This window comes from Ranitomeya imitator, chromosome 9 (genome assembly GCF_032444005.1).
Source record: "Ranitomeya imitator isolate aRanImi1 chromosome 9, aRanImi1.pri, whole genome shotgun sequence".
NCBI classification, from domain to species: Eukaryota; Metazoa; Chordata; class Amphibia; order Anura; family Dendrobatidae; genus Ranitomeya; species Ranitomeya imitator.
Window position 1 is genome coordinate 76,922,053 of NC_091290.1, and position 144,179 is coordinate 77,066,231.

At 46.8% G+C, this 144,179-nt stretch overlaps 1 long non-coding RNA gene across 1 annotated transcript; it reads right to left on the bottom strand.

Moving 5' to 3' along the window:
* Nucleotides 1-12,692: 12,692 nt before the first annotated feature.
* LOC138648918 (uncharacterized) lies at nt 12,693-93,990 on the bottom strand. Its single transcript, XR_011315217.1, has 3 exons — nt 93,826-93,990; nt 33,247-33,310; nt 12,693-13,824 (listed from the first exon to the last, which is right to left on the bottom strand). It is a non-coding gene; the product is annotated as an uncharacterized lncRNA (long non-coding RNA).
* Nucleotides 93,991-144,179: the final 50,189 nt, after the last annotated feature.

Here is a 144,179-nt window from a genome sequence, read left to right on the forward strand (position 1 = left end):
ATAGTGGCGTGCTCTGGCACAGATAAATTAAACAGTCGGCCCTTAGGAAACTTACTACCAGGAATCAAATTAATAGCACAATCGCAATCCCTATGAGGAGGTAAGGCACTGGATTTGGGCTCATCAAATACATCCCGGTAATCTGACAAAAACTCAGGGACTTCAGAAGGAGTGGAAGGCGAAATTGACAGCAATGGAACATCACCATGTACCCCCTGACAACCCCAGCTGGACACAGACATAGATTTCCAATCCAATACTGGATTATGGACCTGTAGCCATGGCAACCCCAAAACGACCACATCATGCAGATTATGTAACACCAAAAAGCGAATATCCTCCTGATGTGCAGGAGCCATGCACATGGTCAATTGAGTCCAGTACTGAGGCTTATTCTTGGCCAAAGGTGTAGCATCAATTCCTCTCAATGGAATAGGATACTGCAAGGGCTCCAAGAAAAAACCACAGCGCCTGGCAAACTCCAAGTCCATCAAATTCAGGGCAGCGCCTGAATCCACAAATGCCATAACAGAATAGGACGACAAAGAGCAAATCAGAGTAACGGACAAAAGAAATTTTGACTGTACCGTACCAATAATGGCAGACCTAGCGAACCGCTTAGTGCGCTTAGGACAATCGGAGATAGCATGAGTGGAATCACCACAGTAAAAACACAGCCCATTCCGACGTCTGTGTTCTTGCCGTTCAGCTCTGGTCAAAGTCTTATCACATTGAATAGGCTCAGGCCTATGCTCAGAGAATGCTGCCAAATGGTGCACAGCTTTGCGCTCACGCAAGCGCCGATCGATCTGAATGGCCAAGGACATAGACTCATTCAGACCAGCAGGCGTGGGAAATCCCACCATGACATCCTTAAGGGCTTCAGAAAGACCCTTTCTGAAAATTGCCACCAGGGCACACTCATTCCACTGAGTAAGCACAGACCGCTTCATCCTGACCCTGACACAAAGCCAGCAAGATTTTCTCTGCCTGATCCACTGAATTTGGTTCATCATAAAGCAATCCAAGCGCCAGAAAAAAACGCATCTACATCACGCAATGCAGGATCTCCTGGCGCAAGGGAAAATGCCCAGACTTGAGGGTCACCACGCAACAAAGAAATAATGATTTTTACTTGTTGAATGGGGTCACCAGAGGAGCGGGGTTTCAAAGCTAGAAACAGTTTACAATTATTTTTGAAATTCAGGAACTTAGATCTATCCCCAGAAAACAAATCAGGAATTGGAATTCTAAGCTCTAACATCGGATTCTGAACCACAAAATCTTGAATGTTTTGTACCCTTGCAGTGAGATGATCCACAGAAGAGGACAGGCCTTGAATGTCCATATCTACACCTGTGTCCTGAACCACCCAGAGGTTAAGGGGAAAAGAAAGACAAAACACACTGCAGAGAAAAAAAAAATGGTCTCAGAACTTCTCTTATCCCTCTATTGAGATGCATTAATACTTAGGGCCAGCTGTACTGTTATGGACCTGGTGGTTAGGAGCACCCGGAACGACCTGATGGTTAAACTCACACAGGACAAGCTCTGGGAAGTGGGAGCTCTGCTGACCGCAATCCCTAATCCTATCACACATCTAGAAATAGCCGTGGAGCGTACCTAACATTGCCTAGACGCCTCTTCACAGCCTAAGAGCTAACTAGCCCTAGAGATTGAAAATAAAGCCTACCTTGCCTCAGAGAAATTCCCCAAAGGAAAAGGCAGCCCCCCACATATATTGACTGTGAGTTAAGATGAAAGTCACAAACACAGAAATGAAACAGGTTTCAGCAAAGGGAGGCCAGACTTACTAAACAGACTGAGGATAGGAAAGGTAACTTTACGGTCAGCACAAAAAACTACAAAAAGACCACGCAGAGTGTGCAAAAAGACCTCCGCACCGACTCACGGTGCGGAGGTGCCACTCTGCATCCCAGAGCTTCCAGCTAGCAAGACAAAATCATGAAAGCAAGCTGGACAAGGAAACAACGAACAAATAATTAACTAGCAGGGACTTAGCTTCTGCTGGAGTAGACAGGTCACCAGAAAGATCCAAGAGCAAACTGAACCAGTACAAGAACATTGACAGCTGGCATGGAGTAACGATCTGAGTGGAGTTAAATAGAGCAGCCAGCCAAGGAATAAACTACGTCACCTGTGGAAGGAACCTCAGAAGCAGCAGCTCCACTCACAGCCACCAGAGGGAGTCCATGGACAGAACTCGCCGAAGTACCATTCATGACCACAGGAGGGAGTTCGATAACAGAATTCACAAAACATATCCACCTGTTTGCAAACGTTGCACATGCTAGTCCTCTTTCGGGCACAAGACATCCACCTCCGGGCACAGGACTGTCCACATCCAACTCCTTCGGGTACAGGACATCCACCTCCGGGCACAGGACTGTCCACATCCGAGACCAGTACCATGGACGACTTGCATCTCTGTGTACACTGCGGGTGCCAGGCTATTCAGCTGCCCTGGGTGCTGGCAAGCTGTCTTGAGAAGGAAAAAAAAAATTTCCAGCCGACTTTGCACAATGCTATGCAGCACGCTTTGGGTATGCCTCAGTTCACACTGCCGCATTCTCTCCACCATATGTAAAGCTACAGTAGCATTGTACGCAGTGAAGAAGCAGGGACCCACAAATTCAAACACAAAAGTCTCTTTTAATGTGTTTCTTCACAGCATTAAAGTCCAATTCACATAAATGCATATAACTTCAGTGGATATTATCAGTGACCAGTTTACAACAGTTCAAAGCAATACATATCACATGGCTTTAGATTTGCGGTCCCTAAACAGGCCAGACTTCCCTTGTCCAGTTTCCCTGGGCGACCGCACGCCATCTCACAATCTCTATACGTCTCCATACACACAGCCTCATATGTTGCAGACACTACACACGCCAGCCCTCCTCTGACTAGTTCTCGTGGGTGTCCTGCATCGCTGTATCACATTCTCTTTACAGACTCTTTACTCACACAGTCGTACACAGTTCAGGATATCCTCCGGATAGCAACCGGGCACCATATCCACCTGTTTGCAAACGTTGCACATCCTCTTTCGGGTATAGGACATCCACCTCCGGGCATAGGACTGTCCACATCTGACTCATTCGGGTACAGGACATCCACCTCCAGGCACAAGACTGTCCACATCCGACTCCTTCGGGTACAGGACATCCACCTCCGGGCACAGGACTGTCCACATCCGAGACCAGTACCATGGACGACTTGCATCTCTATGTAGGCTGCGGGTGCTAGGCTATTCAGCTGCCCTGGGTGCTGGCTCTGCTGGCCTCCATGCACTCTGCAGACCAGCACACACCAGACTGACACTGACGTGCACCTCACACACCTGGCCTGACCTGGCCAGACACCTAACACCTGACACACCCATACCCCTTACTGCAGGGTTTTTAAACACACCAACCTGTGGCCTTCAGCCACCTGGAAAACCTGGACCGGAGATCTGTGACTCTCATGCACACCTATGGACTTCATCCGTCTGCATGCACATTCTGGGGAGAACAAACAGCACGCCCTAGCTGTATCAGAGGCCACAGCCTCACACAACATACATACTACATACATACTACATACATGCATACATACAACATACTACATACATACATACTACATACATGCTACATACATACTACATACATACAACATGCATACAACATACTACATACATACTATACACATACAACATACAATACATTCATACATTACATACAATACATACATATAGACATACAGTACATATAACATAGAGTACATACTCACCATCACTTGTCACTTTGTTCCCCAAAGCCAGTGTCATCTGTAAAAAATATTAAAATAACAAACAAACAATATACTCCCTTATGCGCCGAAATCCACGAGTGTCCCACGACAATCTCCCGTGGAGAACGGCAGCATCAGCTGATGCGACCGCTCTCTAGGGGCTCCAGGAATACAATGACGGGAGGAAGTTATCCTTCTGCACTGTAATCCTCCTCCGCTGTAAAAAAAAAATAGTCCCTAGTCTCACTTTTGGCATTGCTGTGTGAGAAATGCCATAAAGTGAGACTCTGAACTGTAGTAACCTCTCAGTGATGCACTGCAGTAGCCATTGTCTCCTGACAGTGTGTGAATGAAGGTCCTATAGAGCAGTGACATCAGCCGTTGTCACTGTTCTATAGGGGAGATCGTCGTGGGACACTCGTTATTAATTGGACTACGGCGGACAGGTAGTATACGGTTTATTATTTTAAGTTTTTTGCAGGCGCTGAAGTAAGGTAAGTATGGTTAAATGAAGAATATTAAAATACTTTTTTCTGGCTGTGTGTTTATTATTTTTTTTACTCTTTCACTACACTAGGATTACGATAGCAAGGTTACATTAACCCCTTATTGCCCCATATCCCACCGCTACACCGGAGTGGGAAGAGTGGGGCTAAGTGCCGGAATTGGTGCATCTTACAGATGTGCAATTTCTGGGGCGGCTGCGGACTGGTATTTGTAGCCGGGGGGGGCAATATCCATTGCCCCTCTCTAGGCTATGAATATCAGCCCGCAGCTGTGCGCATAGCCTTTCTGGCTATAAAGTTTAGGGGGACCCCACGTCATTTTTTTGTGGTCCCCTATATTAATAGCAAGTAAAGGCTACGCACACAGCTGCGGGCTGATATTCAGAGCCTGGGAGGGGTCATGGGTATTACCCCCTTCCCAGGCTACAAATAATGGTACCCGGCCATCGGCTTTCTCCCTCTAGCGCAGAAAACTGCGCGGGAGCCAACGCCGTTTTTTTAATTAAACGCTAATTAATGCACCTTTCACACTTGCATCAGTACGGGTCCATCGCTATGCATCGGGCCGACGTACTGACGCACGTTGTGAAATTTGTGCACGACGTGGGCAGCGGATGCAGTTTTTCAACGCATTCACTGCCCCTTTTGAAGTCCGGAGAGGAGGGGGCAGAGTTTCGGCCACGCATGCACGGTAGAAAATGGCGGACGCGACGGACAAAAAAAGTTCACTACAGTTTTGATGCAGTTTTTGGTGCGGTTTTTGCACGTTTTTGATGCAGTTTTTGGAAATAAATAAATAAACGGAAAATGTGCATGATTTGAATGAAAACATGCAAGAAAAAACAGATTCGGAGGCCGGATTCATCATTTCACGTCTTAGTTTCATCCGTTTTTTTGCCGGATCCGTCGCTGTGCGATTTTTCGCCAGACAGAAAAAACGTTCCTCTGTATGTGTTTTCCGTCTGGCGGAAACAGCTTTTTTGACGGATCCGGCAAAAAACGGATGAAACGTGTGGCCATCAGGTGCAATACGGCACTAATACAACTCTATGAGAAAAAACGGATCCGGCGGAAAAAACGGATCCGTTTTTTTTTTCAAAACTCGCCGGATTGTGCCTGACGGCAAAAACCTGATGTGTGAAAGCAGACAGATATATGGATAGATACATAGATGTATCTATAGATATATCTATCTATAAATATAACTATAGATAGATATAATGTATCCATAGATATATAAGAGAAAGGCCGATGTTTCTAAGGCTACTTTCACACTTGCGTTTTTAGCAATCCGTCGCAATCCTTCATTTTGAGAAAAAAACGTATCCTGCAAATGTGCTCGCAGGATGCATTTTTTACCCATAGACTTGTATTAGCGACGGATCGCGACGGATGGCCACAAGTCGCGTCCATCGTGCAATGGATCTGTTGTGTTTTGGCGGACAGTCGGCACGAAAAAAGGTTCAAGTGAAGGTTTTTGTCTGTCGCATTCAACCATTTTCTACTGCGCATGTGCGGCCGAAACTCCGCCCCCTCCTCCCCTGACTTCAGAATGGGCAGCTGATGCGTTGAAAAACTGCCTGTTTGCCGTAGTCCAATTAATAACGAGTGTCCCAAGATGATCTCCCCCATAGAACAGTGACTTCGGGTGATGTCACTGCTCTATAGGACCTTCAGTGACACACTGACAGGAGACAATGGCTCCTGCAGTGCATCACTGAGAGGTTACTATAGTTCAGAGTCTCACTTTATTGCATTTGCTGCGTGGGAAATTTCTAACACAGCAATGCCAAAAGTGAGACTAGGGACTATTTTTTTTTTAGAGCGGCGGAGGAATACAGTACGTGAAGGTACCTTCCTCCCGTCATTGTATTCCTGGAGCCCCTAGAGAGCGGTCGCATCAGCTGATGCTGCTGTTCTCCACGGGAGATCATCGTGGGACACTCGTGGATTTCTACGGATCAGGGAGTATATTGTTTGTTTGTTATTTTAATATTTTTTACAGATGACACTGTCTTCGTGGAACAAAGTGACAAGTGATGGTGATTATGTACTCTGTTATATGTACTGTATGTCTATATGTATGTGTTGTATGTAATGTATGATTGTATTGTATATAGTATGTATGTAGTATGTATGTATGCAGTATGTATGTGGTATGTATGTAGTATGTATGTAGTATGTATGATGTATGCAGTATGTATGTAGTATGCATGTATGTAGTATGTATGTAGTATGTTGTATGTATGTATGTAGTGTGTATGCAGTATGTATGTAGCATGTATGTTGTATGTTTGTTGTATGCATGTGGTATGTTGTATGGATGTATGTTTGTATGTAGTATATATGTAGTATGTTATATGTACAGTACAGACAAAGTTTGGACATACATTCTCATTTAAAGATTTTTCTGTATTTTCATGACGATGAAAATTGTAAATTCACACTGAAGGCATCAAAACTATAAATGAACACATGTGGAATTATATACTTAGCAAAAAAAGTGTGAAACAACTGAAAATATGTCTTATATTCTAGGTTCTCCAAAGTAGCCACCTTTTGCTTTGATGACTGCTTTGCACATTCTTGGCATTCTCTTGATGAACTTCAAGAGGTAGTCACCGGAAATGGTCTTCCAACAATCTTGAAAGAGTTGCTTAGCACGTGTTGGCCCTTTTGCCTTCACTCTGCGGTCCAGCTCACCCCAAACCATCAGGTCATCTGGCGTAGCACCCCATCACTCTCCTTCTTGGTCAAATAGCCATTACACAGCCTGGAGGTGTGTTTGGGGTCATTGTCCTGTTGAAAAATAAATGATGGTCCAACTAAACGCAAACCGGAAGGAATAGCAAGCCTTTGCAAGATGCTGTGGTAGCCATGCTGGTTCAGTTTGCCTTCAATTTTGAATAAATCCCCAACAGTGTCACCAGTAAAGCACCCCCACACTATCACACCTCCTCCATGCTTCCCGGTGGGAACCAGACATGTAGAGTCCATCCATTCACCTTTTCTGCATCACACAAAGACACGGTGGTTGGAACCAAAGATCTCAAATTTGGACTCATCAGACCAAAGCACAGATTTCCACAGGTCTATTGTCCATTACTTGTGTTCTTTAGCCCAAACAAGTCTCTTCTGTTTGTTGCCTGTCCTCAGCAGTGGTTTCCTAGCAGCTATTTTACCATGAAGGCCTGCAGCACAAAATTCTCCTCTTAACAGTTGTAGAGATGTATCTGCTGCTAGAACTCTGTGTGGCATTGACCTGGTCTCTAATCTGAGCTGCTGTTAACCTGCGATATCTGAGGCTGGTGACTTGGATAAACTTATCCTCAGAAGCAGAGGTGACTCTTGGTCTTCCTTTCCTGGGGCGGTCCTCATGTGAGCCAGGTTCTTTGTAGCGCTTGATGGTTTTTGCAACTGCATTTGGGGACACTTTCAAAGTTTTCCCAATTTTTTGGACTGACTGACCTTCATTTCGTAAAGTAATGATGGCCACTCGTTTTTCTTTACTTAGAATTTGTATTATGGCAAGAAAAAAGCAGCTAACAGTCTATTCAGAAGGACTATCAGCTGTGTATCCACCAGACTTCTGCTCAACACAACTGATGGTCCCAACCCCATTTATAAGGCAAGAAATCCCACTTATTAAACCTGACAGGGCACACCTGAACCATTTCCGGTGACTACCCCTTGAAGCTCATCAAGAGAATGCCAAGAGTGTGCAAAGCAGTCATCAAAGCAAAAGGTGGCTATTTTGAAGAACCTAGAAAATATGACATATTTTCAGTTGTTTCACACTTTTTTGTTAAGTATATAATTCCACATGTGTTAATTCATAGTTTTGATGCCTTCAGTGTGAATTTACAATTTTCATAGTCATGAAAATACGGAAAAATCTTTAAATGAGAAGGTGTGTCCAAACTTTGGTCTGTACTGTATGTATGTGTTAGGAGTCGAGTTTCCTCTGCTGCACAGGGGGAATCTCGATCCGTCTCCGCTGCGGTCTCCCATTCTCCTCCAGCCGCAGTGGAGTCTGCTCAGCAGGGACGTCGCTCCCAGTGTCTTGCTCGCTCTCACTCTGTACAGAGAGTTACTGCTGCTTCTTCAGCTCCTGCCATTAAAGTCAGTGCTGGTCAGCGGCGAGCGGACTTCCCTGGGACTAAGTCCTTGTTTGCGCACACTGAGCATGCCCAGAGCAAGATCTCCCGTTGGAGATCGAGGGTCATGTGCTCTGGCTCTGCAGCGCATTCCATTGGTCCTCTTAGCAGGCCCTGGAAGGGCAAAGTTTCTGTGGCCACTTCCTGTCCTGCAATTATATAAACTGCGCATGACCGCACGGCCATGCGCTAGTGTACAATTGAATACGTGTGTTTGTTGTGAGTGCAAGTCGTTCATTAAATACCCCTACCCTATTGTATGACTGTTCGCGTATGGAGTATGGCTGCTATCTAGCGCCCGACAAATCACTCAACGTGTCACACACGTATCAGCGTCTATTGCTGTGACCGCCAGTGCGGCGCCACGCGCCAGTAGTGCGCTTCCTGACCCACGTCTGGGTGCTTAGTGGTGCCTGCCAGCACGGCACAGTTCGCACTTCGGTGCTCTAATTATAAGAGTTGCCTAACACACCCTGTTGCGGTGTTGTGCCAGCAAGTGGTCTAATCGGACTTCAATCCTAGTTGGGGTTAAGTTCGCTGACTGCTTGCTCGCCTTCTATGTGCGGTACCGCGATCCTGTGACGCAACAGGATCGCTTCCTTCACGTTGGGTGAAGTTTAACCCACGCGAGTATACTTATGAGTACCGCCATATAGTCCGTCATTACTCAGCAGCAGGTTCCATCTCTGCACGGTGGACCCCGGGCTACGAACGCACCGTACACTATCAGTCTTATTATTTGGTGCGTTCCGCTAGCCCTAACAGTATGTAGTATGTATGTAGTATGTTGTATGTATGTATGTAGTATGTATGTAGTATATAGTATGTTGTTTGTATGTAGTATGTATGTAGTATGTATGTAGTATGTATGTATGTAGTTTGTATGTTGTATGCATGTTGTATGTTGTATGTAGTATGTATGTAGTATGTTGTATGTATGTATGTGTGTATGTATGTAGTATATAGTATGTTGTATGTATGTAGTATGTTGTATGTAGTATGTTGTATGTATGTATGTACAGTCATGGCCAAAAGTATTGACACCCCTGCAATTCTGTCAGATATTACTCATTTTCTTCCTGAAAATGATTGCAAACACAAATTATTTGGTATTATTATCTTCATTTAATTTGTCTTAAATGAAAAAACACAAAAAGAATTGTCCTAAAGCCAAATTGGATATAATTCCACACCAAACATAAAAAAGGGGGGGGGGGGACAAAAGTATTGGCACTGTTCGAAAAATCATGTGATGCCTCTCTAATTTGTGTAATTAACAGCACCTGTAACTTACCTGTGGCACCCAACAGGTGTTGGCAATAACTAAATCACACTTGCAGCCAGTTAACATGGATTAAAGTTGACTCAACCTCTGTCCTGTGTCCTTGTGTGTACCACATTGAGCATGGAGAAAATAAAGAAGACCAAAGAACTGTCTGAGGACTTGAGAAACCAAATTGTGAGGAAGCATGAGCAATCTCAAGGCTACAAGTCCATCTCCAAAGACCTGAATGTTCCTGTGTCTACCGTGCGCAGTGTCATCAAGAAGTTTAAAGCCCATGGCACTGTGGCTAACCTCCCTAGATGTGGACGGAAAAGAAAAATTGACAAGAGATTTCAACGCAAGATTGTGCAGATGTTGGATAAAGAACCTCGACTAACATCCAAACAAGTTCAAGCTGCCCTGCAGTCCGAGGGTACAACAGTGTCAACCCGTACTATCCGTCGGCGTCTGAATGAAAAGGGACTATATGGTAGGAGACCCAGGAAGACCCCACTTCTTACCCCGAGACATAAAAAAGCCAGGCTGGAGTTTGCCAAAACTTACCTGAAAAAGCCTAAAACATTTTGGAAGAATGTTCTCTGGTCAGATGAGACAAAAGTAGAGCTTTTTGGGCAAAGGCATCAACATAGAGTTTACAGGAGAAAAAACAGAGGCATTCAAAGAAAAGAACACGGTCCTTACATTCAAACATGGCGGAGGTTGCCTGATGTTTTGAGGTTGCTTTGCTGCCTCTGGCACTGGACTGCTTGACCGTGTGCATGGCATTATGAAGTCTGAAGACTACCAACAAATTTTGCAGCATAATGTAGGGCCCAGTGTGAGAAAGCTGGGTCCCCCTCAGAGGTCATGGGTCATGGGACAATGACCCAAAACACACTTCAAAAAGCACTAGAAAATGGTTTGAGAGAAAGCACTGGAGACTTCTAAGGTGGCCAGCAATGAGTCCAGACCTGAATCCCATAGAACACATGTGGAGAGATGTAAAAATGGCAGTTTGGAGAAGGCACCTTTCAAATATCAGGGACCTGGAGCAGTTTGCCAAAGAAGAATGGTCTAAAATTCCAGCAGAGCATTGTAAGAAACTCATTGATGGTTACCGGAAGGGGTTGGTCGCAGTTATTTTGGCTAAAAGTTGTGCAACCAAGTATTAGGCTGAGGGTGCCAATACTTTTGTCTGGCCCATTTTTGGAGTTTTGTGTGAAATGATCAATGCTTTGCTTTTTGCTTCATTCTCTTTTGTGTTTTTTCATTTAAGACAAATTAAATGAAGATAATAATACCAAAGGATGTGTGTTTGCAATCATTTTCAGGAAGAAAATGAGTATTTTCTGACAGAATAGCAGGGGTGTCAATACTTTTGGCCATGACTGTATGTATGTAGTATGTATGTAATATGTATGTATGTATGTATGTAGTATGTATGTTTGTGTTTTTTTTAACATTCAACACATTAGCCGGATGATGGGACTACTACTGTCCCATCATTGGCTAATGTGTTGATCACTGTCATTGTAGCAGGCATAGCCCGATGGGACTTGTAGTCCCATCGGACGATGCCTGCACACACACACAACCCCCGAGAGGCCCGCACAGACACTCGGCAGCCAGCACAGACCCCCGGCAGGCCCGTACAGACCCCCGGTAGGCCCGCACAGACCCCTGAGATGCCAGTACAGACCCCCGGCAGGCCCGCACAGACCCCCGGCAGCCTGCACAGACCCCCAGCAGGCCCGCACAGACCCCTGGCAGCCCGCACAGACCCCCCATGGTCCCACACAGACCCTGCCCGCACACAGACACGCTGTCTCCGCCCACGCACCGCCACACTCTTTCCCCCTCCGGAACTGGATGTGCAAAGGAAAGATAGAGTTTATTTTCATTCTGATATTTGTGTCCCATTGACTTGCATTGGTTTCCGGTATCGGTATCGGCGATACCCGATATTTTTGCGGTATCGGTCCGATCCAATCCGATTCGATATTTCCTGATATCAGAAGGTATTGCTCAACACTATTCATAACACATAAGGTTTACCTTAACTATCCCATGATGTTTTAGAAAAAGTCCTCTTGTATATTGTGAAAAAAATAAAAAACAACAATAAAAAATACATCTTCCTTACCTGTGCAAGTGTATTTATGTCTATGTACAGGCAATAATATCCATACAGTACATTATATAATACTGCATATAAGCAACACGTCATTGATAGTAACTCTTCTATTGCTTCCCTACAATGATTCAGTAAATAAATCATGTATGAAAAAATGTACAAATATAAGCTGTTTTCTCATGAAAGATTTTCAATGCAGAAGAATATACTAGGTCACCAATTCAACACTTTTCTTTTTTCTTACTTATTTTGTGGTATAAGGGTATGTGTCCACGTTCAGGATTGCATCAGGATTTGGTCAGGATTTTTCATCAGTATTTGTAAGCCAAAACCAGGAGTGGAACAATTAGAGGAAAAGTATAATATAAACATATGCACCACTTTTGCATTTATCACCCACTCCTGGTTTTGGCTACAAATACTGATGAAAAATCCTGACCAAATCCTGATGCAATCCTGAACGTGGACACATACCCTTAGGGCTTATACTCACTTGCGTGAAATAAGGCCAAGGTTCTCGCATGGTAACACCCGGCTCTGCCGCCAGAAATTGGGAGCAGAGCATGCAGCTCCATGTATTGCTATGCGGTCGCACGCTCCGCTCTGGAGTGTCGGCGGCAGAGCCGGGATTTAACATGTGAGACTCGGCCGTATTTCATGCAAGTGAGTATGAGCCCTAAGTTGTCATTTTTCATGCAAAATTATTCGAAATGGCACCTGTGGTTCATAGCTTTTGCACAAAGTCAAAAATGGCGTTTTTACTTTTTTCTGGAACCTTTTTAGGTAAAAAAATGTACACATTTTGCAAAATGCATAAAAAAACATTTAGCATTTAATTACATAAAATCACTCCAATGGGAATCTGTAACAAATTTTGTGACTTTTCAAAAGTCTTAAATGAACAACACCTGGAAACCTTAAACTCCGCCCTTAGTGGAGAACTTTCACAACATAAAAAACGAACACATAAAGCAAACTTCAAAAAAGTTCAAGTCGATAACATTTAATTTGCTTAAAAGAGCTTTCGGTGATTCCAATTTTACATCTGCAGCTCTGTGCATTCCTTTTTTTCCTTTGCGCCTGTTAAATTTTCAGTTATCAAAACCCTACTCGGATTTCGATGTATCCATATCAGTGTCCATATCATAGAGGAAACACATGAACTGATATGATCTTTTATTTTTGAAGCATTTTATGCCATTTAAAATAATTGGCTTATTCTGGATCATCACTTTAGGTGCCATTGTCCTCTTTATACTTCATTGGTTTATCATACACGTTGGAACAGCTTTTAATAAAAATGTATATTCCCACTCATAAATCTATCCAGTCTAGAATATGAAGGGTTCTTTCTTTTTCTGACGCATTTGATATTTTTTAGGGTCCAAGTTTCCAACCCTCAGTTTACTTTGTGGCATTTGAATATAAAATGTTTTTTGAAAGTTGCCAAATTTGTTAACATTGACTCCACATGTAGGATTAATCTTCTGTAAAAATGGTTGTTTCATAAAAGATGAGTGCTCATCTACAGAGACTTCAGGCCCCCCATACCTTAAAAGAACATCATGGACTTTAGGGGTCTTTAAATAGTCTCTTTTACCCCAGATATTGTTCAGTGGATAGGATGCACACAATGTATTATGCCACGTCTTCTCTCCTGTGTTTGCCTTCTGTGCCCCATACTGGTACAAGTTTCTTGGCATACATACATGTAAGTCATTTAATTGCAAATTGTAGTTTGTGCAAAGTCTCCTTTGAGGAATCCTATCAATCTTTAGATGTTTCTGGCTGGCATTAGGATGATGGGCATTAGGTAAGTAAATCCTTTTGTTAAGGAAAGTTGTAATGGGTGTAGCACAGGGAACAGCTGGTGGTTCCCATACTTTTTGAAGTCTTTCCAGTACAGTCTTCCGTGCTTCATGGTAACACCAGAAGTCTTTCATAGGCATGGCCTGAATTCAGAAGCACCTGAAAAAAACAAAATTCATCTGAGAATTTAAGTGAATTATTTTTGGCAGGGGTGTATGTGAGCAGGTTGCGGGATGCAGTAATGGACCGGAGGCAGAGCAAGGGTTAACGGTGTATACTCCACACAGGGAGGACGATGGGGAAACAGGGATATTAAAGGGACACTGTCACCTGAATTTGGAGGGAACAATCTTCAGCAATGGAGGCGGGGTTTTGGGGTTTTTGATTCACCCTTTCCTTACCCGCTGGCTGCATGCTGGCTGCAATATTGGATTGAAGTTCATTCTCTGTCCTCCGTAGTACATGCCTGGACAAGGCTTGTGCAGGCGTGTACTACGGAGGACAGAGAATGAACTTCAATCCAATATTGCAGCCAGCATGCAGCCAGCGGGTAAGGAAAGGGTGAAGCAAAAACCCCAAAACCCCGCCTCCATGGCTGAAGATTGTTCCCTCCAAATTCAGGTGACAGTGTCCCTTTAACCCCTTCATGACCGGGGGATTTTTCGTTTTTCCGTGTTCGTTTTTCGCTCCCCTCCTTCCCAGAGCCATAACTTTTTTATTTTTCCGTCAATTTGGCCATGTGAGGGCTTATTTTTTGCTGGACGAGTTGTACTTTTGAACGACATCATTGGTTTTAGCATGTCGTGTACTAGAAAACGGGAAAAAAATTCCAAGTGCGGTGAAATTGCAAAAAAAGTGCAATCCCACATTGGTTTTTTGTTTGGCTTTTTTGCTAGGTTCACTAAATGCTAAAAATGACCTGCCATTATGATTCTCCAGGTCATTACGAGTTCATAGACACCAAACATGACTAGGTTATTTTTTATCTAAGTGGTGAAAAAAAATTCCAAACTTTGCTAAAAAAAAAAAAAAAAAATTGCGCCATTTTCCGATACTCGTGGCGTCTCCATTTTTCATCATCTGGGGTCGGTTGAGGGCATATTTTTTGCGTGCCGAGATGACGTTTTTAATGATAGCATTTCGGTGCAGATACGTTCTTTTGATCGCCCGTTATTGCATTTTAATGCAATGTCGCGGCGACCAAAAAACCGTAATTCTGGCGTTTCGAGTTTTTTTCCCGCTACGCTGTTTAGCGATCAGGTTAATACTTTTTTTTATTTGATAGATCGGGCGATTCTGAGCGCGGTGATACCAAATATGCGTAGATTTGATATTTTTTTTATTGATTTATTTTGATTGGGGCGAAAGGGGGGTGATTTAAACTTTTATGTTTTTTTTATTTTTTTCACATTTTTTTAAACTTTTTTTTTTAACTTTTGCCATGCTTCAATAGCCTCCATGAGAGGCTAGAAGCAGGCACAACCCGATCGGCTCTGCTAAATAGCAGCGATCTGCTGATCGCTGCTATGTAGCAGAATTGCACGTGTGCTGTGAGCGCCGACCACAGGGTGGCGCTCACAGCGACGGGCAATCAGTAACCATAGAGGTCTCAAGGACCTCTATGGTTACAATATACAAGCATCGCCGACCCCCGATCATGTGACGGGGGTCGGCGATGACGTCATTTCCGGCCGCCCGGCCGGAAGCGGTAGTTAAATGCCGCTGTCTGCGTTTGACAGCGGCATTTAACTAGTTAATAGGTGCGGGCAGATCGCGATTCTGCCCGCGCCTATTACGGGCACATGTCAGCTGTTCAAAACAGCTGACATGTCCCGGCTTTGGTGCGGGCTCACCGCGGAGCCCTGCATCAAAGCAGGGGAGCCGGCATCGGACGGTATAGTACGTCCGATGCCGGTAAGGGGTTAAGGAATCTATAAAACAAGCTCTGGCAAAAATTCAGAGACCACTGCAAAATGTTCAGTTTGTCTGATTTTTCTCTTTATTTTTCTCTTTATAGGTATATTTTTGTGTAAAATGTAAATTGTTCTTTCCAAGCAATAAATTTAGTATTTTTTGCTGACAAAGAAAAATGGTCAAAATAAAAAAACCAGTGCTTTCAGACCTCAAAATATACAAAGATAACAAGTTTATAATCATTTGGAAACAACAATACTAATGTTTTAACTTGGGAAGAGTTCAGAAATCAATATTTTGTGGAATAATCATGATTTTTAATCACAGCTTTCATGCGTCTTGGCATGCTTTCCACCAGTCTTTCACACTGCTTCTGGGGCAAAAATGTAAGCAGTTCTTCTTTGTTTGATGATTTGTGACTATCCATCAATCCTCTTGATTACATTCCAGAGGTTTTCAGTGGGGTTCAGGTCTGGAGATTGGGCTGCCCATGACAGGGATTTTATGTGGTGGTCTCTTAATTTTTGCCAGAGCTGTGTAAAGTAGAGTGTATGCATATGTGTGTGCGTATGTATCGAGCCACGCCCACTCCTCAGAGCCACACTCACTCCACACGCAAAGCCCCATATAATAAACTAGCTATTGAACCCGTTCTATGCCCGTGTGGCGAGCATTTATATTGGTATATGGTCTCCATCCTGGTATGTGTTGCTTCAATCCTACGCCCTAATCTTGTCATCTGCTGCTACCATCTTGTGCCCCCATCCTGTCATGTGCTGCTCCCATCCTGCACCTCCGTTCTGTCATGTGCTGCTCCCATCCTGCGCCACCATTCTGTCATGTGCTGCTCCCATCCTGTGCCCCCGTTCTGTCATGTGCTGCTCCCATCCTGTGCCCCCGTTCTGTCATATGCTGCTCCCATATGCCCCATACGCTGCTCCATAAAGGTTGATGGCCCATCATGAGATGCTCCATAGTATATGCCTCATATGCTGCTCCTTTATGGTTGATGGCCCCCATAAGATGCTCCATAGTATATGCCTCATATGCTGTTCCATTATGGTTGATGGCCCCCATAAGATGCTCCATAGTATATGCCCCATATGCTGCACCATTATGGTTGATGGCCCCCATAAGATGCTCCATAGTATATGCCTCATATGATGTTCCATTATGGTTGATGGCCCCCATAAGATGCTCCATAGTATATGCCTCATATGCTGCTGCATTATGGTTGATGGCCCCCATAACATGCTCCATAGTATATGCCCCGTATGCTGCACCATTATGGTTGATGGCCCCCATAAGATGCTCCATAGTATATGCCTCATATGCTGCTGCATTATGGTTGATGGCCCCCATAACATGCTCCATAGTATATGCCCCGTATGCTGCACCATTATGGTTGATGGCCCCCATAAGATGCTCCATAGTATATGCCTCATATGCTACTCCATTATGGTTGATGGCCCCCATAAGATGCCCCATAGTATATGCACCGTATACTGCTCCATAAATGTTGATGGCCACCATAAGATGCTCCATAGTATATGCCTCATATGCTGCTGCATTATGGTTGATGGCCCCCATAACATGCTCCATAGTATATGCCCCGTATGCTGCTCCATTATGGTTGATGGCCCCCATAAGATGCTCCATAGTTTATGCCCTGTATACTGCTCCATAAATGTTGATGGCCCCCATAAGATGCTCCATAATATTATATGCCCCGTATGCTGCTGCGATATATAAAAAAAAATAACATACTCACCTATCGTCGCTGGGCGCCGAGTGCTGGGGGGCCTGAGCAGGCGGGGACACCGGCGCGCTGTGGGGGTCAGGTGCCGGAGTCGCCGCTAGCTCAGGCCCCCGACACTTGCTATATTCACCTGTGCCATTCCAGCGCTGCACGCCGCTCCATCTTCCAGGTCCTCTGGCTGTGACTGTTCAGTCAGAGGGTAGCGCGCATTAATCGCACCCTCTGAAGTGAACGTCACAGGCAGATGACCCGGAAGATGGAGCGGCACGCAGCGCTGGAACGGGACAGGTGAATATAGCTTATACTCACCCTCCTGGCACGTCCCTGCTTCTCCGTTGGAGATCGCGGTGTGTGTTCAGTGCTTACGCATACCGCGATCTCCTTGGCTGCGTCACTCTGTGGGGTCCAGAATGCGCCGGCGCTTGCGCAGTCTATAAAGGCTTCGGACAGAGTGACGCTCCCAGCGTTATATTATAGATATCTAATATATATATTTCATAGGCAAATCTTCTTGACCACAACAGATTACACTGCCTGTGTTGCCCATAGCAACCAATCACTAAGCATCTTTCATATCACCAGAGCTGTTTAAAAGATGAAAGCTGAGCTGTGATTGGTTGCTATGAGCAACAGTTTTCCTTGTAGACAGTTGTGGTAACTGAGGCCTATTATTCTTATCATTTCTATGGTGTTATCGTCCTTCTGTAAAGCTGTAAATAACGCAATTTATTACCATGCCGACACAGACCATCCCCTGCCACAGACTGCAGGGGGAGCCCAGAATCATGAACTTCTCTTTGTCTGGCTTGAAGCATCTCAGTGACTTGTAGGATCGCTACTTCCAACAGGTGGCGCTATAGAGTTTAAGTCCTCTTTTTCTCAGAAGAGGCAATTTGCATATTATATTTCCCAGAGCAGCATTGCACGGCGAATAAGCCTCCTTACCAGTGGCTTGGTAAGGGGGGTGCGTGGGGGGCGGGCCGCCCCGGGCGGCACAATGAGACGCGGGCCCTTTAAATCTTCGGGCGGCGCCGACCGCCGCCACGACCAGGGCCCCCCCCCCCCGGTGCCAGCGCTGGCATTGGGCCCCCCTTCTACAGCGCTGGCATTGGGCCCCCCTTCTTCTAATACTCACCTCTCCTGGTTCCTGCGGCTGCGCGGTACCTGCAGCGTCTTCAGCGTCCTCTGAGGCTGCTGTCACACTAGCAGTATTTGGTCAGTATTTTAAATCAGTACTTGTAAGCCAAAACAAGGTGTGGAACAATTAGACGAAAAGTCTAATAGAAACATATGCACCACTTCTGTATTTATCACCCTCTCCTGGTTTTGGCTTACAAATATTGATGAGAAATACTGACCAAATACTGCTAGTGTGACGGCAGCCTTACTCTGCGATGTATCAGGGCAGAGGGTGCGATGACGTTATCACTGCGCGCTCGGCCTCTCTGTTCTGAGCGTTGCAGAGCCGGAGAGACGCCGAGTGCAGCGGACCTGCGCTGGGAACGGGAGAGGTGAGGATTTTACTTTTTTTTTTTTTTTCTTTATGTCTGACTCTGTCTGTCTGGGGGCAATGCTGGACACACTGGGGCAATGCTGGAGACCCTGGGGCAGATTTCTGGACACACTGGGGCAATGCTGGAGACCCTGGGGCAGATTTCTGGACACACTGGGGCAGATTTCTGGACACACTGGGGCAATGCTGGAGACCCTGGGGCAGATTTCTGGACACACTGGGGCAGATTTCTGGACATACTGGGGCAATGCTGGAGACCCTGGGGGCAGATTTCTGGACACACTGGGGCAATGCTGGACACTGGGGCAGATTGCTGGACACACTGGGGCAATGCTTGACACTGGGGCAGATTGCTGAACACACTGGGGGCAATGCTGGACACACTGGGGCAATGCTGGAGACCCTGGGGCAGATTTCTGGACACACTGGGGCAGATTGCTGGACACACTGGGGGCAATGCTGGACACTGGGGCAGATTTCTGGACACACTGGGGACAATGCTGGACACACTGGGGGCAATGCTGGAGACCCTGGGGCAGATTGCTGGACACACTGGGGCAATGCTGGAGACCCTGGGGCAGATTTCTGGACACACTGGGGCAGATTTCTGGACATACTGGGGCAATGCTGGAGACCCTGGGGTAGATTTCTGGACACTGGGGCAATGCTGGACACTGGGGCAGATTGCTGGGCACACTGGGGCAATGGTGGACACTGGGGCAGATTGCTGGACACACTGGGGCAATGCTGGACACTGGGCAGATTGCTGGACACACTGGGGGCAATGCTGGACACACTGGGGCAATGTTGGAGACCCTGGGGCAGATTTCTGGACACACTGGGGCAATGCTGGAGACCATGGGGCAGATTTCTGGACACACTGGGGCAGATTTCTGGACATACTGGGGCAATGCTGGAGACCCTGGGGCAGATTTCTGGACACTGGGGCAATGCTGGACACTGGGGCAGATTGCTGGACACACTGGGGCAATGGTGGACACTGGGGCAGATTGCTGGACACACTGGGGCAATGCTGGACACTGGGCAGATTGCTGGACACACTGGGGGCAATGCTGGACACTGGGGCAATGCTGGAGACCCTGGGGCAGATTTCTGGACACACTGGGGAAATGCTGGAGACCCTGGGGCAGATTTCTGGACACACTGGGGTAGATTTTTGGACATACTGGGGCAATGCTGGAGACCATGGGGCAGATTTCTGGACACTGGGGCAATGCTGGACACTGGGGCAGATTGCTGGACACGCTGGGGCAATGCTGGACACTGGGGCAGATTGCTGGACACACTGGAGACAATGCTGGAAATACTGGGCCAATGCTGGAAACCCTGGGGCAGATTTCTGGACACACTGGGGCAATGCTGGACACTGGGGCAGATTGCTGGACACACTGGGGCAATGCTGGACACTGGGGCAGATTGCTGGACACACTGGGGGCAATGCTGGACACACTGGGGCAATGCTGGAGACCCTGGGGCAGATTGCTGGGCACACTGGGGCAATGCTGGATACTGGGGCAGATTGCTAGACACACCTGGGGAAATGCTGGACACCCTGGGGCAGATTGCTGGACACACTGGGGCAATGCTGGACACTGGGGCAGATTGCTGGACACTGGGGCAGATTGCTGGACACTGGGGCAGATTGCTGGACACTGGGGCAGATTGCTGGACACACTGGGGGTAATATGCTGGACACACTGGGGTAGATTGCTGGACACACTGTCCAGGGGCAATACTGGACAAACTGGAGCAATATGCTTGACATACTGGGGCAGATTGCTGGACACACTGTCTTGGGGCAATGCTGGACACACTGGGGCAGATTGCTGGACATACTGGGGCAGGTTGCTAGACACACTGGGGGTAATATGCTGGACACACTAGGGGTAATATGCTGGACACACTGGGGCAGATTGCTGGACACACTGGGGGCAGGACTGGAGGCATGGGCAGAATGTAGATACGGGGCATGATTGGAGACACGGGGCAGAATGAAAGACATGGGGCAGGATTGGATCATGGGACAGGATGGATACGACGGAGACTGATGGGGCAGGATGGGGAGATCATATGGGGTAGAATGGATACTCATGAGGGCAGGATGCGAGAACATATGGCTGGAGCCAGGATTGAGACGCATGGGGCCAGGGTGGGGAATATTATTACCATAGGGGCTAATTAAAGGATATTATTACTGCAGTGATGTATTTATTTTATTTTTTGAGTATACTATTTTAAATGGGGTGGCGGTCCTGTTACTGTGCAGAGTGACACTATATCACCTTTTTTTCTTCATGTGGTGTAATGTAGAAGTTGTTAAAAATTAAGTCATGTATTCTGCAAGCGGAGCTTGTGATAACTGTGTTATTTCCTGCAGAAACGAGTCCTGGCTGGAAGAAATTATGGCGGTCTGTGCTGGATGAAACATGAAGGACTTCACCTAGAGTCGTCACTGGTGAGTCAGTGTTACCTATACACTGACACTATACACTGTATACTATATACAGCAATGTCACCAGTGATCACTGTATTACCTATACATTATATACAGAGCTTCTGTGTATAATACCACCAGTGATCTGTGTATTACCTCTACACAGACACTGCATACTAAGTACAGATCTCCTGTGAATACTGGCACTTATGGTGATAGTATTGTGTTTTTTTTATTACTGATCAGTATTGTAGTATTCAGTCACTATGTGGTGGTAATATGTGGTCTGGAAATGGTGTTGTGGTATTTGTCCCTTGTATGTGCTATTTGGTCACCAAGTGGTGGTAATATGTGATCTGTTCATGGTGTGGCGGTATTTGTCCCTTGTATATAGTATTATTCGGTCACTATGTGGTCTGGTCATGGTGTGGTTGTGTTTTTCCTGTATGTGATATTATTGGTCTTGGTATAGTGGATTGTGTTGTGTATGGCGGTCATTTGTTCTCTCTGATATTAATTAGGAGAAGATTCTTTATTTCCATTAGTTTTAATGCTTTGTACACAGCGGCGGAGATGCACTTACAGGGGGTTTCCTGTGGAAAAAAGTAATCACCTCTCCACAAGATAAGTGATAACTAGTGTTGAGCGATACCGTCCGATGCTTGAAAGTATCGGTATCGGATAGTATCGGCCGATACCCGAAAAATATCGGATATCGCCGATACCGATATCCGATACCAATACAAGTCAATGGGACATCAAGTATCGGAAGGTATTCTCATGGTTCCCAGGGTCTGAAGGAGAGGAAAACTCTCCTTCAGGCCCTGGGATCCATAGGAATGTGTAAAATAAAGAATTCAAATAAAAAATATTGATATATTTACCTCTCCGGCGGCCCCTGAACTCAGCGCGGGTAACCGGCAGGCTTCTTTGTTCAAAATCAGCGCTTTTAGGACCTGAGAATCACGTCCCGGCTTCTGATTGGTCGCGGGCCGCCCATGTGACCGCCACGCGACCAATCACAAGCCGCGACGTCACCGCAAGCTATTAGCGCGCTCATTTTTGAAAAATGAGCGCGTTAATGACTTTCAAAGACGTAGCGGCTTGTGATTGGTCGCGGCCACGCGACCAATCACAAGCCGCGACGTCACCGCAAGCTATTAACGCGCTCATTTTTAAAAATGAGCGCGTTAATGACTTTCAAAGACGTAGCGGCTTGTGATTGGTCGCGTGGCGGTCACATGGGCGGCCCGCGACCAATCAGAAGACGGGACGTGATTCTCAGGTCCTAAAAGCGCTGATTTTGAACAACGAAGCCTGCCGGTTACCCGCGCTGAGTCCAGGGGCCGCCGGAGAGGTAAATATATCAATATTTTTTATTTTAATTCTTTATTTTACACATCTCTATGTATCCGATACCGATACCCGATACCACAAAAGTATCGGATCTCGGTATCGGAATTCCGATACCGCAAGTATCGGCCGATACCCGATACTTGCGGTATCGGAATGCTCAACACTAGTGATAACGTATTGATTGATGGGGGTCTGACTGCTTGGACCCATTCAGCAAAATGTGGAACTTTTTATCCCCATTAGACTGGAGTGGCATGTCCGACTAGATCACTGATCCATTCATTCCCTCAGTGGCTGCACTTGTTTTTTTCTGGAAGCCCCACAGAGAATGAATAGGGCTGCGGTCAGAAATCCCACCTACCGCTGCATTTTAAAATATTGATAAAAGTGTCCTGTCAGGGATAAAACTTCCCCATTCTTCCGATCGGTGCAATTTCTAATGGTCGGATCTAAGTGATCACCTATCCTGTAGAACCCATGGATCAGTGATAACTTGTTTTAACCAAGAACCCCATTAATGTAAACTACCGTAATTATACATCCCAGTTATTGGGGCACACGGTAGATGTGCAGCAGCTGCCGGTGTTTTACAGCCGATGCTCCACTATAATGACAGATATTTGCATATAGCTGTAGGGTGGGCCCCTAGAGTCCATTCCTCTGGTGGGCCCCAGACACCCCAGTCCGACCCTGGCTGCGGCTGTTTAACGCTATTGACGTGCGGGCCCGCGCCCGCACGTCAATAGTTAACAGCCACCAGCCAATCTGAAGCTGGCAGCTGACGTCAGTCCCAGAGTGCATTTCGCCGGCATCTGATGTCATTGTCAGTCGCCGGTGAGTGCACGCTTCAGCTGCGTGGAAGAGCAGGAGCGCAGTCAGGTAAGCACTGAGTAAAAATTTGCATTACAATTGGGGATTTACCCCCGTGGCGCCTATACATTTAGCGTATTGTGCATAGCATATGCACAGCACACAGGTGGCATAAGCGCAAAAGGCGCCCCCCATCACCAGTCATTCAACCTGTCAGATGCTGCAACCTACATGGTCCGCTGTACCTAAGCGGTTAGACCGATGGAGTGCACCTGTGATGTTATGACAGTGATGATTATGGGCAACCATATCATTCATTGTCATTAAGAAAAGTCACAGGTTTGGCATGTGGGGGTGACACCATTAGGCCCAGTTTCAGTTCTACAAAACAGGAAAACTATTTTTGGTAACCTTTGTGTGTATTGAGCCGGGGGGGCGCCAATCTCAGGAACAGCCCCGGGCGGCAAAAGGTCTAGCTACGCCTCTGCTCCTTACCTTGACAAGCCAGAGATGGTATGTCACTCTCCATAAGGAGAAACGATACCCCTTAGGCCCCAGTCCAGAGCCTCTCACCTAGCCAAATCAGTTCTCATGCTTCGCACTGACGAGGGCCAACAACCCGAAACACCGTGTCTGCAAATTGAGAAACTGATTTGGCTTTTATCCTAAGTCATATTGCACGACTCGTTAAAGGGTTGATTGTGACTTGTAGGATCGCTACTTCCAACAGGTGGCGCTATAGAGTTTAAGTCCTCTTTTTCTCAGAAGAGGCAATTTGCATCTCATTAACTTAAAAATTTAAACACAGATTAAAAAAAGAAACAGAAGACGGATTTCTCCAACCCAGGTATCATTTTAATCGGTGTAACAGCGCCAACCTGACCATGACTGGTTTGCTTTAAACTTATTTATACAGCTACAACGAACGCCACTCTAAATTAGTCCTTCTTTAAAATTTCTAACTAAATGATATTACACTCCCACAAGGTTGAAATCTGCTTTCTCTAAGAGAAAAGCTGTATTACACCTCAATGAGCAAGACTTACAGAAAGAAGAAAGGGAGCCAAGACTTACAGAAATGAGTACAGAACTGGAAGAAAGGGACGCAAGAGCTGCTTCCTAAAGGGCCACTGAAGTGTATCAGCAGAGAGAAGCAAGATTTGCAGACATGAGAACAAAAGATGCTTCCTCAAGGGCCACTGAAACTTGTCTGCAGAGAGAAGAAAGACTTGCAGACATGAGAATTGCAACTGCTTCCACCAGGATATCAGGATAATCCAATAGTTAACATAGAAATAATGGATGTGGTCTGCATGTGCTACAATGCCCTGAAGTGGAAAGATGAACAGCCAGGTTTATACTGTGCAAATAGCAAGGCAAAGCTGCTTCCTCTCCTCTCACCACCAGATCCCCTGAAGTCTCTGATGACAGGCACCACTGCACTATCAAACCATTTCTTGGACATCAGAAAGTACAACTCCTGCTTCCAAATTACATCATTTTGTGCAAAAAAAGTTTTTTCAACTGGATTTATGCCCACATTGAAAGTTCAAGGACAGATTTACCACTCAATTGGCTCACTGCTTCCATTACAAGGAAAAGAACCTCAATTTCTTCAACTCTCTAATTCCAAACACTCGCCTTGATATTGTCACTAACTTGCAGCAGTTCCTTCACTTAAACAATCCATATGTTCAACTTTTCAAGACTGCACTTGAATGCATGCCAAGTGAAGATTACAAAGTTGTAATCAGAGCTGACAAAACACCATCAGTGGTGTTTCAATGCCCCCACATTTGACGAGGTAGCTATTTTGATTGGGGGTAATGAGTTTAACAGCCATGACATTGTGTTTCAAAAAAGTAACAATGGTTTGCAGGGTGGCAGAAACTCACAGGTCCTATGATGCACTGCAATATCGAATTATCATTTGGCAGGGACAGGATGGCTATCACCTTGAAATACTTCAGACAAATCCTGCAACGGGCAACCCTTCAGGGAAAAAAGTGTCAGCCATGGACTTCTATGCCTATAGGATCATGACAACAATTGGTAAGGAAAATCACATCTTTAAAATGCATACATCTCTTCCACCAATTCATCATTGACATGTATGCAAACATTGAGAGTGAACATCTTCTGTATATCTGATTAAATCAAAAGAAGCTCAGAGCCAAGGAATACATTCACCTTAGAGATGCTCTAGCAAATGAAGTTTGTTATAATTAACTACACAGTTAGTTACTATGCCCGGGCAATACCAGGCTCTTTAGGTAGTAAAGGATAAGCAGTTTGGGGAAATGCAAGGTACAACAAAAATAACAGGGTTCACGGTATAACTTATCCGGTCCTGATGACGTACAGTATGCAATGTCCACAGGAAGGAGAATGGCGCTAATAACGGTTAGTCCTGGTGACGACGATGAGCAGGGTCCTGGCGTCGACGGTTAGTCTCCGGTATCTTTCTTGGGTTCTTTGATTCAGAATCCAGCAAAGGAAGAATAGCACAGTTAGCAGAGTTGTCATAGCCTAATGTAGCTCATGGACTAGGGGTCAGGGTACAGTTCACAGTGACAACACCAGTGTTTCTTAAGCGGTGTGCGTGCGGTACTCACAGCCCCTTGTGTTGTGGGAACCAACGGCCTCTCAGCGCGTCTCTGATCACAGTCTCTGTGAGTACCAACGGGAAAGCTGCAACGCGGGCCTATACTGCTGCGGTGCTCAAGGGATGAAGCACTCTTCTCCTTGCTGCGCACTGAACAATCCCACCAAGTCTGACCACTTCCGCGTGCGCGCTCCCTTTTTTCCCTTAGCTACGCCTTCTACAGTCAATTTCAAAGGTCGGTCCAGTCCCCTAAGCTTTCCCCCAGACAACAGAAGAGACGGCCCTGACAGTTCCGGAACCCGGCGCAAGAAAGGTACCCCCAGTCCGGTTTTTCTTCTTACAATCCCCCCCTACTTTTGCTCGCCATTCCACGGGCGAGAGTTCTTGTAATAGTCGTTTACACTCTTCCATCTTCTGGACGATCCATTGCCAAATAAATTGGTCTTGATTGTATCTGTTGGGTGGGTATTCTGGCTGTCGTTCGTTCAGTACGTTGTAAATCAGATGAAGTAGTGGAATCTGGTTTTGTAGTAGAGACGCGTTGTACTGAATAAGACGGGGACACGCTTGCACCTAGCGGAGCAGCCATTTTGGAAGCCTCGGGTACTTGGTCTTCCTCTTCAACAGCTGGAGAAAGAGATATTTCAGGAACACTCTTTGTCTCCTCTACTTGATCAGGATCTCTTGGCAGGCAAGGAAGTAGCATATTCTGATGTATTACTCGAGTAGGAGCATCTTCCTCTCCCTCAGGTTAGACATCATAGACAGGGCCTTCTGAGCTGATTCTTCATTTCACCCAATATGGATTTTTCTACCATGGGTACTCCAACTTACCCTGTGGTCGTTTATCCCGTACTAGTACACAGTCTCTAGCCTGGAGAGTTGTGCCTCGCAGAGGAGCAGCCCAAACAGTAGGAAATAGGGCATGTATCCAGTAGTACGATGTACTTGGTTGATGTATACCCAAACTAGTTCAGCCACAAATTCAGGCCAGCGAACTTTTCTGTCATCCTCCAGTGTTCTCAACATCTGAATCAAAGTTCGATTGAACCATTCACAGGCTCCATTTCCTTGTGGGTGATACGGTGTCATCCGAGATTTCTCAATGTAATACATATGCTGTAACTCTTCCATCACTCATCCCTGGAAACAGGCACCTTGATCAGACTGGATTCTTTTCGGGCAGCCATTTCATCACTTGGATGAAATTTCTGCAAATGGCTTGTGCCGCTGATTCTGCAGTCTGATCCCGTGTCAGTCACCACAGCAAATTTGGTAAAGTGGTCAGTCATAACTAGACAATGCTCATATCCAACATGGGCCAGGCCTGAACTACTGTGATTTTCTCACGGGACGGCTGTTCCACGTCAGCAGAGACGACATGTCCCAGTTATTCGATCTGAGTGCAGAGAAGATGACACTTCTGAGGCTTCACTTTCAGGCCGTGTTTCTGTAGATGACTCAACACCTATTCCAACCTTTGTAGATGTTCTTCAAAAGTGGCTGCGTAACTGATGATATCATCCAGGTAGATGAGAGTGGCCTCGAAGTTTAAGTCACCTAGACACCATTCCATTAGTCGTTGAAAAGTCCCGCGGGCACTGGCAAGGCCTAACGGCATCCGGTTGAATTCAAATAACCCCATAGGCAGTATGAAGGCAGTCTTTGCTCGGTCGTGCTCGGACATGGGCACTTGCCAGTATAGGAAAGAGAAGGAGATCCAGCTCAACGAAATAGTGAAAAATCCATAATTTATTTCACTCAAAATACAGTGAAAGGACAAAACATCAGCATACAGAAAAAATTATAAAAACAAGGTCAACGCGTTTCCGGTGACTAAGCACCCTTAATCATAATTTTCCTTCTCTTTCCTGTTCGTCCACGCCCTGACACAGCGGTTCCGTGCTCCGAGCTCCTGGGAATGTCGGTATGGTGAGCTGGATTTTGTTTTTCCACTTGCCAGTATCCACTGACCAAATCCAACGAAGAGAAGTAGTTTGCATTTCCCAGTGCAGACAATGATTCTTCAATTCTCGGTAGGGGATACGAGTCTCGCACGGTGCAGGCATTCAACTTTCGATAGTACACGTAGAAGCGCAAAGTTCCATCTTTTTTTCTGCACCAGGATAATAGGGGCAACCCACGGGCTTTGGCTCTCCCGGATAATGCCACTCTGTAGCATTTGTGTCACCATCCCCTTTACCTCCTGATACAATTGCGGTCGATATCGTTCTCTAATGGATGCAGGATTTCCAGTCAGGATCTCATGGGTTATTGCTGTGGTGCACGCAAAATCATTGTCGTGTCGGTCAAATACATCATGTTACTGCCCCAGCAGGGCCTCCACCTCTTGCACCTGTTGCGGTGTGAGCTCTGTAAGTTCAGCCCGCATTCGCTCTAAAATTCAGCATCCCTCTTGCACATGTTGGGGTGCTGGTTCGGAAGACATGTCTACAGCCACTGTCCAGGGGTTTCCCTGTTTCACTGTCAGCTGGACAGCCTTCCATGATATCCGCTCTTCCGGCATGCCTAGAATTTGTGCTACTTTGCTCTTGGGCTGGAATTTAAGACTATCCTCTTCAAGGTTGACACATCACAGTGGTACATTACCGTCATTTATGGTGGCTAAAGTCAGCGCAACAAGGAGCCCTGGAGGTAACTGCACCATAAAAGCTGGCTCAATCTGAACTTCAACCCCTTCCAGAGGGGTTGAGGCTCAGATGGGCAGGGTTATCACGGTTTGTCCCGGTGGTAAAACAAGGTTGGTTGTGGCAGTAACGATTACTTTTCCCAGAGTTTTCCCATTACTTGAGGTTTCTTGTGCCTGAGACACTCGGATCAACTGCTGGAACACTTTTCTTTGAGGAGGACGAGGGCACCACTTTCTCAGGAACATGTTCACCGATTCATTGATGAGGTTTCCGAGCTCCTTCAGCACGTTCATCCTCAGAAGAAAGAAGCGTGTGCACTACTGGTAAGATGGTGCTAAGGTAGGCTCCCACACCTTAATGCAAATAACGAAAAGTGCTAGGTTCTTTTCGTTATGTTCATCCTCAGTGGGACCATTGCCAGAGTCTCCTGCGGTCAACACGACTCTCTTCTTACCCACATCTTTGACACACACGGTGATTTGCATCCAAACCACCCCTGCAACCAGGATGGGTAACTGGATGGCAGCCGTCTACTTTATTACTGGGCCACATTCAGGCCGCATCGCATCAGAGCAGTGTCGTCTGAAGTATGTCTCTGGCATCGTGGTTACATGAGAGCCAGTGTCAACCAAACAGCATACAGCCAGACCATCCATTTCAACCCAGACCAGAGGACTCATAGAAACTAGACCTGTGGGACTTCGGATTCTCCTCCTTGACTGCTCAGGCTCCTGGCGGTGTCCCCCATTCACGGAGTCTCCTAGTTTCACAGACGGCGTTGAAGAGGTCACCCCCATCGTGCACATCCCCAGGCCAAGTGTCCAACTTCACCACAGTTGCAGCAGGTAGGCAGTTCTTCCCTTTCTAATTTCTTGACGGGGCTCAAGATTTACTCTACCCCCAGGAGGGGGATTCTTTGGTGCCAAAGGTTTTTTTTTTTGCATCAGACAATTCTTCTTTTATGCACTGGATCTCTTTCTGCAGTTTTTCCACCCAACTTGGTTCAGTAACCATTGACAGGGATACCTCCCCACTCTGGACCTTCCCCCTGGGATCATCACCTTCTGCTCTTGCTAACGTGTGCGCACTTCACCCCAAGCCCCTATGAAGGTTAAGCTCTGTTTACTGCAAGTGCTCCCACAAGGCCTGCTTCAGCAGCGCATCTCTCAAGCCTGCCTTCAGCTGGTCCCACAGTACTATGTCAGGCGGCCCTATGCCTATGCCATCTCACTTGATAATTGCAGCTTGGGTCTCTTTCAGCACATTCATAAAGTGGGCCAAGGTCTCCCCCTCCCTTTGCACATAGCTAAATAAGCACATGCGCAATTCTTCGATGCCTGGGGGTCTCCGTGCATTTTCTCCAGTATTTTCAGCACCTTATCAAAAGTATCTTGTTCTTGGGGGGCCGGAGCATAACAAAATTCCTCGCCTCCCCGTCTAGGGCCATCATAGCAACCTCTGCCTCCAATGCAGGGGTCATGGGGCACATGCTCATCATACCCCTGACCAGTTCAGTCCAGTCCCATAACAGGGTATTGCTTTCCATAAATTTCGGGAGGTTGCTCAACAATGCCCCCAGGGATATACTGGCCCGTGGGGCATCCCCAACTGTTTGGTCTGTCCCCTCCACACTGTTGGACTGCATCCTGCAGAGTACGCCAAGTGTGAGCAGGTCACAGGATGTAGTAACAGCAAGGGTTATCGGTTTTACCTCTAAAAGACGTGTACTCCATGCAGGGGGGGAAGAGGAAACAGCGATATTAAGGAATAAAGGAAATGCAAGGTATGACAATAACAACACGGTTCATGGTATAACTCATCTGTTTCTGACGACGTCCAGTATGCAATGTCCACAATAAGGAGAATGGTGCTAACAATGGTTAGCATGTAGTATGTCCGGTGTAATCCTGGTAACGTCGATGAGCAGGGTCCTGGCGTCAACGGTTAGTCTCCGGTGTCTTTCGCGGGTTCTTTGATCCGGGATCCAAGCAAAAGAAGAATAGCACAGTTACATACAAAGTAACATAGTAACATAGTTAGCAAGGCCGTAAAAAGACATTTGTCCATCCAGTTCAGCCTATATTCCATCAGAATAAATCCCCAGATCTACGCCCTTCTAAAGATCCTAATAACTGTAATATACAATATTTTTACGCTCCAGGAAGACATCCAGGCCTCTTTTGAACCCCTCGGCTGAGTTCGCCATCACCACCTCTCAGGCAAGGAATTCCAGATTCTCACTGCACTAACAGTAAAGAATCCTCTTTTATGTTGGTAGAAGAACCTTCTCTCCACCAGACACAGAGAATGCCCCCTTGTGACAGTCATCTTTCTTGGTATAAACAGATCCTCGGAGAGATATTTGTATTGTCCCCTTATATACTTATACATGGTTATTAGATCGCCCCTCAGTCGTCTTTTTTCTAGACAAAATAATCCTAATTTTGCTAATCTTTCTGGGTATTGTAGTTCCCCCATCCCCTATATTAACTGTGTTGCCCTCCTTTGCACTCGCTCTAGTTCCATTATATCCTTCCTAAGCACCAGTGCCCAAAACTGTACACAGTACGCCATGTGCGGTCTTACCAGGGATTTGTACAGAGGCAGTATAATGCTCTCATCATGTGTATCCAGACCTCTTTTAATGCACTTCATGATCCGGTTTGCCTTGGCAGCCACTGCCTGGCACTGGCTGCTCCAGGTAAGTTTATCATTAACTGGGATCCCCAAGTCCTTCTCCATGTCAGATTTACCTAGTGGTTTCCTGTTCAGTGTGTAATGGTGATATTGATTCCTTCTTCCCATGTGTATAACCTTACATTTATCATTGTTAAACCGCATCTGACACCTTTCGGCCCAAGTTTCCAACTTATCCAGATCCATCTGTAGCAGAATATTATCTTCTTTTGTATTGACTGTTTTACATAGTTTTGTATCATCTGCAAAGGGGACAGTTAACAGAGTTGTCAGAGCCTAATGTAGCTTGGCAGACATGGACCGAGGGGTCAGTGTACAGTTCACGGTAACAACCCCAGTCTTTCTTAAGCGGTGTGCATGCGATATAACACGGTACCTTGTGTTGTGGGAACCAACGGCCTCTCAGGACATCTCTGATCACAGTCTCTGTGATTACCAACGGGAACGCTGTGACGCGGGCCTATACTGCTGCATTGCTCAAGGGACAGAGCATTATCTTCTCCTTGCTGCGCGCTGAACGTTCCCACCAAGTCTGACCACTTCTGTGTGCGCTCTCCATTTTTTCCCTTGGCTACGCCCCCTGAAGTCAAGTGGAAAGGTCGGTCCGGTCCCCGGACAACAGTGGAGATGGCCCCGACAGTTCCGGACCCAGTGCAAGAAAGGTACCCCAGTCCAGTTCTTCTTCTTACATGTACATACAATAGAAATTATAGCACCACAAAGGAAAAGTTCAAATTGGGTCATTCTACAAAAAAAAGTGATTTGGCGGAGCAGGCGTGGTCATGATGACACATATGTGTAGTCACAAAGAGGAATGCCTCCTACATTTTATAGAAAGGGACATATATTGTAGCACATATACAGTACCTATTGGTATAAGTATAATATGTAGGTGCACATTCACAATGAAGCCATTAAAAGACAAATATAACCTACAATAAAAGCAATGAAGCTGATAACTAATTTCACCTACAGAGCATGTGGCACAATACCCCACAGAAGATGATAACTAATGTCACCCACAGAACATGTTTTCACATTTCCGCCAGAAAAGCGGATTAAAAATTCACACCCAGACAATGGGGAACAGTACCCCCATAGGCAGGGTTGCAGAGTACACACAGCAGCTTAAAGGCACAGTACTCCCATAGATAAGGGTTAAAAATGACACACAGCAGATTTTGGCACAGTACTATCACAGACATGGTTGCTTTAGAGTAGAAAATATAACATTTAGACACACATCCCTCCCACCATCACATGGGTGCAGAGTATAGAGCGTGTCCCTCACAACAGCTGCATCCTGTCCCTACGCTAAGCAGAGCAAAAATAAAAGTAAGAGTCTTGTTCCAGGAAGAACAGGTCCAAGTGGAGGAGGAGGACATGACAGTATAGGTTGAAGAGGCAGGGCAGCATGGTGGCTCAGTCTGTCATTAGCACTGCATCATTTCAGCACTGGGGTCCTGGGTTCAAATCCCACCAAGGACGACATCTGCAAAGAGTTATTTGCATGGGCTTCCTCTGGATTTGCCCCACACTCCAAAGATATAGTGATAGAAAATTTAGATTGAAATGGGGACAATGCTGATAATGTCTGTAAACACTGTAATGTTGCTAGATAAGTGAATAAAATAAATAAAGTGTCATGGGAGAAATAATTTTCATTATTATAATTTTTTTTTCATAGTTTTTAATTTTATATTTAAAACTGACTTAAAACAACCTAGAATTTACAAAATTAAAGCTAGCAATCTAGAACCAGGAGGCATGCAGAGGGAAAATAAGTATTTGATACACTGCCTATTTTGCAAGTTTTCTCACCTTTAAAGACTGGAGAGGTCTGTAATTTTGATCATAGGTACACTTCAACTGTGAGAGAAAGAATCTAATAATAAAAACAAGAAAATCACATTGTATGATTTTTAAATAACAAAATTGCATTTTATTGTATGAAATAAGTATTTGATCACCTACCAACAAGCAAAAAATCTGGATCTCACAGACCTGTTAGTTTTTCTTTAACCCCTTCATGACCCAGCCTATTTTGACCTTAAAGACCTTGCCGTTTTTTGCAATTCTGACCAGTGTCCCTTTATGAGGTAATAACTCAGGAACGCTTCAACGGATCCTAGCGGTTCTGAGATTGTTTTTTCGTGACATATTGGGCTTCATGTTAGTGGTAAATTTAGGTCAATAAATTCTGCGTTTATTTGTGATAAAAATGGAAATTTGGCGAAAATTTTGAAAATTTCGCAATTTTCACATTTTGAATTTTTATTCTGTTAAACCAGAGAGATATGTGACACAAAATAGTTAATAAATAACATTTCCCACATGTTTACTTTACATCAGCACAATTTTGGAAACAAATTTTTTTTTTGTTAGGAAGTTATAAGGGTTAAAATTTGACCAGCGATTTGTCATTTTTACAACGAAATTTACAAAACCATTTTTTTTAGGGACCACCTCACATTTGAAGTCAGTTTGAGGGGTCTATATGGCTGAAAATACCCAAAAGTGACACCATTCTAAAAACTGCACCCCTCAAGGTACTCAAAACCACATTCAAGAAGTTTATTAACCCTTCAGGTGCTTCACAGCAGCAGAAGCAACATGGAAGGAAAAAATGAACATTTAACTTTTTAGTCACAAAAATTATCTTTTAGCAACAATTTTTTTATTTTCCCAATGGTAAAAGGAGAAACTGAACCACGAAAGTTGTTGTCCAATTTGTCCTGAGTACGCTGATACCTCATATGTGGGGGTAAACCACTGTTTGGGCGCACGGCAGGGCTTGGAAGGGAAGGAGCGCCATTTGACTTTTTGAATCAAAAATTGGCTCCACTCTTTAGCGGACACCATGTCACGTTTGGAGAGCCCCCGTGTGCCTAAAAATTGGAGCTCCCCACAAGTGACCCCATTTTGGAAACTAGACGCCCCAAGGAACTTATCTAGATGCATAGTGAGCACTTTAAACCCTCAGGTGCTTCACAAATTGATCTGTAAAAATGAAAAAGTACTTTTTTTTCACAAAAAAATTCTTTTCGCCTCAATTTTTTCATTTTCACATGGGCAGTAGGGTAAAATGGATCATAAAATTTGTTGGGCAATTTCTCCCGAGTACGTCGATACCTCATATGTGGGGGTAAACCACTGTTTGGGCACTCGGCAGGGCTCGGAAGGGAAGGCGCACCATTTGACTTTTTGAATGGAAAATTAGCTCCAATTGTTAGCGGACACCATGTCGCGTTTGGAGAGCCCCTGTGTGCCTAAACATTGGAGCTCCCCCACAAGTGACCCCATTTTGGAAACTAGACCCCCCAAGGAACTTATCTAGATGCATATTGAGCACTTTAAACCCCCAGGTGCTTCACAGAAGTTTATAACGCAGAGCCATGAAAATAAAAAATAATTTTTCTTTCCTCAAAAATGATTTTTTAGCCTGGAATTTCCTATTTTGCCAAGGATAATAGGAGAAATTGGACCCCAAATATTGTTGTCCTGTTTGTCCTGAGTACGCAGATACCCAATATGTGGGGGTAAACCACTGTTTGGGCGCACGGCAGGGCTCGGAAGGGATGGCACGCCATTTGGCTTTTTAAATGGAAAATTAGCTCCAATCATTAGCGGACACCGTGTCACGTTTGGAGAGCCCCTGTGTGCCTAAACATTGGAGATCCCCCAGAAATGACACCATTTTGGAAACTAGACCCCCAAAGGAACTAATCTAGATGTGTGGTGAGGACTTTGAACCCCCAAGTGCTTCACAGAAGTTTATAACGCAGAGCCATGAAAAAAAAAAAAAAATATTTTCTCAAAAATGATCTTTTAGCCTGCAATTTTTTATTTTCCCAAGGGTAACAGGAGAAATTTGACCCCAAAAGTTGTTGTCCAGTTTCTCCTGAGTACGCTGATACCCCATATGTGGGGGTAAACTACTGTTTGGGCACATACCGGGGCTTGGAATTGAAGTAGTGACGTTTTGAAATGCAGACTTTGATGGAATGCTCTGCGGGCGTCACGTTGCGTTTGCAGAGCCCCTGATGTGCCTAAACAGTAGAAACCCCCCACAAGTGACCCCATTTTGGAAACTAGACCCCGAAAGGAACTTATCTAGATGTGTGGTGAGCACTTTGACCCCCAAGTGCTTCATAGAAGTTTATAATGCAGAGCCGTGAAAATAATAAATACGTTTTCTTTCCTCAAAAATAATTATTTAGCCCAGAATTTTTTATTTTCCCAAGGGTTACAGGAGAAATTGGACCCCAAAAGTTGTTGTCCAGTTTCTCCTGAGTACGCTGATACCCCATGAGTGGGGGTAAACCACTGTTTGGGCACACGTCGGGGCTCAGAAGGGAAGTAGTGACTTTTGAAATGCAGACTTTGATGGAATGGTCTGCGGGTGTCACGTTGCGTTTGCAGAGCCCCTGGTGTGCCTAAACAGTAGAAACCCCCACAAGTGACCCCATTTTAGAAACTAGACCCCCCAAGGAACTTATCTAGATATGTGGTGAGCACTTTGAACCCCCAAGTGCTTCACAGACGTTAACAACGCAGAGCCGTGAAAATAAAAAATCATTTTTCTTTCCTCAAAAATTATGTTTTAGCAAGCATTTTTTTTGATTCACAAGGGTAACAGGAGAAATTGGACCCCAGTAATTGTTGCGCAGTTTGTCCTGAGTATGCTGGTACCCCATATGTGGGGGTAAACCACTGTTTGGGCACACGTCAGGGCTCGGAAGTGAGGGAGCACCATTTGACTTTTTGAATACGAGATTGGCTGGAATCAATGGTGGCGCCATGTTGCGTTTGGAGACCCCTGATGTGCCTAAACAGTGGTAACCCCTCAATTCTACCTCCAACACTAACCCCAACACACCCCTAACCCTAATCCCAACTGTAGCCATAACCCTAAACACAACCCTAACCGCAACACACCCCTAACCACAACCCTAACCCCAACACACCCCTAACCATAACCACAACCCTAATTCCAACCCTAACCCTAAGGCTATGTGCCCACGTTGCGGATTCGTGTGAGATATTTTCGCACCATTTTTGAAAAATCCGCGGGTAAAAGGCACTGCGTTTTACCTGCGGATTTTCCGCGGATTTCCAGTGTTTTTTGTGCGGATTTCACCTGCGGATTCCTATTGAGGAACAGGTGTAAAACGCTGCGGAATCCGCACAAAGAATTGACATGCTGCGGAAAATACAATGCAGCGCTTCCGCGTGGTATTTTCTGCACCATGGGCACAGCGGATTTGGTTTCCATATGTTTACATGGTACTGTAAACCTGATGGAACACTGCTGCGAATCCGCAGCCAAATCCGCACCGTGTGCACATAGCCTAATTCTAAAGGTATGTGCACACGCTGCGGAAAACGCTGCGGATCCGCAGCAGTTTCCCATGAGTTTACAGTTCAATGTAAACCTACGGGAAACAAAAATCGCTGTGCCCATGCTGCGGAAAAACTGCACGGAAACGCAGCGGTTTACATTCCGCAGCATGTCACTTCTTTGTGCGGATTCCGCAGCGGTTTTACAACTGCTCAAATAGAAAATCGCAGTTGTAAAACCGCAGTGAAATGCGCAGAAAAACCGCGGTAAATCCGCCATAAATCCGCAGCGGTTTAGCACTGCGGATTTATCAAATCCGCAGCGGAAAAATCCGCAGAGGACCAGAATACGTGTGCACATACCGAAACCCTAACCCTAGCCCTAACCCTACCCCTATCCCTAACCCTAACCCTACCCCTACCCCTACCCCTAGCCCTAACCCTAACCCTACCCCTAGCCCTAACCCTAACCCTACCCCTAGCCCTAACCCTACCCCTAACCCTAACCCTAACCCTAACCCTATTCTAACATTAGTGGAAAAAAAAAAATTTCATTATTTTTTTATTGTCCCTACCTATGGGGGTGACAAAGGGGGGGGGAGTATTTATTATTTTTTTTATTTTGATCACTGAGATAGATTATATCTCAGTGATCAAAATGCACTTTGGAACGAATCTGCCGGCCGGCAGATTCGGCGGGCGCACTGCGCATGCGCCCGCCATTTTGGAAGATGGCGGCGCCCAGGGAGAAGACGGACGGGACCCCGGCTGGATCGGTAAGTATGATGGGGTGGGGGGGGACCACGGGGGGGGGGGGGATCGGAGCACGGGGGGGGAATCGGAGTGCGGGAGGGGTGGAACGGAGCACGGGGGGCGTGGAACGGAGCACGGGGGGGCTGGAATGGAGCACGGGGGGGTGGAACGGAGCACCGGGGGGGGTGGATCGGAGTGCAGGGGGGGTGATTGGAGCACGGGGAGGGTGATTGGAGCACGGGGGGAGCGGACAAGAGCACGGGGGGGAGCGGAGCACTGGACGGAGGGGAGCCGGAGCAGTGTACCGGCCAGATCGGAGGGCTGGGGGGGCGATCGGAGGGGTGGGGTGGGGTGGGGGCACACTAGTATTTCCAGCCATGGCCGATGATATTTCAGCATCGGCCATGGCTGGATTGTAATATTTCACCCGTTATAATGGGTGAAATATTACAAATCGCTCTGATTGGCAGTTTCACTTTCAACAGCCAATCAGAGCGATCGTAGCCACGAGGGGGTGAAGCCACCCCCCCTGGGCTAAACTACCACTCCCCCTGTCCCTGCAGATCGGGTGAAATGGGAGTTAACCCTTTCACCCGGCCTGCAGGGACGCGATCTTTCCATGACGCCACATAGGCGTCATGGGTCGGAATGGCACCGACTTTCATGACGCCTACGTGGCGTCATGGGTCGGGAAGAGGTTCAGAAGCCACCCTTCTCTGCACTCATTACCTGTAGTAATTGGACCTGTTTGAACTTGTTACCTGTATTAAAGACATCTGTCTACACACACAATCAATCATAATCCAACCTCTCCACTAGGGTTGAGCGAAACGGGTCGTTCATTTTCAAAAGTCGCCGACTTTTGGCAAAGTCGGGTTTCATGAAACCCGATCCGACCCCTGTGCGGGGTCGGCCATGCAGTACGCGACTTTCGCGCCAAAGTCGCGTTTCAATGACGCGAAAAGCGCCATTTCTCAGCCAATGAAGGTAAACGCAGAGTGTGGGCAGCGTGATGACATAGGTCCTGGTCCCCACCATCTTAGAGAAGGGCATTGCAGTGATTGGCTTGCTGTCTGCGGCGTCACAGGGGCTATAAAGGGGCGTTCCCGCCGACCGCCATGTTACTGCTGCTGATCTGAGCTTAGGGAGAGGTTGCTGCCGCTTCGTCAGAAGCAGGGATAGCGTTAGGCAGGGTCCATTAACCACCAAACCGCTTGTGCTGTAGCGATTTCCACTGCCCAACACCACCTTCGGTGTGCAGGGACAGTGGAAGCTACATTTTTTTTTTTTTTCCCCCTCAGCGCTGTAGCTCATTGGGCTGACCTAGAAGGCTCCTTGATAGCTGCATTGCTGTGTGTACGCCGCTGTGCAAACCAACTGCTTTTTTCAAAGCACAAATCCTCTTGTTCCTTCCTTTCTGCACAGCTATCTTGTTTGTCCACACTTTTTATTTAATTTGTGCATCAGTCCACTCCTTATTGCTGCCTGCCATACCTGGCTGAGATTACTGCAGGGAGATAGTAATTGAAGGACACTCCCTGTTTTTTTTTTTTTTTTGTGGGAGATTAAGATTGACATTTCTGCTAGAGTGCCATCCCTGTCTGTGCCATCTCTCACTCAGTGGGCCATAGAAAGCCTATTTATTTTTTTGCTTGATTTGGGTTATAAAATCTACCTGAAAAAATCACTACATCAATCAGTGGGAGAAAAATATTGGCCTCAGGGCTTGTGTGCCACTCTTGACTCCTGTGTGCATCATCACTCACTCAGTGGGCCATAGAAAGCCCATTTTTTTTTTTTTTTTTGCTTTATTTGGGTTCTAAATTCTACCTGAAAAAATCAATAAATCAATCAGTGGGAGATTAATATTGGCCTTTGGGCTTGTGTGCCAGTCCTAAGCGTGCCATCTCTCTCTCTCAGATAGTGGGCCATAGAAAGCCTATTTATTTATTTTTTTTTGGTTTTATAAATTCTCCCTTAAAAAAAAAGGGAGATTAATATTGGCCTTTGGGCTTGTGTGCCAGTCCTAAGCGTGCCATCTCTCTCTGTCTCTCAGATAGTGGGCCATAGAAAGCCTATTTATTATTTTTTTTATTAGGTTTATAAATTTTCCCTGGAACAAAAAAAAAAAAGTGGGAGATAAATATTGGCCTCTGGGCTTGTGTGCCACTCCTGACTCCTGTGTGCGTCATCTCTCACTCAGTGGGCCATAGAAAGCCTTTTTTTGTTTTATTTGTTTTCTAAATTCTCCCTGAAAAAATCATTTTATTTTATTTGGTTTCTAAATTCTTCCTGAAAAAATCATTTTATTCTATTTTTTTTCCTAAAGTCTCCCTGAAAAAAAAACAAAAAAAAACAAATCAGTGGGAGATTAATATTGCCCTTTCTGCTTGTGTGCCAGTCTTGACTCCTGGGTGTGCCATCTCTCTCTCTCTCTCCAATTGTGGGCCATAGAAAGCCTATTATTTTTTTTAGCTTGATTTGGGTTCCAAAATCTACCTGAAAAAATCACTACATCAATCAGTGGGAGATAAATATTGGCCTCTGCGCTTGTGTGCCACTCCTGACTCCTGTGTGCGTCATCTCTCACTCAGTGGGCCATAGAAAGCCTTTTTTTGTTTTATTTGTTTTCTAAATTCTTCCTGAAAAAATCATTTTATTCTATTTTTTTTTTTTCCTAAAGTCTCCCTGAAAAAAAAAAAAAAATCAAATCAGTGGGAGATTAATATTTACATTTGTGCTTCAGTGACAGTCCTGCGTGTGTGGCATCTCTCTCATTTGTTGCCACCAACAACAGAGTGTGTAACATTGTGCCTGATTTTCGTTGTGGTCTCACTCACCTGTAAAGGGGTAGCTAAATCATACTGAAGTTATTGCTCACCATGTAATTTGTGTGACAGCAACAAATACCGTTAGTTTGTTTACGTTTTTAAAACAATGAGGAAGTCTGGTGGAAGAGGTCGTGGCCGGGGGCGTTCATTGTCAGCTGGTAATGAGGGTAGTGGTAGTGGTGGAGCATCAGCTGGTCGTGGGAAAAAAAATATTGCACCTAAGTCTGGAGCTGTGGAGCCAGGTTCGTCGTCTGGCTACACAAGGCCTCGAACGCTCCCTTTTCTGGGAGTAGGAAAACCGCTTTTAAAGCCGGAGCAGCAAGAGCAAGTTTTGGCTTATCTTGCTGACTTAGCCTCTAGCTCTTTTGCCTCCTCTCGTGAAACTGGTAAATGTCAAAGCAGCGCGTCGTTGGTGGATGTTCACGGTCAGGGACAAGTCGCTTCCTTGTCCTCTTCAGCAAAAACAACAACAGAGAAGAATGCAGCAGGCGACACAACGGGTTACTCCATGGAGCTCTTTACACATACCGTCCCTGGCTTAGAAAGTGAAGCAGTTAACAGTCCATGCCCATTACAAGTTGAATCTGACATGGAGTGCACTAATGCACAGCCACAGCCAGACTACTATGCTAGTCCTTTGACTCAGACCACAACATTGCCCTCGCAGGGTGCTGATCAAGAATCAGACCCTGATGAGACTATGTTGCCCCATCACGAACGCTATACCACCGACCGACACGGTGACACAGACGAAGTTGCACACGAGCTACAAGAAGAGGTAATAGATGACCCAGTTCTTGACCCCGATTGGCAGCCATTGGGGGAACAGGGTGCAGGCGGCAGCAGTTCTGAAGCGGAGGAGGAGGGGCCGCAGCAGGCATCAACATCGCAACAGGTTCCATCTGCCGGGCCCGTATCTTGCCCAAAACGCGTGGCAAAGCTAAAACCTGTTGGAGGACAGCGTGGCCATCCGGTTAAAGCTCAGTCTGCAATGCCTGAAAAGGTATCCGATGCTAGAAAGAGTGCAGTCTGGCATTTTTTTAAACAACATCCAATTGATCAGCGCAAAGTCATCTGTCAAAAATGTTCAACTACCTTAAGCAGAGGACAGAATCTGAAAAGTCTCAATACAAGTTGCATGCATAGACATTTAACCACCATGCATTTGCAAGCCTGGACTAACTACCAAACGTCCCTTAAGGTTGTAGCACCCTCGGCCAATGAAGCTAGTCAGCAACGCAACATCCCTTCCGGCAGTGTAGGGCCACCATTTTCCGCACCACCTGCAGTATCTGTGCATGTTTCTTTGCCAGGCCAAAGCCGTCAGGGTCAGGGAATCACCAGTTTCGTAGTAGGAAACACTGCATCTAGGGCACCGGTGGCAACAATACAATCTCCCACCGTCTCTCAGTCTGCCATGTCCACCGGCACCCCCGCTAGTTCCACGATCTCCAGCTCTCCAGTCCAGCTCACCCTACATGAGACTATGGTTAGAAAAAGGAAGTACTTAGCCTCGCATCCGCGTACACAGGGTTTGAACGCACACATAGCTAGACTAATCTCGTTAGAGATGATGCCCTACCGGTTAGTTGAAAGCAAAGCTTTCAAAGCCCTGATGGACTACGCTGTACCACGCTACGAGCTACCCAGTCGACACTTTTTTTCCAGAAAAGCCATCCCAGCCCTCCACCAGCATGTTAAAGAGCGCATCGTCCATGCACTCAGGCAATCTGTGAGCACAAAGGTGCACCTGACAACAGATGCATGGACCAGTAGGCATGGCCAGGGACGTTACGTGTCCATCACGGCACACTGGGTAAATGTGGTGGATGCAGGGTCCACAGGGGACAGCAAGTTTGGGACAGTTCTGCCTAGCCCACGGTCTAGGAAACAATTGGCTGTAGCCGTTCGCACCCCCTCCTCCTCCTCTTCATCCTCCTGCAGAAGCGAGAGCTCGTCCACAGACCGCAGTCGCACAACCACTCCATCCGCAGCTGCCACTGTTGCACACCAGGTCTCCCATTATGGGGCAGCTACTGGCAAACGTCAGCAGGCTGTATTGGCTATGAAGTGTTTGGGCGACAACAGACACACCGCGGAAGTTCTGTCCGAGTTCTTGCAGAAAGAAACGCAGTCGTGGCTGGGCACTGTAGATCTTGAGGCAGGCAAGGTAGTGAGTGATAACGGAAGGAATTTCATGGCTGCCATCTCCCTTTCCCAACTGAAACACATTCCTTGCCTGGCTCACACCTTAAACCTGGTGGTGCAGTGCTTCCTGAAAAGTTATCCGGGGTTATCCGACCTGCTCCTCAAAGTGCGTGGACTTTGCTCACATATCCGCCGTTCGCCCGTACACTCCAGCCGTATGCAGAGCTATCAGCGTTCTTTGAACCTTCCCCAGCATCGCCTAATCATAGACGTTGCAACAAGGTGGAACTCAACACTGCACATGCTTCAGAGACTGTGTGAACAGAGGCGGGCTGTAATGTTTTTGTGGGAGGATACACATACACGGGCAGGCAGTAGGATGGCAGACATGGAGTTGTCAGGTGTGCAGTGGTCGAAGATTCAAGACATGTGTCAAGTCCTTCAGTGTTTTGAGGAATGCACACGGCTGGTTAGTGCAGACAACGCCATAATAAGCATGAGCATCCCCCTAATGCGTCTGCTGATGCAAAGTTTGACGCACATAAAGGATCAGGCGTCTGCAGCTGAGGAAGAGGAAAGCCTTGATGACAGTCAGCCATTGTCTGGCCAGGGCAGTGTACAGGACGAGGTAGCGGGCGAAGAGGAGGAGGAGGACGAGGAGGATGATGGGGATGATTATATTTTTAATGAGGAAGCTTTTCCGGGGCCACTGGAAATTGGTGGCGCGGCAAGGCCGGGTTCTTGTTTTTTGAGGGACACAAGTGACGTGGATTTGCCTGAAACTGCCCCTCAACCAAGCACAACCGCAGATTTGAGAACTGGAACTTTGGCCCACATGGCGGATTATGCCTTACGTATCCTCAAAAGGGACACACGCATAACTAAAATGATGAATGATGACGATTACTGGTTGGCCTGCCTCCTTGATCCTCGCTATAAAGGCAAATTGCAAAATATAATGCCACATGAGAACTTGGAACTAATATTAGCAACCAAACAATCAACTCTTGTTGACCGTTTGCTTCTGGCATTCCCTGCACACAGCGCCCGTGATCGTTCTCACACGAGCTGCAGGGGCCAGCAGACCAGAGGAGTTAGAGGGGCAGAAATCAGAAGTGGCGTTGGCCAGAGGGGTTTTCTGACCAGGTTGTGGAGTGATTTTGCTATGACCGCAGACAGGACAGGTACTGCAGCATCAATTCAAAGTGACAGGAGACAACATTTGTCCAGTATGGTTACAAACTATTTTTCATCCCTTATCGATGTTCTCCCTCAACCGTCATTCCCATTTGATTACTGGGCATCAAAATTAGACACCTGGCCAGAATTGGCAAAATATGCATTGCAGGAGCTTGCTTGCCCGGCAGCTAGTGTCCTATCAGAAAGAGTATTCAGTGCTGCAGGTTCAATACTAACAGAAAAAAGGACTCGTCTGGCTACCCAAAATGTAGATGATCTAACCTTCATTAAAATGAACCAGAACTGGATTTCGAAATCTTTTGCCCCACCTTGCCCGGCTGACACCTAGCTTTCCTATGAAAAGGTCTTGCCTGTGGACTATTCTGAATGCCTTTTCCAATCTCGTAATTTTCTGCACCTGATTGTCCAGCATACGACATGTTTACACCTCACTAAATGGCCAAACTCCCCACACGGGGCCGTGGTATCGACACTTGGCGACAGCACCCGTGAGAGTGCAGTTTGTCTGAAGAGGTGGGTGAGCCCGCTTTTGGTCGACGGCACTGCCACTGGGTCCCTCCTAGTACAATAAAGTGTCTCTGGCGGTGGTGGTGCGCACCCAACGTCAGACACACCGTTGTAATATGAGGGGCCCTGGGCCTGTACCGCCGGCCACAAGACAGTTTCCCCCCACCCCAGCTCAAACAGTGCTCTACCACTTGCAAAATTATCTCACAGCTCCACCAATGTTTAGTCTATGCGCTGACATCTTTCAATGCCTGCCACTGACAATACCATTGTATTGACATTTTTGTTATGTTAGGCCTTCGATGCCTGTCTGTGGTCACTCCTTCCACTAGGCCTCCACTGACCACACCACTGCTGCCCGTGTACCCCTGTAACCAATTTAAAATTGCCTACAGCCATGTGTTATTATTTTAGGCCTTCGATGCCTGTCTGCGGTGACTCCTTCCACTAGGCCTCCACTGACCACACCACTGCTGCCCGTGTACCCCTGGAACCAATTTAAAATTGCCTACAGCCATGTGTTATTATTTTAGGCCTTCGATGCCTGTCTGCGGTGACTCCTTCCACTAGGCCTCCACTGACCACACCACTGCTGCCCGTGTACCCCTGGAACCAATTTAAAATTGCCTACAGCCATGTGTTATTATTTTAGGCCTTCGATGCCTGTCTGCGGTGACTCCTTCCACTAGGCCTCCACTGACCACACCACTACTGCCCGTGTACCCCTGGAACCAATTTAAAATTGCCTACAGCCATGTGTTATTATTTTAGGCCTTCGATGCCTGTCTGCGGTCACTCCTTCCACTAGGCCTCCACTGACCACACCACTGCTGCCCGTGTACCCCTGGAACCAATTTAAAATTGCCTACAGCCATGTGTTATTATTTTAGGCCTTCGATGCCTGTCTGCGGTCACTCCTTCCACTAGGCCTCCACTGACCACACCACTGCTGCCCGTGTACCCCTGGAACCAATTTAAAATTGCCTACAGCCATGTGTTATTATTTTAGGCCTTCGATGCCTGTCTGCGGTCACTCCTTCCACTAGGCCTCCACTGACCACACCACTGCTGCCCGTGTACCCCTGTAACCAATTTAAAATTGCCTACAGCCATGTGTTATTATTTTAGGCCTTCGATGCCTGTCTGTGGTCACTCCTTCCACTAGGCCTCCACTGACCACACCACTGCTGCCCGTGTACCCCTGGAACCAACATCAGAAAATATAAAAATAAGTATTTTGCTTATAAAAAAGAAAATACTGGAGAGATATCAAATGCAGACATTTTAACATTAAAAACAAACACATACAACAAAAATCTGGTACAGTACTAAAAATGGCCACCAGCTACAATAACTTTCTCCTGCAAGTAGTTAACTGAAAGGTTTTTTCAATTTTAAACACAGATATGGCATCCACCGAGTGTTGTCCTGTCGCGTCTTCTTTACATTATTGCCAAGAAGATGCAAAACAATGAAAATAATAAAATCATTATTTACCAAAAAAATAGAGTAAGTCAAAACCACATTGCAAATAAACATTCATTACAAATAAAGAAGCAGGGCGCGTCCGAGGGTGAGTATATACCTAATAAGAATATAATCACCCTCGGACGCGCCCTGCTTCTTTCCGACAGCCTTCCTTCCTAAGAATCAGCCCTTCCGTGGTGTAGAGAGAGGGTTTGTTACACTCCAAGGTGTTCCCCAGGTTGCCTTTCCTGAGCTTCGATCTTCCGGCTCTCGTTTAGTAGTTGTTGGAAACTACGCTGCATTGGGCCTACAAATTGGGTATGGGGTGTAGAGAGATGGTGTGTTCCACTCCAAGGTGTTCCCCAGGTTGCCTTTCCTGAGCTTCGATCTTCCGGCTCTCGTTTAGTAGTTGTTGGAAACTACGCTGCATTAGGCCTACAAATTGGGTATGGGGTGTAGAGAGATGGTGTGTTCCACTGTAGAGAGATGGTGTGTTCCACTCCAAGGTGTTCCCCAGGTTTCCTCTCTATTGCTTCGATCTTCCGGCTCTCGTTTAGTAGTTGTTGGAAACTACGCTGCATTAGGCCTACAAATTGGGTATGGGGTGTAGAGAGATGGTGTGTTACACTCCAAGGTGTTCCCCAGGTTTCCTCTCTATTGCTTCGATCTTCCGGCTCTCGTTTAGTAGTTGTTGGAAACTACGCTGCATTAGGCCTACAAATTGGGTATGGGGTGTAGAGAGATGGTGTGTTCCACTCCAAGGTGTTCCCCAGGTTGCCTTTCCTGAGCTTCGATCTTCCGGCTCTCGTTTAGTAGTTGTTGGAAACTACGCTGCATTAGGCCTACAAATTGGGTATGGGGTGTAGAGAGATGGTGTGTTCCACTGTAGAGAGATGGTGTGTTCCACTCCAAAGTGTTCCCCAGGTTTCCTCTCTATTGCTTCGATCTTCCGGCTCTCGTTTAGTAGTTGTTGGAAACTACGCTGCATTAGGCCTACAAATTGGGTATGGGGTGTAGAGAGATGGTGTGTTACACTCCAAGGTGTTCCCCAGGTTTCCTCTCTATTGCTTCGATCTTCCGGCTCTCGTTTAGTAGTTGTTGGAAACTACGCTGCATTAGGCCTACAAATTGGGTATGGGGTGTAGAGAGATGGTGTGTTACACTCCAAGGTGTTCCCCAGGTTTCCTCTCTATTGCTTCGATCTTCCGGCTCTCGTTTAGTAGTTGTTGGAAACTACGCTGCATTAGGCCTACAAATTGGGTATGGGGTGTAGAGAGATGGTGTGTTACACTCCAAGGTGTTCCCCAGGTTTCCTCTCCATTGCTTCGATCTTCCGGCTCTCGTTTAGTAGTTGTTGGAAACTACGCTGCATTAGGCCTACAAATTGGGTATGGGGTGTAGAGAGATGGTGTGTTACACTCCAAGGTGTTCCCCAGGTTTCCTCTCCATTGCTTCGATCTTCCGGCTCTCGTTTAGTAGTTGTTGGAAACTACGCTGCATTGGGCCTACAAATTGGGTATGGGGTGTAGAGAGATGGTGTGTTCCACTCCAAGGTGTTCTCCAGGTTGCCTTTCCTGAGCTTCGATCTTCCGGCTCTCGTTTAGTAGTTGTTGGAAACTACGCTGCATTAGGCCTACAAATTGGGTATGGGGTGTAGAGAGATGGTGTGTTACACTCCAAGGTGTTCCCCAGGTTTCCTCTCCATTGCTTCGATCTTCCGGCTCTCGTTTAGTAGTTGTTGGAAACTACGCTGCATTAGGCCTACAAATTGGGTATGGGGTGTAGAGAGATGGTGTGTTCCACTGTAGAAAGATGGTGTGTTCCACTCCAAGGTGTTCCCCAGGTTTCCTCGCCAATGCTTCGATCATCATGCTCTCGTTTAGTAGTTGTTGGAAACTACGCTGCATTAGGCCTACAAATTGGGTATGGGGTGTAGAGAGATGGTGTGTTCCACTCCAAGGTGTTCTCCAGGTTGCCTTTCCTGAACTTCTATCTTCAGGCTCTCATTAAATTGTGGTTAAACGGAACAACTGCATTTGGCGTACTAGTTGGTTTGGGGCCTACTATCGGTGTCTGCCGCTCCTTGCTGTTCTCCTGGTTTCCTGTCCTGAAATTCCGTTTTCAGGTGCTCGTTAAGTAGTTGTTAATGTTAGACTGCATTTGCCCTACTAGTTGGGTTGGGGCCTACTATCGGTGTCTGCCACTCCTTGCTGTTCTCCTCCACTGAACAAAGCTGTGCCGCCTGTTTACTACTGTTGCCAATTTTGAACTGCATTTCGACTACTTACTGATTTGGGCCTACTCTCTGTGTCAGCCTCTCATTCCAGTTGTCCTCCACTGCAATGCCCCCTGATTAGTCCTGTGTTACCAATTTTGAACTGCATTTAGCCCACTTTATTCTTTGGGCCTATATCTGTGTTTCCTCCTCATCCTGCCCATTGCCCAGCCAGTGATAGATGAGTCTGCTGGTACATTGACCCATAACGCAACATTTCCCGTGCACGCTACACTGCAAGATTGTGACCCTGCTGAAAGTCAGGTCCCCCTTCCCGCATACCATACCACCTTACATGGGGGACAAACAGGAAGGTGCAGATGAAAGTGCAGGTTCCTTCATCAGCACTGTGCCAGTGCCAATGCCAACGAGTGGGCCCCCCCTGCTTGCTCAGGTTCACAGCACTTGCAAAGTTGAAATACTTACCTCTCCCTGCTCCACTGCCGTGACGTGGTCCAGATTTCCTGGGCCCACTAATTACTTGAACCAGCCCTACCCACCACAACTTTAGCCAAATGACCCCCAATTTCAAATGCCTTCCAATTATTATAAGGTAAATTACGCTTGACAAGCTTCATTAAGAAGAATGGATGGTTTTGACATTAAAATGGGCACTCTAGGTGTTTTCCTGGCCCCCACTCACTGCCGACTATGCTGCCCCATTGACTTGCATTGGGTTTCGTGTTTCGGTCGATCCCGACTTTACGTCATAATCGGCCGATTTCACTCGACCCGACTTTTGAGATAGTCGGGTTTCGCGAAACCCGGCTCGACTCTAAAAAGGTCAAGGTCGCTCAACTCTACTCTCCACCATGGCCAAGACCAAAGGCCTGTGTAAGGACACCAGGGAAAAAATTGTAGACCTACACAAGGCTGCAATGAGTTACAAGACAATAGGCAATTTGCATGGTGGGAAGACAACTGTTGGCACACTTTTTAGAAAATGGAAGATACACAAGATGACTGTCAATCTACCTAAGTCTGGGGCTCCATGCAAGATCTCGCCTCAAGGATGATTTTGAGAAAGGTCAGGAACCAGCCCAAAACTACACGAGAGGGCTGGGACCACAGTCTCAAACATTACTGTTAGTAACACCTATGCTGTTATAGATTAAAATCCTGCAGGGCATGCAAGGTCCCCATGCTCATGCCAGCACATGTCCAGGTCCATTTGAGGTTCAACAATGACCATATGCATGCTCCAGTGGATGCATGGGAGAATGTCACGTGGTCAGATGAGATCAAAATAGAACTTTTTGGCATAAACTCCACTCGCTGTGTTTGAAAGAAGAAGAAAGATGAGTACAACGCCAAGAAAACCATCCAGACTGTGAAGTGACAGGATGACTGCACCTTCTTGAAGGGAGGATGGCTGGGGTCATGTATCGTGAGATTTTGGTCAACAACCTCTTTCCATCAGTAAGTGCATGGAAGATGACCCAAGACACACATCTAGGGCAACTAGGGAGTGACTCCGTAAGAAGCATTTCAAGGTCCAGGAGTGGCCTAGCCAGTCTCCAGACTTGAACCCAATAGAAAATCTTTGGAGGGAGCTGAAACACAATGTTTCCCAGCGACAGCCCCAAAATCTGAAAGGTCTGGAGAAGGATCTGTATGGAGGAGTGGGACAAAATCTCTGCTACAGTGTGTGCAAACTTGGTCAAGAATTACAGGAAACGTCTGACCCCTATAATTGCAAACAAACATTTCTGTACCAAATATTAGGTTCTGTTTTTCTATTGCATCAAATATTTATTTAATGCAATAAAATGCAAATTAATTTTGTAAGAATGTGATTTTCTGGATTTTATTTAAATATTCTGTCTCTCACAGTTGAAGTATATCTACAATAACATTTACAGACCTCTGCATTCTTTGTAGGTGGGAAAACTTGAAAAATCGGCATTGTATCAAATACTTATTTTCCCCACTGTAAGTCCAAGTGGAGGAAGAGGTGGATGTGGCAGTATGGGTGGAAGAGGCAATGGAGGAGTAATCTAACACTCATTTTGTTAATGTTTTTATTATATTTGTATCTTTTTTTTTTGTGTGTTTTTTTTAATTCTTTTATGGAACTGACTTAAAACAATGAAGATTTAACTAAAACTAGCTATCTAGAACCACAAGGAGTAGGTCCAAGTGAAGGAAAGGGTGGACATGGCGGTGTAGGGAGGAGAAATCCATCCTTGCTGTTTTTCTTTTTTTTTTCAGGGAACTGACTTAAAGGAACATAGCAAAATAAAATAACAAGCTACAAACAGGCGGCAGAAGTCCAATTGGAGGAGGAGGTAGCAGTGCTGATAGAAGAGGCAGAGTAGGAAGGTTTTTTATTTGGGCAAGAGGCACCCAAATGAAACGAATGGCAAATAGAGTTGAAGACTGGCTTGGTGTGGCTGTTATAGTTGACTATTCGCCCAAAAGTCCTGTGGGATTCATGCCTGGTTTATTTTAACCCCTTAACAACCAGAGGTATTTTTGTTTCTGCAATTCATTTTTTGCTCCCCTTTTCCCAAAGCCATAACTTTTTTATTTTTTTATGAAAGTGGCCATATGATTAAAATAAAAATTGTGCCATATTCCGATACCCATAGTGTCTCAATTTTTCATGATCTGTGGTTGGGTGAGAGCTTATATTTTGTGGGCTGAATTGATGTTTTTAATAAAACCATTTTGGTGCAGATACGATCTTTTGATCGCCCGTTATTGCATTTTAATGCAATGTTGCGGTGACCAAAAAAAAACATACCGTAATTCTGGCATTTTTACTTTTTTGCTCATTACGCTGTTTAGCTATCAGGTTAATTTTTTTTTACATTGATAGATCGGGTGATTCTGAATGCGGTGATACCAAATATGTGTATATTTGATTTTTTTAATGTTTTATTTTGAATGGGGCAAAATGGGGGTGATTTGAACTTTTATATTTTTTAATTTTTTTTATATTTTTATAAACATTCTATTTACTTTTTTCATGGGAGACAGGAAGCTGCAGTACTTTAATCGGCTCTGCTACATACAGGCGGTGTACAGATCGCCTGTGTGTAGGAGAAATGCTCATTTGCTATGAGCGACGAAGCTCGCTCCAAAAAGGGGGAGTTCGACATCGGTGTACTATTGTGCCTGATGTCAGAAAGAAGTTAAGGAATGTAAGCTTCCTGAAGTTGGATGTTGACAGGCGGATGCGCATGTCTCACACTCCCTGCCATGCTAAACACACTATCCGACAGTACACTTGCTGCAGGGTAGGCAAGCACTTCCAAGGCATAAAGGGCAAGATCAGGCCATGTGTAGTTTTTCAGGAAACCCTGCACCATCAAGGGATGTGCGTCAAAGTGGCTAGGCTCAAAGCTGCTACAAGATTTCACACACCGCCAAGCTGGGCTTGAGGTTCACTGTCACCAACCACTCAGCTGTCTGCTGCTTGATCCTAGTCCACGGATGCTGTGACATGTAGGATTTGTCCCCCAAACAGAGGAGTTTAAGAACGGCCTGTTGTCATTTACCCCTGACTGTGCTGAAGTTTGTGGTGCAGGTCTTACAGTGACTGGATGAGGGGACGATGGAGGAAGTGGAGTAGGAAGAGGAGGCAACCTGGACAGATAAATGTAAAGCAATCTTAGGTGGTGGTAGATCATGAGCCAAAATGCCTTCCGACACTGTCCATGATGTCACAACATTTACCCAGTTGACAATCAAGGAGATATAACGTTCCTGGCCATTCTTAGTGGTCCAAGTATTGGTGGTTATGTGGACCTTGCCACTGATCGCATTTCGCAGTGTTCACCTTATTTTGTCCACAATGTGTGTGTGCAAGGCAGGGATGGCATTACTGGAAAAGCAGTGTGACTGGGAAGAACACACTGGGGGACAGCCACAGTCATCAGTTTTTTTAAACTATCCTTCTCCACCAGCCAAAATTTCAGCATTTCAGAGATCAGTAATTTTGAAATGCTGTCATTCAGGACCATGGCTCGCGGGTGGCAAGGGGGGTCTCTCTTTATCTCGAGGGTTTGGGGAATGAAAAGTTGAACACTACTATGGGACGGTGTGAAGATGCTCAGTGACACTGGTGGTGGGAGTGATGCTGTCACATCCTCTCTTTGCAGGGAGGCAGGTGGTCCTATTGATCTTGAGTGGGAATAAGAGGTGAACACCACAGCAGAAAAAAGGAGCAGGAGGAGGCTCAGATCTGTATTTTTAAGATGTGTACTCCACTGTACCTCATTCTTGGAATTCAGATGCCTCTTCATACAGTTGGTGCTCAGATTAAGAAGATTTATGCCTCACTTCAGTGTCTTATGGTACAGCATGCAAACCACCCGACACTTGTCACCATCACATTCCCTGAAGAAATGCCATATCAGGGAGTTCTTTGAAGTTGACTTTGGCTTGCTGATTTCAGTGGCACGGTGGGCAGTAGCAGCCAACGTCCTGGCTAGGGGCCACGCACTGTGCCTTTGCACCCTGCTCCCTCTTTTGCTGTGCTGCTGGGGCAGCATTACCACCTCCTGTTCCTCCTAACTGCACACGTCACTAGGATGTCCTCTGCTTCACCTCATTATTTAGGACCTCATCATCCCCCAATTAATCATCCAGCTACTCAAGCCTGCCCTCCTTGTTGACATGCACACTGCAGAAAGAATCTGCAGAGGGCAACTGAGTTTCGTCATCCTACGACATGTGTTGCAGTGGTCCACTGGCCATGTCCACTAGGCACTGCTGCATGACTTGGGGTCAGACAATGTAAGGAGGTTGCTTTCCCTGCTCCTTGCCTGGAATCACTTGGTCAGACAGCTGGGTTGTTGGGGGGAAGACTTTCTGCCCTGGACAGAGGGGACGAGGTGACTGCTGGGAAGAGAGAGGGGTGTGGTCAGAAAAAGAACAGCAGAGCAGAGAGAGGGCAGCGCGCCAAAGAGAGGGCAGGCTGCAGCGCCGTGCTCCCCTAAAAGTAGTGCTCCCCGTGAAGGCACTGAGGCTGAGATACCCACCTTAGTGAAGGCTGTATGTGAGGGTGTAGACTCGGAAGCCTCCTGAATCACAGAAGACTCTTCACCTGACAGCGCAGAGACAGTGACTCGAGCACAGCCTCGGTGACCGCAGTGACAAGCAAAGATCCCTGAGTGTGATAAGTAAATGTCCAGTGTGTGTGTGACATCGTTACTACAGAGAAGCTGCCAGGCTTACATACAGAGACTTCTGCAGCAGTGACCGAGACTGTGCTACTTCCTGGTTCCAGTTTCACTTTGAGAAGAACAGACTGCAAAGGTTTTAACCCAGGAGTTTCCAGTTCTCAGAAGACAGGAAAGACTTCAGACTCTTCAAGTGCTGCTGGTGACTGTACCCACATTGGAATAAGGACCCTCCAATCAGGATTTCCCTGGACTGATAAGTTACAAGAAAACTCATTTTCCATTTCTAGGGGAGCTGCGCATGCGACTGTTCCGCCGGGTGCAAAGAGAGGGGGAGACCGTGACGCAATATATAAATGCGCTGCAAGAGCTTCATACTGCCATTATACGGAAGGACGGCATAGGTGTGGGGTCAGTTGACGTTGTGCTGCGAGACCAACTGGTGACAGGCTTGCGAGATGTGTTGATGAAACAGGCCCTATGAGAGCGCATGTGCGTAAAGCCAGATATGACCTTCTCTGAGGTCGGGAGTGAGGCACGGACGTGCGAGCAAGCGCAAGGGGTGGTAGTGCCAGTGGGAAAGGTATGGAGCAGGGAGGTAACTGCCCCTCAATGGGTTGAAGACTTGAAGATGGAGGTTAAGTGAGTCCATGAGGAAGTAGACCCCTGTTGCAGAGTACAGCCCTCCAGTGCGAGAAAGAGAGACCGGTCCCCAAAGTGAGACTAGTGCCGCCTGGTGAAAAAGACTGCCTACATGCTACAACTGCAGAGCACCCAGTCAAAATGAAGAAGAGGCGATGTGGACCCGGGATTCCCGGTCAAAGATAAGAAGAATCTGGGAAGAGATTGAGAGTCTGGGGAAAGCCCTGACTGCCGTTTTGGGGACCAGTGGCATACCCCGAGGTAACGTGCGGAAGCTGCCAGAAAGAGATAGAGGAGAGGTGCGCAGCATGAAGAAGGTTTCAGTTGTGGCCCCAGAGTGTAACTCCGTATCCAGGGGTGAAGAGCAACCACAGATGAGAGATGTCCCCCACAGAGGTCGACGATCCAGACTGAAGTGCCCTCCAGACAGATGCAGACGTGAGTGCTAGCCGTGCAGAAGGGTGGGACAGATGTCCAGAAATTGCCCTACCCGAGAAGAGCGGTGGCAGAGATCCGCTCACCCCTCTGAGGGTCCTGCTAACTGGAGGGAACGTCGCCCCTGGAGAGAATGGTACGGCAGGAAGAGAAGAGTTCCACCTAAGGCAAGACAGTACCACAATGTCGGACGCCAAGGAGAGGTGGAGAAGGTGTCAAGCATCTCTGGTGGAATGACTGCGCTGTCCCGACGCGTAAAGGCGAGCCTGGTGGATCTCCAGCCTGTGTCTGAAGGTTCTGCTTGTGAGACTCAGCCCGGAAGAAAGAAAGGGACGTTCACTCGAGAAGACCACCGAAGTACTTTACTGCCTTGCCCAGCACGAGTTCCCAAAGAAGGAGATAAAGTGCCAAGTGTACCTGTGACGCACGTTTTCGAGGTCCTCGTCAATGAGAAGGAGAAACCACTGATGTCATCCCCTGAGGGGAAAAATGTGCTGGCTGTCAGCTCACCAGTTCCATACGTCACTGTGCAGTATACTACGTGACTCTGTGCTGTATACTACGTCACTGGGCAATATACTATGTAACTGGGCAATATACTACGTGACTGAGCAATATACTACGTAATTGGGCAATTTACTACGTGGCTGGGCAATATGCTACGTAACTTGGCAATATACTACGTAACTGGGCAATATGCTCTGTTCTGTATACTACGTCGCTGGGCAATATACTACGTGGCTCTGTGCTGTATACTACGTCACTGGGCAATATACTACGTGGCTGGGCAATATACTACATGGCTTTGTGCTGTACGTCACTGGGCAATATACTACGTAACTGGGCAATATGCTCTGTGCTGTATACTACGTTGCTGGGGAATAAACTACGTGGCTGGGCAATATATTATGTGACTGGGCAATATACTACGTGGGCTATGTAATATACTACGTGACTGGGCAATATACTACATAGCTGGGCAATATACTACGTGGCTGTGCAATATACTACGTGGCTGGCCAATATGCTCTGTGCTGTATACTACGTTGCTGGGGAATATAGTACGTGACTGGGCAATATAGTACGTGACTGGGCAATATACTAGGTGGCTGGGCAATATACTACGTGGCTGGGCAATATACTACGTGGCTGGGCAATATACTACGTGACTAGGCAATATACTACGTGGCTCTGTGCTGTACACTATGTTGCTGGGCAATGTACTACATGGTTGGGCAATATACTACGTGGACATGCATATTCTAGAATACCCGATGCGTTAGAATCGGGCCACCATCTAGTATATATCTAGTATATATATACACACATTGCCTTTCGAAAGTATCCGAAAGTATTCAGCCCCCTGGAACTTTTCAACCTTTCCCCTCATATCATGCTTCAAACATGAAGATACCAAATGTACATTTTTGGTGAAGAATCAACAACAAGTGGAACACAATTGTCAAGTTGAACGAAATGTATTGGTTATTTTACATTTTTGTGGAAATTCAAAAACTTAAAAATGGAGCGTGCAATATTATTCGGCCCCTTTAACTTAATACTACACCTTTTACTGCGATTACATCTGTAAAGTCACTTGGGGTATGTCTATCAGTTTTGTACATCGGGAGACTGAAATTCTTGCCCATTCTTCCTTGGCAAACAGCTCAAGCTCAGTGAGGTTTGATGGAAATTGTTTGTGAACAGCAGTTTTCAGCTCTTTCCATAGATTCTCGATTGGATTGAGGTCTGGACTTTGACTTGGCCATTCTAACACCTGGATATGTTTATTTGTGAACCATTCCATTGTAAATTTTGCTTTATGTTTGGGATTATTGTCTTGTTGGAAGACAAATCTCTGTCCCAGTCTCAGGTCTTTTTCAGATTCCAACAGGTTTTCTTCAAGAATGGTCCTGTATTTGGCTCCATCCATCTTCCAATCAATTTTAACCATCTTCCCTGTCCCTGCTGAAGAATAGCAGGCCCAAACCATGATACTGCCACCACGTTTGACAGTGGGGTTTGATGTGTTCAGAGTGATGAACTGTGTTGCCTTTATGCCAAACATATTGTTTGGCATTATTGCCAGAAAGTTTGCTTTTGGTTTCATCTGACCAGAGAACCTTCTTCCACATGTTTGGTGTGTCTCCCAAGTGGCTTGTTGCAAACTTTAAGCACAACTTTTTATGGGTATCCTTGAAAAATGGCTTTCTTCTTGCCACTCTTCCATAAAGATTTGTGCAGTGTACGACTGATTGTTGTCCTATGGACAGACTGTCCCACCTGAGCTGTAGATTTCTGCAGCTCATCCAAAGTGATCATGGGCCTCTTGGCTGCATCTCTGATCAGTCTTCTCCTTGTTTGAGATGAAAGTTTAGAGGGACAGCTGGGTGTTGGTAGATTTGCAGTGGCATGATACTCCTTTCATTTCAATATGATCGCTTGCATAGTGCTCCTTGAGATCTTTAAAGTTTTGGAAATAATTTTGTATCCAAATCCAGCTTTAAACTTCTCCACAACAGTATCATGGACCTGCCTGTTGTGCTCCTTGGTCTTCATGATGCTCTCTGTGCTTCAAACAGAACCCTGAGACTATCACAGAGCAGGTGCATTTATACGGAGACTTTATTACACACAGGTGGATTATATTTATCATAATTAGGCATTTAGGACAACATTGGATCATTCAGAGATCCACAATGAACTTCTGGAGTGAGTTTGCTGCACTGAATATAAAGGGGCCGAATAATATTGAAAGCCCCACTTTTCAGTTTTTGAATTTCCACAATAATGTGAAATAACCAATAAAATTTGTTCAACTTCACAATTGTGTCCCACTTGTTGATTCTTCACCAAAACTTTACATTTGGTATCTTCATGCTGGAAGCATGATATGTGGGAAAAGGTTGAAAAGTTCCAGGGGGCCGATATATACAGTGCCTTGCAAAAGTATATATATATATATATATATATATATATATATATATATATATATATATATATATATATATATATACAGTTAGGGCCAGAAATATTTGGACAGTGACACAAGTTTTGTTATTTTAGCTGTTTACAAAAACATGTTCAGAAATACAATTATATATATAATATGGGCTGAAAGTGCACACTCCCAGCTGCAATATGATATTTTCCACATACAAATCGGAGAAAGGGTTTAGGAATCATAGCTCTGTAATGCATAGCATCCTCTTTTTCAAGGGACCAAAAGTAATTGGACAATGGACTCTAAGGGCTGCAATTAACTCTGAAGGCGTCTCCCTCGTTAATCTGTAATCAATGAAGTAGTTAAAAGGTCAGGGGTGGACTCCAGGTGTGTGGTTTTGCATTTGGAAGCTGTTGCTGTGAGCAGACAACATGCGGTCAAAGGAACTCTCAATTGAGGTGAAGCAGAACATCCTGAGGCTGAAAAAAAAGAAAAAATCCATCAGAGAGATAGCAGACATGCTTGGAGTAGCAAAATCAACAGTTGGGTACATTCTGAGAAAAAAGGAATTGACTGGTGAGCTTGGGAACTCAAAAAGGCCTGGGCGTCCACGGATGACAACAGTGGTGGATGATCGCCGCATACTTAATTTGGTGAAGAAGAACCCGTTCACAACATCAACTGAAGTCCAGAACACTCTCAGTGAAGTAGGTGTATCTGTCTCTAAGTCAACAGTAAAGAGAAAACTCCATGACAGTAAATACAAAGGGTTCACATCTAGATGCAAACCATTCATCAATACCAAAAATAGACAGGCCAGAGTTAAATTTGCAGAAAAACACCTCAAGAAGCTAGCTCAGTTCTGGAAAAGTATTCTATGGACAGATGAGACAAAGATCAACCTGTACCAGAATGATGGGAAGAAAAAAGTTTGGAGAAGAAAGGGAACGGCACATGATCCAAGGCACACCACATCCTCTGTAAAACATGGTGGAGGCAACGTGATGGCATGGGCATGCATGGCTTTCAATAGCACTGGGTCACTTGTGTTTATTGATGACATAAGAGCAGACAAGAGTAGCCGGATGAATTCTGAAGTGTACCGGGATATACTTTCAGCCCAGATTCAGCCAAATGCTGCAAAGTTGATTGGACGGCGCTTCATAGTACAGATGGACAATGACCCCAAGCATACAGCCAAAGCTACCCAGGAGTTCATGAGTGCCAAAAAGTGGAACATTCTGCAATGGCCAAGTCAATCTCCAGATCTAAACCCAAATGAGCATGCATTTTACTTGCTCAAATCCAGACTTAAGACGGAAAGACCCACAAACAAGCAAGACCTGAAGGCTGCGGCTGTAAAGGCCTGGCAAAGCATTAAGAAGGAGGAAACCCAGCGTTTGGTGATGTCCATGGGTTCCAGACTTAAGGCAGTGATTGCCTCCAAAGGATTTGCAACAAAATATTGAAAATAAAAATATTTTGTTTGGGTTATGTTTATTTGTCCAATTACTTTTGACCTCCTAAAATGTGGAGTGTTTGTAAAGAAATATGTACAATTCCTACATTTTCTATCAGATATTTTTGTTCAACCCTTCAAATTAAACGTTACAATCTGCACTTGAATTCTGTTGTAGAGGTTTCATTTCAAATCCAATGTGGTGGCATGCAGAGCCCAACTCGCGAAAATTGTGTCACTGTCCAAATATTTCTGGCCCTAACTGTATATATATATATATATATATATATATATATACTAAGAGTGTGCAAAGCAGTCATCGAAGCAAAAGGTGGCTACTTTGAAGAACCCAGAATATAAGACATCATTTCAGTTGTTTCACACTTTTTTGTTAAGTATATAATTCCACATGTGTTAATTCATAGTTTTGATGCCTTCAGTGTGAATGTACAATTTTCAGTCATGAAACTACAGAAAAATCTTTAAATGAGAAGGTGTGTCCAAACTTTTGGTCTGTACTGTATATATATATATATATATATATATATATATATATATACATATACATATATATATACTAGATGGCAGCCCGATTCTAAAGAATCGGGAGTCTAGAATCCATATATACTTTATTTATTCAAATGTAAGAATAATACAATTAATAAATAATAGTAAGAAAGAACAAAAAATGGCTGCACTCACCAGCTCTTGACAATTCTTGTTATTTAAGGTACAGTTACACAGGATCCATGAACATGCTTATGAGGGGAGGGATGAAAGACATCAGACGACAACTTTGCGCTTACGTGCGGCATCGGCGGCTTTTCGCTCTGCATCATTACCATACTTTATATCAGACCTGATCTTACGTGCGCCATCAGCAGCTTTGGACTCTGTGTCATTAGTATACTTAACAGTATCCAGGCGCTTGCATCTATCCTCTGTACTCTTGTTAACACGCTGTTTGCGCTTACGTGCGGCATCGACGGCTTTTCGCTCTGCATCATTACCATACTTTATATCAGACCTGATCTTACGTGCGCCATCATAAGCTTTGGACTCTGTGTCATTAGTATACTTAACAGTGTCCATGCGCTTGCATCTATCCTCTGTACTCTTGTTAGCACGCTGTTTGCGCTTACGTGCGGCATCGGCGTCTTTTTGCTCTGCATTATTAGTATACTTTCTATCAGACCTAATCTTACGTGCGCCATCAGCAGCTTTGGGCTCTGTGTCATTAGTATCCTTACTATTAGAGCTCATGTTGGCTAAGCTAAACAGCTTTAAGCGTGGTGGTGGCGAACAACAGGTTAATAAGAGGCAGTGTCAGGTAGTAGGAAAATAGCCAGTTAATAATAGGCAATAGTTCTTTGCAGGAATGCAGATATTAATAAATAGGCAGTTTATATTGCAGAGAAATTGCTGGGCAATAATGGACAATGTCCTTATGTGGCATATAATAGAGCAATATACCCAAAGTGGCAAAGAAGAGGTTAATAAACGGCAGTCTCTCAGTATAACAGTCAGTGAATAATAGGCAGTATATGGAGAAAACACCAAACAAAAGTTCAAAATTGGTGTGAAAATGTCACTGAACCACTTCACAACTAAATATATATAGTTTTGGTAAATGGTATTATCATTTTTTTGACGAAATTCGGCAGGAGCTTGAAGAGCAACGTCACTGGGCCCGCCTCCACGCAGTAGAAACTTGCTGTGAGGTAAAAATTCAAAAATCACACCAAAATGGCGGGCGGAGTGTGTCACAGTACGGCACGTTTCTGATTGGTCGCTCGCAGCAGGCGGCAACCAATCAGACACTGGACACTGTTGACGTCACTTATCTCCGGACATTAGCTCCGGACATTAGCTCCGGACATTAGCTCCGGACATTAGCTCCGGACAAAGCCACGGAAGTTGGCACAAATTGCAGGAAGAAGTATTCTAGGCAATTAATCTCCGGACATTAGCTCCGGACATTAGCTCCGGACATTAGCTCCGGACAAAGCCACGGAAGTTGGCACAAATTGCAGGAAGTAGTATTCTAGGCAATTAATCTCCGGACATTAGCTCCGGACATTAGCTCCGGACATTAGCTCCGGACATTAGCTCCGGACAAAGCCACGGAAGTTGGCACAAATTGCAGGAAGTAGTATTCTAGGCAATTATATATTAGATATATATATATACACTAGATGGTGGCCCGGTTCTAACGCATCGGGTATTCTAGAATATGCATGTCCACGTAGTATATTGCCCAGAGACATAGTATATTGCCCAGCGATGTAGTATATTGCCCAGCCACGTAGTATATTGCCCAGTCACGTAGTATATTACCCAGCGACGTAGTATATTGCCCAGCCACGTAGTATATTGCCCAGCCACGTAGTATATTGCCCAGCCACGTAGTATATTGCCCAGCCACGTAGTATATTGCCCAGTCATGTAGTATATTGCCCAACCACGTAGTATATTGCCCAGTCACGTAGTATATTGCCCAGCGACGTAGTATATTGCCCAGCCACGTAGTATATTGCCCAGTCACGTAGTATATTGCCCAGTCACGTAGTATATTGCCCAGCCACGTAGTATATTGCCCAGCCATGTAGTATATTGCCCAGTCACGTATTGCCCAGCCACATAGTATATAGCACAGCCCACGTAGTACGGTATTTTGCCCAGTCACGTAATATATTGCCCAGCCACATAGTATATAGCAGAGCCACGTAGTATATTGCCCAGTCACATAGTATATTAGCCAGCACAGAGCCACGTAGTATAGAGACTTAAAAGAAAAAAAAAATAAACATATACTCACCTATAGCCCGTTGAAGTCCTGCTATACTTACCATCCACCGCCTTTCCCGCTACTCGCCACGCTCCCGGGACCGCTCCATTGCAAGAGGCAGCTTTCGGTGCAAGGGCTGGTGTGAGCAGGACCTATGATGACGTCACGGCAGGTCCTTGTCGCACACCAGCCCTGGGACGGGACCTCACCGGAAGCTGCCGCTTGCAATGGAGCAGTCCCGGGAGCGTGGCGAGGAGCGAGAAAGGCGGCGGAGGGTGAGTATAGCAGGTTTTTTTTTTTTTTCCATGACATATTTTTACTATTGATGCTGCATAGGCAGCATCAATAGTAAATAGTTGGGGACACACAGGGTTAATAGCAGCGGTAACGGAGTGAGTTACACTGCGGGCCATTACCGCTGCCATTAACCCTGTGTGAGCGGTGAGTGGAGGGGATTACGGAGCGGGCGCCGGGCAGTGAGTGCAGGGGAGTAGGGGAGGGACTAATCGGACTGTGGCCGTCGCTGATTGGTCGCGGCAGCCATGACAGGCAGCTGCCGAGACCAATCAGTGAATGAATAACCGTGACAGAAGGACAGACAGAAGTACCCCTTAGACAATTATGTATATAGATATATATATATATATATTAGATAGTTATATAGATAGAATAAAAGACATCAATTCATGTGCTGCATACAGTAAAAACACAGAGTGGCAGGTTAGAATAGAATAGATAGAATATATACATGTCAGTGACATCTACTATATAAAGCTGAATGTGTGTGTGTGTGTGTGTGTGTGTATGTGTGTATGTCCGGGATTGGCATCTGCACCGTCGCAGCTACAGCCACAAAATTTTGCACAGTCACACGTCTGGACCCTGAGAGCGTCATAGGCTATGTTGTAAGGCGAAATTTTAACCCCGCGCGTTCCAATTCACCAAACAATTTTGCCCCTATCTACATAATGGGGAAAAAAGTGAAAGGAAAAGTGTTGGAGGCGTCGCAGCTACAGCCACAAAATTTTGCACAGTCACACGTCTGGACCCCGAGAGCGTCATAGGCTATGTTGTGAGGTGAAATTTTAACCCCGCACTTTCCAATTCACCAAACAATTTTGCCCCTATCTACATAATGGGAAAAAATGAAAGGAAACGTGTAGGAGGCAAATTGACAGCTGCCAGATGTGAACAAGGGGGACTTAAAGAATGAGAGCGATGGCGGCAAAGAGTATATACCGTACAGTTGCTAAGGTGGGGCCCCGACATGGGATACTCACCACACACGGGGATATGAACACACACAAAATGCGCCACACACTACCATGTGCTTGAACACATATTACCCTCAGCACACATTTCACCACAAATACACCAACCTCGCCACATAAAAGTTGAAACACAAAAGTCGCCACTCGAAAATCGCCACGCGCAGAACTCGCCACATGCAAAAACTAGGCTCTTGCAAAACTCGCCACAAGTGCAAAACTCACCTCATGGAAAATTCGCCACACGCAAAACTTGCACACGCGGAAAAATTGCCACATGCACAAAAGTTGCAACACATGCAAAAGTTGCCTCACACAAAACTTGCACATACTCAAAAGGCACCACACATAAAACTCGCCACGCGCAAAACTCGCCATGCGCAAAACTTGCTGCACACAACTTGCTACACTAACCTGTCACATGCAACTCGACACACAAAAAGTTGCTACACGCATGTTGCCACACAAAACTCATCTCACAAAAGTCGCTACATGCATGTCGCCACACGCAACTCAACACACACAACTTGACAAACGAAACTCGCCCTAAAACACACACAAGTCTGGTATTATCCTTCAAAAATAAAAAATCTGATTAATAAGTAGACAAACTACAACAAATGTACCATATAGGAAATACGGCAGCTGTCAGTCACATGACCTGTCTATTATGTGTATGTGTGAGCTAATATATACTGCCAGGGGGAGGGCTTCCTGTTGGCTGGGGATTTATCAGGCTGCCAATTTAGCTTACAAATACTGAGGTAAAAATACTGACCAAATAGCATGTGAACGCAGTCTAATACAGGAGGAGATGACACACAGGTATATACTATATACAGGAGAGATGACACACAGGTATATACTATATAGAGGAGGAGATGACATACAGGTACATATATATACAGGAAGAGATGACATACAGGTATATACTATATACAGGAGGAGATGACATACAGGTATATGCTATATATAGAAGATGACATGCAGGTGTATACTATATACAGGAGGAGATGACACACAGGTATATACTATATACAGGAGAGATGACACACAGGTATATACTATATAGAGGAGAGATAACACACAGGTATATACTATATAGAGGAGGAGATGACATACAGGTACATACTATATACAGGAGGAGATGACATACAGGTATATACTATATACAGGGGAGATGACACACAGGTATATACTATATAGAGGAGGAGATGACATACAGGTACATATATATACAGGAAGAGATGACATACAGGTATATACTATATACAGGAGGAGATGACACACAGGTATATACTATATACAGGAGAGATGACACATAGGTATATACTATATAGAGGAGAGATAACACACAGGTATATACTATATAGAGGAGGAGATGACATACAGGTACATACTATATACAGGAGGAGATGACATACAGGTATATGCTATATATAGAAGATGACATGCAGGTATATACTATATAGAGGAGGAGATGACATACAGGTACATATATATACAGGAAGAGATGACATACAGGTATATACTATATACAGGAGGAGATGACACACAGGTATATACTATATACAGGAGAGATGACACACAGGTATATACTATATACAGGAGAGATGACACACAGGTATATACTATATAGAGGAGAGATGACACACAGGTATATACTATATAGAGGAGAGATAACACAGGTATATACTATATACAGGAGGAGATGACATACAGGTATATGCTATATATAGAAGATGACATGCAGGTATATACTATATACAGGAGGAGATGACACACAGATATATACTATATACAGGGGGGATGACACACAGGTATATACTATATACAGGAGGAGATGACATACAGGTATATACTATATATAGGAGATGACATTCAGGTATATACTATATATAGGGGAGATGACACACAGCAGCTATATACTATATACAGGGGAGATGACATACAGGTATATACTATATACAGGAGATGACATACAGATGTTTACTATATATAAGGGAGATGACAAACATGTATATACTGAGGTAATGAGGTGAAAATGAGAGGTGTGAGGTGAAAATGAAAAGGTGTGAGTGCAAAATGAGAGGAGTGAGGAAAAATAGTGGAGTGATCAGAAAATGACAGATGTGAGGTTGAAATGACAAGTGTTAGGGGGGAATGAGAGGAGTGAGGGAGAAAATGAGAAATGTGAGGGGGAAAATGAGAGGCGTGATGGGAAAATAAGAGAAGTGAGGTGCTATAACTAATCACAGATATTTACTATGCCCAGGCAACGCCGGGCTCTTCAGCTAGTTATATATATATATATATGTATGTATATATGTATATATGTATATATATATATACTAGCTTTTTCCAGCCAGCTAACGCTCGGCACGCTCATTGCTATCTAATTAACGCTGCTGGTGATTAAAGTAAAGTAAATAATGACAACATTCAATAGCGCTTACGCAGGTGGTAAGTTAACTTAAAATGAAGTTAATAACAGTGTGGGGACGGAGCCTCATGTGGTAATGTGTGTGGACGGAGCCTCGTGTGGTAATATGTGGAGACGGAGCCTCGTGTGGTAATGTGTGGGGACGGAGCCTCGTGTGGTAATGTGTGGGGACGGAGCCTCGTGCGGTAATTTGTGGGGACGGAGCTTCGTGTGGTAATGTGGGGGGACGGAGCATCGAGTGGTAATGTGCCGACATGGGATACTCACCACACACGGGGATATGAACACACACAAAATGCGCCACACACTACCATGTGCTTGAACACATATTACCCTCAGCACACATTTCACCACAAATACACCAACCTCGCCACATAAAAGTTGAAACACAAAAGTCGCCACTCGAAAATCGCCACGCGCAGAACTCGCCACATGCAAAAACTAGGCTCTTGCAAAACTCGCCACAAGTGCAAAACTCACCTCATGGAAAATTCGCCACACGCAAAACTTGCACACGCGGAAAAATTGCCACATGCACAAAAGTTGCAACACATGCAAAAGTTGCCTCACACAAAACTTGCACATACTCAAAAGGCACCACACATAAAACTCGCCACGCGCAAAACTCGCCATGCGCAAAACTTGCTGCACACAACTTGCTACACTAACCTGTCACATGCAACTCGACACACAAAAAGTTGCTACACGCATGTTGCCACACAAAACTCATCTCACAAAAGTCGCTACATGCATGTCGCCACACGCAACTCAACACACACAACTTGACAAACGAAACTCGCCCTAAAACACACACAAGTCTGGTATTATCCTTCAAAAATAAAAAATCTGATTAATAAGTAGACAAACTACAACAAATGTACCATATAGGAAATACGGCAGCTGTCAGTCACATGACCTGTCTATTATGTGTATGTGTGAGCTAATATATACTGCCAGGGGGAGGGCTTCCTGTTGGCTGGGGATTTATCAGGCTGCCAATTTAGCTTACAAATACTGAGGTAAAAATACTGACCAAATAGCATGTGAACGCGGTCTAATACAGGAGGAGATGACACACAGGTATATACTATATACAGGAGAGATGACACACAGGCATATACTATATACAGGAGAGATAACACACAGGTATATACTATATAGAGGAGGAGATGACATACAGGTACATACTATATACAGGAGGAGATGACATACAGGTATATACTATATACAGGGGAGATGACACACAGGTATATACTATATAGAGGAGGAGATGACATACAGGTACATATATATACAGGAAGAGATGACATACAGGTATATACTATATACAGGAGGAGATGACATACAGGTATATGCTATATATAGAAGGTGACATGCAGGTGTATACTATATACAGGAGGAGATGACACACAGGTATATACTATATACAGGAGAGATGACACACAGGTATATACTATATAGAGGAGAGATAATACACAGGTATATACTATATAGAGGAGGAGATGACATACAGGTACATACTATATACAGGAGGAGATGACATACAGGTATATACTATATACAGGGGAGATGACACACAGGTATATACTATATAGAGGAGGAGATGACATACAGGTACATATATATACAGGAAGAGATGACATACAGGTATATACTATATACAGGAGGAGATGACACACAGGTATATACTATATAGAGGAGAGATAACACACAGGTATATACTATATAGAGGAGGAGATGACATACAGGTACATACTATATACAGGAGGAGATGACATACAGGTATATGCTATATATAGAAGATGACATGCAGGTATATACTATATAGAGGAGGAGATGACATACAGGTACATATATATACAGGAAGAGATGACATACAGGTATATACTATATACAGGAGGAGATGACACACAGGTATATACTATATACAGGAGAGATGACACACAGGTATATACTATATAGAGGAGAGATGACACACAGGTATATACTATATACAGGAGGAGATGTCATACAGGTATATGCTATATATAGAAGATGACATGCAGGTATATACTATATACAGGAGGAGATGACACACAGATATATACTATATACAGGAGGAGATGACATACAGGTATATACTATATATAGGAGATGACATTCAGGTATATACTATATATAGGGGAGATGACACACAGCAGGTATATACTATATACAGGGGAGATGACATACAGGTATATACTATATATAGGAGATGACATACAGATGTTTACTATATATAAGGGAGATGACAAACATGTATATACTGAGGTAATGAGGTGAAAATGAGAGGTGTGAGGTGAAAATGAAAAGGTGTGAGTGCAAAATGAGAGGAGTGAGGAAAAATAGTGGAGTGATCAGAAAATGACAGATGTGAGGTTGAAATGACAAGTGTTAGGGGGGAATGAGAGGAGTGAGGGAGAAAATGAGAAATGTGAGGGGGAAAATGAGAGGCGTGATGGGAAAATAAGAGAAGTGAGGTGCTATAACTAATCACAGATATTTACTATGCCCAGGCAACGCCGGGCTCTTCAGCTAGTTATATATATATATATATATATATATATATATATATATATATGTATGTATATATGTATATATGTATATATATATATACTAGCTTTTTCCAGCCAGCTAACGCTCGGCACGCTCATTGCTATCTAATTAACGCTGCTGGTGATTAAAGTAAAGTAAATAATGACAACATTCAATAGCGCTTACGCAGGTGGTAAGTTAACTTAAAATGAAGTTAATAACAGTGTGGGGACGGAGCCTCATGTGGTAATGTGTGTGGACGGAGCCTCGTGTGGTAATGTGTGGAGACGGAGCCTCGTGTGGTAATGTGTGGGGACGGAGCCTCGTGTGGTAATGTGTGGGGACGGAGCCTCATGCGGTAATTTGTGGGGACGGAGCTTCGTGTGGTAATGTGGGGGGACGGAGCATCGAGTGGTAATGTGCGGGGAGGGAGCCTCGTGTGGTAATGTGGAGGAATGGAGCCTCGTGTGGTAATGTTTGGGGATGGAGCCTCGTGTGGTAATGTGTGGGGACGGAGCCCCATGTGGTAATGTGTGGGGATGGAGCCTCGTGTGGTAATGTGGGGGGTGGGATTATGTGTGGTAATGTGGTGGGGGGCGGGATTATCTGTGGTGATGTGGTGGGGGGCAGGATTATGTGTGGTGATTTGGTGGGGGAACGGGATTATGTGTGATAATGGGGTGGGGGCGTTATGTGTGGTGATGTGTTGGGGCGGGATTATGTGTGGTGATGTGGTGGAGAGGTGGGATTATGTGTGGTAATGTGGTGGGAGGTGGGATTATCTGTGGTAATGTGATGGGGGGCGGGATTATGTGTGTTAATGTGGTGGGGGGTGGGATTATCTATAGTAATGCGGTGGGGGCAGGATTATGTGTGGTGATGTGGTGGGTGGCAGGATTATGTGTGGTGATGTGGTGGGGGGGCGGGATTATGTGTGGTAATGTGGTGGGGGGCAAGATTATGTGTGGTAGTGTGGTGGGGGGCGGAAATATGTTTGGTGATGTGGTGGGGCGGGAATATGTGTGGTGATGTGGTGGGGGGTGGGATTATGTGTGGTGATGTGGTGGGGCAGGATTATGTGTGGTGATATGGTGGGGGGGTGGGATTATGTGTGGTGATGTGGTGGGGGGTGGGATTATGTGTGGTGATGTGGTGAGGGGCGGGATTATGTGTGGTGATGTGGTGGGGGGACGGGATTATGTGTGGTGATGTGGTGGGGGGATTATATGTGGTGATGTGGCGTGGGGGCGGGATTGTGTGTGGTAATGTGGGTGTGGTGGCGGGATTATGTGTGGTGTTAGGGGGTGGGATTATGTTTGGTGATGTTTTGGGGGGGCGGGATTATCTGTGTTGATGTGGTGGGGCCGGGATTATGTGTGGTGGGGGGGCGGGATTGTGTGTGGTGATATGGTGCGGATTGTGTGTGGTAATGTGGTGGGGGGCGGGATTGTGTGTGGAGATGTGGTGCGGCTTGTGTGTGGTAATGTGGCGGGGGCAGGATTGTGTGTTATTGTGGTGGGGGGCGGGATTGTGTGTGGTGATGTGGTGGGGCGGGATTGTGTGTGGTAACCGAGGCGGGATTATGTGTGGTGATGTGGTGGGTGCGGAGCTACTGTGCAGGGGGCGGGATTAGCGAGTAATCACAATGCCTCTTATATATAGATATATATATATATATATATATATATATATTATATAGATAAATAGAAGAAAAGCCTGCAATTCAGAAGCCGCGTAGTGTAAAATCACAGCAGGAGCTGAAAGAATAGAATAGATGGATTACATACAGTAAATACACATAGAATAGGTAGATATATATAGTGGGTACGGAAAGTATTCAGACCCCTTTACATTTTTCACTCTTTGTTTCATTGCAGCCTTTTGGTAAATTCAAATTTAATGCTGTAGATAAGCCCCTGGTGTAACCTGAAAGACGAGAAAAAGAGGTTAGATTATACTCACCCAGGGGCGGTCCCGCTGCGGTCTGGTCAAATGGGTGTCTCAGGTCCGCTCCGGCGCCTCCTATCTTCATTCCATAACGTCCTCTTCTGGTCTTCACGCCGCGGCTCCGGCGCAGGTGTAATTTGTCTGCCCTGTTGAGGGCAGAGTGAAGTACTGCAGTGCGCAGGCGCCGGCCCTCTCTGACCTCTCCGGCGCCTGTGGACTGCAGTACTTTGCTCTGCCCTCAACAGGGCACACAAAGTACGCCTGCGCCGGAGCCGCGGCGTGAAGACCAGAAGAGGACATCATAGAATGAAGATGGGAGGTGCTGTTCCGGACCTGAGACACCCATTGGAGCAGGACCGCCCCTGGGTGAGTGTAATCTAACGTCTTTTTCTCCTCTTTCAGGTAACATCGGCGGCTTATCTACAGCATTACAGAATGCTGTAGATAAGCCCCTGATGACGGTGAGCTTACCTCACCATCGATTTGGGGGTGACAGGTTCCCTTTAACTGACTGTGGAGGCCAGGTCATCTGGCGCAGCACCCCATCACTCTCCTTCTTGCTCAAATAGCCCTTACACAGCCTGGAGATGTGTTTGGGGTCATTGTCCTGTTGAAAAATAAATGATGGTCCAAATAAGGCCGGCTTCACACTCAGCGTATGAAAATACGTTCCGTATATTACGGCCGTAATACGCTGAAATGTCCCGAAAATAGTGGTCCGTAGCTCCTCCGTAGGCAGGGTGTGTCAGCGTTTTTTGCGCATGGCATCCTCCGTATGTAATCCGTATGGCATCCGTACTGCGTGGTTTTCTCGCAGGCTTGCAAAACCAACATACCGCTATAGAAATGATCCATGTGTCCCAAAAAGAAAAAAATATATATATACTGTCTATATATATATATATATATATATATATATATATATATATATATATATATATATATATATATGTCATTAGACACATATATGTATATATATTAATATTTTTTCCAGCGCTATACAGCTTGAAAGCCGGTAATTCAATTACCGGCTTTTTCTTTCTCCTTCCTAAAACCCGACATGATTTGAGACATGGTTTACATACAGTAAACCATGTCTTCTCTCCATTTTTTTTGCAGATTCCACACTACTAATGTCAGTAGTGTGTATCTGCAAAATTTGGCCGTTCTAGCTCTTAAAATAAAGGGTTAAATGGCGGTAAAAATTGGCGTGGGCTCCCGCGCAATTTTCTCCACCAGAGTAGTAAAGCCAGTGACTGAGGGCAGATATTAATAGCCTGGAGAGGGTCCACGGTTATTGGCCCCCCCCTGGCTAAAAATATCTGCCCCCAGCCACCCCAGAACAGGCACATCTGGAAGATGCGCCTATTCTGGCACTTGGCCACTCTCTTCCCATTCCCGTGTAGCGGTGGGATATGGGGTAATGAAGGGTTAATGCCACCTTGCTATTGTAAGGTGACATTAAGCCTAATTAATAATGGGGAGGCGTCAATTATGACACCTATCCATTATTAATCCAATTGAATGAAATGGTTAAATAAAACACAAACACATTATTTAAAACATTTTTAATGAAATAAAAACAATGGTTGTTGGAGTATTTTATTCTACGCCCAATCCAGTCACTGAAGACCCTCGTTCTGTGAAAGAAAAAACATAATAAACCAACAATATACTTACCCTCCGCAGATCTGTAACGTCCAACGATGTAAATCCTTCTGAAGGGGTTAAAACATTTTGCAGCAAGGAGCTTTGCTAATGCAGGCTGCTCCTCGCTGCAAAACCCCGGGGAATGAGTCTAAATATAGATCAATGAGCTATATTTAGCTTCATTTGCGGTGAGGCGCCCTCTGCTGGATGTTCATAGATCGTGGGAAATTTCCTAGAAAGCTCCCAGGCTTTCTAGGCAAGTTCCCACGATCTATAAACATCCAGCAGAGGGCGCCTCACCGCAAATGAAGCTAAATATAGCTGAACCAGGGATTCAAGCTTCAGGAGGCTAATTTGCATATTCCAGGTGCCTTCTGGGAGAAGCGAAGTCTCCCTAAGCTAGAAGATCGTTGGGTACAGCCGGGACCAGCTGCTTCGAAAGCATCACCAAACCAGGGATTCAAGCTTCAGGAGGCTAATTTGCATATTCCAGGTGCCTTCTGGGAGAAGCGAAGTCTCCCTAAGCTAGAAGATCGTTGGGTACAGCCGGGACCAGCTGCTTCGAAAGCATCACCAAACCAGGGATTCAAGCTTCAGGAGGCTAATTGGCATATTCCAGGTGCCTTCTGGGAGAAGCGAAGTCTCCCTAAGCTAGAAGATCGTTGGGTACAGCCGGGACCAGCTGCTTCGAAAGCATCACCAAACCAGGGATTCAAGCTTCAGGAGGCTAATTTGCATATTCCAGGTGCCTTCTGGGAGAAGCGAAGTCTCCCTAAGCTAGAAGATCGTTGGGTACAGCCGGGACCAGCTGCTTCGAAAGCATCACCAAACCAGGGATTCAAGCTTCAGGAGGCTAATTTGCATATTCCAGGTGCCTTCTGGGAGAAGCGAAGTCTCCCTAAGCTAGAAGATCGTTGGGTACAGCCGGGACCAGCTGCTTCGAAAGCATCACCAAACCAGGGATTCAAGCTTCAGGAGGCTAATTTGCATATTCCAGGTGCCTTCTGGGAGAAGCGAAGTCTCCCTAAGCTAGAAGATCGTTGGGTACAGCCGGGACCAGCTGCTTCGAAAGCATCACCAAACCAGGGATTCAAGCTTCAGGAGGCTAATTTGCATATTCCAGGTGCCTTCTGGGAGAAGCGAAGTCTCCCTAAGCTAGAAGATCGTTGGGTACAGCCGGGACCAGCTGCTTCGAAAGCATCACCAAACCAGGGATTCAAGCTTCAGGAGGCTAATTTGCATATTCCAGGTGCCTTCTGGGAGAAGCGAAGTCTCCCTAAGCTAGAAGATCGTTGGGTACAGCCGGGACCAGCTGCTTCGAAAGCATCACCAAACCAGGGATTCAAGCTTCAGGAGGCTAATTTGCATATTCCAGGTGCCTTCTGGGAGAAGCGAAGTCTCCCTAAGCTAGAAGATCGTTGGGTACAGCCGGGACCAGCTGCTTCGAAAGCATCACCAAACCAGGGATTCAAGCTTCAGGAGGCTAATTTGCATATTCCAGGTGCCTTCTGGGAGAAGCGAAGTCTCCCTAAGCTAGAAGATCGTTGGGTACAGCCGGGACCAGCTGCTTCGAAAGCATCACCAAACCAGGGATTCAAGCTTCAGGAGGCTAATTTGCATATTCCAGGTGCCTTCTGGGAGAAGCGAAGTCTCCCTAAGCTAGAAGATCGTTGGGTACAGCCGGGACCAGCTGCTTCGAAAGCATCACCAAACCAGGGATTCAAGCTTCAGGAGGCTAATTTGCATATTCCAGGTGCCTTCTGGGAGAAGCGAAGTCTCCCTAAGCTAGAAGATCGTTGGGTACAGCCGGGACCAGCTGCTTCGAAAGCATCACCAAACCGCGCGCCGTAATTTTTGCCTGTAGGACATTATTGCAAGAGAGCTTGGCTGAGTAGATTACACAAGAAGGAAAACACACAGCAAGTCAGCAGGATCTAGGAGCAACATGGCAGATGTGACAACCTACATGGTGAGCTGCAGCATGTGCTACATGTTCACAGATCGACCAGAAGAAGAATCCAATTTCACCTGTCAGAAGTGTAGACTAGTGGCCCTTTTAGAAGAAAAGGTGCGGGGTCTGGAAGAAAGAATAGCAACTTTGAAACTCATCAAAGAGAATGAAGACTTTCTAGACAGAACAGAAGCATCTCTACTGGTCACAGAAGGTGAAAAAAGTGTCAGAGAACCTCCAAAAGCAGATGAGTGGAAGCATGTGACCAAAAGAAGCAAGAAGACCATGGAGAAATCACCAACCACACAACTGAAGAACCGATATCAAATCTTTGTAGAGGATGAAGATGGCACACCTAAGAATGAAGCAATACCAGCAAGCAAAAAAGAAAAGGGCACACAGCAACAAGTGACAGCAAAAAGTACAGCCAAGAAGCAACGAAGAGTGGTGGTGGTGGGAGACTCACTACTGAGAGGCACAGAAGCAGCCATCTGCAGACCGGACATAACTGCAAGAGAAGTATGCTGCCTTCCAGGTGCGATGATCAAGGATGTGACCGATAGGATACCAAAGCTCTTCAGCTCCAAGGACGTCCACCCATTTCTTCTGATACATGTTGGCACCAATGACACGGCAAGGAAGGACCTACCGACAATCTGCAAGGACTTTGAAGAGTTGGGGAAGAAAGTAAAGGAACTGGATGCACAGGTAGTTTTTTCTTCTATCCTTCCAGTAGACGGGCATGGCACCAGGAGATGGAACAGGATCCTTGATGCAAACAACTGGCTAAGACGATGGTGCAGACAACAAGGATTTGGATTCCTGGACCACGGTGTGAATTACTGGTATGATGGACTCCTCGCCAGAGACGGACTACACCTCAACAAACCTGGGAAACACACATTCGCCAGAAGACTCGCTACACTCATCAGGAGGGCGTTAAACTAGAAGAAGAGGGGACGGGAAGAAAAACATTAGACTCGAACAAAGACGACCCAGGAAAACATACTCTGAAGGGAGGTAAGAACATTTCTAAAACAATCCACAGTGAGGAGATTGGAACAAAACAAAATCCTCTAAACTGCATGCTCGCAAACGCCAGAAGCCTGACAAACAAGATGGAAGAACTAGAAGCAGAAATATCTACAGGTAACTTTGACATAGTGGGAATAACCGAGACATGGTTAGATGAAAGCTATGACTGGGCAGTCAACTTACAGGGTTACAGTCTGTTTAGAAAGGATCGTAAAAATCGGAGAGGAGGAGGGGTTTGTCTCTATGTAAAGTCTTGTCTAAAGTCCACTTTAAGGGAGGATATTAGCGAAGGGAATGAGGATGTCGAGTCCATATGGGTTGAAATTCATGGAGGGAAAAATGGTAACAAAATTCTCATTGGGGTCTGTTACAAACCCCCAAATATAACAGAAACCATGGAAAGTCTACTTCTAAAGCAGATAGATGAAGCTGCAACCCATAATGAGGTCCTGGTTATGGGGGACTTTAACTACCCGGATATTAACTGGGAAACAGAAACCTGTGAAACCCATAAAGGCAACAGGTTTCTGCTAATAACCAAGAAAAATTATCTTTCACAATTGGTGCAGAATCCAACCAGAGGAGCAGCACTTTTAGACCTAATACTATCTAATAGACCTGACAGAATAACAAATCTGCAGGTGGTCGGGCATTTAGGAAATAGCGACCACAATATTGTGCAGTTTCACCTGTCTTTCACTAGGGGGACTTGTCAGGGAGTCACAAAAACATTGAACTTTAGGAAGGCAAAGTTTGAACAGCTTAGAGATGCCCTTAATCTGGTAGACTGGGACAATATCCTCAGAAATAAGAATACAGATAATAAATGGGAAATGTTTAAGAACATCCTAAATAGGCAGTGTAAGCGGTTTATACCTTGTGGGAATAAAAGGACTAGAAATAGGAAAAACCCAATGTGGCTAAACAAAGAAGTAAGACAGGCAATTAACAGTAAAAAGAAAGCATTTGCACTACTAAAGCAGGATGGTACCATTGAAGCTCTAAAAAAGTATAGGGAGAAAAATACTTTATCTAAAAAACTAATTAAAGCTGCCAAAAAGGAAACAGAGAAGCACATTGCTAAGGAGAGTAAAACTAATCCCAAACTGTTCTTCAACTATATCAATAGTAAAAGAATAAAAACTGAAAATGTAGGCCCCTTAAAAAATAGTGAGGAAAGAATGGTTGTAGATGACGAGGAAAAAGCTAACATATTAAACACCTTCTTCTCCACGGTATTCACGGTGGAAAATGAAATGCTAGGTGAAATCCCAAGAAACAATGAAAACCCTATATTAAGGGTCACCAATCTAACCCAAGAAGAGGTGCGAAACCGGCTAAATAAGATTAAAATAGATAAATCTCCGGGTCCGGATGGCATACACCCACGAGTACTAAGAGAACTAAGTAATGTAATAGATAAACCATTATTTCTTATTTTTAGTGACTCTATAGCGACAGGGTCTGTTCCGCAGGACTGGCGCATAGCAAATGTGGTGCCAATATTCAAAAAGGGCTCTAAAAGTGAACCTGGAAATTATAGGCCAGTAAGTCTAACCTCTATTGTTGGTAAAATATTTGAAGGGTTTCTGAGGGATGTTATTCTGGATTATCTCAATGAGAATAACTGTTTAACTCCATATCAGCATGGGTTTATGAGAAATCGCTCCTGTCAAACCAATCTAATCAGTTTTTATGAAGAGGTAAGCTATAGGCTGGACCACGGTGAGTCATTGGACGTGGTATATCTCGATTTTTCCAAAGCGTTTGATACCGTGCCGCACAAGAGGTTGGTACACAAAATGAGAATGCTTGGTCTGGGGGAACATGTGTGTAAATGGGTTAGTAACTGGCTTAGTGATAGAAAGCAGAGGGTGGTTATAAATGGTATAGTCTCTAACTGGGTCGCTGTGACCAGTGGGGTACCGCAGGGGTCAGTATTGGGACCTGTTCTCTTCAACATATTCATTAATGATCTGGTAAAAGGTTTACACAGTAAAATATCGATATTTGCAGATGATACAAAACTATGTAAAGCAGTTAATACAAGAGAAGATAGTATTCTGCTACAGATGGATCTGGATAAGTTGGAAACTTGGGCTGAAAGGTGGCAGATGAGGTTTAACAATGATAAATGTAAGGTTATACACATGGGAAGAGGGAATCAATATCACCATTACACACTGAACGGGAAACCACTGGGTAAATCTGACAGGGAGAAGGACTTGGGGATCCTAGTTAATGATAAACTTACCTGGAGCAGCCAGTGCCAGGCAGCAGCTGCCAAGGCAAACAGGATCATGGGGTGCATTAAAAGAGGTCTGGATACACATGATGAGAGCATTATACTGCCTCTGTACAAATCCCTAGTTAGACCGCACATGGAGTACTGTGTCCAGTTTTGGGCACCGGTGCTCAGGAAGGATATAATGGAACTAGAGAGAGTACAAAGGAGGGCAACAAAATTAATAAAGGGGATGGGAGAACTACAATACCCAGATAGATTAGCGAAATTAGGATTATTTAGTCTAGAAAAAAGACGACTGAGGGGCGATCTAATAACCATGTATAAGTATATAAGGGGACAATACAAATATCTCGCTGAGGATCTGTTTATACCAAGGAAGGTGACGGGCACAAGGGGGCATTCTTTGCGTCTGGAGGAGAGAAGGTTTTTCCACCAACATAGAAGAGGATTCTTTACTGTTAGGGCAGTGAGAATCTGGAATTGCTTGCCTGAGGAGGTGGTGATGGCGAACTCAGTCGAGGGGTTCAAGAGAGGCCTGGATGTCTTCCTGGAGCAGAACAATATTGTATCATACAATTATTAGGTTCTGTAGAAGGACGTAGATCTGGGTATTTATTATGATGGAATATAGGCTGAACTGGATGGACAAATGTCTTTTTTCGGCCTTACTAACTATGTTACTATGTTACTATGTTACCTATTCTACTGTAAGCTGTCAGTGTGATTTTACTGTACACCGCACTGAATTACCGGCTTTTCTCTCTAACAGCGCTGCGTATTTCTCACAAGTCACACTGCTTGTCCGTGTGAAATCCGTATTTTTCACGCTTCCATAGACTTTCATTGGCGTATTTCTTGCGCAGTACGGTGACAAACGCAGCATGCTGCGATTTTGTACGGCCGTAGAAAGCCGTATAATACTGATCAGTAAAATACGGCAGATAGGAGCAGGGGCATAGAGAATAATTGTGCCGTATTTTTTGGGAGTTTTACGGACGTAGTTTCTGCGCTCTTACGTCCGTAAAACTCGCAAGTGTGAAGCCGGCCTAAATGCAAACTGGATGGAATAGCATGCCACTGCAAGATGCTGTGGTAGCCATGCTGGTTCAGTATGCCTTCAATTTTGAATAAATCCCCAACAGTGTCACCAGCAAACCACCCTCACGCCATCACACCTCCTCCTCCATGCTTCACTGTGGGAACCAGGCATGTAGAGTCCATCCGTTCACCTTTTCTGCGTCGCACAAAGACACACTGGTAGGAACCAAAGATCTCAAATTTGGACTCATCAGACCAAAGCACAGATTTCCACTGGTCTAATGTCCATTCCTTGTGTTCTTTAGCCCAAACAAGTCCTTAGCAGTGGTTTCCTAGCAGCTATTTTACCATGAAGGCCTGCTACAGAAAGTCTCCTCTTAACAGTTGTTGTAGAGATGTGTCTGCTACTAGAACTCTGTGTGGCATTGACCTGGTCTCTAATATGAGCTGCTGTTAACCTGCGATTTCTGAGGCTGGTGACTCAGATAAACTTATCCTCAGAAGCAGAGGTGACTCTTGGTCTTCCTTTTCTGGGGCGGTCCTCAGGTGAGCCAGTTTCTTTGTAGCGCTTGATGGTTTTTGCCACTGCACTTGGGGACACTTTCAAAGTTTTCCTAATTTTTCGAACTGACTGACCTTGATTTCTTAAAGTAATGATGGCCACTCATTTTTCTTTACTTAGCTGCTTTTTTCTTGCCATAATACAAATTTTAACAGTCTATTCAGTAGGACTATCAGCTGTGTATCCACAAGACTTCTGCACAACACAACTGATGGTCCCAACACTATTTATAAGGCAAGAAATCCCACTTATTAAACCTGACAGGGCACACCTGTGAAGTGAAGACCATTTCCGGTGACTACCTCTTGAAGCGCATCAAGAGATTGGCATGAGTGTGCAAAGCAGTCATCAAAGCAAAAGGTGGCTATTTTGAAGAATCTAGAATATAAGACATAATTTCAGTTGTTTCACACTTTTTTGTTAAGTATATAATTCCACATGTGTAAGGGTACCGTCTCACAGTGGCACTTTGGTTGCTACGACGGCACGATCCGTGACGTTCCAGCGATATACTTACGATCTCGCTGTGTCTGACACGCTACTGCGATCAGGGACCCCGCTGAGAATCGTACGTCGTAGTAGATCGTTTGAAACTTTCTTTCGTCGTCAAGTGTCCCGCTGTGGCGGCATGATCGCATCGTGTAACAAAGGTGTGCACGATATTGTATACGATGTGCGCATAGTAACCAACAGCTTCTACATCGCAAACACGTCATGAAATTATCGCTCCAGCGTCGTTCATTGCAAAGTGTGACCGCAGTCTACGACGCTGGAGCGATAATGGAGCAATGCTGGAGCGTCACGGATCGTGACGTCGTACCGACCAACGTGCCACTGTGAAACGGTACCCTTAGTTCATGAGAAGGTGTGTCCAAACTTTTGGTCTGTACTGTACATCTGAGAAAATAAATGCTGATGTGAGCTGCCCCATAGATTAACAATGGGCCGAGTGCTATGCGATGTTGTCTCGCATAGTACTCAGAGTATTCTATGGTAGTGTGACTCCAGCCTTAGAAAGATTTTTGACTCTGGTTGCAATTTTTACACCCTGCTCTAGATTTCATGTTTATTTCTTGCTAGATATGTTTTAGTTACACTCCTGTCCCGTTAAGACCGGCACTCCCCCCCAAAAAAAAATAGAAAAGGGAAACTATCAGCCAACACCCTGTTTTCCAGTAAGTACTTAATGGATAGCTTATTTGCTTGATCAACATTGAACTTTGAAGTATTCTGATGCGCTGACAAAATAATAATTGACTCTAGATACAAGTCCTTCCATGCCTACTCTATAGGCCCAGCGCCAGCTCTTTCTTATAAACCTAATTCGTTAAACCACAAAACATTCCAGTACATGAAAACCTTCTGTAATTTTATTCATGACTGGTAGATGGAGGAATCTGACCAGATCCAGGCAACAAGCAACATACCTCTCCTAATGTCAACAAAGCAAGCAAATAGTAATGTGCTGCAGAGTGTAACAACCCTGCCAGCATCACTGCATGGCCTTCCATCCCCCACCTGCTTGATACATCAATTCACTCACCCTGTGCCATGCTGTGAGATCTGTCTGCTGCCGGCTCCATGCCATGTGCTTCATGGCGGCCTGCTCTGTGTACACCTTCTGTCTGTGTGCCTAGGGGGGCAGCGCCAGCAACTCCTGTTTCTTATTCAGTCTGTGTGCACCTCTGATTCTTAAGGTGTCCTCACCCATTGGAGGACGCCTGAGCAAACTTACTTCCTCAGTCAGTACTTTGCTGCTAAGGTGTCTGGTTCTGTCTCTGTGTCCGCCACCCAGTGAGGCGTAGAATCCTGGTCTGTGTTCGCCACCTAGTGGGTCGCCGCACCCTGGTCTAAGTCTGTGTTTGCCACCCAGTGGGGCGTTGTACCCTGGTCTGTGTCTGTGTTTGCCACCCAGTGGGGCGTTGTACCCTGGTCTGAATCTTTGTTCCGTTACTTCTGTGTCTGACTCTGAGGCCTGCATTCCGCAGGCCTGTATCTGTCTCCAGTTCCACTATCTGTGTCTGTTCCTGTCTGTACTCTGGTCTATGTCCGTTCCTGTTGTCTCCTTGCTTGTTAACCATTTCTACTCTGCTGTGTGTACCTCTGCCTTATCTCTCTGCTCTGTTTGCCACTACCTGTGGCTCAGCACCTCTCTGCTCTGCTCTTGGCTTTGCACTCTGTCTCCTGCTCTGCTCTTAGCTCTGCACTCTATGTCCTGCTCTACTCTGCACTCTGTGTCTTGCTTTGCTCTGCTCTTGGCTCTTCACTCTGTGTCTAGCTTTGCTCTGCTGTTGTGAATTCTGTTATCGAACTCCCTCCTGTGGTCATGAATGGTACTTCGGCGAGTTCTGTCCATGGACTCCCTCTGGTGGCTGTTAGTGGAGCTGCTGCTTCTGAGGTTCCTTCCACAGGTGACGTAGTTTATTCTTTGGCTGGCTGTTCTATTTAACTCCACTCAGATCGTTACTCCATGCCAGCTGTCAATGTTCTTATACTGGTTCAGTTCGCTCTTGGATCTTTCTGGTGACCTGTCTACTCCAGCAGAAGCTAAGTCCCTGCTAGTTATTAATTTGTTCATTGTTTCCTTGTCCAGCTGGCTATCATGATCTTGCCCTGCTAGCTGGAAGCTCCGGTATGCAGAGTGGCACCTCCGCACCGTGAGTCGGTGCGGAGGTCTTTTTGCACACTCTGCGTGGTCTTTTTGTAGGGTTTTGTGCTGACCGCAAAGATACCTTTCCTATCCTCAGTCTGTTTAGTAAGTCTGGCCTCCCTTTGCTAAAAACCTGTTTCATTTCTGTGTTTGTGACTTTCATCTTATCTCACAGTCTATATATGTGGGGGGCTGCCTTTTCCTTTGGGGAATTTCTCTGAGGCAAGGTAGGCTTTATTTTCTATCTCTAGGGCTAGTTAGCTCTTAGGCTGTGAAGAGGCGTCTAGGTCGTGTTAGGTACGCTCCACGGCTATTTCTAGTTGTGTGATAGGATTAGGGGTTGCGGTCGGCAGAGCTCCCACTTCCCAGAGCTTGTCCTGTGTGAGTTTAACCATCAGGTCGTTCCGGGTGCTCCTAACCACCAGGTCATAACAGTACAGCTGGCCCAAAGTATTAATGCATCTCAATAGAGGGATAAGAGAAGTTCTGAGACCATTTTTTTTTTCTCTGCAGTGTTTTTTTGTCTTTCTTTTCCCCTAAGCCTCTGGGTGGTTCAGGACACAGGTGTAGATATGGACATTCAAGGTCTGTCCTCTTGTGTGGATCATCTCACTGCAAGGGTACAAAACATTCAAGATTTTGTGGTTCAGAATCCGATGTTAGAGTCTAGAATTCCAATTCCTGATTTGTTTTCTGGGGATAAATCTAAGTTCCTGAATTTCAAAAATAATTGTAAACTGTTTCTAGCTTTGAAACCCCGCTCCTCTGGTGACCCCGTTCAACAAGTAAAAATCATTATTTCTTTGTTGCGTGGTGACCCTCAAGACTGGGCATTTTCCCTTGCGCCAGGAGATCCTGCATTGCGTGATGTAGATGCGTTTTTTCTGGCGCTTGGATTGTTTTATGATGAACCAAATTCAGTGGATCAGGCAGAGAAAATCTTGCTGGCTTTGTGTCAGGGTCAGGATGAAGCGGAGGTGGTCTGTGCTTACTCAGTGGAATGAGTGTGCCCTGGTGGCAATTTTCAGAAAGGGTCTTTCTGAAGCCCTTAAGGATGTCATGGTGGGATTTCCCACGCCTGCTGGTCTGAATGAGTCTATGTCCTTGGCCATTCAGATCGATCGGCGCTTGTGTGAGCGCAAAGCTGTGCACCATTTGGCGGTATTCTCTGAGCATAGGCCAGAGCCTATGCAGTGTGATAGGACTTTGACTAGAGCTGAACGGCAAGAACACAGACGTCGGAATGGGCTGTGTTTTTACTGTGGAGAATCCACTCATGCGATCTCCGATTGTCCTAAGAGCACTAAGCGGTTCGCTAGGTCTGCCACCATTAGTAAGGTACAGTCTAAATTTCTTTTGTCCGTTACTCTGATTTGCTCTCTGTCGTCCTATTCTGTTATGGCATTTGTGGATTCAGGCGCTGCCCTGAATTTGATGGACTTGGAGTATGCTAGGCGCTGTGGTTTTTTCTTGGAGCCCTTGCAGTATCCTATTCCATTGAGAGGAATTGATGCTACGCCTTTGGCCAAGAATAAGCCTCAGTACTGGACTCAATTGACCATGTGCATGGCTCCTGCACATCAGGAGGATATTCGCTTTTTGGTGTTGCATAATCTGCATGATGTGGTCGTTTTGGGGTTGTCATGGCTACAGGTCCATAATCCAGTATTGGATTGGAAATCTATGTCTGTGTCCGGCTGGGGTTGTTAGGGGGTACATGGTGATGTTCCATTGCTGTCAATTTCGCCTTCCACTCCTTCTAAAGTCCCGGAGTTTTTATCAGACTACCGGGATGTATTTGAAGAGCCCAAATCCGGTGCTTTACCTCCTCATAGGGATTGCGATTGTGCTATTAATTTGATTCCTGGTAGTAAGTTTCCTAAGGGCCAACTGTTTAATTTATCTGTGCCAGAGCACGCCGCTATGCGGAGTTATATAAAGGAATCCTTGGAGAAAGGTCATATTCGCCCGTCGTCATCACCGTTGGGAGCAGGGTTCTTTTTTGTGGCCAAGAAGGATGGCTCTTTGAGACCTTTTATAACCAAAAAAAAAAAAAAAAAGGGGGGGAAGTACCAGCCAAATATATTGGCTGAAGATTATTTTATTGATAACAAATTTAAAATACATACAATGTAAGAAAAAATGAAAAGATGGGGACAAGGCAGAGTGGCCCCAAAGCAATCCGTATATAGGTTTAAATAATCACATGTAGGTACAAAAAGGCAGATTATAAATAAATGCTCATGCATCAGCAGGCTCAGGATGGGTAGTAGATATAAACACAATGAGGTAGTACAAATCTATGTGCAAGTGTTTATATAGCTCCTAAAAATAAGGTATAAAGGTGGCTAGTCCTGTAGAAAATACGGTTTGTAGAAAGTTGATATGTATGCTGAAAAGACAGCTGTACGAAATGGCTAGTAAAGTGACAGTGCAAAGACGGCTAAACAAACCATACAGTAATAGGTGTAATTAAAGTGCGTAATGCACAATGGCATAGGACCACATAAAAGTACGGGCCAGCGAAATAACAATTCAGAACAGCTAAAAAAGTAATAGATACACTAGTACGGAAACTATCAATAATACCCTAAAATTGGGGGCTAAAAGGTAAATAGTATAGTGCGTCTGGAATGCAAATACAATGCTAAGTGCACAGAAGATACCAGTGTGTACCCAAATACAGAGTCTAGACCGCACTATTGTAGGGAAAAAGGGAGAGGAGCCGCAGATATAATAAGAAACACCATACAAGTACCTGCTGGAGGGAGGATTGCTGTGGGGAGTGCTGCCTTGTCCCCATCTTTTCATTTTTTCTTACATTGTATGTATTTTAAATTTGTTATCAATAAAATAATCTTCGTTTTATATTTGGCTGGTACTTCCCCCCTTTTTTTTTTTTTTGGTTATATGATATTTTTCTGGTGGTACCCCACATGTATTTATTGGTCTATGTTTTTGGGTAAACTCTTTGAGACCTTGTATTGATTACCGCCTTCTTAATAAGATCACAGTCAAATTTCAGTAACCTTTGCCGCTGCTGTCTGATTTGTTTGCTCGGATTAAGGGGGCTAGTTGGTTCACCAAGATAGATCTTCGAGGGGCGTATAATCTTGTGCGAATTAAACAGGGCGATGAATGGAAAACAGCATTTAATACGCCCGAGGGCCATTTTGAGTACCTGGTTATGCCATTCGGGCTTTCTAATGCTCCATCTGTGTTTCAGTCCTTTATGCATGACATCTTCCGAGAGTACCTGGATAGATTCATGATTGTATATTTGGATAATGTTTCGGTCTTTTCGGATGATTGGGAGTCTCATGTGAAGCAGGTCAGAATGGTGTTCCAGGTCCTTCGTGCGAATTCCTTGTTTGTGAAGGGGTCGAAATGTCTCTTTGGGGTTCAGAAGGTTTCATTTTTGGGTTTCATTTTTTCCCCTTCTACTATCGAGATGGACCCTGTTAAAGTTCAGGCCATTTATGATTGGACTCAGCCGACATCTGTGAAGAGCCTGCAGAAGTTCCTGGGCTTTGCTAATTTTTACCGTCGCTTCATCGCTAATTTTTCTAGTGTTGCTAAACCGTTGACTGATTTGACCAAGAAAGGTGCTGATGTGGTCAATTGGAACTCTGCGGCTGTAGAGGCTTTTCAGGAGTTGAAGCGTCGTTTTTCTTCTGCCCCTGTGTTGTGCCAGCCAGATGTTTCGCTCCCGTTTCAGGTCGAGGTTGATGCTTCTGAGATTGGAGCAGGGGCTGTTTTGTCGCAAAGAAGTTCTGATGGCTCGGTGATGAAACCATGTGCCTTCTTTTCTAGAAAATTCTCGCCTGCTGAGCGCAATTATGATGTTGGCAATCGAGAGTTGTTGGCCATGAAGTGGGCATTCGAGGAGTGGCGACATTGGCTTGAAGGAGCCAAGCATCGCGTGGTGGTCTTGACGGATCACAAGAATTTGACTTATCTCGAGTCTGCTAAACGGTTGAATCCTAGACAGGCTCGATGGTTGCTGTTTTTCTCCCGTTTTGATTTTGTGGTTTCGTACCTTCCGGGCTCTAAGAATGTGAAGGCTGATGCCCTGTCAAGGAGTTTTGTGCCTGACTCTCCGGGTGTTCCTGAGCCGGCGGGTATTGTCAAAGAGGGGGTAATTTTGTCTGCCATCTCCCCTGATTTGCGGCGCGTGCTGCAGAAGTTTCAGGCTGATAGACCTGACCGTTGTCCAGCGGAGAAACTGTTTGTCCCTGATAGATGGACTAGTAGAGTTATCTCTGAGGTTCATTGTTCGGTGTTGGCGGGTCATCCTGGAATCTTTGGTACCAGAGATTTGGTGGCTAGATCCTTTTGGTGGCCTTCTTTGTCACGGGATGTGCGTTCTTTTGTGCAGTCCTGTGGGACTTGTGCTCGGGCTAAGCCCTGCTGTTCTCGTGCCAGTGGGTTGCTTTTGCCCTTGCCGGTCCCGAAGAGGCCCTGGACGCATATTTCCATGGATTTTATTTCAGATCTCCCTGTCTCTCAAAGGATGTCGGTCATTTGGGTGGTTTGTGATCGCTTCTCTAAGATGGTCCATTTGGTACCCTTGTCTAAATTGCCTTCCTCCTCTGATTTGGTGCCATTGTTTTTCCAGCATGTGGTTCGTTTGCATGGCATTCCGGAGAACATCGTCTCGGACAGAGGTTCCCAGTTTGTTTCGAGGTTTTGGCGGTCCTTTTGTGCTAAGATGGGCATTGATTTGTCTTTTTCTTCGGCTTTCCATCCTCAGACAAATGGCCAAAGCGAACGAACTAATCAGACTTTGGAAACATATCTGAGATGTTTTGTTTCTGCTGATCAGGATGATTGGGTGTCCTTCTTGCCTTTGGCTGAGTTCGCCCTTAATAATCGGGCCAGCTCGGCTACTTTGGTTTCGCCTTTTTTCTGTAATTCTGGTTTCCATCCTCGTTTCTCTTCAGTGCAGGTTGAGCCTTCGGACTGTCCTGGTGTGGATACGGTGGTGGACAGGTTGCAGCGGATTTGGACTCATGTGGTGGACAATTTGACATTGTCCCAGGAGAAGGCTCAACGTTTCGCTAACCGCCGGCGCTGTGTTGGTCCCCGACTTCGTGTTGGGGATTTGCTTTGGTTGTCATCTCATCATGTTCCTATGAAGGTTTCCTCTCCTAAGTTTAAGCCTCGTTTCATTGGTCCGTATAAGATTTCTGAAGTTCTCAATCCTGTGTCATTTCGTTTGGCCCTTCCAGCTTCTTTTGCCAACCATAATGTGTTCCATAGGTCGTTATTGCGGAGATACGTGGCGCCTATGGTTCCCCCCGTTGATCCTCCTGCCCCGGTGTTGGTCGAGGGGGAGTTGGAGTATGTGGTGGAGAAGATTTTGGATTCTCGTATTTCGAGACGGAAACTCCAGTACCTGGTCAAGTGGAAGGGTTATGGTCAGGAAGATAATTCCTGGGTTTTTGCCTCTGATGTTCATGCTGCCGATCTAGTTCGTGCCTTTCATTTGGCTCGTCCTGATCGGCCTGGGGGCTCTGGTGAGGGTTCGGTGACCCCTCCTCAAGGGGGGGTACTGTTGTGAATTCTGTTATCGAACTCCCTCCTGTGGTCATGAATGGTACTTCGGAGAGTTCTGTCCATGGACTCCCTCTGGTGGCTGTTAGTGGAGCTGCTGCTTCTGAGGTTCCTTCCACAGGTGACGTAGTTTATTCTTTGGCTGGCTGTTCTATTTAACTCCACTCAGATCGTTACTCCATGCCAGCTGTCAATGTTCTTGTACTGGTTCAGTTCGCTCTTGGATCTTTCTGGTGACCTGTCTACTCCAGCAGAAGCTAAGTCCCTGCTAGTTATTAATTTGTTCATTGTTTCCTTGTCCAGCTGGCTATCATGATCTTGCCCTGCTAGCTGGATGCTCTGGGATGCAGAGTGGCACCTCCGCACCGTGAGTCGGTGCGGAGGTCTTTTTGCACACTCTGCGTGGTCTTTTTGTAGGGTTTTGTGCTGACCGCAAAGATACCTTTCCTATCCTCAGTCTGTTTAGTAAGTCTTGGCCTCCCTTTGTTAAAAACCTGTTTCATTTCTGTGTTTGTGACTTTCATCTTATCTCACAGTCTATTTATGTGGGGGGCTGCCTTTTCCTTTAGGGAATTTCTCTGAGGCAAGGTAGGCTATATTTTCTATCTTTAGGGCTAGTTAGCTCTTAGGCTGTGAAGAGGCGTCTAGCTTGTGTTAGGTACACTCCACGGCTATTTCTAGTTGTGTGATAGGATTAGGGGTTGCGGTTGGCAGAGCTCCCACTTCCCAGAGCTTGTCCTGTGTGAGTTTAACCATCAGGTCGTTCCGGGTGCTCCTAACCACCAGGTCATAACACTCTGCATTCTGTGGTTTTGCTTTGCTCTGCACTCTGCGGCTCAGCTATAGCTCTGCGGCTCTGCTCCTTGCGTTTTTTCCTAGCTCCGTCTTCTCCTTCTCTGCTCTCAGCTCAACCTTCCGCTCTTGGCTCCGCCTCCTGCATTTCTGTAGTTTACTCTGCCTCCCGCTATTGGCTCCACCTCCTGCATTTCCGTTCTTGGCTCTGGCCCTTGGCTCCTCCTCCTGTGCTCCTACTTTTGCTTCTGCTCTTGCGGTCTTTCCCTTCCTCCATTCCTACTGTCCGAACAGGTCCCTTCCTGTTCCTATATACCTGCCGTGCCTGCCTGTATTCCGGTCCACACTGGTCCTGCCGACATTCCAGTTCAGTCCTCCTGTCCTGCCTGAGTGCCAGCCAAGCCCGCCTGTCTGCCAGAGTGCCAGCCATGCCCGCCTGCATGTGTCTCCGTCAATCCAGTCCGCCCATCAGTGCTTCTGCCATACCTGTCCGTCACCCGTGTCTCTGCCGTGCCCGCCTGCCTGTGTCTCCGTCAAGCCAGTCCACCCATCAGGGTCTCTGCCAAAGCCGTCTGTCAGTCAGTGTCACAGCCGTGACTGTCTGTCTGTGCTCTGTTCTCTGGTGGGATCAGCATCCACAGCCAGACACCACCCTGGAGTGGTACCTGGTAGCTACCTGCCGCACAAGTCTGACCTCACCATCAGAAGCTCCAGCGAACACCTAGGAAGCTACTTAGTCAAACCCCTTCCAGGGAAGTCTGGTCTGTGGTCCAGTGGGTCCACACCCACGCACGCCCGCACCAACCAGTCTGGGCACGAGCATTACACAGAGTAATCAAGCAGACTAGTAATTGTGCTAGCTTGTCTGTAGAACAGAACAAATTATTGTGTATCACAATACAATTTTTCATAATGCAATACATCCATGATACTTACATGACAAGGTGAAGTGAGTATAAAGAGGGAGCCCATCACAGAAAATAGTCAGTGTGAGGTGAAACTGTTAAGAGGGGGTACAGTTTTTAGAGGGTCTAGTGCTGGTGTGGAGGAACAATATGAAGAGAGGGCAAAGTATGGAGAAGTAGCAGCGTGGAAGGCGCAGTGTGAAGAGGGGGTAACATGGAGGGGACCGCATGAAGAGGGGCGTAACAGTCTGAAGAAAGATCAACGTGAGAGATATAATGTAGAGAGGGGGCATAATATTAAGAAAGGGAGGTGGGTGGGAACAGTTTAAAAGGGGACATCACATGAAGATAAGGCAAAAAGAGGGTGACAGTGTGAAAAGAGGGGCAGCAAGGGGAGGACAGTATGAAAAAGGGGCACAATATGGAGAAATGGGATAGTATGAAGAGGGGCAGCCTGGAGGGATAGTGTGAAATGGAAGCACAATATGGAGACGGTGTGGAGATAAAGACAGCATGAAATGGTGTCAGTGGGGCAGTACAGTGGCTCAGTGGTTAGCTGGGGTCCTGTGTTCAAATCCCACCAAGGACAACATCTGCAAGGAGTTTTTATGTTTTCCTCGTGATTGTGTGGGTTTCCTCAGAGTACTTCAGTTTCCAACACACTCAAAAGACATACTGACAGGGAATATAGATTGTGAACCCCAATGGGGACAGTGGAAATAATGTCTGTAAAGTGCTGTGGAATTATTGATAATAAATAATATAAATTATACATTTATATAGTTCATGAGGGACCAATGTGGCAGTTTTAGTTCAAAAGGGTGAGGTGTGAGGGGCATAATATATTAAGTTAGATTGTTTGGTGGTCATAATACATGTAACGGAGGTGGTGAAATCACTGCACCGTGATCCAACGAGAGCATGGAGTGGCGTGACTAGGCGAACACCTGAATTTTGGCTAGTGACCCTGATGGTGGTGTTAAACTTGACCACAAATGGACACCAGGTGCTACTCCAGGAAAGACATCGGTCACACGGCAGCTGGCCCCCAAAGGGGCAGGAAGATGGAACAACCAAGACTAGATGGACTTGATAAGTACAGGCAGGCACAACAGGAATAGTGAGAGACATGTAGGGTGTAGACAGGTACGGCTGGTATACAGACTTTCATGGCAGGTACAGGCAGGTATGGCTAATATGCAGACTGGCACAGCCTGATGTTTACGCAGGCACGTGCTGGCGGGCACAGCTGACATGAAGGCAAGCTGGTACAATTGGGCATGGCTGATATATAGACAGGCTGGTGCTGATGGGCACAGCTGATACAAAGACAGGCAAGTGCTGGTGGGTATGGCTGATATACAGACAGGCAGGTGCTGTCAGGAATGACAAATACAGTGATGCAAGACAAGTACAGGCAGACAATTACAGGACAGGTAAATAGACTGGTGGGCACTGGTGATGTGACAAATAGCAAGCGTGCAGAAAACACTTTACACGTCTCTCAGGCACCTCCATTCAAGTGGAGGTGCCTTAAATAATAAGTGTTTCCCAGCCAATGACTGAAGAAACTTTAGGACAGCACGCGCTGTCACACTTAGAAGGAGGGAGCGTGTGCATGCCCTAAGCACCGTGTCCAGGGAGCTGCAAGCCATGTGCAGACCCAGGACAGCAGCCAGAGGTGGAGGAAGTGCGGGACAGGGGCTGCGGCACTGAGTGAGTGGGCTGCCTTGCCAGAGAGGGGAGAAGCGTGCAGGTATGCCAGTGCTACAGTACCCACTTCTTTACGCCCCTTCTTTTTCAAGACCCCAAGAAATCTCTCCAGGAGGAGGGGGCATGGATGTTCTCCCTGAGCTCCCACAACCTCTTCTCAGGACTAAATGTCTACCAATCTCCAAAAAAAACATTTTTCCTCTTATCCTCTTGGTGGTCAGAATATTCTTTACCTTGAAAACGTCTTCAGAGCTGACTGGAGCAGGAGTGGTACCTAGATTTTCGAAGAAGGGACTGATGATAACCGGCTTGAGGAGAGACATGTGAAATTAATTGGGAATCCATAAAGAGGTAGGTAGCTTGAGCTTGTAGGCTACAAGAATTATCTGTTTGAGAACCTGGAACGGGTCAATGAAGCAAGAACTGAATTTATATGAGGGTAGCTTGAGACAAACATACCTTGAAGACAGCCAAACTTTGTCCCCAGACTGAAACAGAGGCAGGTCTAGACATCTCTTCTCTATGTGTTTCTTCATCCATTCAGAAAAATATTCAGAATTGAAATTCCTCAGTGGTTGATACCTTTTAATGGCTAACTGAAAAGATGGTAACAAATTGCAAGTTTTCGAGACTACTCAGGTCTTTTCATCAGGCATAGATTAAAAGAAATTCTGAAGAATCACATATTTATGCCCAACACCTCACAGAAAAACGCCATAGATAAGACAGGTGACATGAAGCAGAATTACCCTTAGGCCACATTCACACGTTCCTTTTTATCCTGCGGGTTCTCCCGCAGCGGATTTGATAAATCTGCAGGGCAAACCCGCTGCGGTTATCCCTGCAGATTTATCGCGGTTTGTCCTGCGGGTTCCGCTGTGGGATTTTACCCCTACTATTGATGCTGCATATGCAGCAATATGCAGCATCAATAGTAATGTTAAAAATAATAAAGGTCCAGGTCGCATAGCAAACCTGAGACCGGATGGCCGCGTGCAGCGCTGAGACTTCAGAGGTGAGTATAACATTATTTTTTATTTTAATTCTTTTTTTTTAACACAAATATGGTTCCCGGGGCCTGGAGGAGAGTCTCCTCTCCTCCACCCCGGGTACCACCCGCACATTATCCGCATTACTTCCCGCATGGTGAGCACAGCCCCATGCGGGAAGTAAGCGGATCAATGCATTTCTATGGGTGCTGAATCGCTGCGATTCTGCACAAAGAAGTGACATGGTCCTTCTTTTTTTCCGCAGCAATTCAGCGCGGTTTCTGTTTTCCATAGGGTAACATTGTACTGTACCCTGCATGGAAAACAGCTGCGGACCCGCAGCGGCAAAATCGCCGCGGTTCCGCAGTAAAAACCGCATAGTGTGAACATGGCCTTATGTGAGTGATAAACAGTCATGTCCATAAATATTGGACCAGTTCATAGATAGGGAATGTTTTATTGTCCTCTGATTGGGGTCTGGTTCTGTTATGATGACCCCACATGGTCTGAGGGGCTAAGTCCTTAGTTGATGTAAAAATACATAAATCCATGCGACACATTCATTCTTGCACTGAGAGTGTCAAAGGTCACCATCAGCTTATATTCCCATACTCTTCTGTCTCTCTGAGATTTGAAGTTACATTTTAATACAAGTAATTTCATGTCCATAATGTTATGATTGGGGAGACAAAAATGTATTGCCAAGGGAGAAAACACTAAAATGTGTAGAGGAGGTCCCAGAAAATGTCACTCACCATTTCTTGGAAGACTACAGGGGCATTACAGAGCCCAAACGCCATTACACAATACTCATAATGGCTGTTGTGGGTGCTAAGGGCCGTCTTCCAATTGTCCCACTGGTGTATTCAGATCTGGTTATATGCCCCTCAAAAGGATGAGTTTCATGAAGACTCTGGAACCTTTGAGATGATCAAACAACTCAGAAATGAGGGCCAGGATATTTATTCTTGATTGTCGTCTGGTTGAGTCCGCTATAATCGACACAGGGTGGAAGTGGGCCATCATTTTTCCTTATAAAAGAAGAATAATGCTTCAGCCAGGGAGGATGACTTGCGTATAAATCCCCTGGCAAGATTTTCTTTGATATACTCAGGCATGGCTCGGTCTCAGCCTGGGAAAGGTGGTAGATACAGCCTCATGGAGGAGGAGAGCCTGGACAAATGTCGATAGAGAAGTCATACGGCCTGTGTGGTGGTAGCATCTCAGCCTCCTTTATGTTGAACACATCAGTGTATGTCCAATAAGCAGAAGGAAAGCCAGGTAAGTTTGATAGAGTAGCCAGAGGTCAAGCAGGATGAATTGGAGCTAGACATCTCCCGTGGCACTCGACCCCAATTAAGTAATTCTCTTGATTTTCAATCTAAGAAAGGCTTATGTTTTCAAAGCCATGGCAGACCTAGAAGCAGAGGATGAGACAAAGATTCCTTTCTAAACTCCACAGGCTCAGTAACGGAAAGGGCCTGACTTTGAAAGAGTTCTCTCATCCACAGATGATACCGCCAAAGGATTCTTCATATGTTGGATCGGGATATTATACTGCTCCACAATATTCTGTTCTGTTGATTGAAATTTCCTGCAGAACCAGAGTCCAGGTAGGGCAATTCAGTGAAATTGATATCACCACAGGAAATTGATACTGAGAGAGTCAAGGGAGAAGTAGAGTAATCCTTGCCCAGGGCAACCTCCCCAATGGCCCCCAGGCTTTGGAATTTCCCAGTTTTTAAGGACAGGAACTGTTAGCAGCGGGTTAATCAGCATGATGTCCACAACGAGCAATAGAGAATGCTCATTTATTAAGAATCAAGAACATCCAGCTTACAACATGAGAACAGGATCAATCTGGTTTCTGAGAGAGAGCTGCTGTGACCTTCAGCTTCAGCTGCACACACCAGAATGTGCTCAGAAAGAAAAAGGGGAGGAGGAACATCCTGTCTGTAAATGAGGACTCTTTTTTTTTTTTAACTTTGTTGACATGTGAACAATATGCATGCAGATATATAAATCACATCATATTAAACAAACAATAGTTGTTGCAATACATACAGATCAATATGCATTAGGCCAACAGGAACAGATTAAATGTTCAAGACTCCTTTGAAACACCTCCCTTTGGTCTGACTATCCTTCTAACGCTGCTAGGTCTGCAGCACCTGGTCAATCTGCATAAGCTTAGAGGAAGGTGTCAAAGTTGAGGTCTGCGGCTTGATCTCCCTGTGAGACAGGTGCGGATGCAGACGTAGATGTCAGCGTATCCAAGTGGGTGGTCACTGTCCGCAGGCAAGCAAATATTTTATCCTGCTGGTCTTTCTGGAAGGAAACTTCCTGGTACATGTCTGAGACAGAGGAAGCTTGGGGCCCAATGGATTTCATGACCTGAGTAAACTGTAACAGGGGTGATGTAACCACTGCGCTCTGATCCGGCGAGAGCCTGGAGGGGCATGACTAAGCAAACACCTGACTTTTTGCTAGCGTCCCAGATGGTGAGGTTAGACTTGGCACCAGATAGACCCTAGGCACTGCTCCAGGACAGATCTCGGATGTGCTGTAGCTTACCCCCAAAGGGGCAGGTACATAGATGGAACGACCAAGACTAGATGGACTTGATAAGTACAGGCAGGCATGACAGGAATACTGGAAGACATGGCAGGTGTAGACAGTTACAGCTAGTATACAGACTGGCAGGTGCAGGCAGGTACAGCCGGTATACAGACTGGCATGGCATGTTCAGGGAGATATGGCTGGTATACAGACTGGCATGGCTGATGTACAGGCAGACTGGTGCAGGCAGACACGGCTGATATTGCACACCAATAGAGAAACTATGAAGACACTGGATCACGTAGTAAGTGTATAAAAACCACAACTTTTATTATAAACAATCTAAAATACAAATAGATAACATGACATACTGGTGAAGTGTTATAATAAACAAATGCAGGATCAGAGCAGAAGCTACAGACTGATAGCACCCCTACTTAACGGCACATGTCAAATATCAAATACCGTACAATCCACATAGTCAAGATATACTGGCCGTTCCCTGATATAACTACATGTAAGGCAGGACCCCAGTGTGCGTGTAACTGCACTCCAATAATGTCTCCTAGTAAGTGCGGACACAAACAATAATATGATGGGTAACAGTTAGGAGTAATATCTACCTGCGGTCATGCTTGGACCAGGGAGAGAGGGGTCACACAGACTGAGCGCACCTCGACGCGCGTTTCGCTACGACAGCAGCTTCGTCAGGAGGATCACGGCTGATATACAGGCAGGCTAGTGCAGGTGGATATGACTGATATACAGGCAGGTCGGAGCTGGTGGTCATGGCTGGAATACAGGGATATAAGGCATATATGAGAAGACAGGTACAGGAGAGGTAAACTGACTGGTGGGTACTGGGGAACTGACAACTAGCAAGCACGCAGAAAACTTACTTTACACGTTGCTCAGGCACCTCCATTCAGGTAGCGGTGCCAAAAATAATAAGTGTCTCCAAGCCATTTGCTGGGGACAGTTTAGGATGGCGTATGCTGTCCCTTCAAAAAGGAGTTAGAGCGCAAGCGCCCTAAGTTCAGTGTGCTGACCCCAGTTCCTGGAAGAGGAGTAAGTGAGGGACTGGGGCTGCAGCGGTGAGTGAGTCGGCATCCCTGCTAGGGGAGAGAAGAAGAGTGCAGGAATGCCGCCACTACAGTACATAAGGGAGGACAATGCAGCAGTTATAGTATAAAAGATAGTGATGACAGTGTGGAGGCAAGTATATACAGTGGCATGTAAAAGTTTGGGCACCCCTGGTCAAAATTACAGCTATTGTGAATAGTTAAGTAAGTAGTTAAGTAAGTGGAAAATGAATGATTTCTAAAAGGGTTAAAGTTAAAGATGACACATTTCTTTTGTATTTTAGGCAAAAAAATATAAATATATTGTGATTTCTTACATTTTAAAAATTACGTAAAGGAAAGTGGGCCGATGCAAAACTTTGGGCAACCTACATAGTTAGTACCTAATAGCACCCCTTTTTTGCAAATATCACAGTTTGTATACGCTTTTTGTAGCGAGCTAAGAGTCTTTCAAATCTTGTTTCAGGGATTTTCATCTATTCTTTGGAAAATTCTTCCAGTTCTGTAAGATTTCTGGATTGTCTTGCATATATTGCTATTTTGAGGTCTAGCCAGAGATTTTCAATGATGTTCAGATCAGGGGACTGTAAGGTCACTTTCACACATCAGTTTTTTGCCGTCAGTCACAATGGCTCGACGGATCGATCGCAGATTGTGAAAAATTGATGCGACGGATCTGTTTTTTAGACGGATCCAACTAGCAGATCTGGCTAATTGGATTGGAGCATGCTTAGTTAAAAAAAACGGAATCCGTCGTCGGATACTGTCATTTGATAGATCCGGCGCCATAGGCTTCCATTCTAGCAAACGACGGACGGTGACAGATCCGTCGCTGTCCATTTTTTCGACATACACAAAAAAATGTTACTTTGTCCGTTGTCTCCGGCCACCAGACAAGCAATTTTCGATGGATCCGGCGAACCACGGATGAAACGTGAGGCCATCCATCGCAATCCATTGATAATACAAGTCTATGAGTCTATTTTTTTCAAAATTCCACGGATTGCGACCGATAGCAAAAAACTGATGTGTGAAAGGGGCCTTAGGGTCATTGTAAAACCTTCAGCTTGTGCCTTTTTGAGGTAGTCTATTGTGAATTTTGACGTGTGTTTACGATCATTATCCATTTGTAGAAGCCACTCTGTTTTCAACTTTAGCTTTTTTTTACAGATGGTTTTATGTTTGCATCAAGAATTTGTTGAAATTTCATTGAATCCATTCGTTTCTCTACCCATGAAATGTTCCCCGTGTCATTGGCTGCAACACAACCCCAAAGCATGATTGATCAACGCCCATGCTGAATGGTTGGTGGGATGGTCTTTTCCTGAAATTCTGTGCCCTTTTTTCTCCACACATACCTTTGATCACTGTGGCCAAAGAGTTCTATTTTGTTCAGACCTTATCTTGACCTCCACTGTTCCTGTCAACTGAATTTCTTAATTACATTTCGAACTGAGGAAAGGGCAACTTGAAAATGCTTTGCTATCTTCTAGCTTTCTGCTGATTTGTGGGCCACTACCAGTTTCATTTTAGTACTAGACAGCTGCCTAGAAGAACCCATGGCTGCTTTTTATTGCCACGAGGTTACAGGAGGCTGGGTTTTTATAGAGCTGGAAAATCACCTGGCCTCTCCTCATGATAGTGAATAGGGTTGAGCGAAACGGGTCGGCCAGATTCAGAAGTCGCCGACTTTTGGCAAAGTCGGGTTTCATGAAACCCGACCCGACCCCTGTGTGGGGTCGGCCATGAGGTCGGCGATCTTCTGATCTGGAATCGGAATTCCGATACCAAATTCCGATATGTTTAAGATATCAGGAATCGGTATTGGAATTCATATTTAAGTGTAAAATAAAGAATAAATATAAAAGCATATTGATATACTCACCCTCGGACACGCCCTGGTTCTCACCGGCAGCCTTCCTTCCCAAGAATGAGCGCCTGAAGGGCCTTCGATGACGTCGTGGCTTGTGATTGGTCGCGTGAGCGGTCACATGGGCGGTCACGCGACCAATCACAAGCCGTGACGTCATCTAAGGTCCTTCAGGCGCTAATTCTTAGGAAGGAAGCGTCCGAGGGCGCGTCCGAGGGTGAGTATATTCCTAATAGGTATATACTCACCCTCGGACGCGCCCTGGTTCTAACCCGCAGCCTTCCTTCCTAAGAATCAGCGCCTGAAGGACCTTAGATGACGTCGCGGCTTGTGATTGGTCACGTGACGCCCATGTGACCGCTCACGCGACCAATCACAAGCCGCGACGTCATCGAAGGTCCTTCAGGCGCTCATTCTTAGGAAGGAAGGCTGCCGGTGAGAACCAGGGCGCATACGAGGGTAAGTATATCAATATTTTTTATTTTGATTCTTTATTTTACACTTAAATATGGATCCCAGGGCCTGAAGGAGAGTTTCCTCTCCTTCAGACCCTGGGAACCATTAGAAACCCAATGCACTACATTGGGTTTCGTGTTTCGGCCGACCCCGACCCCGACTTTTCTATAGGATCGGCCGATTTCACTCGACCCGACTTTTGAAAAAGTCGGGTTTTGTGAAACCCGACCCGATCCTATAAAAAGAAAAGTCGCTCAACCCTAATAGTGAACAAGTCATAACCATACGAGTCTAAATAAGAGTTGGAATGTGCTGCAGAAGACAGTTAAAGAGGGAAGTCTGAAGAGACTAGCTGTGGCTGTGAAAAGTCACCCTGCCATCAGGACCTGATGAAGAAAGGTTCAATAACTCTAATCATAGAAGATGCCACTTTTGAAGTACCTTGATCAAAGGATACATTCACACAGGCCAATCACAGCCATTAAATGACCATTGACCAATTGTATGAAGCGCTTTAGGAAGGCCACCGTAATTTATTGTATACGGAATGATTGTTACGATTGTTCTGTGGGCATGGAATAGAATTGTTATAAGCAGCACATGTCCTGTTTACACAGAATGATCTGCTGCCAAGAGCAATGATATTTACTGTGAGCAAGCTCCAAAATCATTTTACCCAATGAATGAACATTTTGTTCGTGGATTGGGTGATTCATAGCTTGTTTACATAGGCTGATAATTGGGAACCTATTTTTGGCCAGTGTAAATATTTAAAAACGAATATTTTTGGGGGGGAGATTTGTTTATGTGTTGTGATCCTTTAATTCTGAGCAGATCAGAGGAGCCCTGGGTCCTGAGACCTCCACTAATCGCTCAAAGGACAATTAAAAAGAGCACAGTTCAAGAGACAGGCGCACAAACACATAGCATAGTATGGATACAGCAGAAAGTCAAAACCTCTTGTCTCCTGAGCTGCACACCAATCTGCTGAGAATTAAAGAGCCGAAAACACACAAGATATCTCCCAAAGGTTAAGTTACTTTTTAAACATTTGTTTGCACTACTGCCTACTAGTGAAGAGCGAGCACTAAAATGCTCGGGCAAGGGCGTACCCAGGATCAAAACTAGGGGGGGGGGGGGGGGCAAGCCAGGGTTGTGCTTTTTACTCACCTCTCTCGTCGGGTTTCCATGGTGATTGCTCCTTATCCCAGCACCGTAGGACCTGGCACAGGATCTTAAACAGCACCATGTGACCGTGCGACGTCACCGGTCACATGGTGCTTCCGGGTCCCAGAGCCCGCGCTCGCTGCGGTGCACGTGGGGGATTAGAAGACACCAGTGGTCACCGGGGGGTGCCCTAAGAGGTAAGTATAAAGCGCAGGAATAATAATAATAATGATATTATTTTTTTTGCTTATAGGCAGGGGTGAACCTTGCCACACTGCTGCCTGAGTCGAACCTCAAAACGGCGCCCCCCACACAAACATATACAGCCCCCCATAGGGCTCCCATCTCATATACAGTCCCCCCATACATTACATGAGTGATAACTATTGTAAATTCTACAATAGGTCGTACATCAGACAGTATAGTCCTCCATAGGGTATTCTGGGCACCACATAGTGCTCCATACAGAATAATGAGCCCCATATATTGCTCCATACAGTATAATGAGCCCCATATATTGCTCCATACAGTATTATGGGCACCACATAGTCCTCCATACAGTATTGTGGGCACTGCATAGCACTCCATACAGAATAACATGCCCCATATATTGCTCCATACAGTATAATGAGCCCCATATAGTGCTCCATACAGTATTATGGGTACCACATAGTCCTCCATACAGTATTGTGGGCACCACATAGTGCTCCATACAGAATAACATGCCCCATGTAGTGCCCCATACAGTATAATGAGCCCCATATATTACCCCATACAGAATAATGAGCCCCATACAGTATTATGGACACCACATAGTGCTCCATACAGAATAACATGCCTCATATATTATTTAGATTGTGAGCCCCATAGGGGGCAGTGATGATGTGTGCAAAACTGTAAAGCGCTGCAGAATATGGTAGCGCTATATACAAATAAAGATTATTATTGCTCCATACAGAATAATGATTCCCATATATTGCTCCATGCAGTATAATGTGCCCCATATAATACTCCATACAGTATAAAGAGCCCCATACCTGTATATACATCATCACCAGCCCCAGCCCACTGAGCCCAGCACCTGTATATACATCATCACCAGCCCCAGCCCACTGAACCCAGCACCACCTGTATATATAATCACCAGCCCCAGCACCACCTCTATATATATTAGCCCAGCCATAGGCAGCTCCCAGCCCCTGTATATACATCAACCCAAGCCCCCAGCACCTGTATATGCATCAGACCAGCCAGCCCCTGTATATACTTCAGCCCAGTCACAGCCAGCCACCAGCCCCTGTATATACATCAGACCAGCCAGCCCCCAGCCCCTGTATATACATCAGCCCAGCCACAGCTAGACCCCAGCACCTGTATATACATCAGCCCAGCCAGCCCCCAGCCCCTGTATATACATCAGCCCAGCCAGCCCCCAGGCCCTGTATATACATAAGCCCAGCCAGCCCCTGTATACATATCAGACCAGCCAGCCCCTAGCCCCTGTATATACTTCAGCCCAACCAGCCCCCAGCCCCCAGCCCTTGTATATACATACATCAGACCAGCCACAGCCAGCCCCCAGCACCTGTATATACATCATCACCAGCCCCAGCCCACTGAACCCAGCACCACCTGTATATATAATCACCAGCCCCAGCACGCCCTGTATATATATTAGCCCAGCCAGGAGAGAGTACCCTGTCCGCGAGGGCTCACAGTCTACAGGGGATGGGTGAGGAAACACTAGGAGAGGGTAGAGCTGGTCGTGCGGTGGTTCAGTAGACTGAGGATCATTATAAGAAAGTGGGTCTCCCATAGAGTTTGCCTATGCATTGAATGCAAGGTCTGCCCTGCCCCAAAGTAACACACACCCCAATAAGCCTTTGAACCCACGTACTGGATGGCCACAGGAAAACCAAGTTCACATTATTCTTTTGGTACTGCCATACTGTTTTCCTATGCAGTGAATGTAAGGCCTGCCTTGCCACAAAGTTACACGCACCCCAATAACCCTTTGAAACCACGTACTGGATGGCAACATGAAACAAAAGTTCCCATTATTATTATTTTTTTTTTAAATACCATAACATTTTCCCATGAAGTGAATGCAAGGCCTGGCCCAAATTTGCATGCACCCCAATCGCCCTTGGAAGAAACACGGAGGAGGGCCTCATAAAAATATTTTCCCATTACAAAGGAGTGGGTCTCCTATACATTTTCCCCGGGGGGGGGGGGGCGGTACACATCAACATAGTGTGTACAATTTTTTTTTTTACAGGCATCATAAACACCCCGGAAAACAGTAACGTGGTTTCCTACACAGTTGCTGCTGTGAAGGTGCAGGGTTTTAGCAAAAATATGGTGGATGAGTGATCAGTAGTGTTGAGCGATACCGTCCGATACTTGAAAGTATCGGTATCGGATAGTATCGGCCGATACCCGAAAAGTATCGGATATCGCCGATACCGATATCCGATACCAATACAAGTCAATGGGACACCAAGTATCGGAAGGTATTCTCATGGTTCCCAGGGTCTGAAGGAGAGGAACCTCTCCTTCAGGCCCTGGGATCCATATTAATGTGTAAAATAAAGAATTAAAATAAAAAATATTGATATATTCACCTCTCCGGCGGCCCCTGGACATCACCGCGGGTAACCAGCAGGTTTCTTTGTTTAAAATGAGCGCGTTTAGGACCTGAGAATAACGTCGCGGCTTTTGATTGGTCGCATGCTGCTCATGTGACCGCCACGCGACCAATCAGAAGCCGTGACGTCATTCGCAGGTCCTAAATTCCTAGAATGAGGAGTTCAGTGCCTGAGAATGACGTCGCGGCTTGTGATTGGTCGCGTGGCGGTCACATGAGCGGCACGCGACCAATCAGAAGCCGCGACGTCATTCTCAGGTCCTAAACGCGCTCATTTTAAACAAAGAAGCCTGCCGGTTACCGGCGGTGATGTCCAGGGGCCGCCGGAGAGGTGAATATATCAATATTTTTTATTTTAATTCTTTATTTTACACATCACTATGGATCCGATACCGATTCCCGATACCACAAAAGTATCGGAACTCAGTATCGGAATTCCGATACCGCAAGTATCGGCCGATACCCGATACTTGCGGTATTGGAATGCTCAACACTAGTGATCCGGAAAATGGGCATGGTGACGGCAGGAATGGGAACGTACAGGATTAATAACAGTGGTGTCTATGGGAGGTATGAGATCCAGGATACAGCCTACAATGATTAGTCGTTTATCCGCCCACCACCAATTACCAGAATGCGTTTCATGCCCATCAGCAGATCGGTCTAACAGATGCACGTGTGAAGCTCGGCATAAAAGATGCCCGTAATAAATATGTTGCCAATGGCGCACGTGTCTGTATAAAGGGCAAAGTGCAACATGCTCGTGAGATGCTGAATTAGAGAAAGAGGATCAGTGATGGAGGAAAACCACACAAAATGATGGATGCTCCTGAGAAACTAAGCTTAAAGGGACACTGTCACCTGAATTTGGAGGGAACAATCTTCAACCATAGAGGCAGGGTTTTTGGGTGTTTGATTCACCCTTTCCTTACCCGCTGGCTGCATGCTGGCTGCAATATTGGAATGAAGTTCATTCTCTGTCCTCGATAGTACACGATTGGGCAAGGCAAGATTGCTTTGCGCAGGTGTGTACTATGGAGGACAGAGAATGAACTTCAATCCAATATTGCAGCCAGCATGCAGCCAGCGGGTAAGGAAAGGGTGAATCAAACACCCAAAAACCCCACCTCCATGGCTGAAGATTGTTCCCTCCAAATTCAGGTGACAGAGTCCTTTTAAAGAGAAGTGCACCGGCTGTAACTATCAACACACCCGTGGCACAAGCTTCTTCATCTTCACCAGGGCCGCCATCAGGACATTACTGCCCTTACTACTGTACGGGGCCAGGTGATGAGGAGCAAAAAGGGGGGCTTCTCCTCATCGGGCCCCTGGATGTTTTGTTCATCAAGGCTTCCGAACCCCCTATGCATAACAGCACTGTGGTGTTTTAAAGATACACCTACAGCATACCTCCCAACCGTCCCGGATCCAGCGGGACTGTCCTGATTTTGACAGTCAGCCCCGCGATCCCGGGCGGGACATTAATTGTCCCGCACTGGTTGGGAGGTATGTGAATCACCCGGTCGGTCAGCTGAGAGCTCCCTGCACCCGGCCAGCACAGCAGCACATAATGGCTGCTCTGTGCACAGGACCTGTGATGAGGTCACAGGATGGGAGGAGTTAGGGGTCACATGATCGGATTCGGGAGGAGGACCTCCGTGTACAAGACTTTGCTGGTTGCCATGGCGCCGGAGGAGGGTAAGGCAGCGTATGTGTGAGGTCAGGAGGTGTTTACAGGGTGGATGTAGCAGAGCCGGGTGTGTACGAGGTGTATGGAGCTGAGCCGTGTGTGTAAGGGGTGTACGGAGCCGTGTGCATGAGGTGTACGGAGCGCAGCCGCGTGTGTACGAGTTGTACGGAGCCGTGTGTACGAGGTGTACGGAGCCGTGTGCATGAGGTGTACGGAGCGCAGCCGCGTGTGTACGAGGTGTACGGAGCCGTGTGCATGAGGTGTACGGAGCGCAGCAGTGTGTGTACGAGGTGTACGGAGCCGTGTGCATGAGGTGTACGGAGCGCAGCCGCGTGTGTACGAGGTGTACGGAGCCGTGTGCATGAGGTGTACGGAGCGCAGCCGCGTGTGTACGAGGTGTACGGAGCCGTGTGTACGAGGTGTACGGAGCCGTGTGCATGAGGTGTACGGAGCGCAGCCGCGTGTGTACGAGGTGTACGGAGCCGTGTGCATGAGGTGTACGGAGCGCAGCCGTGTGTGTACGAGGTGTACGGAGCCGTGTGCATGAGGTGTACAGAGCGCAGCCGCGTGTGTACGAGGTGTACGGAGCCGTGTGCATGAGGTGTACGGAGCGCAGCCGCGTGTGTACGAGGTGTACGGAGCCGTGTGCATGAGGTGTACGGAGCGCAGCCGTGTGTGTACGAGGTGTACGGAGCCGTGTGCATGAGGTGTACAGAGCGCAGCCGCGTGTGTACGAGGTGTACGGAGCCGTGTGCATGAGGTGTACGGAGCGCAGCCGCGTGTGTACGAGGTGTACGGAGCAGAGCAGCATGTGAAAGGTGTACGGAGCGGAGCCGTGTGTGTAAGGGGTGTACAGAGCACAGCCGCGTGTGTACGAGGTGTACGGAGCACAGCCGCGTGTGTACGAGGTGTACGGAGCGCAGCCGCGTGTGTGCGAGGTGTACGGAGCGGAGCAGCGTGTGAAAGGTGTACGGAGCGGAGCCGTGTGTGTAAGGGGTGTACAGAGCACAGCCGCGTGTGTAGGAGGTGTACGGAGCACAGCCGCGTGTGTGCGACGTGTACGGAGCGGAGCAGTGTGTGAAAGGTGTACGGAGCGGAGTCGTGTACGAGGTGTACGGAGCCATGTGTATGAGGTGTACGGAGCACAGCCGCGTGTGTACAAGGTGTACGGAGCGGAGCAGCATGTGAAAGGTGTACAGAGCGGAGTCGTGTGTAAGAGGTGTATGGAGCACAGCCGCGTGTGTTACGAGGTGTACGGAGCACAGCCTCGTGTGTACGAGGTGTGCGGAGCGGAGCAGTGTGTGAAAGGTGTACGGAGCGGAGTCGTGTGTACGAGGTGTACGGAGCACAGCCGCGTGTGTACGAGGTGTACGGAGCGGAGTCGTGTGTAAGAGGTGTTCGGATGAGAGCAGAGTGTGAAAGGTGTATGGAGTGGAGCCACGTGTGTACGAGGTGTACAGAGCAGAGCCACGTGTGTACGAGGTGTGCGGAGCAGAGCCATGTGTGTGCAAGGTATACGGAGCGGAGCAGTGTGTGCAATGTGTATAGAGCGGAGCGGTGTGTGTACGAGGTGTACGGAGTAGTGCTGTGTGTGTACGAGATGTATGGAGAGGAGCCGTATGTGTATGAGGTGTACACAGCGGAGCCGTGTGTGTGCAAGGTATACGGAGTGGAGCAGCTTCTGCAATGTGTATGGAGCGGAGCGGTGTGTGTATGAGGTGTACGTAGTGCCATGTGTACGAGATGTATGGAGCGGAGCCGTATGTGTATGAGGTGTATGGAGCGGAGCCGTGTGTGTATGAGGTGTATGGAGCGGAGCTGAATGTGTACGAGGTGAACGGAACGGAGCCGTGTGTGTTTGAGATGTATGGAGTGGAGCCGTGTGTATGGAGCGGAGCCGTGTATGCAAAGTGTACAGAGCGCAGCCGCGTGTGTAGGAGTAGCTATGTGTGGCCATTATACGGTACGAAGTATCATGTGCGGCCAATATACAGTATGGAGCATCATGTGCGGCCAATATACAGTATGGAGCATCATGTGCGATCATTATACAGTATGGAGCATCATGTATGGCCATTATACAGTATTGAGCATCATGTGTGGCTATTATACAGTATGGAGCATCATGTGTGGCCGTTATACAGTATGTAGCATCATGTGTGGCCTTTATACAGTATGGAGCATCATGTGGGGCCATTATACAGTATTGAGCATCATGTGGGGTCATTATACAGTATGGAGCATCATGTGTGGCCATTATACAGTATAGAGCATCATGTGGGGTCATTATACAGTATTGAGCATCATGTGTGGCCATTATACAGTATGGAGCATCATGTGTGGCCGTTATACAGTATGTAGCATCATGTGTGGCCGTTATACAGTATGGAGCATCATGTGTGGCCATTATACAGTATTGAGCATCATGTGGGGTCATTATACAGTATGGAGCATCATGTGTGGCCATTATACAGTATAGAGCATCATGTGGGGTCATTATACAGTATTGAGCATCATGTGCGGCAATTATACAGTATGGAGCATTATGTGTGGCCGTTATACAGTATTGAGCATCATGTAGGGTCATTATACAGTATTGAGCATCATGTGCGGCCATTATACAGTATGGAGCATCATGTGTGGCCATTATACAGTATGGAGCACTGTGTGGCCATTATACAGTATGGAGCATCATGTGCGGCCATTATACAGTATGGAGCACTGTGTGGCCATTATACAGTATGGAGCATCATGTGTGGCCATTATACAGTATGGAGCATCATGTGTGGCCATTATACAGTATGGAGCACTGTGGCCATATTTTTTTGTTTATAATTATTCTTTATGAACAGTGTGATCAGCAGTGCTAAATGGATGTGGTTGAGATGTGGATATGGGTGTGACTAGTGAATGGGTGTGGTCAGAGGCGTGGTCTAAAATTTGCCGCAGCGCGCATTGCGCGCCGCTAACGTTGTCCCTCTTCCCCAGCTTCAAAAGTTGGGAGGTATGCCTACAGTGTTGTTAATGCATCCAGCGAAAGGAATATGGCACTGTACCTTTAAAAGCTGCGGCCAGCCCAGGTGCATCATGGTCCTGCCTGACGTCACACGCTGCTCCACTTCCTCACTCCAGAGCAGAGAATGAGCATCATGAGGTGTGTCACGCGGGGGCAGACTGCAGATGACGGACGCGCAGGGTGAGTCTCTCTGGGGATCCCATCTGCTGAGTTGCATCTAATCCTCTCCTATGTGATACTGATTGCTGAGCCATGTATCTAATCCTATTCTATGTGATACTGTCTGCTGAGCCGTGTATCTAATCCTATCCTGTGTGATACCATCTGCTGAGCTGTGTATCTAATCCTATCCTGTGTGATACTGACTGCTGAGCCGTGTATCTAATCCTATCCTGTGTGATACCATCTGCTGAGCTGTGTATCTAATCCTATCCTGTGTGATATTGTCTGCTGAGCCATGTATCTAATCCTATCCTGTGTGATACTGACTGCTGAGCCATGTATCTAATCCTATCCTGTGTGATATTGTCTGCTGAGCCATGTATCTAATCCTATCCTGTGTGATACTGACTGCTGAGCCATGTATCTAATCCTATCCTGTGTGATATTGTCTGCTGAGCCATGTATCTAATCCTATCCTGTGTGATACTGTCTGCTGAGCCATGTATCTAATCCTATCCTGTGTGATACCGTCTGCTGAGCCATGTATCTAATCTTATCCTGTGTGATACTGACTGCCGTGTATCTAATCCTGTCCTGTGCGATACTGACTGCTGAGCCGTGTATCTAATCCTATCCTGTGTGATACTGTCTGCTGAGCCGTGTATCTAATCCTATCCTGTGTGATACCATCTGCTGAGCTGTATATCTAATCCTATCCTGTGTGATACTGTCTGCTGAGCCGTGTATCTAATCCTATCCTGTGTGATACTGACTGCTGAGCTGTGTATCTAATCCTATCCTGTGTGATATTGTCTGCTGAGCCATGTATCTAATCCTATCCTGTGTGATACTGTCTGCTGAGCCATGTATCTAATCCTATCCTGTGTGATACCGTCTGCTGAGCCATGTATCTAATCTTATCCTGTGTGATACTGACTGCCGTGTATCTAATCCTGTCCTGTGCGATACTGACTGCTGAGCCGTGTATCTAATCCTATCCTGTGTGATACTGACTGCTGAGCCGTGTATCTAATCCTATCCTGTGTGATACGGACTGCTGAGCCGTGTATCTAATCTTATACAGTGTGATACTGACTACTGAGCCGTGTATCTAATCCTGTGTTTGTCTGCTGAGCTGTATCTAATCCTCCCTGTGTGATACTGTCTGCTGAGCTGTGTATCTAATCCTCTCCCGTGCGATCCCATGTGCTTAGATGTATCTCATTCTCCCCTGTGTGACCCCATAAGGTGGACACTGTGGTATAACCCGTTCTTGCTGTTTCAGGTTGGGTGGTCTTGGAGGTCGTCACTTCTTCTGTTCTGTTCTTCTGACTGGGGGCGGATGACAGAAGAGCAAGTGGAGGTGGAGGGCAGATCAGGCGGAGGGCGGGCGAGCAGGGGGAGTCTCTCCGGTCAGAAGAGGCTTCAGGTGGCTCACCGTGGCTGTGTCTGTACTGGTATCGTGTGGCTGATGAGGGAAGGCGAGTGGTGACTGGGGGCTGCATCCAACAGGGTCCAGGAGGAGGCTAGTGGGGGCTGCATCCAACAGGGTCCAGGAGGAGGCTAGTGGGGACTGGGGCCGCATCCAACAGGGTCGAGGAGGAGGCTAGTGGGGGCTGCTTCCAACAGGGTCCAGGAAAAGGCGAGTGGTGACTGGGGGCTGCATCCAACAGGGTCCAGGAGGAGGCTAGTGGGGACTGGGGGCCGCATCCAACAGGGTCCAGGGGGAAGCTAGAGGGGACTGGGGGCCGCATCCAACAGGGTCCAGGAGGAGGCTAGTGGGGGCTGCATCCAACAGGGTCCTGGAGGAGGCTAGTGGGGACTGGGGCTGCATTGAACAGAGTCCAGGGGGAGGTCAGTGGGGACTGGGGGCCGCATCCAACAGGGTCCAGGGGGAGGTCAGGGGGGACTGGGGGCCGCATCCAACAGGGTCCAGGAGGAGGCTAGTCGGGACTGGGGGCCGCATCCAACAGGGTCCAGGAGGAAGCTAGTGGGGACTGGGGCCACATCCAACAGGGTCCAGGGGGAGCCTAGTGGGGACTGGAGCTGCATCCAACAGGGTCCAGGGGGAAGCAAGAGGGGGCTGGGGGCCGCATCCAACAGGGTCCAGGAGGAGGCTAGTGGGGACTGGGGCTACATCCAACAGTGTCCAGGGGGAGGTCATTGGGGACTGGCGGCCGCATCCAACAGGGTCCAGGGGGAGGTCAGTGGGGACTGGGGGCTGCATCCAACAGGGTCCAGGAGGAGGCTAGTGGGGACTGGGGCTACATCCAACAGTGTCCAGGGGGAGGTCATTGGGGACTGGGGGCTGCATCCAACAGGGTCCAGGGGGAGGCTAGTGGGGACAGGGGCTACATCCAACAATGTCCAGGGGGAGGTCATTGGGGACTGGGGGCCGCATCCAACAGGGTCCAGGGGGAGGTCAGTGGGGACTGGGGGCCGCATCCAACAGGGTCCAGGAGGAGGCTAGTGGGGACTGGGGCTACATCCAACAGTGTCCAGGGGGAGGTCATTGGGGACTGGGGGCCGCATCCAACAGGGTTCAGGGGGAGGTCAGTGGGGACTGGGGGCCGCATCCAACAGGGTCCAGGAGGAGGCTAGTGGGGACTGGGGCTACATCCAACAGTGTCCAGGGGGAGGTCATTGGGGACTGGGCCGCATCCAACAGGGTCCAGGGGGAGGTCAGTGGGGACTGGGGCCGCATCCAACAGGGTCCAGGAGGAGGCTAGTGGGGACTGGGGGCCACATCCAACAGGGTCCAGGAGAAGGCTAGTGGGGGCTGCATCCAACAGGGTCCAGTAGGAGGCTAGTGGTGACTGGGGCCGCATCCAACAGGGTCCAGGGGGAAGCTAGAGGGGACTGTGGGCTGCATCCAACAGGGTCCAGGAGGAGGCTAGTGGGGGCTGCATCCAACAGGGTCCAGGAGGAGGCTAGTGGGGACTGGACGCCTCATCCAACAGGGTCCAGGGGTAGGCTAGTGGTGACTGGGGGCCGCATCCAACAGGGTCCAGGGGGAAGCTAGAAGGGACTGTGGGCTGCATCCAACAGGGTCCAGGAGGAGGCTAGTGGGGGCTGCATCCAACAGGGACCAGGAGGAGGCTAGTGGGGACTGGGGGCTGCATCCAACAGGGTCCAGGGGGGAGGTCAGTGGGGACTGGGGGCCGTATCCAACAGGGTCCAGGGGGAGGTCAGTGGGGACTGGGGGCCGCATCCAACAGGGTCCAGGGGGAAGCTAGAGGGGGCTGCATCCAACAGGGTCCAGTAGGAGGCTAGTGGGGGCTGCATCCAACAGGGTCCAGGGGGAGGTTAGTGGGGACTGGCGGCCTCATCCAACATGGTCCAGGGGAAGGTAAGTGGGGACTGGGGGCTGCATACAACAGGGTCCGGGGGGGGGCTAGTGGGGATTGGGGGCCGCATCCAACAGGGTCCAGGGGGAAGCTAGAGGGGACTGGGGGCCGCATTCGACAGGGTCCAGGAGAAGGCTATTGGGGCTGCATCCAACAGGGTCCAGGAGGAGGCTAGTGGGGACTGGGGCCGCATCCAACAGGGTCAAGGGGAGGATAGTGGGGACTGGGGCCGCATCCAACAGGGTCCAGGGGGAAGCTAGAGGGGACTGGGGGCTGCATCCAACAGGGTCCAGGAGGAGGCTAGTGGGGGCTGCATCCAACAGGGTCCAGGAGAAGGCTAGTGGGGACTGGGGGCCTCATCCAACAGGATCCCGGGGGAGGCTAGTGGGGACTGGGGGCCACATCCAACAGGGCCCAAGGGGAGGCTAGTGGGGACTGGGGGCTCCATCCAACAGGGTCCAGGGGGAGGATAGTGGGGACTGGGGGCTCCATCCAACAGGGTCCAGGGGAAGCTAGAGGGGACTGGGGGCCGCATCCAACAGGGTCCAGGGGGAGGTCAGGGGGGACTGGGGGCCGCATCCAACAGGGTCCAGGAGAAGGCTAGTGGGGGCTGCATCCAACAGGGTCCAGGAGGAAGCTAGTGGAGACTGGGGCCACATCCAACAGGGTCCAGGGGGAGGCTAGTGGGGACTGGAGCTGCATCCAACAGGGTCCAGGGGGAAGCTAGAGGGGACTGGGGGCCGCATCCAACAGGGTCCAGGAGGAGGCTAGTGGGGGCTGCATCCAACAGGGTCCAGGAGGAGGCTAGTGGGGACTGGGGCTACATCCAACAGTGTCCAGGGGGAGGTCATTGGGGACTGGGGGCCGCATCCAACAGGGTCCAGGGGGAGGTCAGTGGGGACTGGGGGCCGCATCCAACAGGGTCCAGGAGGAGGCTAGTGGGGACTGGGGCTACATCCAACAGTGTCCAGGGGGTGGTCATTGGGGACTGGGGGCTGCATTCAACAGGGTCCAGGGGGAGGCTAGTAGGGACAGGGGCTACATCCAACAGTGTCCAGGGGGAGGTCATTGGGGACTGGGGGCCGCATCCAACAGGGTCCAGGGGGAGGTCAGTGGGGACTGGGGGCCGCATCCAACAGGGTCCAGGAGGAGGCTAGTGGGGACTGGGGCTACATCCAACAGTGTCCAGGGGGAGGTCATTGGGGACTGGGCCGCATCCAACAGGGTCCAGGGGGAGGTCAGTGGGGACTGGGGCCGCATCCAACAGGGTCCAGGAGGAGGCTAGTGGGGACTGGGGGCCACACCCAACAGGGTCCAGGAGAAAGCTAGTGGGGGCTGCATCCAACAGGGTCCAGTATGAGGCTAGTGGGGACTGGGGCCGCATCCAACAGGGTCCAGGGGAAAGCTAGAGGGGACTGGGGGCTGCATCCAACAGGGTCCAGGAGAAGGGTAGTGGGGGCTGCATCCAACAGGGTCCAGTAGGAGGCTAGTGGGGACTGGGGCCGCATCCAACAGGGTCCAGGGGGAAGCTAGAGGGGACTGTGGGCTGCATCCAACAGGGTCCAGGAGGAGGCTAGTGGGGGCTGCATCCAACAGGGTCTAGGAGGAGGCTAGTGGGGACTGGAGGCCTCATCCAACAGGGTCCAGGGGTAGGCTAGTGGTGACTGGGGCCGCATCCAACAGGGTCCAGGGGGAAGCTAGAGGGGACTGTGGGCTGCATCCAACAGGGTCCAGGAGGAGGCTAGTGGGGGCTGCATCCAACAGGGACCAGGAGGAGGCTAGTGGGGACTGGGGGCTGCATCCAACAGGGTCCAGGGGGGAGGTCAGTGGGGACTGGGGGCCTTATCCAACAGGGTCCAGGGGGAGGTCAGTGGGGACTGGAGGCCGCATCCAACAGGGTCCAGGGGGAAGCTAGAGGGGACTGGGGGCTGCATCCAACAGGGTCCAGGAGGAGGCTAGTGAGGGCTGCATCCAACAGAGTCCAGGGGGAGGCTAGTGGGGACTGGCGGCCTCATCCAACAGGGTCCAGGGGAAGGTTAGCGGGGACTGGGGGCTGCATCCAACAGGGTCCGGGGGGGCTAGTGGGGATTGGGGGCCGCATCCAACAGGGTCCAGGGGGAAGCTAGAGGGGACTGGGGGCCGCATTCAACAGGGTCCAGGAGGAGGCTATTGGGGCTGCATCCAACAGGGTCCAGGAGGAGGCTAGTGAGGACTGGGGCCGCATCCAACAGGGTCAAAGGGGAGGATAGTGGGGACTGGGGCCGCATCCACTAGGGTCCAGGGGGAAGCTAGAGGGGACTGGGGGCTGCATCCAACAGGGTCCAGGAGGAGGCTAGTGGGGGCTACATCCAACAGGGTCCAGGAGAAGGCTAGTGGGGACTGGGGACCTCATCCAACAGGATCCCGGGGGAGGCTAGTGGGGACTGGGGGCCACATCCAACAGGGCCCAAGGGGAGGCTAGTGGGGACTAGGGGCTCCATCCAACAGGGTCCAGGGGGAGGATAGTGGGGACTGGGGGCTCCATCCAACAGGGTCCAGGGGAAACTAGAGGGGACTGGGGGCCGCATCCAACAGGGTCCAGGAGGAGGCTAGTGGGGACTGGGGGCTGCATCCAACAGGGTCCAGGGGGAGGTCAGTGGGGACTGGTGGTCGCATCCAACAGGGTCCAGGGGGAGGTTAGTGGGGACTGGGGGCCGCATCCAACAGGGTCCAGGAGGAGGCTAGTGGGGACTTGGGCCACATCCAACAGGGTCCAGGGGGAAGCTAGAGAGGACTGGGGGCTGCATCCAACTGGGGGCTGCATCCAACAGGGTCCAGGGGGAGGCTAGTGGAATGTATAAGCTACTGGATGATCCTGACCTGCTGCAAAATCAAATGCCCAATTATGTACTGGTATCGTGTGGCTGATGAGGGAAGGCGAGTGGTGACTGGGGGCTGCATCCAACAGGGTCCAGGAGGAGGCTAGTGGGGATTGGGGCCGCATCCAACAGGGTCCAGGAGGAGGCTAGTTGGGGCTGCATCCAACAGGGTCCAGGGGGAGGCTAGTGGAATGTATAAGCTACTGGATGATCCTGACCTGCTGCAAAATCAAATGCCCAATTATGTACTGGTATCGTGTGGCTGATGAGGGAAGGCGAGTGGTGACTGGGGGCTGCATCCAACAGGGTCCAGGAGGAGGCTAGTGGGGACTGGGGGCCGCATCCAACAGGGTCCAGGAGGAGGCTAGTGGGGACTTGGGCCACATCCAACAGGGTCCAGGGGGAAGCTAGAGAGGACTGGGGGCTGCATCCAACTGGGGGCTGCATCCAACAGGGTCCAGGGGGAGGCTAGTGGAATGTATAAGCTACTGGATGATCCTGACCTGCTGCAAAATCAAATGCCCAATTATGTACTGGTATCGTGTGGCTGATGAGGGAAGGCGAGTGGTGACTGGGGGCTGCATCCAACAGGGTCCAGGAGGAGGCTAGTGGGGATTGGGGCCGCATCCAACAGGGTCCAGGAGGAGGCTAGTGGGGGCTGCATCAAACAGGGTCCAGGGGGAGGCTAGTGGGGACTGGCGGCCTCATCCAACAGGGTCCAGGGGAAGGTTAGTGGGGACTGGGGGCTGCATCCAACAGGGTCCGGGGGGGGGCTAGTGGGGATTGGGGGCCGCATCCAACAGGGTCCAGGGGGAAGCTAGAGGGGACTGGGGGCCGCATTCAACAGGGTCCAGGAGAAGGCTATTGGGGCTGCATCCAACAGGGTCCAGGAGGAGGCTAGTGGGGACTGGGGCCGCATCCAACAGGGTCAAAGGGGAGGATAGTGGGGACTGGGGCCGCATCCAACAGGGTCCAGGGGGAAGCTAGAGGGGACTGGGGGCTGCATCCAACAGGGTCCAGGAGGAGGCTAGTGGGGGCTGCATCCAACAGGGTCTAGGAGAAGGCTAGTGGGGACTGGGCACCTCATCCAACAGGATCCCGGGGGAGGCTAGTGGGGACTGGGGGCCACATCCAACAGGGCCCAAGGGGAGGCTAGTGGGGACTGGGGGCTCCATCCAACAGGGTCCAGGGGGAGGATAGTGGGGACTGGGGGCTCCATCCAACAGGGTCCAGGGGAAGCTAGAGGGGACTGGGGGCCGCATCCAACAGGGTCCAGGGGGAGGTCAGGGGGGACTGGGGGCCGCATCCAACAGGGTCCAGGAGAAGGCTAGTGGGGGCTGCATCCAACAGGGTCCAGGAGGAAGCTAGTGGGGACTGGAGCCACATCCAACAGGGTCCAGGGGGAGGCTAGTGGGGACTGGAGCTGCATCCAACAGGGTCCAGGGGGAAGCTAGAGGGGACTGGGGGCCGCATCCAACAGGGTCCAGGAGGAGGCTAGTGGGGGCTGCATCCAACAGGGTCCAGGAGGAGGCTAGTGGGGACTGGGGCTACATCCAACAGTGTCCAGGGGGAGGTCATTGGGGACTGGGGGCCGCATCCAACAGGGTCCAGGGGGAGGTCAGTGGGGACTGGGGGCCGCATCCAACAGGGTCCAGGAGGAGGCTAGTGGGGACTGGGGCTACATCCAACAGTGTCCAGGGGGTGGTCATTGGGGACTGGGGGCTGCATCCAACAGGGTCCAGGGGGAGGCTAGTGGGGACTGGGGCTACATCCAACAGTGTCCAGGGGGAGGTCATTGGGGACTGGGGGCCGCATCCAACAGGGTCCAGGGGGAGGTCAGTGGGGACTGGGGGCCGCATCCAACAGGGTCCAGGAGGAGGCTAGTGGGGACTGAGGCTACATCCAACAGTGTCCATGGGGAGGTCATTGGGGACTGGGCCGCATCCAACAGGGTCCAGGGGGAGGTCAGTGGGACTGGGGCCGCATCCAACAGGGTCCAGGAGGAGGCTAGTGGGGACTAGGGGCCACATCCAACAGGGTCCAGGAGAAAGCTAGTGGGGGCTGCATCCAACAGGGTCCAGTATGAGGCTAGTGGGGACTGGGGCCGCATCCAACAGGGTCCAGGGGGAAGCTAGAGGGGACTGGGGGCCGCATCCAACAGGGTCCAGGAGAAGGCTAGTGGGGGCTGCATCCAACAGGGTCCAGTAGGAGGCTAGTGGGGACTGGGGCCGCATCAACAGGGTCCAGGGGGAAGCTAGAGGGGATTGTGGGCTGCATCCAACAGGGTCCAGGAGGAGGCTAGTGGGGGCTGCATCCAACAGGGTCTAGGAGGAGGCTAGTGGGGACTGGAGGCCTCATCCAACAGGGTCCAGGGGTAGGCTAGTGGTGACTGGGGCCGCATCCAACAGGGTCCAGGGGGAAGCTAGAGGGGACTGTGGGCTGCATCCAACAGGGTCCAGGAGGAGGCTAGTGGGGGCTGCATCCAACAGGGACCAGGAGGAGGCTAGTGGGGACTGGGGGCTGCATCCAATAGGGTCCAGGGGGGAGGTCAGTGGGGACTGGGGGCCTTATCCAACAGGGTCCAGGGGGAGGTCAGTGGGGACTGGAGGCCGCATCCAACAGGGTCCAGGGGGAAGCTAGAGGGGACTGGGGGCTGCATCCAACAGGGTCCAGGAGGAGGCTAGTGAGGGCTGCATCCAACAGAGTCCAGGGGGAGGCTAGTGGGGACTGGCGGCCTCATCCAACAGGGTCCAGGGGAAGGTTAGCGGGGACTGGGGGCTGCATCCAACAGGGTCCGGGGGGCTAGTGGGGATTGGGGGCCGCATCCAACAGGGTCCAGGGGGAAGCTAGAGGGTACTGGGGGCCGCATTCAACAGGGTCCAGGAGGAGGCTATTGGGGCTGCATCCAACAGGGTCCAGGAGGAGGCTAGTGGGGACTGGGGCCGCATCCAACAGGGTCAAAGGGGAGGATAGTGGGGACTGGGGCCGCATCCAACAGGGTCCAGGGGGAAGCTAGAGGGGACTGGGGGCTGCATCCAACAGGGTCCAGGAGGAGGCTAGTGGGGGCTACATCCAACAGGGTCCAGGAGAAGGCTAGTGGGGACTGGGGACCTCATCCAACAGGATCCCAGGGGGAGGCTAGTGGGGACTGGGGGCCACATCCAACAGGGCCCAAGGGGAGGCTAGTGGGGACTGGGGGCTCCATCCAACAGGGTCCAGGGGAAGCTAGAGGGGACTGGGGGCCGCATCCAACAGGGTCCAGGAGGAGGCTAGTGGGGACTGGGGGCTGCATCCAACAGGGTCCAGGGGGAGGTCAGTGGGGACTGGTGGTCGCATCTAACAGGGTCCAGGGGGAGGTTAGTGGGGACTGGGGGCCGCATCCAACAGGGTCCAGGAGGAGGCTAGTGGGGACTTGGGCCGCATCCAACAGGGTCCAGGGGGAAGCTAGAGAGGACTGGGGGCTGCATCCAACTGGGGGCTGCATCCAGTAGGGTCCAGGGGGAGGCTAGTGGAATGTATAAGCTACTGGATGATCCTGACCTGCTGCAAAATCAAATGCCCAATTATGTACTGGTATCGTGTGGCTGATGAGGGAAGGCGAGTGGTGACTGGGGGCTGCATCCAACAGGGTCCAGGAGGAGGCTAGTGGGGATTGGGGCCGCATCCAACAGGGTCCAGGAGGAGGCTAGTGGGGGCTGCATCCAACAGGGTCCAGGATGAGGCTAGTGGGGACTGGGGCCGCATCCAACAGGGTCCAGGGGGAAGCTAGAGGGGACTGGGGGCTGCATCCAACAGGGTCCAGGAGGAGGCTAGTGGGGATTGGGGCCGCATCCAACAGGGTCCAGGAGGAGGCTAGTGGGGGCTGCATCCAACAGGGTCCAGGAGGAGGCTAGTGGGGACTGGGGCCGCATCCAACAGGGTCCAGGGGGAGGGTAGAGGGGACTTGGGGCTGCATCCAACAGGGTCCAGGAGGAGGCTAGTGGGGATTGGGGCCGCATCCAACAGGGTCCAGGAGGAGGCTAGTGGGGGCTGCATCCAACATGGTCCAGGAGGAGGCTAGTGGGGACTGGGGCCGCATCCAACAGGGTCCAGGGGGAGGCTAGAGGGGACTGTGGGCTGCATCCAACAGGGTCCAGGAGGAAGCTAGTGGGGGCTGCATCCAACAGGATCCAGGAGCAGGCTAGTGAGGAATGGGGGCCTCATCCAACAGGGTCCAAGGGGAGGCTAGTGAGGACTGGGGGCCACATCCAACAGGGCCCAGGGGGAGGCTAGTGGGGACTGGGGGCAGCATTCAACAGGGTCCAGGAGGAGGCTAGTGGGGGCTGCATCCAACAGGGTCCAAGAGGAGGCTAGTGGGGGCTGCATCCAACAGGGTCCAGGAGGAGGCTAGTGGGGGCTGCATCCAACAGGGTCCAGGAGAAGGCTAGTGGGGACTGGGGACCTCATCCAACAGGATCCCAGGGGGAGGCTAGTGGGGACTGGGGGCCACATCCAACAGGGCCCAAGGGGAGGCTAGTGGGGACTGGGGGCTCCATCCAACAGGGTCCAGGGGAAGCTAGAGGGGACTGGGGGCCGCATCCAACAGGGTCCAGGAGGAGGCTAGTGGGGACTGGGGGCTGCATCCAACAGGGTCCAGGGGGAGGTCAGTGGGGACTGGTGGTCGCATCCAACAGGGTCCAGGGGGAGGTTAGTGGGGACTGGGGGCCGCATCCAACAGGGTCCAGGAGGAGGCTAGTGGGGACTTGGGCCGCATCCAACAGGGTCCAGGGGGAAGCTAGAGAGGACTGGGGGCTGCATCCAAATGGGGGCTGCATCCAGTAGGGTCCAGGGGGAGGCTAGTGGAATGTATAAGCTACTGGATGATCCTGACCTGCTGCAAAATCAAATGCCCAATTATGTACTGGTATCGTGTGGCTGATGAGGGAAGGCGAGTGGTGACTGGGGGCTGCATCCAACAGGGTCCAGGAGGAGGCTAGTGGGGATTGGGGCCGCATCCAACAGGGTCCAGGAGGAGGCTAGTGGGGGCTGCATCCAACAGGGTCCAGGAGGAGGCTAGTGGGGACTGGGGCCGCATCCAACAGGGTCCAGGGGGAAGCTAGAGGGGACTGGGGGCTGCATCCAACAGGGTCCAGGAGGAGGCTAGTGGGGATTGGGGCCGCATCCAACAGGGTCCAGGAGGAGGCTAGTGGGGGCTGCATCCAACAGGGTCCAGGAGGAGGCTAGTGGGGACTGGGGCCGCATCCAACAGGGTCCAGGGGGAGGGTAGAGGGGACTGGGGGCTGCATCCAACAGGGTCCAGGAGGAGGCTAGTGGGGATTGGGGCCGCATCCAACAGGGTCCAGGAGGAGGCTAGTGGGGGCTGCATCCAACATGGTCCAGGAGGAGGCTAGTGGGGACTGGGGCCGCATCCAACAGGGTCCAGGGGGAGGCTAGAGGGGACTGTGGGCTGCATCCAACAGGGTCCAGGAGGAAGCTAGTGGGGGCTGCATCCAACAGGATCCAGGAGCAGGCTAGTGAGGAATGGGGGCCTCATCCAACAGGGTCCAAGGGGAGGCTAGTGAGGACTGGGGGCCACATCCAACAGGGCCCAGGGGGAGGCTAGTGGGGACTGGGGGCAGCATTCAACAGGGTCCAGGAGGAGGCTAGTGGGGGCTGCATCCAACAGGGTCCAGGAGGAGGCTAGTGGGGGCTGCATCCAACAGGGTCCAGGAGAAGCGGCCGGAGCCGCCGCGTGAAGACCAGAAGAGGACGTCATGGAATGAAGATGGGAGGCGCCGGAGCAGAACTGAGACACCCATTTGACCTGACCGCAGCGGGACCGCCCCTGGGTAAGTATAATCTAACCTCTTTTTCTCCTCTTTCAGGATACATCGGGGCTTATCTACAGCATTACAGAATGCTGTAGATAAGCCCCTGATGATGGTGAGCTTACCTCACCATCGATTTTGGGTGTGACAGGTTCCCTTTAAATGTCTTCAATAATCTGTTTCAACTTAAAAGATAATATTGGTTGTTTGGTAGCATTCAATTTAGTGTCACCTATGCATTATACGAGTACTTTTGATATCACTTGACTCCCCACCTTTGATCCATAAATACTGTTTATATTCCTCCCACGGTGTATGTATGCAAATCTGCTCGGTCCTGTCCGATGGGTGGGGCTTATTATCCATCTCCACACCCCCTCCTCGGGTTGCTGAAGTGGTGGATTCCGCGTCGTATACAGGACTCACAGCAACCTAAGCTTTGTTCTATATTTCACCCCACTCCATCTGTCCGGATGGATAATTCTGCCTAAACATCACTTAAGAGCATGTGATCAGGATATAGTCTGATCAACTTCTAGTACCGTCGCAATATCGAGCTGTTCACACTTAAGTTGAGTGCCAGGTTCTCTTTGTATTTATTGCACATGGTGTGGGAACCTACCTGTACACCTTTTCAGTATTGCTCACGTTTATTTGCTCCACGGAGATTCCCTTTAACATCTGGATTCCTACAAATGAATCTCAAGACCTTCATATTCCAGTAAATGGGGGGTGGGGTGATTACTAAGTGTCCACCGACTGTGTTCTAAAGAAATAATTTTTTTATGACTAATGTTCCACACTGTAAAAACGCCATCCAGAATTGTTCAATCGTAGGCCATACTCGTTGCCCTGCGACTGAAGCATTTTGTGGTATCTGTGATCTGAACACAGAGAAATGCTGAAGGGAAATAAATCACGTTAAGGAGGATATTGCGGATATTGATGCGGATCCACAGCGTTTTTGGACATGCGGAATTGCATCAAATCCGCAGTGTAGTGCACTACCAATATTATTCTATGTGAAATGAAGAAATGGTGTGCACTTGCTGCGGAAAAATCAGCGCAGATTTGCAGCGTTTTATTTTAAGCAGCATGTCACTTCTTTTTGCAGATCTGCAGCGTTTCTGCACCCATTGGCTTCCATTGAGTCAGGCACATCCACAGCAAAACCGCAGGTGTAAAAAAGATCTGCTGATTTGCTGTGGGTGCAAGAAACGCTGCAGATCGGGAGGAGGGAAGTGTGTGGGTGGAGACTATGTGAATGTCTGTGTGCAGGGGTCTGCATGTATTTGTGTGTGCGGGTCTGTGTGTGTCTCTGTGTGTAGCGCATGTGTGTGTGTCCCTGTGTGTGTGCGGGTCTGTGTAAGCAGCCATTGTCTGATGGGACTACTGCTCCCATTCGGCTATGAATGCTCACAGTGACAGCTAGCTGATGATGGGAAAGTAGTCCCATCAGAAAATGCATGTGTTCACTAGTAAAAAAAAAAAAAAACACATACAGAACATACAGCAGACATACAAGACATATATTACAGACAGTAAATACAACATATAACATAAAGTACATACTCACCAATCACCTAGTCCCCGAAGCCCTTGATCTCCTGTAATAAAAATAACATAATAAACCAACCTATACATAACTTTCTGCCGTAGTCCAGTTAATAACGAGTGTCCCACAACAATCTCCCGTGTAGAACAGTGACATCGGGCGATGTCAGGGCTCTACAGGGCCTCTGCGAAGAAGTGACAGGCAGAGGTAATTCTCCGCCATGTATCCCTCTGCCGCTGTTGGGAGAGAGGTCACTAGAGTTCATTTTCTCACCGGCAGCGCTGTGTGAGAAAATTTCCCTGCAGCATTGCCATAAAGTGAGCCTGAACTCAGGTAACCTCTTCAGTGATGCACTACAGGAGCCATTATCTCCTGTCAGTGCATCGTGGGAGGCCCTATAGAGCAGTGACATCACCCGATGTTACTGTTCTATAGGAGAGATCGTTGTGGGAAACTCGTTATTAATTGGACTGCGTCGAAACAGGGAGTATACTGTTGGTTTATTGTTTTTTTTATTTTTATGCAGGTGATTGATGGCTTCCGGGAATTCGGCATGGTTGTAAGTATGGTGAAATTAAGAATATTAAAATACTTTTTTCTGGCTGTGTCTATTTAACTTTTCCACTACTACAGGATTAGTAATGGATATGTGTCTTATTGACGCCTCTCCATTACTAACCGGGCTTAATGTCACCTTACAATCATAGGTGACATTAACCCCTTATTGCCCCATATGCCACCACTACAGGGCATTGGGGAGAGACTAAATGCCGGAATTGGCGCATCTTACAGATGCGCCATTTCTGGGGTGGCTGGGAGCTGATATTTGTAGCCAGGGGGGCAATATCCATGACCCCTCTCTAGGCTATGAATATCAGCCCGCAGCTGTCTGCATAGCCTTTCTGGCTATTATAGGGGGACCCCAAGTCATGTTTTAGGGGGGTCCCCTGTTTTAACCCCTTTCTGCCACTGGACGTACTATTCCGTCCATGTGGGGTGGGCCTTCCCAAGGATGGAATAGTACATGCCTATCGCAGCTGACATCCGGCACTATGTGCCAGGAGTGGTCACGGACCTCCCCTGGCACATTAACCCCCGGGACACCGCGATCAAACATGATCGCGGTGTGCCAGCGGTATAGGGAAGCATCAGGGAGGGGGCTACCTGCGTGCTTCCCTGAGATCCCCGCAGCAACGCGATGTGATCACTTTGCTGCGAGGGTCTCTTACCTCACCTCCCTGCAGCAGGCCCGGATCCAAAATGGCCGCAGCATCCGGGTCCTGCAGGGAGGGAGGTGGCTTACCAAGTGCCTGCTCAGAGCAGGCGCTTGGTAAGCCTGCAGCTCTGTCAGATTGCTGATCTGACAGTGCTGTGCAAACTGTCAGATCAGCGATCTGTGATGTCCCCCCTGGGACAAAGTAAAAAAAAAAATTCCACATGTGTAAAAAAGAAAAAAAATATATATTATTCCCATACATACATTTCTTTATCTAAAAAAAAACCAAACAATAAAAGTACACATATTTAGTATTGCCGCGTCCATAACGACCCAACCTATAAAACTGTCCCACTAGTTAATCCCTTCAGTAAACACCGTAACAAAAAAAAGAGGCAAAAAACAACGCTTTATTATCATACTGCTGAACAAAAAGTGTAATAACACGCGATCAAAAAGACAGATATAAATAACCATGGTACCGCTGAAAACGTCATCTTGTCCCGCAAAAAACGAGCTGCCATACAGCATCATCAGCAAAAAAATAAAAAAGTTATAGTCCTCAGAATAAAGCGATGCAAAAATAATAATTTTTTCTATAAAATAGTTTTTATCGTATAAATGCGCCAAAACATAAAAAAAAAGATATAAATGAGGTATCACTGTAATCGTACTGCCCCGAAGAATAAAACTGCTATATCAATTTTACCAAACGCGGAACGGTATAAACGCCTCCCCCAAAAGAAATTCATGAATAGCTGGTTTTTGGTCATTCTGCCTCACAAAAATCGGAATAAAAAGCGATCAAAAAATGTCACGTGCCCAAAAATGTTACCAATAAAAACATCAACTCGTCCCGCAAAAAACAAGATCTCACATGACTGTGTGGACTCAAATATGGAAACATTATAGCTCTCAAAATGTGGTAATGCAAAAAATATTTTTTGCAATAAAAAGCGTCTTTCAGTGTGTGACAGCTACCAATCATAAAAATCCGCTAAAAAACCCGCTGTAAAAGTAAATCAAACCCCCCTTCATCACCCCCTTAGTTAGGAAAAAATTAAAAAATGTATTTATTTCCATTGTCCGGCTAGGGTTAGGGCTAGGGTTAAGGCTACAGTTAGGGTTGGGGCTAAAGTTAGGGTTTGGATTACATTTACAGTTGGGAATAGGGTTGGGATTAGGGTTAGGGGTGTGTCTGGGTTAGAGGTGTGGTTAGGGTTACCGTTGAGATTAGGGTTAGGGGTGTGTTTGGATTAGGGTTTCAGTTATAATTGGGGGGTTTCCACTGTTTAGGCACATCAGGGGCTCTCTGTTGTGAATTCTGTGGCAGAGCTCCCTCCTGTGGTCACAAGTGGTACTTCGGCTGATTCTTTCTGGGAGCTTCCGTTTGTGGAGGAAACTGGTACTGCTGCTTCTGAGTTTCCTCCCTCAGGTGATCTGGTGAGGTCGTTAGGTGCTTCTCTACTTAACCCCACCTAATGCTTTGATTCATGCTTCCTGTCAATGTTCCAGTGTTGGACTTGTGTTTCTCTGGATCATTCCTGTGGCCTGCTGCTCTGCATAGCTAAGTGCTTCTTTGCTATTTGTTGCTATTTTTTCTGTCCAGCTTGTCTATTTGTTTTGCTGGAAGCTCTGGGACGCAAAGGGTGTACCTCCGTGCCGTTAGTTCGGTACGGAGGGTCTTTTTGCCCCTTTGCGTGGTTTTCTTTAGAGTTTTGTGTAGACCGCAAAGTTATCTTTCCTATCCTCGTTCTGTCTAGAATATCGGGCCTCACTTTGCTGAATCTATTTCATCCCTACATTTGTCTTTTCATCTTACTCACAGTCATTATATGTGGGGGGCTGCCTTTTCCTTTGGGGTATTTCTCTGAGGCAAGGTAGGCTTATTTTTTCTATCTTCAGGCTAGTTAGTTTCTCAGGCTGTGCCGAGTTGCATAGGTAGCGTTAGGCGCAATCCACGGCTGCCTCTAGTTGTGTTTGGAAAGGATCAGGGATTGCGGTCTGCAGAGTTCCCACGTCTCAGAGCTCGTTCTATTATTTTGGGTTATGGTCAGATCACTGTATGTGCTCTGACCTCCATGTCCATTGTGATACTGAATTGCCTTTCATAACAGCTCTCCAAACGCGACATGGTGTCCGATCTCAATTCCAGCCAATTCTGCGTTGAAAAAGTAAAACAGTGCTTCTTCCCTTCCGAGCTCTCCCATGTGCCCAAACAGGGGTTTACTGTTGTGGATTCTGTTTTTGGGCTCCCTCTGGTGGTTACAGATGGAACTGGGTGACTTGTGTTCTCTGCGGTCTCTGGTGTCCACCTGTTCTATCAGGATATGGGAGTTTCCTGTTTAACCTGGCTTTCTTGTCATTTCCTCGCCGGCTATCAATATAATCAGTGTGTCTTGTTACCTCTGCTTCCCGCTTCTGTAATCTTCAGGACAAGCTAAGTTTTTGATTTTCCTGTTCCACGTTTTGCTTAATTTTTGTCTTAGTCCAGCTTGGAGATATGTGATTCCTTTTTGCTGGTTGCTCTAGTGGGCTGATATTACTCCTCATGTTCCATGAGTTGGCACATGAGTTCAAGTAATTTCAGGATGGTTTTTTGTAGGGTTTTTCGCTGACCGCGCAGTTCACTTTTGTATCCTCTGCCTTCTAGCTTAAGCGGGCCTCATTTTGCTGAATCTGTTTTCATAACTACGTATGTGCTTTCCTCTCATTTCACCGTCATTACATGTGGGGGGCTGCTATTTCTGTGGGGTGTTTCTCTGGAGGCAAGAGAGGTCTGTGTTTCTTCTAATAGGGGAAGTTAGTCCTTCGGCTGGCGCGAGACGTCTAGGAATCATCGTAGGCACGTTCCCCGGCTACAGCTAGTTGTGTGTTTAGGTTCAGGATCGCGGTCAGCTCAGTTTCCATCACCCTAGAGCTTGTTTTGTTTTTTGTGCTTGTCCTTTTGTGATCCCCTGCCATTGGGATCATGACAGTATAGCCGGCCAAAAAGTGGTAATCGTATTGGCTGAAGTAGGAGGAATAGTAGTCTGAGGAAGTTTTTTTTTTTTTTTTTTTTCCCCCTCAGAGTTTGCTGCCTAGCCTTAATTGCAGCCTGGCTGCGTCTTACCTCCTCTTAATCCTTGAATGGCTCTGACCTCAGCTGTTTATCATGGACGTCCAGAGTTTGGCTTCCAGCCTGAATAATCTTGCTGCTAAGGTTCAAAATATACAAGATTTTGTTGTACATGCTCCTATGTCTGAACCTAGAATTCCTATCCCAGAGTTTTTTTCTGGAGATAGATCTAGTTTTTTGAATTTTAGGAACAATTGCAAGTTGTTTCTTTCTTTGAAATCTCGCTCCTCTGGAGACCCTGCTCAGCAAGTCAAGATTGTTATCTTTCCTGCGGGGTGACCCTCAGAATTGGGCATTTGCATTGGCACCAGGGGATCCTGCGTTGCTCAATGTGGATGCGTTTTTTCTGGCATTGAGTTTGCTCTATGAGGAACCTAACCTAGAGATTCAGGCTGAAAAAGCTTTATTGGCTCTCTCTCAGGGGCAAGATGAAGCAGAAATATATTGTCAGACATTTCAGAAATGGTCGGTGCTTACTCAGTGGAATGAGTGCGCCCTGGCTGCAAGATTCAGTGATGGCCTTTCAGAGGCCATTAAAGATGTTATGGTGGGGTTTCCTGCGCCTACAGGTCTGAATGAGTCTATGACTATGGCTATTCAGATTGATCAGCGTTTACGGGAGCGCAAACCTGTGCACCATTTGGCGATGTCTTCTGAACAGGCACCTGAGACAATGCAATGTGATAGAATTCAGTCCAGAAGTGAACGGCAAAACTATAGGCGGAAAAATGGGTTGTGTTTTTATTGTGGTGATTCAGCTCATGTTATATCAGCATGCTCTAAACGCACAAAAAAGGTTGATAAGTCTGTTGCCATTAGTACTTTACAGTCTAAGTTCATTCTGTCTGTGACTCTGATTTGTTCATTATCAGCCATTTCCGTTGATGCCTATGTGGATTCAGGCGCTGCCCTGAGTCTTATGGATTGGTCATTTGCCAACCGCTGTGGGTTTAGTCTGGAGCCTCTGGAAGTCCCTATTCCTTTGAAAGGAATTGACTCTACACCTTTGGCTATGAATAAACCTCAGTACTGGACACAAGTGACCATGCATATGACTCCCGTTCATCAGGAGGTGATTCGCTTCCTGGTACTGTATAATTTACATGATGTCTTAGTGCTTGGTCTGCCATGGTTACAAACTCATAACCCAGTCTTGGACTGGAAAACGATGTCTGTGTTAAGCTGGGGATGTCAGGGGGTTCATGATGATGCACCTCCGATTTCTATCGCTTCATCTACTCCTTCTGAGGTTCCTGTATTTTTGTCTGATTATCGGGATGTTTTTGAGGAGCCTAAGCTCAATTCGCTTCCTCCTCACAGGGATTACGATTGTGCTATAGATTTGATTCCTGGCAGTAAATTTCCTAAAGGTCGTTTGTTCAATCTGTCAGTGCCAGAGCATACTGCTATGCGGGATTATGTTAAGGAGTCCTTGGAAAAGGGACATATCCGTCCATCTTCGTCCCCTTTGGGAGCAGGTTTTTTTTTCGTGGCCAAAAAAGATGGTTCCTTGAGGCCTTGTATAGATTACCGTCTTTTGAATAAGATTACAGTCAAATATCAGTATCATTTGCCATTGTTGACTGATTTGTTCGCTCGCATTAAGGGGGCTAAATGGTTCACTAAGATTGATCTTCGGGGTGCGTATAATCTTGTGCGGATAAAGCAGGGTGATGAGTGGAAAACCGCATTTAATACGCCTGAGGGCCATTTTGAGTATTTGGTGATGCCTTTTGGACTTTCTAATGCTCCTTCTGTCTTCCAGTCCTTTATGCACGATATTTTCCGTGAATATCTGGATAAATTTATGATTGTGTATTTGGATGATGATTTGTTTTTTTCTGATGACTGGGAGTCCCATGTTCAGCAGGTCAGGAAGGTGTTTCAGGTCCTGCGGGCCAATTCCTTGTTTGTAAAAGGTTCAAAGTGTCTCTTTGGAGTCCAGAAGATTTCTTTTTTGGGGTATATTTTTTCCCCTTCTACTATTGAGATGGATCCCGTCAAGGTTCAGGCTATTTGTGACTGGACGCAGCCTACATCTCTTAAGAGTCTACAGAAGTTCTTGGGCTTTGCTAATTTTTATCGTCGTTTCATAACTAATTTTTCTAGTGTTGTTAAGCCTTTGACGGATTTGACTAAGAAGGGTGCTGATGTTGCTGATTGGTCTCCTGCGGCTGTGGAGGCCTTTCAGGAACTTAAGCGCCGGTTTTCTTCTGCTCCTGTGTTGCGTCAGCCTGATGTTTCGCTTCCTTTTCAGGTTGAGGTTGATGCTTCCGAGATTGGAGCGGGGGCGGTTTTGTCACAGAGAAGCTCCGATTGCTCAGTGATGAAGCCATGTGCGTTCTTTTCTAGAAAGTTTTCGCCCACTGAGCGGAATTATGATGTTGGTAATCGGGAGCTTTTGGCCATGAAGTGGGCATTTGAGGAGTGGCGTCATTGGCTTGAGGGTGCTAGACATCGTGTGGTGGTCTTGACTGATCACAAAAATCTGATTTACCTTGAGTCTGCCAAGCGTCTGAATCCTAGACAGGCTCGTTGGTCACTGTTTTTCTCCTGTTTCGATTTTGTGGTTTCATACCTGCCAGGTTCAAAGAATGTAAAGGCGGAAGCTCTTTCTAGGAGTTTTGTGCCTGACTCCCCTGGAAATTCTGAGCCCACTGGTATCCTTAGGGATGGGGTGATTTTGTCGGCTGTCTTCCCAGACTTGCGACGTGCTTTGCAGGAGTTTCAGGCGGATAAACCTGATCGTTGTCCGCCTGAAAGACTGTTTGTTCCGGATAATTGGACCAGTAGAGTCATCTCCGAGGTCCATTCTTCTGCGTTGGCAGGTCATCCTGGAATATTTGGTACTAGAGACTTGGTGGCCAGGTCTTTTTGGTGGCCTTCCTTGTCGAGGGATGTGCGTTCTTTTGTGCAGTCTTGTGAAGTTTGCGCTCGGGCTAAGCCTTGCTGTTCTCGGGCCAGAGGATTGTTGTCACCTTTGCCTATCCCGAAGAGGCCTTGGACGCACATTTCCATGGACTTTATTTCGGATCTCCCTGTCTCTCAAAAAATGTCCGTCATCTGGGTTGTGTGTGACCGCTTTTCTAAGATGGTTCATCTGGTACCCTTGCCTAAGTTACCTTCCTCCTCTGAGTTGGTCCCTCTGTTTTTTCAGAACGTGGTTCGTTTGCATGGGATTCCGGAGAACATCGTTTCTGACAGGGGATCCCAGTTTGTGTCTAGATTTTGGCGGACGTTCTGTGCTAAGATGGGCATTGATTTGTCCTTTTCGTCTGCATTCCATCCTCAGACGAATGGCCAGACGGAACGAACTAATCAGACCTTGGAAGCTTATTTGAGGTGTTTTGTTTCTGCTGATCAAGATGACTGGGTTACCTTTTTGCCGCTTGCCGAATTTGCCCTTAATAATCGGGCTAGTTCTGCTACCTTGGTTTCTCCTTTCTTTTGTAATTCGGGGTTTCATCCTCGTTTTTCCTCTGGTCAGGTGGAGCCTTCTGATTGTCCTGGAGTGGACATGGTGGTGGATAGGTTGCATCAGATTTGGAGTCATGTGGTGGACAATTTGAAGTTGTCCCAGGAGAGGGCTCAGCAGTTTGCTAATCGCCATCGCCGCGTGGGTCCTCGACTTCGTGTTGGGGACTTGGTGTGGTTGTCTTCTCGTTTTGTTCCTATGAAGGTCTCTTCTCCTAAGTTCAAGCCTCGGTTCATCGGTCCCTATAGGATCTTGGAAATTCTTAACCCTGTGTCGTTTCGTTTGGATCTCCCGGCATCGTTTGCTATTCATAATGTGTTCCATCGGTCGTTGTTGCGGAAGTATGAGGTACCTGTTGTTCCTTCGCTTGAGCCTCCTGCTCCGGTGCTGGTGGAGGGAGAATTGGAGTATGTTGTGGAGAAGATCTTGGATTCTCGTGTTTCCAGACGGAAACTCCAATATTTGGTCAAGTGGAAGGGTTATGGTCAGGAGGATAATGCTTGGGTGGTTGCCTCTGATGTTCATGCTGCTGATTTGGTCCGTGCATTTCATAGGGCTCATCCTGGTCGCCCTGGTGGTTCTCGTGAGGGTTCGGTGACCCCTCCTCAAGGGGGGGGTACTGTTGTGGATTCTGTTTTTGGGCTCCCTCTGGTGGTTACAGATGGTACTGGGTGACTTGTGTTCTCTGCGGTCTCTGGTGTCCACCTGTTCTATCAGGATATGGGAGTTTCCTATTTAACCTGGCTTTCTTGTCATTTCCTCGCCGGCTATCAATGTAATCAGTGTGTCTTGTTACCTCTGCTTCCCGCTTCTGTAATCTTCAGGACAAGCTAAGTTTTTGATTTTCCTGTTCCACGTTTTGCTTAATTTTTGTCTTAGTCCAGCTTGCAGATATGTGATTCCTTTTTGCTGGTTGCTCTAGTGGGCTGATATTACTCCTCATGTTCCATGAGTTGGCACATGAGTTCAAGTAATTTCAGGATGGTTTTTTTGTAGGGTTTTTCGCTGACCGCGCAGTTCACTTTTGTATCCTCTGCTATCTAGCTTAAGCGGGCCTCATTTTGCTGAATCTGTTTTCATAACTACGTATGTGCTTTCCTCTCATTTCACCGTCATTACATGTGGGGGGCTGCTATTTCTGTGGGGAGTTTCTCTGGAGGCAAGAGAGGTCTGTGTTTCTTCTAATAGGGGAAGTTAGTCCTTCGGCTGGCGCGAGACGTCTAGGAATCATCGTAGGCACTTTCCCCGGCTACAGCTAGTTGTGTGTTTAGGTTCAGGATCGCGGTCAGCTCAGTTTCCATCACCCTAGAGCTTGTTTTGTTTTTTGTGCTTGTCCTTTTGTGATCCCCTGCCATTGGGATCATGACAGTTTACCCCAACATATGGGGTATCAGCATACTCAGAACAAATTGGACAACAGCTTTTGGGGTCCAATTACTCCTGTTACCCTTGGGAAAATACAAAACTGGGGGCTAAAAAATAATTTTTGTGGAAAAAAATATGTTTTATTTGCACGGCTCTGCGTTATAAACTGTAGTGAAACACTTGGGGGTTCAAAGCTCTCACAACACATCTAGATGAGTTCCTTAGGGGGTCTACTTTCCAAAATGGTGTCACTTGTGGGGTCACTTGTGGGGGGTTTCTACTGTTTAGGTACATTATGGGCTCTGCAAACGCAATGTGACACCTGCAGACCATTCCATCTAAGTCTGCATTCCAAATGGCGCTCCTTCCCTTCCGAGCCCTTCCATGTGCCCAAACGGTGGTTCTCCCACCACATATGGGGTAGCAGCGTACTCAGGACAAATTGGACAACAACTTTTGGGGTCCAATTTCTCCTGTTACCCTCGGGAAAATACAAAACTGGGGGCTAAAAAATTATTTTTGTGGGAAAAAATTTGTTTTATTTTTACGGCTCTGCATTATAAATTTCTGTGAAGCCCTTGGTGGGTCAAAGTGCTCACCACACCTCTAGATAAGTTCCTTAGGGGGTCTAATTTCCAAAATGGTGTCACTTGTGGGGGGTTTCAATGTTTTGGCACATCAGTGGCTCTCCAAACGCAACATGGCATCCCATCTCAATTCTAGTCAATTTTGCATTGAAAAGTCAAATGGCGCTCCTTCGCTTCCGAGCTCTGTCATGCATCCAAACAGTGGTTTACCCCCCACATATGGGCTATCGGCATACTCAGGACAAATTGTACAACAACTTTTGGGGTCCATTTTCTCCTGTGACCCTTGGTAAAATAAAATAAATTGGAGCTGAAGTAAATTTTTTGTGAAAAAAAGTTAAATGTTCATTTTTATTTAAATATTCCAAAAATTCCTGTGAAACACCTCAAGGGTTAATAAACTTCTTGAATGTGGTTTTGAGCACCTTGAGGGGTGCAGTTTTTAGAATGGTGTCACACTTGGGTATTTTCTATCATATAGACCCCTCAAAATGACTTCAAATGAGATGTGGTCCCTAAAAAAAATGGTGTTGTAAAAATGAGAAATTGCTGGTCAACTTTTAACCCTTATAACTCCCTAACAAAAAAAATGTTGGTTCCAAAATTGTGCTGATGTAAAGTAGACATGTGGGAAATGTTATTTATTATGGCAAGTATTTTGTGTGACATATCTCTGTGATATAATTGCATAAAAATTCAAAGTTGGAAAATTGCGAAATTTTCAAAATTTTCACCAAATTTCTGTTTTTTTCACAAATAAACGCAGGTAATATCAAAGAAATTTTACCACTATCATGAAGTACAATATGTCACGAGAAAACAATGTCAGAATCACTAGGATCCGTTGAAGCGTTCCAGAGTTATAACCTCATAAATGGACAGTGGTCAGAATTGTAAAAATTGGCCTGGTCATTAACGTGCAAACCACCCTAGGGGGTAAATGGGTTATTAGCCAGTAAAGGCTAATTATAGAGCTGGGTTCTGATATTCATAGCCTGGGAAGCTCCATGTGTATTACCCCCTTCCCAAGCTAGAAACATCGGCCCCCAGCCGTCGGCTTGCCCTCTCTGGTGCAGAAAATTGCATGGGAGCCCATGCCATTTTTTTCCTTTTTTTAAATTAAAGTTATTGCGTGCAGATTTTGTGTGTGTCTTTATTTAACTATTTATGTACCATTTTATTAGGTTCGTTCGATCGATCGATCGATCGATCGATCATGGGCAGCACAGTGGCTCACTGGATAGCATTGCAGCCTTGCAATGCTGGGGTCCTGAGTTCAAATCCCACCAAGGACAACATCTGCAATGAGTTTGTATGTTCTCCCCATGTTTGTGTGGGTTTCCTCCCACATTTCAAAGACATACTGATAGGGAATTTAGATTGTGAGCCCCATCAAGGACAGCGATGATTATGTGTGCAAACTGTAAAGCGCTATGGAATACTGTATGTAAGCACTATATTAAGATAGATAATAATCTATCAGTAAATAGAAAGCAATCCTACCACTTAGTGACAAATAATATCAGCTGAATCATGTGATGGCTTGTATACAGACATATTTATACACGATGTGTCCGCACACTGCGACTAATGAATACATAGTAACATAGTAACATAGTAACATAGTTAGTAAGGCCGAAAAAAGACATTTGTCCATCCAGTTCAGCCTATATTCCATCATAATAAATACCCAGATCTACGTCCTTCTACAGAACCTAATAATTGTATGATACAATATTGTTCTGCTCCAGGAAGACATCCAGGCCTCTCTTGAACCCCTCGACTGAGTTCGCCATCACCACCTCCTCAGGCAAGCAATTCCAGATTCTCACTGCCCTAACAGTAAAGAATCCTCTTCTATGTTGGTGGAAAAACCTTCTCTCCTCCAGACGCAAAGAATGCCCCCTTGTGCCCGTCACCTTCCTTGGTATAAACAGATCCTCAGCGAGATATTTGTATTGTCCCCTTATATACTTATACATGGTTATTAGATCGCCCCTCAGTCGTCTTTTTTCTAGACTAAATAATCCTAATTTCGCTAATCTATCTGGGTATTGTAGTTCTCCCATCCCCTTTATTAATTTTGTTGCCCTCCTTTGTACTCTCTCTAGTTCCATTATATCCTTCCTGAGCACCGGTGCCCAAAACTGGACACAGTACTCCATGTGCGGTCTAACTAGGGATTTGTACAGAGGCAGTATAATGCTCTCATCATGTGTATCCAGACCTCTTTTAATGCACCCCATGATCCTGTTTGCCTTGGCAGCTGCTGCCTGGCACTGGCTGCTCCAGGTAAGTTTATCATTAACTAGGATCCCCAAGTCCTTCTCCCTGTCAGATTTACCCAGTGGTTTCCCGTTCAGTGTGTAATGGTGATATTGATTCCCTCTTCCCATGTGTATAACCTTACATTTATCATTGTTAAACCTCATCTGCCACCTTTCAGCCCAAGTTTCCAACTTATCCAGATCCATCTGTAGCAGAATACTATCTTCTCTTGTATTAACTGCTTTACATAGTTTTGTATCATCTGCAAATATCGATATTTTACTGTGTAAACCTTCTACCAGATCATTAATGAATATGTTGAAGAGAACAGGTCCCAATACTGACCCCTGCGGTACCCCACTGGTCACAGCGACCCAGTTAGAGACTATACCATTTATAACCACCCTCTGCTTTCTATCACTAAGCTCACATGAGATCACATGAACTCCAATATTGTTATAAACGTGAAGCACTGAGTTTTTTTTATCAAAGAATGCAAAAGTCATCTAACCGTGAAAGATGTTTTTAAATATGGATGGTCCCTAACTACTAAAGGCATGTACCTAAATATGGATGGTCCCTAACTACTAAAGGCATGTACCTAAATATGGATGGCCCCTAACCACTAAAGGGATGTACTTAAATATGGATGATCCCTAACTACACACACATTTGACCCACATTTAACCCTTTGACCGGTTACAATCTGGCTTCTGACAGCATCACTCAACTGAAACTGCCCTAACTAAAGTCATCAACGACCTACTAACCGCCAAAAGCAAGCAACACTACTCTATCCTCTTTCTCCTGGATCTGTCTTCTGCCTTGGACACTGTGGACCATTCCCTCCTGCTCCAAATTCTCTTGTTTCTTGACATCATAGACTTTGCCCTATCCTGGATCTCGTCATATCTAACAGACCGGACATTCAGTGTCTCCCTCTCCCACACCACCTTCGCACCTCACCCCCTGTCTATCGGTGTTCCCCAAGGTTCAGTTCTAGGACCCTTACTCTTCTCCATCTATACTTTTGGCCTGGGACAGCTCATAGAATCCCATGTTTTGCAGTATCATCTCTACGCCGATGACACGGAGATAAACCTATCTGGACCTGACATCACCACTGACCAAAATCCCACAATGTCTGCCTGCTATTTCAGCATGCTTTTCTGCTCACTTTCTAAAACTGAACATGGACAAAACAGAAATCATCATCTTTCCCACTTCTCACTCTACCCCTCCACTAAACCGATCCATCAATGTCAATGGCTGCTCACTTTCACCAGTCCCAAAAGCTCGGTGTCTCGGGGTGATCCTCGACTCTGGCCTCTCTTTCAAGCCACATATCCAAGCCCTTCCCCCTCCTGCTGTCTCAAACGCAAAAACATTTCCCAGATCCACGCATTCCTTGACCACGAAACCACAAAAGCACTAGTGCATGCCCTTATCATCTACCGCCTCGACTACTGCAACCTCCTATTCTCTGGCCTCCCCTCCAGCACTCTGGCACCATTCCAATCCATCCTACACTCTGTTGCCCGACTAATCCACCTGTCTCCCGCTATTCCCCACCCTCTCCCCTATGCCAAGCTCTTCAATGGCTTTCTATTGTCCAGAGGCTCCACTTCAAAACCCTAACTATGACGTACAAAGTCATCCACAACCTGTCTCCTCCATACATCTGCGATATGGTCTCCCGGTACTTACCTACAAGCAACCTTCGATCCTCTCAAGATCTCCTCCTCTACTCCCCTCTCATCTCTTCTTCCCACAACTGCATACAAGACTTCTCCTGTGCTACCCCCATACTCTGGAACTCTCTACCCCAACACATCAGACTATTGCCTACCACGGAAACCTTAAAAAAGAACCTGAAGACCCACCTCTTCTGACAAGCCTACAGGGATCCTCAGTCTGCTGAACCACGGCACAACTAGGTCTACCCTTTCCTAATGTAATCTCACCCATCCCCTGTAGACTGTGATCCCTCGCGGGCAGGATCCTCTCTTCTGTACTTGTGTGTGCCTTGTTTTTGCTCATGTTTATTGTACTTGTCTATATTTGCTCTTTTTCACATGTAAAGCGCCATGGAAAAAATGGCACCATAAAAATTTCTAATTATAATTAAAAAAATAATAACCCCTTAACAACATCCGCCGTACATGTGCAATGCAAGACGGAAGTGAAAGTATGGAGCGGGTTCACACTGGGAGCTCACCACATAGATGACAGGACCTGCCACTAACAATTGTGGGAGGAGTGGTGCTCCACCCGAGATTGTTAACCTGTTAAATGCTGTCATCAATCTCTGACAGCCACATTTAACACGCGCCAACATGCGTGTGCATCATTCTCTCCGCATATCAACGCGCTCATGATCGCGGGTCGCCGATGGGTTATCATGAATGACAACAGGGGGTCAGGTGATGTTGTCATTACAGAGCTCCTTTGAAACCCCGACTGTGACCAATGCTGTGGTAATACTGTATAAAGTACAAGCTTCAAGTCACCTAAGGAGACTAACAAGAACAGTGAAAAGTTAAAAAAAAACACTTAAAAATATGAAAAAACTAAAAAAAGTTCAAATGACCCCCTTTTAGCCCATTAAAATAAAGATATTTTTTTAAAAATACATATGTAGTATTGCCACATTCAGAAAAGTCTAATCTGTTAAAAAAAAAAAAACAATTAACCTGATCGATAAACACCATAAACAAAAAAAAAATCAAGAACGTCAACATTTTTTTTTGGTCGCCTCAGTTCCACAAAAATGCTGTAACAAGCGATCAAAAAGTCACATCCATCCCAAAATGGTATTAATAAAAACATCTTTTGCCTTGCCAAAAATAAGCCATTATACCGCTTTACTGGCCAAAAACTGAAAATCTTACACGTCTCAGAAAATAGTGATACAACCCAAAATACTTTTTTTTTACAAATTATGTTTTTTCACCACTAAAATAATAAAAAAAAATACTTGAAATGTTGAGTATCGCCGTAATCATATTGATGAGAAGAATCATACTGTAAGGTCATTCTTACCACAAAATGTACAGTGTAAAAACAATTTCTCCAAAAAATCTCTGAATTGTGTTTTTTTCACAATTTATTTCCATTTAGAAATTTTTCCCATTGTTCAGTGCAGTACAATAAGTTGTTAAATGAATGACATCTTTCCAAAGTACAACTTGTCCCACAAAAAAACAAGCCCTGGTCTGGCTATGTGGACAGAAGAATAAGAGAATTATGGCTCTGGGAAGAAGGGGAGGAAAAAAATGAAACACAAAAATGAAAATTGACTGCGGAGTGAATGGGTTACAAATTTCACTACAAGTAAGACAAATGCGTGGAAATATAAGATGGGCTGATCGGAGGAGAAGCTAATGGTCTTCCAAAAAAATATTATTTGAATAAAAAGTAAATGTAGACAAGCATATCTTCAATAACTAGATCTGATAACTAGTCACTTAGAGAAGAGAACCAGTAACATGTATCGCGTATCTCCATGTACATTACCCAAGCTTCCACTTCGGAGAACAGTAGTGGTGTCCTCAGGACCTTCTAAAATAAGACTAAGCAGAAGGAACCCTCCACAAGCTGCAGCCTGTACCTCTCTATCATGTTACCTTACTTCAGCCAGCCCTTGTGTGAGAACAAACAAGAAGACACATTGTTGGGCCAGCTACTCACCTTCCGCAAACAGACACAGCATAATGCCATAATGACGTCACATGTGAGGGAGTCAGAAGGACACATTTATCATACGTTTTTCCGTTATTTCTTATTGGCACCATTTCTTGCCAGTTGTTGAAATTAGTATATAGACACCTAATGGCCAGATGGGGGTTATAAGAACAGACTTTTGGCCTCTGTTTTCTAAGTAATGGAATATGAGAATGTTAAAGTTTAAACTAGCAAAAAGTTCCAGATGTATATTTAAGGTATCATACTCATTTGCAAGAAAAATGGACGAGTGCAGTCTGATAAAAAAAATTGGATTGCACTCTGACCAATGTTAATCTATGAGTCCCTGCTCATCTGTGATTTTTGATCAGGCTGAGAAAAAAACACAGCCTGCATCGATTGGCACCATATATTAGATCTCTTTAATAAATGAATGAAAGTGGGCTCCTATTAAATATAAAATCATGTAAACCCAGAATAAATTTTATTAATCTCGATTAAAATGCCACCAACCTGTGGCTGCACCAAGAAAAAATCAAAAAACAAAAACACAAAAAACACCGTGAAAAAACTAGGGTGGGGATGAGGACAATCCCTATATGATACCTAGGTGGCACCTGCCTGACAGCGGGGGTTGGCGCCCTAGGGGGAACGTTATGGCGCCCCCGCTCCACGTCGGCTGACCCTGGGGTCCCTTATAAGGCCCTAATAATCCCAAAGGGTCCCTCTACCCACACAATGGTGTACTAAAGGTGCCCCTATAAGCTTTACATATAGCAACTAGAACTAGGGAAGCCTCAAACCCCACACCTGTGAATTAAAATCAATATGAGAACATGCAGTGGGCTTTTTTGCGGCCAAATTTTACCATTATCACATATGATCCGTGACCATTAGGGTAAAACCTCACTTAGGCAGATGATGCTGCAATTGCTTCTATCAGCGCTGTGGGAGGCGCACACCCGCAGATGTCCACCCTACCACATACAATAAATGTAATCGATCTGTACCTCATACAGCCGTGTCCAATCCCACCAGGATGTTATTAACAGATATAGGCATGTACATAGATCGATACTCATCGTTTAGTGATGCGCCGTCCGCCCACTGTTCCTAAGTAGCCTCAACGCGTTTCGCCCCACTGGCTCATCAGGAGGCTCGATTAATGCTCATGTGTCTCGATGGTGCAAGGATATATAAAGATCGCGATGAAGTTTACCACAGTTTTAAGCAGAGCCCGCCGGAAAAAACGCCAGGATGTACTTCCTGTATGGGATCCGGAAGCAGAAGAGGTGCTCGTCGCTGACTGGTGGAGCCGAATGCTCTCTTTGCGCTTGCGCAACATGGACCGCACTCTGCGTGTCACTCAGTATTGCGACAGGAAGTGGGCGTGTATCAAATCGAGGAGCCGCTCACCATATTCACTGCGGCTGCGCACTTCTGGAGCGCACAGTCCTCCCCATCTCATAGCTGCGTGTCACCCCTCTCAATGGGGCAACAATCATAGGCAGCGCATGCGCGGTGTGGCTTCAATGGTTATGTACGAGGACTCCGGACCTCCTCTGTATGCCGCGCAGCCTAAAACCATGGTGAGGCATGGTGAGCCGCATGATCGCTAGCCCCCACCAATGTCTGACAGATTTCACGTCAGTATTCTCCCCATATAGAAAGGTGGGCGGCGCTCGCGCTAGGTACAACCAAAGTACCCCCGGACCTCTGAGTTATATGTCAATTTCAGGTCATCCAATGTGTATACTAAGGTCCTGCACACACATTCGACAAGTTTCTCTTCTATCTAGTAGCGTGTCACTTAGGTCTCCACACCATGGGCTGCATATAAACCCTTCATTACATAACAGTCTCCGATGTAGGGGGAAACCTAATGCAAAATAAACCCCGACCTCCAATGAGTCTATAAATAAGGGTATGCCACTATCGGCGTACGATTTATAGGGTCCCAATCCCTAAATAACCTCTACAGATCCCCCCGAGACAAATTCATATGCCCCATTATGAGGCACTTTAAACAGCCAAGCCGATTATCACGGCAGTTACTGGCAGTGTATCCTAGCCCCTATATAGGTATACGTAACATTACTCAAAATGGTGTTTAATGTTTTATGGAAACCCTGAAAAAACAGAAAGTAGATTGTACTCATGAACTAAGTCTGACCACTACATATCCAATTCCCGTAGGCGGGTCCTGAAGCTGAGGATTTCGATTCAAACTATTACACACACTAATCTATGCAAGACCCCCAACAAAACGGGGAATGGGTCCAGGGTAAGACACGAGAAAACCTTCCTTATGGAAAAGTCAATAAAGACTGCCTCAGATACATTATTGTCCAACAGACCTATCATTTTAAAAAAAAAAATTCACGGTGTTTTTTGTGTTTTTGTTTTTTTATTTTTTTCTTGGTGCAGCCACAGGTTGGTGGCATTTTAATCGAGATTAATAAAATTTATTCTGGGTTTATATGCACCATATATTAGACAAAACTCACCAATGCAAACCAATGGGTATGCAAAAAAAAAAAATCACACGGCACTCAGACAATTAGGCTGAAGTCACAATAGGCGTAGGGAAATACGGTCCGTATTTTACATGCATATTACGCAGAAATGATCCCAAAACAGTGATCAGTATGTCAGCCGTAGGCAGGGTGTGTCTGCGTATTTTACGCTTGTTAACCTCTGTATGTAATCCGTATGGCATCCGTAATGCGTTTTTTTCACGCAACCTTACAAAATGGACAGGGTTTTGAGGCCTGAAATTAATTTAAATCACCAGCATAATCCTATTTAAGGCCTCTACAACAGGTGGAACCCTCCCATATGGCCATTTTGTTGCTGTGCTTCTGGTGTTTTGGTGGTAGTTGGGCAACATGTGTGACCTGCAATTCACACCAACTCAGCGGGTGTTATTTAATTGGGTCTTGTCACGCCGCTTTGGCAACCCATACCCCGTGATAGTTGATCCACGAAGGAGGAGAAGAAGAATGTGGGTGCATCCACTTTTGCGGCAACGCCTCACTAAAGGCCATTTTCACAGGCTCTATTCATCTCTGAGGACACATCCGGACAAATTCTTCCAGTACTGTCGCATGACAATACCCACATTTGATATCTTGTTGGAGACAGTACGTCCTGGAATCACATATCAGGATACAAGGATGTAGAAATGCATATCTGCAGAGGAGCGTCTTCTCCTTACATTACGGTATGCATTCACCATACTCACACACTGTATGTAGATGATGATTTAGGTTCTTTTTTTATTTTCATACCATTTGATTTAAATTATATCATTACATTTTTAAGAAACCATATCTAAATATGTAGTAAATGTTAAATGTTAGTACCCATTGTAAATTTATGAAGGTACACTCGTCTCCTGCCTTTTGTTTTTCTCATAATACTTTTGTCTACTAGGGTTTTAGAAAAGCATTGTTACTTAGCTAATATTTTTTTTTGTGTGGTTTCAGATTCCTGTCAACTGGCTTATCTTATGCGGGACTACATCTTGAATTTCTCATAGGACGATCCACTATTTCAGGCATTGTGCGGAATACATGTGTGCAAATATGGGACAAACTACACGAACTTGTGATACCTGAGCCCAAAATGGAGGATTGGCTGAAAATAGCCCATGCTTTTTCTGACTGTTGTCAATTTCCGCACTGTATTGGAGCCCTGAATGGGAAACATATCAGGGTGCGTAAGCCGCCGAACTCGGGCTCCCAATTCTATAATTATAAGCAGTTTTTCTCTGCAGTTTTGTTAGCTGTAGTTGACAGTAACTACAGGTTTATAATTGTAGATATTGGAGCCTATGGGCGAACTGGAGACTCTAGAGTCTTCAATGCGTCCATTATGGGTCCGCGGCTACGTGCAAACCTGTTGGACCTCCAACCACCACGACAACTCCCAGGCTCCAATGCTGAAGCAGTCCCATATGTTCTTGTGGCAGATGAGGCCTTCCAATTGAGCAGGAATGTCATGAGGCATTATCCCCGGCGCAACCTGGACCACCGGCGGTGTGTATTTAATGTCAGACTTTCACGAACACGGCGACTGGTGGAGTGCGCCTTTGGCATTATGGCATCAAAATGGCGTGTTCTCCAGTCTGCCATTCAGCTGAGTGAGCAAAATGTAAATGAAGTAATTAAAGCTTGTGTTGTTCTGCACAACTTCACAAGAATTCATGAGTGTTCCTCAGCCGACTATGTTGAAGGCATTTTGGATAATGTGGGTAGGCCTACAACACAAGTCCTCCGCGGCGTCCCCTTTCTGGCTTAAAAGTCAGGGATAATTTTACAAATTATTTTGTTTCTCCTCATGGAGCTACTCCCTGGCAAGATAATGCTGTTTCTTTGTTGTAATGTTTGTATACAGTATATATTAGGTCATAATGCATAAATTACTTAAATTAGTTAACTATGTGTGTTTCTATGATTTATTTGCCTGATTTTTATCAACCGAGTAATTGAGTATGATGTGGTAATGATTGGTTCAACAACATAAAATTGACTTTTGAATATATATTTTTACTTATATCAAAAGCCTTTTTTTCATACACCATATTCATATCATATGGTTTGATATCAAAATTTAAGCATCAAACAAGCATTTTGAAACAAAAACATACCAAAGTGCTATCACAGCATAATAAAATAAAAAATATTTTTGACACAAAAATATAAAACCAAGTCTTAGAAACCAATTTGCATTACAGATTTCTGTAAGTTGGTGGAGGTGATGGCGGAAGCTCAGAGTCCTTGTCAGGTGGCCTTTGTTGGGCCAAATGTACATCATCCTGGGAGTATGATGTATGACCCTGCTCTAAATGATGCCCTTGCTCATATTGGGCAGTTGTGTGTTGGCTCGAATAATAAGGGTTTTGACTATGGCCCTCATGATGTTGAAAATAAGACCTTGCCTCATAACCCCCACCAATATGACCATGTCGTCCAAACCCAGGTTGGGACCAGCCTCCAGCACTAGGTCTGGACAAGTGGCCATATTGGGAAGGTTGATAGTATGATGGCATATGGTAATATGCTGGCCTTGGTGGGATTTGGGTGGGAAGGGGTAGAGGTATGCGCACGTGGAGGGGGTGCTTCAAATACTTGTTGAGCATGCACCTGTTGAGATGATGGCAGGAGCAGGAAGTTACGTGTTGACAGCTGCCATCTCAATGAACTCAAACAATTCATAAGGTTCATTTGGTGTGGTATATGCATCAATAAGTATTTGAAAACACCCTCTCACACGTAGCCTCAGCTCACGGGGTATGGGACGGAGGTACCGGGCCAGGCTCCTCACATAGCCTCCTCACCATCATCCTGTGCAGCCCTGGCCAAATAATCAAGGACCCCAATGTCCACATTCCTGCGATATTCTTGCAGCTCTTTCCTTCTGCGGCCACGGCGGGAAATGACAGCAGGCTGTGGGTATGTCTCCAGTGGAACAGTAGGGCTGCTACTGTTTCCTTGATCTTCTTGGCTTACTGGATGTGGTCCTGCTGTGGGTGGTGGAGCAGCTTCTTCGCCAGTTGTTGCCGGATGTTGTTCTGCAACTGAAGTTGATGCAGGCGTAATGTGACTAGAAGGATATGAAGATGGGCCAGCCACCTCTTCTCCTTCCCCAACCGGATCTATCAGGGCCTCCGAGTCTGAGCCGGTCTCCCTCTCAGTGAGGTTGGACTGTGTTCTGTTTGTAAAGTTTATGAATATTTTTGTAAAATTTACAATTTTACCTTTATTAAAGATATGTGTTATGTTTTATGATGTTTTTACTTACGGTCTCAGATCCATATTGGGGTCCAAAAAGGAAAGTTGGTCATAATATATATATTTTTTCTTTTTGGACGGCGCTGCTGACCCACTCCTGGCCCTCTGCTGTCTTTCGTGCCTATATTGGTCGTGTATGCTGCGCCATCGTCTCATAACATCTTCCACTGCAATGAAAGGGCAAAAAAACATTTATAAGGCCATTGTGCACAGTGGTACCACAATGTGCCAGTGATATAACAGATTTTAATGTGGCCTAGTAACCTGCATTTTTCAAAAAAGATCATCAATATAAATATTGTAACCTCCAACAGCACAATATCATATGTAAAATACATAGATTTTCCTGCCATAAGGACAGGGTCCTCTCCCCTCTGTAGCAGTATGTCATTGTAAATTTGGAAAATGTAAACGACATGTAAACAAATATGAACGGAACCCCTTTCTCATGTCCAGAACCATGTAATTAATGGTGCCCTATCAATAAATTAGATTAATCTTAATTTAAAGAACATTATGACCACATTCCTGTTGGTAACGCAGTTTGCAATATTATTCAGAGTGTGAGAAGCATGAGTGTACTTACTTATCGGCCTCTGGACCTCACGTGGCCACTGCTCATATTCTGGGAAAAGGATCCCACATATGCTCCTCCATGCCGCCTCTTTTCTGGCCCGGTTGGAGCAATGGGCATCTCTCTCATCCCAAATTTCGGGCCTTTCTTGCACCAGGACCAGCAGCATTTCCACATTTATAATATTGGCTATGATGCAGGAGACTCCGTGGAGGCGTGCGGCAGACTCCCGAGATGTCTGTCTGGCTTTTTCAGCTAATTAGCATGTCTGAGCTTCCTGATTGAGGGCTTGGAACATTTCCTGTCACCTGTTGTACTCTTGCATATTTTACGTAAGTCACACTGTTGGTCCATGTGTAATCCGTATTTTTCTCGCCCCCATAACTTTCATTGGCATATTTTTTGCGCAATACGCTGATAAACGCAGCATGCTGCAATTTTGTACGGCCGTAAAATATGGATGCGTAAAATATGGATGCGATATATACGCCAGATAGAAGCTGCCCCATAGAGAATCATTGATCCGTGTGCAATGCGTAGTTTTTGCGCATCTCATACATCCGTAAAACTCGCTAGTGTGACGCCGGCCTTAGAGTGCAGTCTGCTTTTTACATACCCATATCCTTTGAAAAGCTGGCAATTTATGTGCTGCGTACAGTAAAATCACAGAGTGACAGGAAAGAATAAAATATATATATATACACATAGAACAGATAGATATATAGATGTCAGTCACATACAGCTCTGGCAAAAATTAAGAGACCACCACATCAAAAGCCTGTCATGGGCAGCTCAATCTCCAGACCTGAACCCCATTGAAAACCTCTGGAATGTAATCAAGAGGATGATGGATAGTCACATGCCACCAAATAAAGAACTGGTTAAATTTTTGTGCTAGTAGCAGTGTGAAAGCCTGGTGGAAAGCATGCCAAGACGGATGAAAGCTGTGATTAAAAATCATGGTTATTCCACAAAATATTGATTTCTGAACTCTTCCTGAGTTAAAACATTAATATTGTTGTTTCTAAATTATGAACTTGTTTTCTTGGCATTATGTGAGGTCTGAAAGCATTGTTTTTTTTATTTTTTTTTTTAATTTTGACCATTTCTCCTTTTCAGAAAAAAAAATACAAAATGTATTGCTTAGAAATTCGGAGACATGTTGTCAGAAGTTTATAGAATAAAAGAACAAATTACATTTTACTCAAAAATATACCTATAAAGAGAAAAATCAGACAAACTGAACATTTTGTAGTGGTTTCGTAATTTTTGCCAGAGCTGTATATAATTAGTACAGTGCTTGTGTAGCTTACTGTACATGTATTTAATTAAGGAGTATCAGCAAGAGAGAAAATATAAAATGTAACTTTTAATAAATATTAGTGTTGAGCGATACCGTCCGATACTTGAAAGTATCGGTATCGGATAGTAACGGCCGATACCAGAAAAGTATCGGATATCGCCGATACCGATACCCGATACCAATACAAGTCAATGGGACACCAAGTATCGGAAGGTATCCTGATGGTTCCCAGGGTCCGAAGGAGAGGAAACTCTCCTTCAGGCCCTGGGATCCATATTAATGTGTAAAATAAAGAATTAAAATAAAAAATATTGATATACTTACCTCTCCGGAGGCCCCTGGACATCACCGCTGGTAACCGGCAGCCTTCTTTGCTTAAAATGAGCGCGTTTAGGGCCTTCCATGACGTCACGGCTTCTGATTGGTCGCGTGCCGCTCATGTGACCGCCACGCGACAAATCACAAGCCGCGATGTCATTCTCAGGTCCTAAATTCCTAGAATGAGGAGTTTAGGGCCTGAGAATGACGTCGCGGCTTGTGATTGGTCGCGTGGCGGTCACATGAGCGGCACGCGACCAATCAGAAGCCGTGACGTCATGGAAGGCTCTAAACGCGCTTATTTTAAGCAAAGAAGGCTGCCGGTTACCAGCAGTGATGTCCAGGGGCCTCCGGAGAGGTGAGTATATCAATATTTTTTATTTTAATTCTTTATTTTACACATTAATATGGATCCGATACCGATTCCCGATACCACAAAAGTATCGGAACTCGGTATCGGAATTCCGATACCGCAAGTATCGGCCGATACCCGATACTTGCGGTATCGGAATGCTCAACACTAATAAATATAAGTAAAAAAGAGCTACCCTTAAAGGGAAGTGAGGTTCTAGTGCAAAATTAAAAAAAAAAATCACTCTTAACCTAAATGGTGTTGCAGGCTAAGCACAAAGGTGTCTATATATAGAAAGGCATATAGCTAGAGGCGTAGCTAGGATTTCGTTTCAGGGGGTCTAAGCTTCTGAGTGGGCCCATAGCCAGGTAACCTTGATTACATCTGGGTAAGGCACCCTAAGGCCGGGGTCACACTTGTGAGTGAAATGCGAGAAACCAATATCGATATTAGCCATATGGTCAGTGGTAGATACCAGTCCTATGGAATATATAAGAGATCACAGTACGTTCATTTTTCCCATCGTTTTCATCTGACCCAGACCGACATGACAACTTCTTCCACCTAGGACTCGGCTGCAGAGATTATAACAAAGACACATTTCACTTCTCATATTCCAGCTCCATCACCATCACCATCTATTCCCAACCTGCACAAATTCCTCATCCTGCTGGTACTCCAATACTGAGCCACTGCTGCCGTATGTGACCCTATTACTGCACCTGCTGTGTGGTTCTATACCCTAAATTCTAAATCAACCCTCTAGAATATAGTAATGCCGGGTGCAAGTGCCCTAGAAAACTGCCCACATTTTGTCCCCTAGAAAGCAATAATGTCCTGTGTGTGCCTCTTTGACAGTCACAGTAACCTGAGTTCCCCTATAACAATAAGTGCCCAATTTACATTTAATAATGTCCCGATTCTCCCCTTGTGCAGCTCCTCTATACACAGTATGATGCTCTCTTATACTTATTATCATACATTTTTATAGCACCATTTATTCCATGGCGCTTTACATATGAATACGGGGCAAATATAGACAAATACATTAAACATGAGCAAAAAACAAGGCACACAGGTACATAAGGAGGGAGGACCCTCACAGTTGGCAGGGGATGGGTGAGTATACACTAGGAGAGGGTAGAGCTGGCTGTGCAGTGGTTCAGTAGGTTGAGGATCACTGCAGGTTGTAGGCTTGTCAGAAGAGGTGAGTCTTCAGGTTCTTTTTGAAGGTTTCTATGGTAGGTGAGAGTCTGATTTGTTGG